At 47.3% G+C, this 144179-nt stretch overlaps 1 protein-coding gene across 1 annotated transcript; it reads right to left on the reverse strand.

The window, feature by feature from the left end:
* Nucleotides 1-1377: 1377 nt before the first annotated feature.
* Nucleotides 1378-100248, reverse strand: WDR45B (WD repeat domain 45B). The gene is made up of 10 exons (XM_063960991.1): nt 99993-100248; nt 57314-57388; nt 19911-20012; nt 11638-11725; nt 11352-11446; nt 9874-10064; nt 9526-9611; nt 9278-9379; nt 4843-4964; nt 1378-2501 (listed from the first exon to the last, which is right to left on the reverse strand). Exons 1-10 carry the CDS (start codon nt 100057-100059, stop codon nt 2395-2397), a joined length of 1035 nt encoding a protein of 344 aa, XP_063817061.1. The 5' UTR covers nt 100060-100248; the 3' UTR covers nt 1378-2394.
* Nucleotides 100249-144179: the final 43931 nt, after the last annotated feature.

A 144179-nucleotide genomic window follows, 5' to 3' on the forward strand; every position in this document is an offset into this window, starting at 1 on the left:
AATCGTGAAGGAGCTGCATCCAGGCCACGCCCCCTATTTCTGCGTATATTTTAAAACTAAGTGAATCGCCAAGTAAGTTTCATTACATGAGTAGAACAATGGAGGAGAAAACAGTCCATTCCCATCTTTGATGGCTCCTTAATCTCCCCTACTTTCTTCCTTCCTATATCATTGACGTGAAAAACCACACATGTATCTTTAAAACCAAATTTACAGCTTCCAAAGTTCAGCTAGACGAAATCCTTTCATCTTCCAAAACAAAAGAGCATTTATAATGAACTCTCACTATTCAGTAGCCATCATCATTTTTTTTTTTTTTTTTACATGGTATATTGAAGCCAGTGGTATCAGGGTTGAGATAAGCCTTGCAATCACAAAACACTTTAATTCCACGAAGATACTGCTATGACCCGATTACTCGCAATCTAGGATATGACTGGCTGTGGGCAGCTCTGTACATATGCTATAAATTTCCTCACCCTACAAACAGGGTCAACTCAAGCTAATCACGGTGTTACAAAACACTTCAGTTTTTATTCGGCTAAACACTATTAGAAATGCAGTGCAAAAGCAGCCTTTAGAGTCCACTGTCCTAGGAGGGACTGTTACCAAGTCAGTATACAATTTCTGAACACTTTCCAAAAGCAGGATCATTGCATTATCCCAATATATACAAGTTTTGTTTTTTTATTACAAACCTTATGATTCCCTAAGGCCACACACAGCAGCCACGCGGGTCCCGCTGAACGGGACCCACTTGGCCAGGAGGGAGGTTTTGTATTCACACGGATCCTGTTCTGCGGGATGCCGCAGAATCGGATCCACCCAGTAACACAGTGCTGTGAACACATACATTGAAATATATGTATTCACACTGAAATCCCGTTGTCCAGTCGTCCGGCCCAACCGCAACATGCTGCAGTCGGACCAGGTGGGACTGCCGCACATGTAGGCGCCCACGTGCAGTCTCTTTCCGGCTAAGCAGGTCACGCGAAACGGCACCCGCTTGGCTGCTATGTGTGGCCGTAGTCTTAGAGGGAGATTTATCAAACCTTCTAGGACAAGTGGAGGTGTGGCCCATAGCAGCAAATCATATTCTAGCTATCCTCTAATACAGTCTATACATTTATAGCTACAATCTGATTGGTGGTGCTATGGGCAACACCTCCAATTCCCTTTAGGTTTCATAAATCGGCCTCTGAAGATCATTTGACCTGATACAATTTCCAGTAGTCATGCTAGATAGTTAAAATGAGCTGTATGTAAGATTTTGTGCGATACTTCATGTGGAAAGGTTATCAAAGTGTGTCCAGGCCGTTGCCTAGAACATGCTGTGAGAGCAGCATCAATTTAGGTCACCAAGAAATGAATACCACATCATTTGGTCATTTTATTAAAAAGCATTAACATATCTTACAAACAGGTGTGCAAAACAAAACTAAAGTCATGATTAATTGCACTAAGCCACATGCAGAAACGTACACTCCAAAAACTACCTAAAAATGTAGTACTCTAACGTCAGGAGTCTTTAAAAAGACAAAAAGCCTTTCTTCATTCCTGACTTAATTTTATATGAGTGGTATAAAGCAAAGAGTCATTGTATACTGGGGGGAGGGGTACATTAAATACAGAAAGCTTCAGCCAGGTACTTCAACCTTTTGCTTTGTAGTGGATTACAAGAGTCTTATGGGTTGTTGTTGTTTTTAATCAGCCAACAATGATGTAAATTATCCCTCAGCCCAGGCCTGAAAATAAGATGAAGAAACTACCTTTCCCAAGCTGAAGGTACTTTGACAGTCCTCTAGTGTATATTTAGTGCTAGGGCTTTTGCCATTGGCAGAACACTATTAATGGTTGCTTTGTCAATGCTGAAATTTGCCGGGTTAGTGTAACATTGACAATCGGTAACAAATCTTCAGGAATTTAGGAGAATGCATTTCAAGAGTACAAACTTCTATTTTCAGCATCTAGGTATAATAAAGAACCACCTGCAAACATCTGGCTTGCCACCAATACTGTGGTGTATGTCTCACGGAGAATTAATGGCTCATACAAAACCCATCAAAAAAATATATAAAAAAGGAAAGCTGCAATAACTAGTATGTTAAATTTCTTTCAATCAATGCAGTCGGTGGCAGGAAAAGAAAAATTAAGTTTAAAATATTTTTTTTCTTTGTTTTCATTTTATGTCAAGTTTTGTAATTGCGGAGGGAAAAAAAAATAGAAGTTGGTTAAAGTACAGTAATTTAATTATTTCAACGTAAAAACACTATAATGGGAGTCTTCAGTAAAGTCTTGGTTTGTGTGAAATCTCCACCCAACATCCCCTGAATTACTGCAGAGATCCAGAGAGGAGTCTTTCTGAGGGAATCCAATTCCTTCTCAAACAAAGTCTCAGAGTTTGTCATCAGTCATTTCTAAAAACTGCGCGTAGACATCTCGTGTGCACTCCCCCTTCTGGTTGAACTGGAATTTGTAGTAGCTGCCGTCTGCACAGATAGCTGCAAGAGACAGATAGTACGTGAGAAAATATAGTTACACATGAATCCTCTAGTACAAGCATTTTGGTTTTTCACATGTGCACATTCTAGTTGTATAACTTCTGAATACAAGACACCAAGAAGAAAACAGACAAACTGCCTGTGGGAGTGTGGCTATAAAAATGTCACGCATGGCACATGTGTGTTTATCCTCTAACAATTCCAGCAACAGTATATGGGGTTTTTTCAGACCTAAAAAAACTGCCATAGAATCAACAAACTTCTGCTCACACAGCATTCCAAGGATACAGAAAGGGGAGGACGACAAACAGGAGTGTTTGGAAATGCTCCTTGATAGGCAAAGATCAACACAATAAGGACTTATTATACATACATGTAGTAGGAACCTTAACTCGAAGGTAAATATTCACATATGTAATAAATTTCCAGAACTAGGAGATGTATCAAACCTTCCAGAGAATCACGTGGAGAAGTTGGCAAGAGGAACCAATCAGCTTGAAGATCTAGAAGCTGATTGGCTGCCCACTTTATCTCTCTCGAAGGTTTACTACATCTCCCCTGTAGAGAGATACTTGGTCATGAAGGATCATCTGTTCCCATCAGTAAGCTACAAGGCAGTATGGCTGATCACACTTGATAAATATATAAGCAACATATAAACACAATAGGGGATGGAACTAGATATGATCAGGCTAATCGTCAACTTGTAGATTCTACCTCCTTCCTCTTACAAGGATCTGGCTTTGTGTTGGCCAATGTGCTTAAAGGAAGTGATCTGACCACTTTATTAAAGTATCTTTAATGCTATACTCTTTGGTTTGCTCTATGTGATCAGCCACAACATTAAAACCACCTGCCTAATATTGTGTAGGTCCCCCTCATGCCACCAAAACAGATCTGACCTATGGCATTGACTCCTCAAGACCTCTGAAGGTGTCCTGTGGTAACGTATCTAGCTCTAAGACGTTACCAGCAGAAAAGTTGCAAGCTGGGGCCTCCATGACTCGAATGTGTTTTCCCAGCACATCAGACAGATGTTCACAACCGGATTGAGATCTGAGGAATTTAGGGGCCAAGGCAACACCTTGAACTCTTTGTCATGTTCCTTGAATCCTTCCTGAGCAATTTTTGCAGTGCGCATTATCCTGCTGAAAGAGGCCACTGCCAGTACTTGGTCTGTAACAATGTTTAGGTAGGTGGTAGGTGTCAAGGTAACATGCGCATGAATGCCAAGACCAACGTTTTACCAGCAGAACATTGCCCTAAGCATCACACTGCCTCTGCTGGCTTGCCTTCTCATAGTGCATCTTGGTGCCTTCTGTTTCCCCTGGTAAACGTCTCTCACACACCAGGCCATTTACATGATGTAAAAGAAAGTGCGATTCATCAGACCATGCCACCTTCTTCAATTGCTCCACAGTCCAGTTCTGACACTTATACCCACTGTAGGTGCTTTCAGTGGTGGACAGGGGTCAGCATGGGCACTCTGACCCGGTCTGAAGCTACGCAGCAAGCTGTGATGCACTATGTGGTCCGACAACTTTCGACCATAGCCAGCATTAATTTTTTCAGCAATTTGTGCTACAGAAGCTCTTCTGCGGGATCGGACCAGAAAGACTAGTCTTCGCTCCAACTCACGTCAGTGAGTATTGGGCGTCCATGACCTTGTCGCCAGTTGACTGGTTGTCCTTCTTTGGATCACTTTTGGTAGGTATTAACGACTGCATACCAGGAGTAACCCACAAGACCTGCCATTTTGGAGACCCAATTGTCTTGGCCCTTAATAAAGTCACTCAGATCCTTACGCTTGCCCATTATTCCTGCTTCCAACACATTCACTTGCTGCCTAACACTGAATAATCAATGTTATTTACTTTAATTGTCAATGGTTTTAATATATGGCTAATATGTGTAAATATTATGGTAGCGATATAGAAATTATTGTTACCGAACTAAACACCATCATATGAACTAGGTTGTGGAGCTCGCCAAGTATTACAGTTCCATTGCTTGCCCTCACTTCCACAATGGTTTTTCTTTTATATCGACTGGAGAGTGCGGATAATAGAATTGTGAGTGGGTGTGGCCTAACAGGGATTTGTGTGACATCTTTGGGGAATTGCAATGTGCAGGAAGGACAGAAAATATGGCACTGAACAGATCCGCAACATACTGTACATCCAGCACAGATATTCTCATCCATGTTACATGTAGTCTAAGCGCCAGGAAAAAATATCTTTACCATTGCTAAATTATTCTTGGATCATAATCAGAATATCACTTTAGCTGAATATATTAGAGAAGCTGCAAAATGAACTTGCACTGTTCTACGTTACCTCACCTATGACACAGTTCGGTTCTGTTCCAAAGGCACAAACACAAGGCGACCCAGAGGGAACCTGAAACTTTGAGAAACTCCACTTTGAGCTGAAATACTTGGGAAGGAAGCTGGCAGAGGCCAAACTGGAATGAAAGATTTTTACATTGTATAACTTTATGTTTACTGGCATGATGTACGAGACATTTTTAAAGAAATTACCAGGGAGATAAAAAAAAAAATCATGAAACTACAACTTCATGCCCCCCTCCCCCCAAATAATACAAATTGTCAGACTACACTAAATATACCCAGCTAGTTCTGCAGAGAATGTTGGAGGATAAAGTATTCCAAGAAGAGTGGGCACTCTAGGTCCAAGAAGAATACAGTACATTATATTAGATATACATTAAAAAGTAAAACTACTTTGTACAATACATGAACTTACACAACGACACATGTATTAAACACAGTTATATAGGCAGATTAGTTCTTAGAGGCTGACTGAGTCAGACACAGTCATGTCTCTGTTTTTATGCTAATGGCACTACAAAGTCCTTCGCTGAGGTACGTGCGTTCGACAGTGCAAGGACTGCGCCAACTGTCAGCATCCATAGACTCAAATGTAGTTTCTCCATCCGACTATGGCCTCCTGTGTGCACACTTGATCTTTCAACGACACTCACATTAAAACACAACATCTTAATGCATCTTTTTAGCAAAACCCTGTTGCCTCCTAGTCAGCGCCTAGGAACACCCATCACATTTCTGTTACCGTGCGTCCAAATCGGTACTGTGACTCAGGTATATTCAAATAAGTGTCGGAAGCTGCCGTCTTGTCGGAAAGACGACAGCTTCCAACAGATTTAGGTAAGAAGAGGTTCCGACCTATTCATTAGGGTCTGTTTTTTTCCGACAAGTCGGGAATTACCGACTTGTCGGAAAACACGTGGATCGGCGGAATAGCCGCTGATCCACGTGCTTTTGTCGGAAATGCGGCCAAATCCAACAGGTTTTGGCCCCGTTTCCGACAACCTCAATCAGACTTTAAAAAAAGTCGGATTGAGGAGATGAGACGGGGGAGCGGAGACATGTTTTGATGGGTGTGGGGACGGGCGAGGATTAGGAGGTAGAGACGGCGGGCTATGCGGATACCTCCTAACGCCTTCCCTTCCACTGCGGCATGGCGGCGCCTGAAGCAGCCTCCCTGCTCCCATCGGCAGCACCTCCTCCGGACTCCCGTTTCACCCTGTACGGCGGCTGACGGTCTGGCGCGGCTCAGTGGCAGCACCTCCTCACGACTCCTGTGTCCCCTGTACGGCGGCTGACGGTCCGGCGCGGCTCAAATCCGACAGTCTGATTTGGCTGCATTGAATAGTGCTTTGTCGGATCCTTTCCGACAATGCTTGTCGGAAAGGATCCGACTTGTATTGAATATACCCCTCTATGTACAAAATCAGCACACATGCGCGGTGGGCAGAGGAATATTGGAGTAAGGTCCGACTTGCAATTAGGGCCTGAATATTAAGCAATCACAAAATATTTAGCTGTACACTGTGGGGAACTGTGGTAGAAGTAGAATGAGAATCTATGAGGATAGTATACTCCTCACCAAATAGTGTACAGTATATAGTGCATGCAAATATCCCATTTTGTGATATCTTCATACTCAGGCCCTAATTGCGTTTAGGCACTAATTTGCCTGTATTATGGATTAAGAATAACTGTAATCCTATTTAACACGTTGTGTACCTTTATAATTAAATCTCATGTTTTGTATATTTCGCTGTGTGGTTTGTTCTGTGGAGATTGTGTTACTAACTACTTTGTAATGTATATCTGGTGAAACTGAAATCACAAACAATACACTGTATTCCATGTGGACCTAGAGTGCCCTCTTCTGGTTGGAATACTTTGGCCGCTCCAATGCTGTACTGATTAGATCAATATTCCAGGAGCACCTTCTGGTTCTACAACAGAACACTTACTGTAATGAAATAATAGTTTATTTCTAGAATCCAGGAATTAATGTTTCCACTTCAATACCAATATACACTGCTCAAAAAAATAAAGGGAACACTAAAATAACACATCCTAGATCTGAATGAATGAAATATTCTTATTAAATACTTTGTTCTTTACATAGTTGAATGTGCTGACAACAAAATCACACAAAAAATATCAATGGAAATCAAATTTATTAACCCATGGAGGTCTGGATTTGGAGTCACCCTCAAAATTAAAGTGGAAAATCACACTACATGCTGATCCAACTTTGATGTAATGTCCTAAAAACAAATCAAAATGAGGCTCAGTAGTGTGTGTGGCCTCCACGTGCCTGTATGACCTCCCTACAACCCACACAAGTGGCACAGGTAGTGCAGCTCATCCAAAATGGCACATCAATGCGAGCTGTGGCAAGAAGGTTTGCTGTGTCAGTCAGCGTAGAGTCCAGAGCATGGAGGCGCTACCAGGAGACAGGCCAGTACATCAGGAGACGTGGAGGAGGCCGTAGGAGGGCAACAACCCAGCAGCAGGACCGCTACCTCCGCCTTTGTGCAAGGAGGAACAGGAGGAGCACTGCCAGAGCCCTGCAAAATGACCTCCAGCAAGCCACAAATGTGCATGTGTCTACTCAAACGATCAGAAACAGACTGGTGGTATGAGGGCCCGATGTCCACAGGTGGGGGTTGTGCTTACAGCCCAACACCGTGCAGGACGTTTGGCATTTGCCAGAGAACACCAAGATTGGCAAATTTGCCACTGGCGCTCTGTGCTCTTCACAGATGAAAGCAGGTTCTCACTGAGCACATGTGACAGACGTGACAGAGTCTGGAGACGCCAAGGAGAACATTCTGCTGCCTGCAACCTCCTCCAACATGACCGGTTTGGCAGTGGGTCAGTAATGGTGTGGGGTGGCATTTCTTTAGGGGGCCGCACAGCCCTCCATGTGCTCGCCAGAGGTAGCTTGACTGCCATTAGGTACCGAGATGAGATCCTCAGACCCCTTGTGAGACCATATGCTGGTACGGTTGGCCCTGGGTTCCTCCTAATGCAAGACAATGCTAGACCTCATGTGGCTGGAGTGTGTCAGCAGTTCCTGCAAGACGAAGGCATTGATGCTATGGACTGGGCCGCCCGTTCCCCAGACCTGAATCCAATTGAGCACATCTGGGACATCATGTCTCGCTCCATCCACCAACGCTACGTTGCATTACAGATTGTCCAGGAGTTGGCGGATGCTTTAGTCCAGGTCTGGGAGGAGATCCCTCAGGAGACCATCCGCCACCACATCAGGAGCATGCCCAGGCATTGTAGGGCGGTCATTCAGGCACGTGGAGTCCACATACACTACTGAGCCTCATTTTGACTTGTTTTAAGGACATTACATCAAAGTTGGATCAGCCTGTAGTGTGTTTTTCCACTTTAATTTTGAGGGTGACTCCAAATCCAGACCTCCATGGGTTAATAAATTTGATTTCCATTGATAATTTTTGTGTGATTTTGTTGTCAGCACATTCAACTATATAAAGAACAAAGTATTTAATAAGAATATTTCATTCATTCAGATCTAGGATGTGTTATTTTAGTGTTCCCTTTATTTTTTTGAGCAGTGTATTAATTCTTACCTTTCTAATGAGAAATTATCTAATAAAGAAGGTAATAGATGTGTGGCACACTTATCTAGGATTATCTAGTGACTGGAGCACAAACCACTATACAATATAGGTTTATTGGATCAGCCAGATTGTACATTACATCACCCCTATGCCTGACACTTATTTAAACGATGTGGCAACATTACACGATACCGCTGTCTGAACTAACCAACTGCATTAGCCCAGACAACCATTGTGTTTTTTCATAGACACTCCACCCACTGGCCTCAGCGGGTGTAGTATGGTATGCCGGCAACCGGGCTCCCGGCGACCAGCATACCGGCGCCGGGATCCCTACCGCTGGCATACCGACAGCGTGGCGAGCGCAAATGAGCCCCTTGCGGGCACGGTGGCGCACTACGCTATTTATTCTCCCTCCAGGGGGGTCGTGGACCCCCAAGAGGGAGAATATGTGTCGGTATGCCGGCTGTTGGGATTCCAGCGCCGGTATAATATGCGCCGGGATCCCGACAGCCGGCAAACTGAAGACCACCCGCCTCAGCGATACTCAAGCTCACTAATGAAAAGAACAGGAAGATCCAGAACTTCTCCGGCCAATCAGCGGTTCATGATAGCCACCAACATTCAGAAGAAACAATCCACATGTATTTCATGCTCACTACAGTACAATGCTTACTACAGTGCAACCCTAAAGCGGATTCCGTCAATTCAACAAAGAGCCTGTAATCTGCAGTTCTGCTATAAATTCTACATTGTGCATGATTTAGGATATCAAGTTTCTGAATGCCAGAGGACATCACATCTATATTCAGACATCGCCGTACGACTCTCCACTATACCTGGATTGTTTGTTTCTCTTTGGGTCCTCTGCTGCAAAGATGTGTACGGTCCCGTGATCACTGGAGACACAGATGAGTGATGCGTCTTCATTGAAATTTATGCTAGAAGAAAAGACAAAAAAGGTTTTAATTACTCACCTACTGCCAAAGCTACAAATAGATCACGCATGAGGTAATTAGCACCGTCCTGTTTACTGCACACCAGAATCATACAAAACCAAATACTGCATTTCTTGGGATATTCTCACCAGTAAATATTTGCAGCCTGTGATCCTCTACGCAGCTCCTGAATTAAATGTCCAGATGATGTATCAAATATTCTAATTAGAGTTCCCTGTAAAGACAGAGGAGTCAGATCAAGTGATATGAAAACTGCTGTTAAATTAAAAATAGTTATAGTTATAAAGGGCCTGTGCAATAAATGGGATTCATGGTAAGATTCATCTTCTATACTAATTATACTGGCTACAATAATGAACTTTTAGTATGCATCATTCATAATGCATGTCCAATTCAAATGATTCCTGGGCACAGTAGTGGAAGCAGAGACTGCCAGTGACGGACTGAATAAGGGGGATTGGGGCGACAACAACAACCTTCTCTGATGCAGTAGCGATTCTGGTCCCTTGTAGGTTCAAAGCGATGCAGCTCAGTACCCCCTCGTGTGCTGGGATGTCAACTGGCGGCTTCTCAGTGCTGGCCAGATCTACAATCTGCACATGGCCTGTGTGAGCCCCGGGGAAGGCCAGGAAGGAGTTGTTGCTGTTCGGACACAAGACGCACAGACCTGAGGAGGGGATTGTCCTGGATTAGATTATGGTTTATCAGTATCTAAGAAAACAGCCTAAGGTAGACTCAATATGCATGGCACAGATGCAGATCAGTTCTCCAAGCTCCTACTGACCCTCAGGGAAAAGACGGCTTAATGTCCACATATAGTACGTGGTATTTCCAATGCATCAATTACACCAGCAATTCCTTTTTATTGTTTACTTTTTACCAAGATGAAATATACATGTTCAATAAACACAGATTTGCCAAGAGTAATGCACTTAAAATGAAAGCATATTCCCAAGGTTACACACAGACAGGGTATAAAAACGTTACCACAAAATGTAACCAACTATTTCTAGAAACTATATGAAATATCTGAGATGTACTTAAGGCATGACATACTTAGAGGTATGTGCCATATAAGTGAACTAAGCACAAAATCAGGTGAACCGTCCATATATGAGAACTGCACCCAAACACAAAAGGATTTGGATGGAGCAGTATTTTCACTTATTGGTTGGGGTACCCGCTCACTAGCAGCCCCATCCCACGCTCCCCTTCCCCTGCACTCAGAGTGTTTGCTACAAGTCACACGGATATCCATCACACTCCCTAGCGCACTTTTCCAGAATAACCTCTTAAAAAGACCCTGAAGCAAAAAAAATTATAGAATTATGTTCTATTTTTATTTAATTTTAATCATGCCAGTAAAGATCCCGATGACGGTGCTTTTATGGAGCTGTAAAAGAACAGTGAAGGCTGCAAATTGGTATAGGAACAGTAGTAGCAGTAACAACAATACATATGATATACAGGCCGGCGGGATGCCGGCTGTCCATATCCCGAGAGCGGCATCCTGCCCGCCAAAATGCCGGCAGCGGGACGAGCACAAAAAGTCCCCTTGCGTGCTTGCTGCAGACTCTGTTTATCACTGCACTCGCCACAGGCTCTCTTCCTACTCTATGGGTGTCATGGACATCCACGAGTGGGAATAGTCCTGTTTTGCCGGGACTCCATCCGGCAAATTGAACGGGTCCCGTAACAACAGCAGCAGTACAGCAGTGCTCACAGGAGTCTACTACAGTTTATTAACTAACGCTACCTCCTTTTGCACAAAGTTGTGAGCCCAAGGGGGACATTAAAGCGCAGAAGATGACTGGTAAGATTGCTACCAATCCACTCCTATGTAGTGAGACATTCTCTTTTCAGGCATATGTAGGTTAATAATTAAGACATTCAAAGGTATTCAAATCCAACAGAAACGTGGCTGATCTTTAATAACATATCTTTATCATGTCACCTTTAGGGTTGTAGCAGGTTTCGAAGACATGCAGCTGATGAGGGTTGTGGGTGAAGGTGAAAACTTTTATCATGGAGTCCAATACGACAACGATCCTGAAACACAGAAGTTTAGAAAGGGATATATGAGCGTAGCAAGAAGGCAACAAAGAAACAGACAGAGAACATCCTTAGCCCAAATTTAGTCATCTTTGCATGTTTGACGATCCATTCATTAGTAACTGATTGTGCCTATTGCCATCTAATAACATACATTTCGGTTACTGGTCTCACTAGCGGATCAGTACCTGTCTCTGCGCAGTTTCACAGCTTTCACCTCGGTGGAAAATTCTATTTCAATCACAGTTTTCTTTTTCAGGTCGTCCCAAATCATCACTGAGTCAGAAACAAAAAATACATAAAACAGATTTAAAAAAACAAAAAAGAAATAATAGAGGTGGATGGTTGCGCTGTAAGGATTTGTGCAAGCCTGGGGGTAGTCTGGGAGTTCCCTGCAAACTCCAAACAGTAAAAATGCACTAAAAATGGTAAAGTGACTACTCCCACTTTGGCGCTAATCCAATGCTACACTTTTTGCAGGAACTTCTATTTTCTCAATAAAATGTAATGTACCGGCTTGATGTGAATAAAATATAAATGTAATACTACACAATGATTAAAAGCGAGACAAAAACAGAACCCAACATGGGAAACAGAGTCCTACCAAGATGATAATCGGAGCCGCAGGTGTTATGAATGCAAGGTATTTCCCGGGAACAATACCCTGCATGTGGCTCCGTCAGGCGTGTTCCCCAGTGGTCCCTTTCACAGTCAAGGATGTCCAGAAGCACAGGAAAGTACTGGAAAGCAGGTGCCGACGCGTTTCGGGACATCAAAGTCCCTTTTTCAGCCTTGAAAAAGGGACTTTGATGTCCCGAAACGCGTCGGCACCTGCTTTCCAGTACTTTCCTGTGCTTCTGGACATCCTTGACTGTGAAAGGGACCACAAAGGACGGTCAACTGACGGCTATTATTACGGAGAATAAATATTCCAACAAGTCTGTCTTTTAATTACCATTGTGGCAGCAACTACCAATCTTTACATTCTCCCCGTGCAAATGCATACAGGACTCTGCATTACATCTCAGGAATCAGCACGAGGGTAACTATTATTACTTGCTTTGCTTCTAATAATTTTATTGTGGAGCCATCTGTGGACATTTTATTTGATTCCACACTGGGACGCCAGTGTTAGAATCGATTGTTGCTCTTTGTATAGAGCCTCTTTCACTTAAGATATCCGATCTGCATTTTAGATACAGTGTATGCTGTTTAAACAGCACGTTTATAAAAGTTAGATACAGTGTTTCTATTTACACTTGCAAGAGGTGAAATACCTCCGGTTTTTATACTGCTATATATATATATATATATGTATTGTTTGTCTTATTTACTTTGTTTTGTGTCATTAACTGTTTTATAAAATATTTTTCACTATAAAAAAGGTCAAGTTTCATTGAGTCAATCATTCTCCTTGCTAGACTGCACTTAATTAATCAATCAATTCAAAGTGATTTTTGGTGCGCAGAGCATTTCTTTCTCCTTTGTATTTCAATTAGTTGTTCAGCCTAACCAGCTGTTTTTGCTCAGCAGCCCTAGAGATCACAATTTTCACTGATTACCATCTGGTAAATTACTACCATACATTATTTTAGCGCCAGATATATATACAGTTTGAGATTTATCTCTAGCTGTAGGTATATATAAGTTTTCATGTGAAAGGGACCACGCCTGACGGAGCCACATGCAGGGTATTGTTCCCGGGAAATACCTTGCATTCATAACACCTGCGGCTCCGATTATCATCTTGGTAGGACTCTGTTTCCCATGTTGGGTTCTGTTTTTGTCTCACTTTTAATCATTGTGTAGTATTACATTTATATTTTATTCACATCAAGCCGGTACATTACATTTTATTGAGAAAATAGAAGTTCCTGCAAAAAGTGTAGCCTTGGATTAGCGCCAAAGTGGGAGTAGTCACTTTACCATTTTTAGATTTAAAAAAACAACCCACAGGAAACATGTAGGAGCTACTCAGTATGAGCAAAGTGGTCTTTACTATGGGCTGCGTGACCAGCAGTGGGGATCCTGGTGTTCAGCATACCGACCTCAGGATCCCGGCAGCAGAATGCCAGCAGGGGGGGGTGGCGAGCGCAACAAAGCCCCTTGCGGAACAGTCCCTGTTAATAGGCATGCAGACTATAGGGCTTTTGATCGTTCGGGATCTCGGCGTCTACATGGTGACCGTAGGGATCCCGAGCGCTGGTCACATGACCGGATCCCTGTCCTATGGGAGGTAACACTGAAAGCAGAACAGACACCAAGACATTGCTGAATCTGAAAGAAGCGCAGAAGATTTTGGATGTATTTTGTAATCAGCTATGCACAATGCAACCTTAGCTATCCCCAAACATGGCTGAATGGTGCCTGGGCCAGCTTCATGTTTGTAGACTTTGGTCAGGTTTTGCGTAAACACCAATCAAGGACATCGCGTAATGCTTTTCATTGCGTTTATTCTGTGGTTTGGCAGTGTTCTACGAGTTCCTTCATTTCTCTGTAGAAACATGTATTGAAAGTGCTCCCTGCAGCGTTTTTCTTCTGATGGATATCCCTATTGCTCATATGTCTTCATTTAATAATAGGCTACCTTTATTTAAATTACTGGATAGATAAAGAATTGTGAGTTTAACTTTCAGGTTATTTAGATTACGGTTAAAAACGGTTTCTTAAATCGCTATGTGAATGAACAATAACAGCAGCAACCAAATGGCACAGATGGCCTATAGATCTAAAGAGGAACTGCATAAAGAAAATAGTTGATGGATTCAACAGCATGATAAAAATAAGAATTTACTTACCGATAATTCTATTTCTCATAGTCCGTAGTGGATGCTGGGGACTCCGAAAGGACCATGGGGAATAGCGGCTCCGCAGGAGACTGGGCACAAAGTAAAAGCTTTAGGACTAGCTGGTGTGCACTGGCTCCTCCCCCTATGACCCTCCTCCAAGCCTCAGTTAGGATACTGTGCCCGGACGAGCGTACACAATAAGGAAGGATTTTGAATCCCGGGTAAGACTCATTACCAGCCACACCAATCACACCGTACAACTTGTGATCTGAACCCAGTTAACAGCATGATAACAGAAGGAGCCTCTGAAAAGATGGCTCACAACAACAATAACCCGATTTTTGTAACAATAACTATGTACAAGTAATGCAGACAATCCGCACTTGGGATGGGCGCCCAGCATCCACTACGGACTATGAGAAATAGAATTATCGGTAAGTAAATTCTTATTTTCTCTAACGTCCTAGTGGATGCTGGGGACTCCGAAAGGACCATGGGGATTATACCAAAGCTCCCAAACGGGCGGGAGAGTGCGGATGACTCTGCAGCACCGAATGAGAGAACTCCAGGTCCTCCTCAGCCAGGGTATCAAATTTGTAGAATTTAGCAAACGTGTTTGCCCCTGACCAAGTAGCTGCTCGGCAAAGTTGTAAAGCCGAGACCCCTCGGGCAGCCGCCCAAGATGAGCCCACTTTCCGTGTGGAATGGGCTTTTACAGATTTTGGCTGTGGCAGGCCTGCCACAGAATGTGCAAGCTGAATTGTACTGCAAATCCAACGAGCAATCGTCTGCTTAGAAGCAGGAGCACCCAGCTTGTTGGGTGCATACAGGATAAACAGCGAGTCAGATTTTCTGACTCCAGCCGTCCTGGAAACATATATTTTCAGGGCCCTGACTACGTCCAGCAACTTGGAATCCTCCAAGTCCCTAGTAGCCGCAGGCACCACAATAGGTTGGTTTAAGTGAAATGCTGAAAACACCTTAGGGAGAAATTGAGGACGAGTCCTCAATTCCGCCCTGTCCGAATGGAAAATCAGATAAGGGCTTTTACAGGATAAAGCCGCCAATTCTGACACGCGCCTGGCCCAGGCCAGGGCCAACAGCATGACCACTTTCCATGTGAGATATTTTAACTCCACAGATTTAAGTGGTTCAAACCAATGTGACTTTTGGAATCCAAAAAAAAAACTACATTGAGATCCCAAGTGCCACTGGAGGCACAAAAGGAGGTTGTATATGCAGTACCCCTTTTACAAACGTCTGAACTTCAGGGACTGAAGCTAGTTCTTTTTGGAAGAAAATTGACAGGGCCGAAATTTTAACCTTAATGGACCCCAATTTCAGGCCCATAGACACTCCTGTTTGCAGGAAATGTAGGAATCGACCCAGTCGAATTTCCACCGTCGGGCCTTTCTGGCCTCACACCACGCAACATATTTTCGCCAATTGCGGTGATAATGTTTTTGCGGTTACATCCTTCCTGGCTTTGATCAGGATAGGGATGACTTCATCCGGAATGCCCTTTTTCCTTCAGGATCCGGCGTTCAACCGCCATGCCGTCAAACGCAGCCGCGGTAAGTCTTGGAACAGACAGGGTCCTTGCTGGAGCAGGTCCCTTCTTAGAGGTAGAGGCCACGGATCCTCCGTGAGCATCTCTTGAAGTTCCGGTTACCAAGTCCTTCTTGGCCAATCCGGAGCCACGAATATAGTGCTTACTCCTCACCATCTTATCAATCTCAGTACCTTGGGTATGAGAGGCAGAGGAGGAAACACATACCCTGACTGGTACACCCACGGTGTTACCAGAGCGTCTACAGCTATTGCCTGAGGGTCCCTGGACCTGGCGCAATACCTGTCGAGTTTTTCCCAACGGTTTATAATCCTGTGGAAGACTTCTGGGTGAAGTCCCCACTCTCCCCGGGTGGAGGTCGTGCTGAGGAAGTCTGCTTCCCAGTTGTCCACTCCCGGAATGAATACTGCTGACAGTGCTATCCCATGATTTTCCGCCCAGCGAAGAATCCTTGCAGCTTCTGTCATTGCCCTTCTGCTTCTTGTGCCACCCTGTCTGTTTACGTGGGTGACTGCCGTGATGTTGTCCGACTGGATCAACACCGGCTGTCCTTGAAGCAAAGGTCTTGCTAAGCTTAGAGCATTGTAAATGTCCCTTAGCTTCAGGATATTTATGTGAAGTGATGTCTCCAGGCTTGACCATAAGTCCTGGATATTCCTTCCCTGTGTGACTGCTCCCCAGCCTCGCAGGCTGGCATCCGTGGTTACCAGGACCCAGTCCTGAATGCCGAATCTGCGGCCCTCTAGAAGATGAGCACTCTGCAACCACCACAGGAGGGACACCCTTGTCCTTGGTGACAGGGTTATCCGCTGATGCATCTGAAGATGCGACCCGGACCATTTGTCCAGCAGGTCCCACTGGAAAGTTCTTGCGTGGAATCTGCCAAATGGGATTGCTTCGTAGGAAGCCCCCATTTTACCCAGAACCCTTGTGCATTGATGCACTGAGACTTGGCTCGGTTTGAGGAGGTTCCTGACTAGCTCGGATAACTCCCTGGCTTTCTCCTCCGGGAGAAACACCTTTTTCTGGACTGTGTCCAGGATCATCCCTAGGAACAGAAGACACGTCGACGGAACCAGCTGCGATTTTGGAATATTGAGAATCCAATCGTGCTGCCGCAACACTATCTGAGATAGTGCTACACCGACCTCCAACTGTTCCCTGGATCTTACCCTTATCAGGGAATCGTCCAAGTAAGGGATAACTAAAATTCCCTTCCTTCGAAGGAACATCATCATTTCGGCCATTACCTTGGTAAAGACCCGGGGTGCCGTGGACCATCCCTACGGCAGCGTCTGAACTGATAGTGACAGTTCTGTACCATAAACCTGAGGTACCCTTGGTGAGAAGGGTAAATTTTGACATGAAGGTAAGCATCCTTGATGTCCCGAGACATCATGTAGTCCCCTTCTTCCAGGTTCGCAATCACTGCTCTGAGTGACTCAATCTTGAATTTGAACCTCTGTATGTAAGTGTTCAAAGATTTTAGATTTTAGAATCGGTCTCACCGAGCCGTCTGGCTTCGGTACCACAATAGTGTGGAATAATACCCCGTTCCCTGTTGCAGGAGGGGTACCTTGATTATCACCTGCTGGGAATACAGCTTGTGAATGGCTTCCAAAACTGCCTCCCTGTCAGAGGGAGACGTCGGTAAAGTCGACTTTTGGAAACGGCGAGGGGGAGACGTCTCGAATTCCAATATGTACCCCTGAGATATTACCTGAAGGATCCAGGGGTCTACTTGCGAGTGAGCCCACTGCGCACTGAAATTCATTGAGAACGGGCCCCCACCGTGCCTGAGCTTGTAAAGCCCTAGCGTCATACTGAGGGCTTGGCAGAGGCTGGAAAGGGTTTCTGTTCCTGGGAACTGGCTGATCTCTGCAGCCTTTTTCCTCTCCCTCTGTCACGAGCAGAAAAGAGGAACCTTTTGTCCGCTTGCCAACAAAGGACTGCGCCTGATAATACGGCGTCTTATTTTGAGAGGCGACCTGGGGTACAAACGTGGATTTCCCAGCTGTTGCCGTGGCCACCAGGTCTAAAAGACCGACCCCAAATGTCCCCTTTCAAAGGCAATACTTCCAAATGACGTTTGGAATCCGCATCACCTGACCATTTTACTGGTAGAATTGGACAACGCACTTATACTTGATGCCAGTCGGCAATTATTCCGCTGTGCATCATGCATATATAGAAATGCATCTTTTAAATGCTCTATAGGCAATAATATACTATCCTTATCTAGGATATCAATCTTTCCAGTCAGGGAATCCGACCATGCCAACCCAGCACTGCACCTCCAGGCTGAGGCGATAGCTGGTCGCAGTATAACACCAGTATGTGTGTAAATACCTTTTTTTGGATACCCTCCTGCTTTCTATCAGCAGGATCCTTAAGGGCGGCCATCTCATGAGAGGATAGAGCCCTTGTTCTTACAAGCGTGTGAGCGCCTTATCCCCCCTAGGGGGTGTTTCCCAATGCATCCTAACCTCTGGCGGGAAAGGGTATGCAGCCAATACTTTTTAAGAAATTATTAATTGTTATCGGGGGGAAACCCACGCATCATCACACATTTTATTTCTCAGATTCAGGAAAACTACAGGTAGTTTTTCCCTCACCGAACATAATACCCCTTTTTTGGTGGTACTCGTATTATCAGAAATGTATAAAACATTTTCCATTGTCTCAATCATGTAACGTGTGGACCTACTGGAAATCACGGTTGTCTCTTCACCGTCGACACAGGAGTCAGTATCCGTGTCGGCGTCTGTATCTGCCATCTGCCTGACGGCCTATGAGACGTCTGGACAGGCACAAGCTGAGTAGCCGGCTGTCTCATGTCAACCACTGTTTTTTTATATAGAGCTGACACTGTCACGTAATTTTCAACAGTACATCCACTCAGGTGTCGACCCCCTAGGGGGTGACATCACTGTTACAGACACTCTGCTCCGCCTCCACATCATTTTCCTCCTCATACATGTCGACACACACGTACCGACACCCAGCACACACACAGGGAATGCTCTGATAGAGGACAGGACCCACTTAGCCCTTTGGGGAGACAGAGGGAGTTTGCCAGCACACACCAGAGCGCTATATATGTATAGGGACAACCTTACAATAAGTGTCTATCCCTTATAGCTGCTTATATCTGTTATTTTGCCAAATAAGTGCCCCCCTCTTTTTTTTACCCTGTTTCTGTAGTTGCAGGATGCAGGGGAGATTCTGGGAGCCTTCCTACCAGCGGAGCTGTGTGGGAAAAATGGCGCTGTGTGCTGAGGAGATAGGCCCCGCCCCCTTCACGGCGGGCTCTTCTCCCGCTTTTTACTGGAAAACTGGCAGGGGTTAAATACATCCATATAGCCCAGGAGCTATATGTGATGTATTTTTCGCCAACTAAGGTAAATTCATTGCTTCCCAGGACGCCCCCCCCAGCGTCCTGCACCCTCAGTGACCGGAGTGTGAAGTGTGCTGAGAGCAATGGCGCACAGCTGCAGTGCTGTGCGCTACCTTATGAAGACAGGAAAGTCTTCTGCCGCCGATTTATGGACCTCTTCTTGCTTCAGCATCTGTAAGGGGGCCGGCGGCGCGGCTCCGGGACCCATCCATGGCTGGGCCTGTGATCGTCCCTCTGGAGCTAATGTCCAGTAGCCTAAGAAACCCAATCCACTCTGCACGCAGGTGAGTTCGTTTCTCTCCCCTAAGTCCCTCGATGCAGTGAGCCTGTTGCCAGCAGGTCTCACTGAAAATAAAAAGCTATTTAAACTTTTACTCTAAGCAGCTCAGGAGAGCCACCTAGATTGCACCCTTCTCGTTCGGGCACAAAATCTAACTGAGGCTTGGAGGAGGGTCATAGGGGGAGGAGCCAGTGCACACCAGCTAGTCCTAAAGCTTTTACTTTGTGCCCAGTCTCCTGCGGAGCCGCTATTCCCCATGGTCCTTTCGGAGTCCCCAGCATCCACTAGGACGTTAGAGAAACATTATTGAATAATGTAAGTATTATCAAATATGACCACTAGTTGATGACGCTCCCATATAAGGGAAAAAAAAATATATATATATACAGATTTAAAACTACAAACCAGAGATACAAGGCTCTCACCTTTGTTGGGTGGATACTTCGGCTTCTTTCCTCCTCCAACCAGAGCGAGATAATTACATCGGAATAACATTTCTACATAACCAACACCACCTTCTAGAAACTCTGCAAAGAAACCGAAAGATTAAAGTTGTTTAATGTATTTTTTTTTTAAACTGTAATAAGAACTTCTTTGTTGATACAAACAATAAAGCAAATATATCAGAATTACAAAAATACAACAGCAGCAAAAATATAAAGATGCTCAGGTGGTCATTCAACTTGTACAGAATATCCGACACAAAAAGAGAGACCAGCCAGTGACCTCACTAAAATCTTGATGATTATATCCATATCTATACCATTTATACAAAATCATACTGTCAACATTTGACATTAAACATATACAGAATGAACAGCATGAATTTTTTTTTCAAATTTTAGACAGAGATGAAAATGAATAAAGAAAGTAGTGAAGGGAAAAAAAACAGATGAGAGAAAAGGGGGGTGGGGGGGTAGACGACATGCAAGTGAAAACATAGAAGGGGTATTATGCACAAGACACAGTACCATAAAAGTACCCCGGATACATCTTTACTCCTCAAAAAATAATACACAAACATATTAAAAAAATAAAAATCTCTGCCACACACTGATCAGGAAGACACATCAGCCCTCCACTTAAACTCTTCGCACAAGAAAGCAGGTCGTTGTTTTGAACATTTTGTATATCGTATTTTGCGTAGCGTTATAAAGTTGATCAATAAACATACCCCATTTCCTGTGAAATCTAACCACTCCTTTCTCCACATCAGGGAGGGTAGCTTGTCTCTCAGGATACAAAAACGAGATTTATGGTAAGAACTTACCATTGTTAAATCTCTTTCTCTGACGTCCTAGTGGATGCTGGGAACTCCGTAAGAACCATGGGGAATAGACGGGCTCCGTAGGAGACTGGGCACTCTAAAGAAAAGATTAGGTACTATCTGGTGTGCACTGGCTCCTCCCTCTATGCCCCTCCTCCAGACCTCAGTTAGAATCTGTGCCCGGCCAGAGCTGGGTGCTCCTAGTGGGCTCTCCTGAGCTTACTAGTAAAGAAAGTATTTATTAGGTTTTTTATTTTCAGTGAGCTTCTGCTGGCAACAGACTCACTGCTACGTGGGACTAAGGGGAGAGAAGCAAACCTACCTGCTTGCAACTAGCTTGTGCTTCTTAGGCTACTGGACACCATTAGCTCCAGAGGGTTCGAACACAGGCACCTGTCCTCGATCGTCCGTTCCCGGAGCCGCGCCGCCGTCCCCCTTGCAGAGCCAGAAGAACAGAAACTAGAAGACGACGAAATCGGCGGCTGAAGACTCCTGTCTTCATTAAGGTAGCGCACAGCACCGCAGATGTGCGCCATTGCTCCCAGCACACTTACACACTCCGGTCACTGTAGGGTGCAGGGCGCTGGGGGGCGCCCTGGGCTGCAATTGAAGTACCTTTGGCATAAAAATACATATATACAGTCTAGCACTGTATATATGTAAAAACCCCCGCCACTATTTTACACTGAAAGTGGGACAGAAGCCCGCCACTGAGGGGGCGGGGCCTTCTTCCTCAGCACACCAGCGCCATTTTTTCTTCACAGCTCCGCTGGAAGCAGCTCCCCAGGCTCTCCTCTGCAGTATCCAGGTACAAGACGGGTTAAAAAGAGAGGGAAGGGCACATAAATTTAGGCGCAAAGAATACAAAAAAAAGCAGCTATTGGGTATATCACTTATTAGCAGTGAAAATCCCTGTGTTATATAGCGCTGTGGTGTGTGCTGGCATACTCTCTCTCTGTCTCCCCAAAGGACTTTGTGGGGTCCTGTCCTCAGTCTGAGCATTCCCTGTGTGTGTGCGCGGTGTGTCGGTACGGCTGTGTCGACATGTTTGATGAGGAAGGTTACGTGGAGGCGGAGCAAGGGCAGATAAGTTTGGTATCGCCCCCGTCGGGGCCGACACCTGATTGGATGGATATGTGGAAGGTCTTAAATGACAATGTAAACTCCTTACATAAAAGGTTTGATGACGCTGCAGCCTTGGGACAGCCGGGGTCTCAGCCCGCGCCTGCCCAGGCGACTCAGAAAACGTCAAGGGGCTCATAAACGCCTTCTATCTCAGATGGTTGACACAGATGCCGACACGGAGTCCGACTCCAGTGTCGACGATGATGAGGCACATTTACAGTCTAAAATGACCAAGGCCATCCGATACATGATTATTGCAATGAAAGATGTATTACACATTTCTGAGAGTAACCCGGTTAATACCAAGAGGGTTTATATGTTTGGGGAGAAAAAGCAGCCAGTGACTTTTCCCCCATCTGATGAATTAAATGAATTGTGTGAAGCGTGGAGTTCCCCTGATAAGAAATTAGTTATTTCTAAGAGGTTACTGATGGCGTACCCTTTCCCGCCAACGGACAGGTTACGTTGGGAAACATCCCCTAGGGTGGACAAGGCGCTGACACGCTTATCTAAAAAGGTGGCCCTGCCGTCTCAGGATACGGCCGCCCTAAGAGAGCCTGCGGATAGAAAGCAGGAAGCTATCCTGAAGTCAGTGTATACACACTCTGGTACTCTACTGAGACCTGCTATTGCTTCAGCCTGGATGTGTAGTGCTGTAGCAGCGTGGACAGATACTCTGTTAGACGACATAGATTCCCTCGACAGAGATACTGTTTTGCTAACCCTGGGCCATATCAAAGACGTCGTCTTATATATGCGAGATGCTCAGAGGGACATTTGCCTGCTGGGCTCTAGAATTAATGCTATGTCCATTTCTGCCAGGAGGGTCTTATGGACTCGGCAATGGACAGGAGATGCTGATTCTAAAAAACACATGGAGGTTTTGCCTTATAAGGGTGAGGAATTGTTTGGGGACAGTCTTTCGGTCCTCGTGTCTACAGCGACAGCTGGAAAGTCCACTTTCTTGCCTCAGGTTTCCTCACAGCCTAAGAAAGCACCGTATTATCAAATGCAGTCCTTTCGTTCCCAAAAAGGCAAGAGGGTCAGGGGTGCATCCTTTCTTGCCAGAGGCAGGGGTAGAGGTAAGAAGCTGCACCATGCAGCCAATTCCCAGGAACAAAAGTCCTCCCCTGCTTCCACTAAGTCCACCGCATGACGTTGGGGCTCCACAGGCGGAGCCAGGTGCGGTGGGGGCGCGTCTCCGAAACTTCAGCAGCCAGTGGGTTCGCTCACAGGTGGATCTCTGGGCTATACAAATTGTATCTCAGGGATACAAGCTGGAATTCGAAGCGACTCCCCCCCGCCGTTACCTCAAATCAGCCTTGCCAGCTTCCCCCATGGAAAGGGAGGTAGTGCTGGCGGCAATTCACAAGCTGTACCTCCAGCAAGTGATTGTCAGGGTCCCCCTCCTTCAACAGGGAAGGGGTTACTATTCCACAATGTTTGTGGTACCGAAACCGGACGGTTCGGTGAGACCCATTCTGAATTTAAAGTCCTTGAACACTTATATAAAGAAATTCAAGTTCAAAATGGAATCGCTTCGAGCGGTTATTGCAAGACTGGAAGAGGGGGAATTTATGGTGTCGCTGGACATCAAAGATGCTTACTTGCATGTCCCCATTTACCCACCTCACCAGGAGTACCTCAGATTTGTGGTACAGGACTGTCATTACCAGTTCCAGATGTTGCCGTTTGGCCTGTCCACGGCACCGAGAATATTTACCAAGGTAATGGCCGAAATGATGATACTCCTTCGGCAGAAGGGAGTTATAATTATCCCGTACTTGGACGATCTCCTCATGAAGGCGAGGTCCAGGGAGCAGTTGTTGATCAGCGTAGCACTCTCTCAGGAAGTGTTGCAACAGCACGGCTGGATTCTGAATGTTCCACAGTCGCAGCTGATTCCTACGACGCGTCTGCTTTACCTGGGCATGATTCTGGACACAGAACAGAAGAAGGTGTTTCTCCCGGTGGAGAAGGCCCAGGAATTAGCATATCTGGTCAGGGACCTCCTGAAACCAAAAAAGGTATCTGTGCATCACTGAACGCGAGTCCTGGGAAAGATGGTGGCTTCATACGAAGCCATTCCCTTCGGCAGGTTCCATGCGAGGATCTTTCAGTGGGATCTGTTGGACAAGTGGTCCGGATCGCATCTTCAGATGCATCGGCTGATCACCCTGTCCCCAAGGGCCAGGGTGTCTCTTCTGTGGTGGCTGCAGAGTGCTCACCTTCTCGAGGGCCGCAGGTTCGGCATACAGGACTGGGTCCTGGTGACCACGGATGCAAGCCTCCGAGGATGGGGGGCAGTCACTCAGGGAAGAAACTTCCAAGGGCTGTGGTCAAGTCTGGAGACTTCTCTACACATAAATATACTGGAATTAAGGGCCATTTACAACGCCCTGAGTCAAGCAGAGCCCCTGCTTCGAAACCGGCCAGTGCTGATTCAGTCAGACAACATCACGGCGGTCGCGCATGTAAACCGCCAGGGCGGCACAAGAAGCAGGATGGCAATGGCGGAAGCCACAAAGATTCTTCGATGGGCGGAGAATCACGTGCAAGCACTGTCAGCAGTGTTAATTCCGGGAGTGGACAACTGGGAAGCAGATTTCCTCAGCAGACACGACCTCCACCCGGGAGAGTGGGGACTTCATCAAGAAGTCTTCCAACTGATTGCAAACCGATGGGAACTGCCACAGGTGGACATGATGGCGTCCCGCCTCAACAAAAAGCTAAAAAGATATTGCGCCAGGTCAAGGGACCCTCAGGCGATAGCTGTGGACGCCCTAGTGACACCGTGGGTGTACCAGTCGGTATATGTGTTTCCTCCTCTTCCTCTCATACCAAAAGTACTGAGAATAGTAAGAAAGAGAGGAATAAGAACAATACTCATTGTTCCGGACTGGCCAAGAAGGACTTGGTACCCGGAACTGCAAGAAATGCACACAGAGGACCCATGGCCTCTGCCTCTCAGACAGGACCTGCTGCAACAAGGGCCCTGTCTGTTCCAAGACTTACCGCGGCTGCGTTTGATGGCATGGCGGTTGAACGCCGGATCCTAGCGGAAAAAGGCATTCCGGATGAAGTTATTCCTACGCTGATAAAGGCTAGAAAAGACGTGATAGCAAAGCATTATCACCGTATATGGCGAAAATATGTTGCTTGGTGTGAGGCCAGGAAGGCCCCTACAGAGGAATTCCAACTGGGTCGTTTCCTGCACTTCCTACAGTCAGGGGTGACTATGGGCCTAAAATTGGGGTCCATAAAGGCCCAGATTTCGGCCCTATCCATTTTCTTTCAAAAAGAACTGGCTTCACTGCCTGAGGTTCAGACATTTGTTAAGGGAGTGCTGCATATTCAGCCCCCTTTTGTGCCACCAGTGGCACCCTGGGATCTCAACGTGGTGTTGGATTTCCTAAAGTCACAATGGTTTGAGCCACTTAAAACCGTGGAGTTGAAATATCTCACGTGGAAAGTGGTCATGTTGTTGGCCTTGGCTTCGGCCAGGCGTGTATCAGAATTAGCGGCTTTGTCATGTAAAAGCCCTTATCTGATTTTCCATATGGATAGGGCAGAATTGAGGACTCGTCCCCAATTTCTCCCAAAGGTGGTGTCCTCGTTTCATTTGAACCAACCTCTTGTGGTGCCTGCGGCTACTCGGGACTTGGAGGACTCCAAGTTGCTGGACGTAGTCAGGGCTTTGAAAATATATGTTTCCAGAACGGCTGGAGTCAGGAAGACTGACTTGCAGTTTATCTTGCATGCCCCCAACAAGCTGGGTGCTCCTGCTTCAAAGCAAACTATTGCTCGCTGGATCTGTAGCACGATTCCGCAGGCTCATTCTGCGGCGGGATTGCCGCATCCAAAATCAGTAAAAGCCCATTCCACAAGGAAGGTGGGCTCTTCTTGGGCGGCTGCCCGAGGGGTCTCGGCTTTACAGCTTTGCCGAGCGGCTACTTGGTCGGGTTCAAACACATTTGCAAAGTTCTACAAGTTTGATACCCTGGCTGAGGAGGACCTTGTGTTTGCTCATTCGGTGCTGCAGAGTCATCCGCACTCTCCCGCCCGTTTGGGAGCTTTGGTATAATCCCCATGGTCCTTACGGAGTTCCCAGCATCCACTAGGACGTCAGAGAAAATAAGAATTTACTCACCGGTAATTCTATTTCTCGTAGTCCGTAGTGGATGCTGGGCGCCCGTCCCAAGTGCGGACTTTCTGCAATACGTGTATATAGTTATTGCTTAACTAAGGGTTATTGTTATGAGCCATCCGTTGAGTGAGGCTCAGTTGTTGTTCATACTGTTAACCGGGTAAAGGTATCACAAGTTGTACGGTGTGATTGGTGTGGCTGGTATGAGTCTTACCCTGGATTCAAAATTTCCTTTCCTTGTAATGTCAGCTCTTCCGGGCACAGTTTCCCTAACTGAGGTCTGGAGGAGGGGCATAGAGGGAGGAGCCAGTGCACACCAGATAGTACCTAATCTGTTCTTTAGAGTGCCCAGTCTCCTGCGGAGCCCGTCTATTCCCCATGGTCCTTACGGAGTTCCCAGCATCCACTGCGGACTACGAGAAATAGAATTACCGGTGAGTAAATTCTTATTTTCTGCAAGGTACACTGGGCTCCACAGGGAATGACATTGGGGGTGTAGAGTAAGATCTTGATCCGAGGCACCAACAGGCTCAAAGCTTTGACCTTCTTCCTAAGATGCATAGCGCCACCTCATCTATAACCCCGCCTCCGTGCACAAGAGCTCAGTTTTTGTTAACCAGTCCAATGCAGTAGCAGGTAAAAGAGACGACAATAGTTAGTAGCCACATACACCACACACTCACAACAGCAGATGGTGTCAGCGGCTAATACCATACCAACCCAAAAGAAGCTAAGTGCGTCAGGGTGAGCCCAGTGTACCTCCCAGAAAAGAGATTTAACAACGGTAAGTGCTTACCATAAATCTCGTTTTCTGCTGCGGTCTACACTGGACTCCACAGGGAATGACATTGGGGATGTCCTAAAGCAGTTCCTTATGGGAGAGGACGCACTGTAGCGGGCACAAGAACCCGGCATCCAAAGGAAGCATCCTGTTCAAGGGTCGCACCACGGCGGGCCGCCCAAGAATGTCCAACCGACCGAGTAGAATGGGCCTTTATGGTAGCAGGAGCTGGAAGGCCAGCCTGTACATAAGCATGTGCAATCACCATTCTAATCCATCTGGTTAGAGTCTGCTTATGAGCAGGCCAGCCACGTTTGTGAAAACCCAAACAGAACAAAGAGAGAATTAGACTTCCTGATGGAGGCAGTTCTCTTCGTGTAGATACGTAGAGCCCGCACCACATCCAAAAGACAGCTCTTTGGAAGACAATTCAGGAGAGGCAAAGGCCGGAACCACAATCTCCTGATTAAGGTGGAAGAAGACACCACCTAAGGTAAATACCTGGGACGAGTTCTAAGAACCGCCCGATCACGGTGAAAAACCAGATAAGGCACCCAAATCCGACACCCGTTTAGCAGAGGCAATAGCCAGCAGAAACAACATCTTAAGAGAAAGCCACTTAAGATCTGCAGATTCAAGAGGCTCAAATGGAGACCCTTGCAACGCCTTCAGAACCACCGACAAATCCCAAGGAGCCACAGGCGGGACGTAAGGCGGTTGAATCCGCAACACACCCTGAGTAAATGTATGAACATCAGGTAAAGTTGCAATTTTCCTCTGGAACCAAACCGACAAGGCAGAAATATGAACCTTGATGGAGGCCAGACGAAGGCCCAAGTCCAGGCCCTGTTGTAGAAAGGCCAAAAGTTTGGCCGTACTAAACTTGTAAGCGTCATGATTGTTAGATGCACACCAGGCAAAGTAAGAATTCCAGACCCTATGATAAATCCGAGCAGAGGTCTGTTTCCGGCCCTTCAACATGGTTTGAATGACCACCTCAGAAAATCCTTTGGCCCTGAAGATGTAAGCTTCAAGAGCCACGCCGTCAAAACAAAATCGGGCTCCCGATATACACAGGGGTCCTGAATGAGTAGATCCGGGCGCTGCGGAAGTAGAAGGGGACGCGCTATCGAGAGACCCTGAAGAAGGTCTGAGAACCAACGCCGTCTGGGCCAAGGAGATCATTTGAGACCTGATCCGGTGAGGCAGGCCGTCCCACTTGGCAAGAATCAGTTTCTGCAGAGGGCGGGAATGGAATTGAGCGTACTCCACCATGTCGAAAGCAGACACCATGAGACCTAGCACTTGCATTGCCGAATGTATCGACACTTGCGGACGAGATAGGAAGCATCGAATCCAGTCCTGAAGCTTCAGGACTTTCTCCTGAGACAAGAACAACCGCTGGTTGTGAGTGTCCAACAACGCCCCCAGATGCACCATGCTCTGAGCAGGGACCAGGGAATTCTTCCAGTTGAAGAGCCACCCGTGGGCTTGAAGAAACTGGATAGTCAAAGCCAGGTGGCGTAGGAGAATTTCTGGGGATTTTGCTAGGATCAACAAGTCGTCCAGGTACGGTAGGATCCTGACCCCTTGACGGCGGAGTGCAGCCGTCATTATCGCCATGACCTTTGTGAAGACTCGCGGAGCCGTGGTCAAACCAAAAGGTAACGCCCGAAATTGGTAATGGAGGTTGCCAACCGCAAACCTCAGGTACTGCTGATGCGACACTGCAATGGGAATATGCAGGTAAGCATGCTGTATGTCCAGGGAGACCATATAATCCCCAGGTCCCAAGGCCAGAACAATAGAGCGAAGAGGTTCCATACAAAACCTGGAGACCCTCACATATTTGTTCAAGGACCTGAGGTTGAGAATGGTCCGGGATGACCCATTCGGTTTCGAAACTAGTAACAGCGGTGAATAGTACCCCTTGCCTCTCTGAGCCAGAGGCACCTGTACTACCACTCCTGTGTCCAGGAGGGACTGTACCACCGAATTAAGAAAGTATTTTTTGCCTTCACCTGATACGAAGGGATGTCTGTCAGGCAAAATCGATGAGGGGGGACGATTCTTGAAGGATACGGCGTAACCTCGAGTGACGACTTCCCGTACCCAGGCATCGGAAGTGGTCCTCAACCATTCCTGGGTGTACCCTAGAAGTCGGCCCCCCACCCTGGGATCCCCCAGAGGGAGGCCTGCCCCATCATGCAGCAGGCATGTCAGTTTTGGAAGCAGGTTGACGGGCAGCCCAGGCCCGTTTGGGCTTATTGGGCTTGGAAGTGCGAACCTGTTTCGGGTACGCCTGACCTTTTGCTTTCCCTGAAGGATGAAAGGAGCGAAATGGAGTACTCTTAGCTTTTGGCACCGAAGAAGCAGTACTAGGTAGACATGCTGTTTTAGCAGAAGCTTAGTCAGCCACTATCTTGTTGAGGTCTTCTCCGAAAAGAAGGTCTCCCTTAAAAGGGAGTACCTCCAGGGTTTTCTTAGAGTCCAGATCCACAGACCAGGACCGTAACCAGAGACGGTAGTTACCGGCAGAGCCGAGGATACCACCAGCCGCGCCACCTGCGAATCCACTGGTGTGGGGTGTTTCCCAATTTCTACTTAGCTCCGCTGCGAGTGGGTAGCGAGCCAGCATCTTCTTGTGAGGCATGAATTTCTTTCCTGTATTTTCCCGGGACTCCTGACGTATATGTCAACTAAATGGTCAGTATGAGGTAAAACTTGTTTAACCACTTTTTGACGTTTAAACCTGTCCGGCTTCTTAGGGGCAGCATCAGACTCCGGGTCATCAGTAATTTGAAGAATGGTCCTGATAGCCTCCAACAAGTCAGGAACATACACCTGTGATACAGATTCCCCATCAGAAGCGTTGGGATCAGAATCTGTGGGGTCAGTATAAACGCCATCCTCATCAGACGAGGTGTCTGGGACGTTGGTGGAATGTGAGGAAGTAATGGCCTGCTTAGAGGACCCCTTGGTCTTAGGCGGGTAACTGAGCAGACAGTTGATCTGCCCATGGCAAGTTAACCGCGGGGACCAAGGTCCCATAGGGGGCGTTAGTCTAGTTACCAGCGTATTCAATAGCGTGGAAAAGGTAGCCCAAGGTGGGTCATTTTGAACTCCCGTTGCTACAGTCCCACTTGGGGTAAGGATCCCCCAGAATCTGAACACTCAGCTGCTATGTTTTCCTCAAATGTGTCTGCAGTGTCACCACCACCACACAATGGCTACTAGCTAGTGTGTCTAATGTGTTAAATATAAATGTACCTGTCCGACTAATGTATGCAACGTACCGTATGATATAATGAATTACTATGCTGAGTGATATAGCCAGTACATAGCACTGTACTAGACTAGCGGCTTAACGGCCCGTCTAGTTGCAGAGCACACGGCGACAGCTGAAGTGAGATATTAGTGACGGCACTGTGGGCTACGCGGCAGTGGCTGCAATGATTTAATAACCCTATCATAGATGCGCCCTGCATAGCCGTAAATCATATGTTGGCATTTTAAAATATATATCTGTCACGGCACGTTGGACTGTTCCACAGTGGCCATAATAATTGAACACTAATATACGTCCCGTGTAAACTGCAGGCTTTAGTATGACTCATAAGTATCTGTCTCGTTAGTGTAAAGATGCTACCACGGCCTCAGTAACATAGCAAATTAATCATATCTGTGTCCCGCAGAGTTGCGGATTACACTGAGACACCCTATCATTAGGATTTGCTACGGTAGGGTGTTCTAGTTACAGTGGCTATGATTATTTAAATAACACCTTGATACATGTTTGTTTAACATGGTATTCCTGGCTATACCATACTTGATGTGACACTAGAATTATCATATCTTATTAGCGGTCAGACGGCGTGAACCGCCCGTAATTACACAGTGATATTCTAACTCCTACATCTGCCACAGCATGACAGCTACGGCAGCCATATCTATATAATATAGAAAACGGGCAGTCTCCTACAGAGCCATTATTAATACGAGACTGTATGACTGGTATTACAGGCAAGAGATGACAACTTATATTCACTGTAATTGCAAGTGACCAGTTATAAGAGTTCTAGCTGTCACATACTGGTGTTTGTTTGCTCACATCATATGTGATTAACTTATAGCAGCAAAACACATATGCTTATTTTAAGCACTATATAATGTAGGCATAGTATTGTCACTCTTACCGAACATTTATTTCTAGCATATCATAAAGAGTGAATATACGGTCCATACATATCAGGACTATTTAATATCAACAACACATAATGAATATGACACATTAGCCTTGTTTTTAATCTTTATTCACTATTTTCATTCTTACTCACTTTCCTTACTATTTTTAATACTTCGCTTGACCTTGAATAAAGGACAATATAAGTCCAGTAAATTAACTTTAATACTATATATATGACAAAATAAGAATTTACTTACCGATAATTCTATTTCTCATAGTCCGTAGTGGATGCTGGGGACTCCGTAAGGACCATGGGGAATAGCGGCTCCGCAGGAGACTGGGCACATCTAAAGAAAGCTTTAGGACTATCTGGTGTGCACTGGCTCCTCCCCCTATGACCCTCCTCCAAGCCTCAGTTAGGATACTGTGCCCGGACGAGCGTACACAATAAGGAAGGATTTTGAATCCCGGGTAAGACTCATACCAGCCACACCAATCACACCGTACAACTCGTGATCTGAACCCAGTTAACAGCATGATAACAGAGGAGCCTCTAGAAAAGATGGCTCACTACAGCAATAACCCGATTTTTTGGTAACAATAACTATGTACCAGTATTGCAGACAATCCGCACTTGGGATGGGCGCCCAGCATCCACTACGGACTATGAGAAATAGAATTATCGGTAAGTAAATTCTTATTTTCTCTAACGTCCTAAGTGGATGCTGGGGACTCCGTAAGGACCATTGGGATTATACCAAAGCTCCCAAACGGGCGGGAGAGTGCGGATGACTCTGCAGCACCAAATGAGAGAACTCCAGGTCCTCCTCAGCCAGGATATCAATTTTGTAGAATTTTACAAACGTATTTGCTCCTGACCAAGTAGCTGCTCGGCAAAGTTGTAAAGCCGAGACCCCTCGGGCAGCCGCCCAAGATGAGCCCACCTTCCTTGTGGAGTGGGCATTTACAGATTTTTGGCTGTGGCAGGCCTGCCACAGAATGTGCAAGCTGAATTGTACTACAAATCCAACGAGCAATAGTCTGCATAGAAGCAGGAGCACCCAGCTTGTTGGGTGCATACAGGATAAACAGCGAGTCAGATTTCCTGACTCCAGCCGTCCTGGAAACATATATTTTCAGGGCCCTGACAACGTCTAGCAACTTGGAGTCCTCCAAGTCCCTAGTAGCCGCAGGCACCACAAATAGGTTGGTTCAGGTGAAACGCTGAAACCACCTTAGGGAGAAACTGAGGACGAGTCCTCAATTCCGCCCTGTCCGAATGGAAAATCAGATAAGGGCTTTTTCAGGATAAAGCCGCCAATTCTGACACGCGCCTGGCCCAGGCCAGGGCCAACAGCATGACCACTTTCCATGTGAGATATTTTAACTCCACAGATTTAAGTGGTTCAAACCAATGTGACTTTTGGAACCCAAAACTACATTGAGATCCCAAAGTGCCACTGGAGGCACAAAAGGAGGCTGTATATGCAGTACCCCTTTTACAAACGTCTGAACTTCAGGGACTGAAGCTAGTTCTTTTTGGAAGAAAATTGACAGGGCCGAAATTTGAACCTTAATGGACCCCAATTTCAGGCCCATAGACACTCCTGTTTGCAGGAAATGTAGGAATCGACCCAGTTGAATATCCTCCGTCGGGCCTTACTGGCCTCGCACCACGCAACATATTTTCGCCAATTGCGGTGATAATGTTTTTGCGGTTACATCCTTCCTGGCTTTGATCAGGATAGGGATGACTTCATCCGGAATGCCTTTTTTCCTTCAGGATCCGGCGTTCAACCGCCATGCCGTCAAACGCAGCCGCGGTAAGTCTTGGAACAGACAGGGTCCTTGCTGGAGCAGGTCCCTTCTTAGAGGTAGAGGCCACGGATCCTCCGTGAGCATCTCTTGAAGTTCCGGTTACCAAGTCCTTCTTGGCCAATCCGGAGCCACGAATATAGTGCTTACTCCTCTCCATCTTATCAATCTCAGTACCTTGGGTATGAGAGGCAGAGGAGGGAACACATACCCTGACTGGTACACCCACGGTGTTACCAGAGCGTCTACAGCTATTGCCTGAGGGTCCCTGGACCTGGCGCAATACCTGTCGAGTTTTTCCCAACGGTTTATAATCATGTGGAAGACTTCTGGGTGAAGTCCCCACTCTCCCGGGTGGAGGTCGTGCTGAGGAAGTCTGCTTCCCAGTTGTCCACTCCCGGAATGAATACTGCCGACAGTGCTATCACATGATTTTCCGCCCAGCGAAGAATCCTTGCAGCTTCTGCCATTGCCCTCCTGCTTCTTGTGCCACCCTGTCTGTTTACGTGGGTGACTGCCGTGATGTTGTCCGACTGGATCAACAACGGCTGACCTTGAAGCAGAGGTCTTGCTAAGCTTAGAGCATTGTAAATGTCCCTTAGCTTCAGGATATTTATGTGAAGTGATGTCTCCAGGCTTGACCATAAGCCCTGGATATTCCTTCCCTGTGTGACTGCTCCCCAGCCTCGCAGGCTGGCATCCGTGGTCACCAGGACCCAGTCCTGAATGCCGAATCTGCGGCCCTCTAGAAGATGAGCACTCTGCAACCACCACAGGAGGGACACCCTTGTCCTTGGTGACAGGGTTATCCGCTGATGCATCTGAAGATGCGACCCGGACCATTTGTCCAGCAGGTCCCACTGGAAAGTTCTTGCGTGGAATCTGCCGAATGGGATTGCTTCGTAGGAAGCCACCATTTTACCCAGAACCCTTGTGCATTGATGCACTGAGATTTGGCTCGGTTTTAGGAGGTTCCTGACTAGCTCGGATAACTCCCTGGCTTTCTCCTCCGGGAGAAACACCTTTTTCTGGACTGTGTCCAGGATCATCCCTAGGAACAGAAGACAAGTCGTCGGAACCAGCTGCGATTTTGGAATATTGAGAATCCAATCGTGCTGCCACAACACTACCTGAGATAGTGCTACACCGACCTCCAACTGTTCCCTGGATCTTACCCTTATCAGGGAATTGTCCAAGTAAGGGATAACTAAAATTCCCTTCCTTCGAAGGAATATCATCATTTCGGCCATTACCTTGGTAAAGACCCGGGGTGCCGTGGACCATCCATACGGCAGCGTCTGAACTGATAGTGACAGTTCTGTACCATAACCCTGAGGTACCCTTGGTGAGAAGGGTAAATTTTGACATGAAGGTAAGCATCCTTGATGTCCCGAGACATCATGTAGTCCCCTTCTTCCAGGTTCGCAATCACTGCTCTGAGTGACTCAATCTTGAATTTGAACCTCTGTATGTAAGTGTTCAAAGATTTTAGATTTAGAATCGGTCTCACCGAGCCGTCCGGCTTCGGTACCACAACAGTGTGGAATAATACCCCGTTCCCTGTTGCAGGAGGGGTATCTTGATTATCACCTGCTGGGAATACAGCTTGTGAATGGCTTCCAAAACTGTCTCCCTGTCAGAAGGAGACATCGGTAAAGCCGACTTTAGGAAACGGCGAGGGGGAGACGTCTCGAATTCTAATTTGTACCCCTGAGATATCACCTGAAGGATCCAGGGGTCTACTTGCGAGTGAGCCCACTGCGCGCTGAAATTCATTGAGACGGGCCCCCCACCGTGCCTGATTCTGCTTGTAAAGCCCCAGCGTATACTGAGGGCTTGGCAGAGGCGGGAGAGGGTTTCTGTTCCTGGGAACTGGCTGATTTCTGCAGCCTTTTTCCTCTCCCTCTGTCACGGGGCAGAAATGAGGAACCTTTTGCCCGCTTGTCCACGAAAAGACTGCGCCTGATGATACGGCGTCTTCTCATGTTGAGAGGCGACCTGGGGTACAAACGTGGATTTCCCAGCTGTTGCCGTGGCCACCAGGTCTGAAAGACCGACCCCAAATAACTCCTCCCCTTAATAAGGCAATACTTCCAAATGTCGTTTGGAATACGCATCACCTGACCACTGACGTGTCCATAACCCTCTACTGGTAGAAATGGACAACGCACTTAGACTTGATGCCAGTCGGCAAATATTCCGCTGTGCATCACGCATATATAGAAATGCATCTTTTAAATGCTCTATAGGCAAAAATATACTGTCCCTATCTAGGGCATCAATATTTTCAGTCAGGGAATCCGACCACGCCAACCCAGCACTGCACATCCAGGCTGAGGCGATTGCTGGTCGCAGTATAACACCAGTATGTGTGTAAATACATTTTAGGATACCCTCCTGCTTTCTATCAGCAGGATCCTTAAGGGCGGCCATCTCAGGAGAGGGTAGAGCCCTTACAAGCGTGTGAGCGCTTTATCCACCCTAGGGGGTGTTTCCCAACGCACCCTAACCTCTGGCGGGAAAGGATATAATGCCAATAACATTTTAGAAATTATCAGTTGTTATCGGGGGAAACCCACGCATCATCACACCTCATTTAATTTCTCAGATTCAGGAAAACTACAGGTAGTTTTTCCTCACCGAACATAATAACCCTTTTTGGTGGTACTCGTATTATCAGAAATGTGTAAAACATTTTTCATTGCCTCAATCATGTAACGTGTGGCCCTACTGGAAGTCACATTTGTCTCTTCACCGTCGACACTGGAGTCAGTATCCGTGTCGGCATCTATATCTGCCATCTGAGGTAACGGGCGCTTTAGAGCCCCTGACGGCCTATGAGACGTCTGGACAGGCACAAGCTGAGTAGCCGGCTGTCTCATGTCAACCACTGTCTTTTATACAGAGCTGACACTGTCACGTAATTTCTTCCAACAGTTCATCCACTCAGGTGTCGACCCCCTAGGGGGTGACATCACTATTACAGGCAATCTGCTCCGTCTCCACATCATTTTTCTCCTCATACATGTCGACACAAACGTACCGACATACAGCACACACACAGGGAATGCTCTGATAGAGGACAGGACCCCACTAGCCCTTTGGGGAGACAGAGGGAGAGTTTGCCAGCACACACCAGAGCGCTATATATATACAGGGATAACCTTATATAAGTGTTTTTCCCCTTATAGCTGCTGTATCTTTAATACTGCGCGTAATTAGTGCCCCCCCTCTCTTTTTTAACCCTTTCTGTAGTGTAGTGACTGCAGGGGAGAGACAGGGAGCTTCCCTCCAACGGAGCTGTGAGAGAAAATGGCACCAGTGTGCTGAGGAGATAGGCTCCGCCCCCTTATCGGCGGCCTTATCTCCCGTTTTTCTATGTATTCTGGCAGGGGTTAAATGCATCCATATAGCCCAGGAGCTATATGTGATGCATTTTTTTGCCATCCAAGGTGTTTTTATTGTGTCTCAGGGCGCCCCCCCCCCAGCGCCCTGCACCCTCAGTGACCGGAGTGTGAAGTGTGCTGAGAGCAATGGCGCACAGCTGCAGTGCTGTGCGCTACCTTGTTGAAGACAGGACGTCTTCTGCCGCCGATTTTCCGGGCCTCTTCTGCCTTCTGGCTCTGTAAGGGGGCCGGCGGCGCGGCTCTGGGACCCATCCAAGCTGGGCCTGTGATCGTCCCTCTGGAGCTAATGTCCAGTAGCCTAAGAAGCCCAATCCACTCTGCACGCAGGTGAGTTCGCTTCTTCTCCCCTTAGTCCCTCGATGCAGTGAGCCTGTTGCCAGCAGGTCTCACTGAAAATAAAAAACCTAAACTAAAACTTTCACTAAGAAGCTCAGGAGAGCCCCTAGTGTGCACCCTTCTCGTTCGGGCACAGAGATCTAACTGAGGCTTGGAGGAGGGTCATAGGGGGAGGAGCCAGTGCACACCAGATAGTCCTAAAGCTTTCTTTAGATGTGCCCAGTCTCCTGCGGAGCCGCTATTCCCCATGGTCCTTACGGAGTCCCCAGCATCCACTTAGGACGTTAGAGAAATAAACATTCATTGTGGCATTTTACCTATATTTGAGAACATGATAGGGGTTTTAACTAATTCAGATTAAAGATTTTATTTTAAATATATATTGGGTTGTGTGCACCGCATTGGTAGCTGATTTCTCTTTTCTTTCCCCTCTCTTTGGGGAATCGACCTTATGAGGTAAAACTTGTTTAACCACTTTTTGACGTTTAAACCTGTCCGGCTTCTTAGGGGCAGCATCAGACTCCGGGTCATCAGTAATTTGAAGAATGGTCCTGATAGCCTCCAACAAGTCAGGAACATACACCTGTGATACAGATTCCCCATCAGAAGCGTTGGGATCAGAATCTGTGGGGTCAGTATAAACGCCATCCTCATCAGATGAGGTGTCTGGGACGTTGGTGGATTGTGAGGAAGTAATGGCCTGCTTAGAGAACCCCTTGGTCTTAGGCGGGTAACTGAGCAGACAGTTGATCTGCCCATTGCGAGTTAACCGCGGGGACCAAGGTCCCATAGGGGGCGTTAGTCTAGTTACCAGCGTATTCAATAGCGTGGAAAAGGTAGCCCAAGGTGGGTCATTTTGAACTCCCGTTGCTACAGTCCCACTTGGAGTAAGGATCCCCCAGGATCTGAACACTCAGCTGCAATGTTTTCTTCAAATGTGTCTGCAGTGTCACCACCACCACGCAATGTGGGATCAGCCCCAGCACCATTGCCCTTTGTAGCCGACATATCCGAAAGCTCAATGCAGGGCAACCCAGAACAATATCAGCAGCACAATACCTGACAAGAACCCCCTGTGCAGTGTATCAGCACAAACAGGGAATTCAAGAGGGATATCGTGACTAAAAATCACAGAGAAAAATACACAGAGTATATCCTGTGAACTACCTATATTAAATGATAAACCAGACTTAGCCCCCTCAGGTTATAGACTATAGGGATAGCAATCTGAGTGAGAGACACGAAATGGAGGTTACACAGCAGCTACATGCACACACATATAGTCGCAATGTACAATGCAAAAATTATGACATGCAATAAAACTGCACTGGACTAGCAATACAAAGTAATACTCAGTATAGCTATATAATTAGTAGATATAACAATGCACAGTAAAGACTGGATGTATATCACAGGGTACTTGTACTATATAACCCTGACCAAATGCACTGTTTCTTAACTAACACTGTCAATAGATATGTAGAATACTTAAGTGTCTTGTAAAATGCACAGCACGGACGTGCAGGTGGCTTTACAAAGGAGGATTTCCCCAAACAGTCCCAGGAACAGTGATGCGCTGTGTAATGGCGCCCAAACACTGACTGGGAGTGAGGGAGAGAGATATATGCAGCTCCAGGGCGTGAACATTACTGTAATTGGTGCCCTGGGCTGGGGGAGAGGCTACAGGTCCAAGCCTTATCCCCCAGCTGGACCTCCCACTGGTACTATGGGCTGTAATAAAAACAGTTTTTAGGAGGTAAAAACTGACCTGTGCCCTTGCCCTGGTGGTTTAGTGGAGTCCCTGCACGACCACAGTGTCCACGCCAGCGCGCGCGGCCCACCTCCCACCGGATCGCGATTCCAGCGGGACCCGCCTAGGGGACCCACTTATCTCCTCAGAGTGCAGCCATGCGATCCAGGAGAACTTCAGCGAGTGTGTGACCAACGGTGAGCAAACAGAAGCCTCCGCTGTAAGTACCCGGCAAACAGGGCGCGGGAGTATACAGCGCCGCTGGGGGAGGTGATGGAGCTGCAGCAGGAGATGTCAGACTGACATCTATCACTGCTGCAGCCTTTGAAGTCTTCTATCTTTGCTTAAAAAGCTCTTCTCAGGGCTTCTGTACCAGCCCATCTGTTGTATTCCTGCTTACTGCATGGCACCAACTACAAAACTGAGCTCCTGTGCACGGAGGCGGGGTTATAGAGGAGGCGGCACTGTGCATCTTGGGAAGAAGGTCAAAGCTTTGAGCCTGTTGGTGCCTCGGATCAAGATCCTACTCTACACCCCCAAGGTCATTCCCTGTGGAGCCCAGTGTACCCCGCAGCAGAAATATGAAGTAGTGTGTTTACCACTGCCAGGACAGTAGGGGCGAGTTTTTCTATCCATTTGCATAAAATAATTGGTTTAGCCACTGTCAGTATTACACATAACAAGGGAATAAGTGTCTTTTTGTCAGGACCTAGATCCCAGTTCGAAAAATGCAAAAACAGACATGGGATAGGGTGCACAACCAAATGTAATGAGAACAGGCAGTTAATATATCCGATCAGTTTGGTCCAAAAATATATTGATTTTAACACCCTTCCAATAACAGTGGATAAAGGTGGCATTTACCATGTTACTTTTGGGCAAGACCCAGTCTCCTCTGACACCATAGGTCTTCTTTGAGCATGTGAGATTGTTTAATGCAGTAGTTCTCAACCACGGTCCACAAGTACCCCCAACAGTTCATATTTTCCAGGTCTCCTCACAGGATTGAAAGTGAAATAATTTGGTCCACCTGTGGGTCTTTTAAAATGTGTCAGTGAGTAATGAATACACCTGTTTAACTGCTAGGTGACCTGGAAAACATGAACTGTTGGGGATACTTGAGGACCGAGGTTGAGAACCACTGGTTTAATGCATCTACTAGCACTTGCCTTCACCTTTTTTCATGAGGAGCTCCTACTAAAACAAATTACAGCTGCTGAGGGAAGTATCTGAGAGCCGGTCTGCAGGGTATGTGACATACATGCTAGTACTCATTTATGGTTCTGCTCATCTAACTGTATTATGCTGGTGCTGCACACTGTCACTTCTGAGAGATTGTTGATACCTTATTAGACTGATTGATTTTAATCGATCTCCCTGCCTATAACATACGTTGTTTAACTATGCTGCATTCTTACCAACCCTGTAATATGTATGACATATGAATCTGTATTTGATTGTGACTGATTAATTGATTGGGCAGCTTGTGCTTGCTGGATTTGGGTATTTATGTGAGCCTGGGAGGCACTGTCAGTACACCCCTGTCTTCATGCTGTAAGGTTGTCAGCGATACCTTTCTTGACAAAGGCCCCTGCCGTGGGACGAAACGTTGACTCTACTGAATTGTAAGATGGACTTTTGATGAATTAATAAACTAGAATTTTATCTCTACGTTTGGTGAGTGCCCTCTTCTAACCCCATTGGTTAGAAACAATATTATATATATATATTAAGGTGAATGAAGCTGCTTAGGAGAGTGCTGGGTTTTTTGGTTTGGTATATTTGAGTTTGGTGGTCACAGCCCACCGCACCCCAACCCCTGGGAATGGCGAGTGCAGTGGTTCCTCGTGTTTGTTTGTATAACAGGGTTAATTTTTAATTGGCCCATTTGTGACCATATCTCTCTCTCATGCACCCCTAAGCTCATTTACCTTTAACCTGGATCAGCTGCTATTTGGGTGTGTTGGTGACTGTCTCACTTTGAAAGCGAGTAGTCTGTTGGCAGGTGAGCTGTAAACAAGGTAAGCACACTTGTGTAGTTGTGTTATTTGTGTTGGTGACTGTCTTACCTTTTAAAAGCCATAAGTGTGGCAGGTAAGCTCTAAACCAGATAAGCACATTTTCCTCTGTGACACAGCAGTAGCCAGGTTTCTATAGAATCTATGTGAAAGTTTGTGATAGAGTAGGACTTGCGGTGAAATGGGGTCCCGTGGAGTGGGCCGCAAGCTTACATGATTTGTACAATTCATAAACCAAAACCCCATTATTTATTTAGATGTATATTAAAGCATTAAGGTGAATGAAGCTGCTTAGGAGAGTGCTGGGTTTTTTTGGTTTGGTGTGTGTGTGTGTGTGTGTATGTGTGTATGTGTGTATGTGTGTATGTGTGTATGTGTGTATATATATATATATATATATATATATATATATATATATATATATATATATCACACCGATTAATTAAATAGTAAGTTCTATAATGAAGCCGGAGCACTCCATTTGTAAGTGGACAGCAGCTGTACAATGCAGATAAAGGTGGGTGGTCGGCGGCACTCATGGCACAAAGAACAGATTCCCAGTCCAGTTGTCAACGTTTCAATGTTATTAGGTTGTTTTCACCAGGACAGAAAATTTCAAGAACTTTGAAAGTATCCTCAAGTGCAGTTGCAAAAACCATCAAACTGGCTCTCATGAGTACCACCCCAGGAAAGGAAGACCAAGAGTAACATCTGCTGCAGAGTATACGATCATTAGAGTTACCAGTCTCGGGAAACCGCTACTTAACAGCACCACAGATAAGAGCCCACATAAATTCTTCATAGAGCTCAAGTAGCAGACAAATCTGAACATCAACTGTTCAGAGGAGATTGTGTGAATCAGGCCTTCTTGGTTGAATTGCTGCGAAGAAGCCACTACTAAGGATGAGCAAGAAGAAGAGAATTGTTTGGGCCAAGAAACACAAGGAATGGACATTAGACCAGGGGAAATCTGTACTTTGGTCTGATGAGTCCAAATTTGAGATTTTTGGTTCCAACCACCGTGTCTTTGTGAGACACAGAAGGTGAGCGGATGGTTTCTGTATGTGTGGTTCCCACTGTGAAGCATGGAGAAGGAGGTGTGATGGTGTGGGGGTGCTTTGCTGGTGACACTGTTGGTGATTTAATAAAAATTGGCACAATTAACCAGCATGGCTACCACAGCATTCTGCAGCGCATCCCATCTGGTTTGCGCTTACTGTGACCATTATTTGTTTTTAAAAAAGACAATGACCCCAAACACACCTCCAGGCTATGTAAGGGCTACTTGACAAAGAAGGAAAGAGATGGATTGTTGCCTCAGATGACCTGTCCTCCACAATCACCCAACCTAAACCCAATTGAGATGGTTTTTTAGATGATTTGGACCACAGAGTGAAGAAAAAGCAGCCAACAATTGCTCAGCACCTCTGGGAACTCCTTCAAGACTGTTGGAAAACCAGTCCAGGAGACTACCTCATGAAGTTGATTGAGAGAACATTAAATATTCCGTCCGGGATTAGCATGCATCTCATATAGTACGTTACATGTTCGTGCAGTTAAACAAATCATGTGCCCGACAGCCGTTTCCTCTAGGGGTATTTTTGCGTGTGGTTTTTCTTATTTTTTTGCTATAAAATATATATATATATATATATATATATATATATATATATATATATATATATATATATATATATATATATATATATATATATATATATATATATATATATATATATATATATATATATATATTCCAACACTTGCCCCGTCACTCCTCCAAAATACCTGGCTGTGGTGCCCTTCCTTGTGGACCAGCAGGCCCACCAGTATGCAAGCAGAGAAATTAGGTGGCACTCACAGGCTTGTAGTTAAACGTGAAAAACTCCGTGAAGAGATTTATTGTGCAAAACAAGTAACGTTTCAGGGACGTGTCCCCTTCCTCAGACAATTCAATAATGACAAATACCTTGAATAAATAGCATACAGTGACCCCACTTACCCCCATCATCATGACTCCCAGCTGCGTGGACCACGGCTTGTCTCGGCGTCTCCCGGCCCGCACTTCCGGTTTCGGCGTCACCGCCCGGCCGGAAGTGACGCATGCGGGCTTCGCCGGTCACCATGGAGACGCACTGGGAGCCCTGTGAATGTAAACAGACATGAAACAAAACCAGAACAAGAATTACTCACTGTGAAAAAATGACACATAATAAAACAGCGCTCAATCAGAGCTGGAGTGTCTATAAAAACTTGTGTGTAACGTGCAAACAACACACTGTCAAAACCTGAACATCTACAATCCAAAATGATGTTCTTAAAAAGATAATTAAAACATTAAAACCTTAAACAATACTAAATCAGTCAGGTACAATAGAATCCTAAATGCAGTGCACTTCTCATATAATACATAATCCTGGATGGCGCTAGACCAAGATGGCTCCAAATCTGAAAAAACGCTATGTATGTATTAGTGGTATATTTTCATGAGCATGTTTAACCTTCTAGTGGTTACATCAGATAAACCTGCTCACTCTCAGGGCTAATTACTGAATCAAGGTGGTTTTTACCTACTTCTCTGTGGATATGGTTGCCACAGACTCTGGACTCTCATGGGTCTGGCATATTTTATAAGAAATTGATTAATCCAAGGGACTCATTCAACCCTTTGGGGGCTAGACAATCCAGGCGAAAAATCCACCTGGATTCTAGCTGTAACAATTTCTTTCCCCTATCACCACCTCTTAAGGACGCTGGAACGTGATCAATGGCCCTATATCTGAGGCTAGCCAACGTGTGGTGCTGTGTGGCAAAGTGCCTGGCCACCGGTTGGTCACTAGTCCCTGTTGCCAGGGCTGCCCGTATAGCGGACCTATGTTGGGTTAGTCTGACCTTCAATTGGCACTCCGTTTTGCCCACATAATAAAGCCCACACGGGCAAATGATTATGTAGATGACAAAACGGGACGTGCAGGTGAGTGGCCACCTGATCTTCAATCTTTGCCCGGTATGCGGGTGGGGAAAGGATTCACCCACAAGGAAAAATGAACAGGTCGTACACCCCAAGCATTTGAAGCACCACCTTGATTCAGTAATTAGCCCTGAGAGTGAGCAGGTTTATCTGATGTAACCACTAGAAGGTTAAACATGCTCATGAAAATATACCACTAATACATACATAGCGTTTTTTCAGATTTGGAGCCATCTTGGTCTAGCGCCATCCAGGATTATGTATTATATGAGAAGTGCACTGCATTTAGGATTCTATTGTACCTGACTGATTTAGTATTGTTTAAGGTTTTAATGTTTTAATTAACTTTTTAAGAACATCATTTTGGATTGTAGATGTTCAGGTTTTGACAGTGTGTTGTTTGCACGTTACACACAAGTTTTTATAGACACTCCAGCTCTGATTGAGCGCTGTTTTATTATGTGTCATTTTTTCACAGTGAGTAATTCGTGTTCTGGTTTTGTTTCATGTCTGTTTACATTCACAGGGCTCCCAGTGCGTCTCCATGGTGACCGGCGAAGCCCGCATGCGTCACTTCCGGCCGGGCGGTGACGCCGAAACCGGAAGTGCGGGCCGGGAGACGCCGAGACAAGCCGTGGTCCACGCAGCTGGGAGTCATGATGATGGGGGTAAGTGGGGTCACTGTATGCTATTTATTCAAGGTATTTGTCATTATTGAATTGTCTGAGGAAGGGGACACGTCCCCGAAACGTTACTTGTTTTGCACAATAAATCTCTTCACGGAGTTTTTCACGTTTAACTACAAGCCTGTGAGTGCCACCTAATTTCTCTGCTTGTGTATATATATATATATATATATATATATATATATATATATATATATATATATATATATATATATATATATACACACACACATACATATATATATATATACACACACACACACACACACACACACAGGTTGAGTATCCCATATCCAAATATTCCGAAATACGGAATATTCCGAAATACGGACTTTTTTGAGTGAGATAGTGAAACCTTTGTTTTCTGATGGCTGAATGTACACAAACTTTGTTTAATACACAAAGTTATTAAAAATATTGTATTAAATTACCTTCAGGCTGTGTGTATAAGGTGTATATGAAACATACATGAATTTTGTGAACGTACACACACTTTGTTTAATGTACAAAGTTATTAAAAATATTGGCTAAAATGAACTTCAAGCTGTTTATATAAGGTGTATATGTATCATAAATGCATTGTGTGCTTAGATTTGGGTCCTATCGCCATGATATCTCATCATGGTATGCAATTATTCCAAAATACGGAAAAATCCGATATCCAAAATACTTCTGGCCCCAGGGATACTCAGTGGATAAGGGATACTCAGTGTGTGTGTGTGTGTGTGTGTGTGTGTGTGTGTGTGTGTGTGTGTGTGTGTGTGTGTGTGTGTGTGTGTGTGTGTGTGTGTGTGTGTGTGTGTGTGTGTGTGTGTGTATAATTTTTTTTTTATTTCTCTTACGTCCTAGAGGATGCTGGGGACTCCGTAAGGACCCTGGGGCTTAGACAGGCTCCGCAGGAGACATGGGCACCATAAAGAACCTTAGAATGGGTGTGCACTGGCTCCTCCCTCTATGCCCCTCCTCCAGACCTCAGTTAGTTCCTGTGCCTAGAGGACACTGGGTGCATTACAGGGAGCTCTCCTGAGTTTCTCTGAAAAAAGAATTTTGTTAGGTTTTTTATTTTCAGGGAGCACTGCTGGCAACAGGCTCCCTGCATCGTGGGACTGAGGAGAGAGAAACAGACCTTCTTAACTGATAGGCTCTGCTTCTTAGGCTACTGGACACCATTAGCTCCAGAGGGAGTCGGAACGCAGGTCTCCCCTTGCCGTTCGTCCCAGAGCCGCACCGCCGTCCTCCTCACAGAGCCGGAAGACAGAAGCCGGGTGAGTATAAGAAGAAGACTTCAAAGGCGGCAGAAGACTTCAGATCTTCCCTGAGGTAAGCGCGCAGCGGTAATGCTGCGCGCCATTGCTCCCACACACAACACACACTGCAGGCACTGATGGGTGCAGGGGGGCGCGCCCTGGGCAGCAATATAAACCTCTAGGACTGGCAAATACATATATATATATACATATATATATATATATATATATATATATATATATATACACATACATACATATACATATACATATATATATATATATATATATATATATATATATATATATATATATATATATATATATATATATATATATATATATATATAGGCTGCGGAGGCAGTAGATATAAAAATCCCCCGCCAGTATTACAAAATTGAGCGGGACCGAAGCCCGCCGCTGGAGGGGGCGGAGCTTGATTCCACAGCACTAACCAGCGCCATTTTCTCCACAGAGCACTGCAGAGAAGCTGGCTCCCCGGACTCTCCCCTGCTGAACACGGTGGCACAGGGCAGAAAGGGAAGGGGGGGGGGGGGGGGGCGCATTTGTAAGGCGCAGTGAGTGTATTATACAGATAATTATATATAAAAGCGCTATATTATCTGGGAATTTGTTTCCAGTGTCAGTTGGCGCTGGCATACTCTCTCTCTGTCTCTCCAAAGGGCCTTATTGGGGAAATGTCTCCATATAAATATATCCCTGTGTGTGGGGGTGTCGGTACGAGTGTGTCGACATGTCTGAAGCAGAAGGCTCATCTAAGGAGGAGGTGGAGCAGATGATTGTGGTGTCTCCGTCGGCAACGCCGACACCTGATTGGTTGGACATGTGGAATGTTTTGAATGCAAATGTGACCTTATTACATAAGAGGTTGGACAAAGCAGAGTCCAGGGAAAAAGCAGGGAGTCAATCCACGGCTTTGACTGTGTCACAAGGCCCTTCAGGGTCTCAAAAACGTTCTCTATCCCAAATAGCAGACACTAATACCGACACGGATTCTGACTCCAGTGTCGACTACGATGATGCAAGGTTACATCCACGGGTGGCCAAAAGTATTCATTATATGATTATTGCAATAAAAGATGTTTTGCATATCACAGATGACCCCTCTCTGTCCCTGACACGAGGGTGCGCATGTATAAGGAAAAGAAACCTGAGGTAACCTTTCCCCCATCTCATGAGCTGAACGAGTTATTTGAAAAAGCTTGGGAAACTCCAGACAAAAAACTGCAGATTCCCAAGAGGATTCTTATGGCGTATCCTTTCCCTGCACAGTATGCGCTTGTCCAAGAAGGTGGCGCTACCGTCTCCAGACACGGCAGCCCTCAAGGATCCTGCTGATCGCAGACAGGAAACTACCTTAAAATCTATTTATACGCATACGGGTGCTTTACTCAGACCGGCAATAGCATCGGCATGGGTATGTAGCGCGGTAGCAGCTGTTAGGGTCTCCTGCTCTGTGCTGCCACGTCGTCATGGCAACCGGGAGACAAGTGCTAGCGGAGTAACCCGAGCGTAGCTGATACTCCGGTTCGGGTCTTTTGCTGTGCAGTGGTTACAGGCTCTGTGCACGGCAGGGGATCCGGTGCTGGTTTTTGTGCTCACAGTCTGTGAGGTCTGAGTGGGGCGTGGACAGCACCTGCTATATAAACCCTCTTCTCAGGTTAGGCAGATGCTGCTGAATCTTTGTTGGTTAGTCAGTTCCTGAAAGCTAGCTAGTACTGTGTAAACTTTGTATTTGTTTGTTGCTTACTGCAAATAGGCCTTGGGATTTGGTATTACACTATGCCAATCCAGACCTAGCAGTAAGACTGGAGTCAGTCGTTTAACCTGCTGGGGTTCTTTTGCTACTCTGTGAACCTAGCAAGTTTGCGGCTGCATTCTCAGACTTGCCTGCCAAAATCCTCTCACTGTGCAAGGTGTTCAGGTGTCAGTTTAGTGGCAGTAAGCTGAACCAGTGCACTGCAAGTGAGGACTAGGATTGTGGAGACTCTCCTTGTGTCTATTATTCCATCTCTGACCAAGGAGTTTACTGCCACACCCGTTGGTAACCCTTTAGGGTTTTGCTGTTGCCCTTAGCAACAGCATTTCGGGTTCTCTACGTATTAAATCACTACATCTCGCTTCTTTCCATCTGAGCATTCCTAATACTAGGGAGACACCCAGTTTCTTAGCCTTTGGGCTTCTCTGTTCACTTTGTGTTTATTTTGTTACCCTATCACCTTCTGTGTATGTAATGTCATATTCCCCAGTCTGTCTGTGAGTTCATTTGTTTTGCATCCCTCACCGTTCAGACACCAGTACATTCCTGTTGGCACTGGTGTGCATAACATATTCAGCAGCCCAATACTCCTGTTGAAATTTTGTGGGAATATGGAGCATACCCCTCAAAATACTTTGCAACAGGTGGTCGATCAGGTGCAGGTCCTGACTCGACAATTTAATGATTTGTCCATTAAAATGCACACCTCACAGGCCGCTGGCGGAGCTCCCGCAGCAGCAGTACCTTCAGAGGTTAAAGAGCCGAAAGTAAATCTACCGGATCGTTTTTCTCGAGATCGCTTGCAGTTCTTTTGTTTCAAGGAGAGCTGCAAGCTATATTTCCAGCTTAGGCCTCAGTCTTCTGGGTCGGAGATTCAGCGGGTGGGCATAGTGATTTCCTTGCTACGAGGAGACCCACAGGTCTGGGCATATGGGTTGCAGCCTGACTGTCCGTCGCTTAAAAGTGTTGATGCTTTTTTTACAGCACTGGGCATGTTGTATGATGACCCTGACAAGACGGCCTCAGCCGAGGCTCAGATTTCGATCCTTAAGCAAGGGCGAAGGCCAGTTGAGGTTTATTGTACGGAGTTTCAGAGGTTGGCCCATGATACCCAGTGGAATGACCCAGCCCTGAGACACCAATACCGAAGAGGTCTTTCTAACCAGTTAAAAGACCAACTGGTACAATATCCCTTGCCTGATAGCTTGGATCAGCTCATGCAGTTATCCATTCGGGTGGATAGACGGCTGAGAGAGCGCATGCTTGAAAGGGAGACCGAGGTTTCCTTCTTTCCCAAGGGAACCTCAGACTCTGAGGAATTTTCCGAGGAGCCTATGCAGATTGGGGCTACCCGACTCTCCTCGCGTGAGAAGACGCGGAGGAGACAGCAGGGGTTATGTTTGTACTGTGGGAATAAAGGTCATGTGGTAGTATCATGCCCAGAAAAGCCGGAAAACTTCAGGGCCTGAGGGTGATGGGAAATATCCTGTCAGGCCAGAAGTCAGAATTTCCCAAGACGACTTTTATCATTCCGGTGACCTTGAAGATCCTCGGTCAAACTGTCAAAACTGAGGCCTTTGTGGACAGTGGGGCCGACGGGGTTTTTATGGACCGCCAATTCGCCCTGAAACACTCTGTTCCCTTAGTACCCTTGGCATCGGAAATTGAGATTTGTGGGTTAAACGGGGAACCATTATCCCAGGGTAAAATTACCTCTTGCACTAGCCAGATTTCCTTGTTTATTGGAGCCACACACTCTGAAAAATTGTCCTTTTATGTGACTGTCTGTACTTTTGCCCCATTGGTGTTGGGGTTACCCTGGTTAAGGGCCCACAATCCTCAATTTGACTGGGTCTCTGGGGAGATTCTTAGTTGGGGTACTGATTGTTTCAGGAGTTGCTTGAGCCTTCCAGTCAGGCTTTCGCAGCTAAGTTTGCCAGGATTGCCAGGATGTTATGCAGATTTTGCGGACGTGTTCTCCAAAAGAGTTGCAGAGGTACTACCTCCCCATCGCCCCTATGACTGTGCCATTGATTTGTTGCCGAATGCTAAGCTTCCCAAGAGCAGGTTGTACTCCCTGTCACGTCCTGAGACTCAGGCTATGGCAGAGTACATTCAGGAGAACTTGGCTAAGGGATTTATCAGACCTTCACAGTCTCCAGTTGGGTCGGGGTTCTTCTTCGTGGGTAAAAAGGACGGTTCGTTGCGACCCTGCATCGACTTCAGGGAATTGAACCGTATCACGATTAAAAACTCATACCCACTGCCTCTCATTTCGGTCTTGTTTGACCAGCTTCGTACTGCCACCATTTTTTCTAAGATTGTACGCACCGCGTAGGTCAATCTAATCCGAATAAGAGAGGGGGATGAATGGAAGACTGCCTTTAATACCCACTCAGGGCATTATAAATATTTGGTGATGCCTTTTGGGCTCTGTAATGCCCCGGCAGTCTTCCAGGACTTCATGAACGATGTGCTCAGGGAATATTTGGATAGATTCTTAGTTGTATACTTAGATGACATCCTAATCTTCTCCCATTCCCTGGAGGAACATCGGAAGCATGTACGCTTAGTCCTCCAGAAACTCAGAGACCACCGGCTTGGGGCGAAGCTGGAGAAGTGCGAATTTGAAGTTCAGCAAATCGCATTTCTAGGATATATTATCTCCCCAGAAGGTTTCCAAATGGAGGGTTCCAAGGTACAGGCAGTCCTGGATTGGGTGCAGCCCACTAGTTTGAAGGCGCTTCAGCGTTTTCTGGGCTTTGCGAATTTTTATAGACTATTTATCGCTGGATTTTCGTCTATAGTGGCGCCCTTGGAGGCACTCACTAAGAAAGGGGCGGATGTTGCTCACTGGTCTTGTGAGGCCAAAGCGGCTTTTGCCCGTCTCAAAAGGGCATTTGTCTCGGCCAAGGTGCTGCGACACCCAGATCCAGAGCGTCCTTTTGTGGTGGAGGTGGATGCCTCCGAGATGGGTATTGGGGCAGTGCTCTCTCAGATGGGGGGTGTCTATAATCGCCTTCATCCCTGTGCTTACTTTTCCCGTAAATTTTCGCCTGCCGAGATGAATTATGACGTGGGTAACCGGGAATTGTTGGCTATTAAGGATGCACTCGAGGAGTGGAGACACTGGCTTGAGGGGGCTAAGTTTGTGGTCTCAATTCTCACCGACCATAAGAATTTGGCATATTTAGAGTCAGCGAAGCGCCTCAATGCCAGGCAGGCACGATGGGCTTTGTTTTTTGCTCGCTTTAATTTTTTGATAACATATCGCCATGGGTCAAAAAACATCAAGGCTGATGCGCTCTCGCGGAGTTTTGCTCCAATCCAGGAGACCACCGAGGAGCCATTGCCCATTGTGTCCCCATCATGTATTAAAGTGGGCATTACCCAGGACCTCTTGTCATTAGTCCTTAGAGCACAGGAGCAGGCTCCTCCAGACCTTCCGGTAGGTCTTTTGTTTGTGCCTCCTAGGTTAAGACAGCGAGTGTTCCTGGAATTCCATGCCAAGAAGTCGGCAGGTCACCCGGGTATTGCCAGAACTCGGGAGTTGCTATCTAGGGCGGTGTGGTGGCCCTCGGTGGCTAGGGATGTGGATCAGTGGGTTCGGGCATGTGACATCTGTGCCCGAAATAAGACTCCTAGAGGGGTTCCTGTTGGCCCATTACATCCACTCTCTATTCCATCTAAGCCATGGACCCACATTTCAATGGATTTTGTGGTGGACTTGCCCAAATCCTCAGGGATGACAGCCATCTGGGTTGTCGTTGACAGGTTTTCGAAGATGGCGCACTTCGTTCCATTGGTTGGGCTGCCATCGGCCAGACGCCTGTCGGAATTATTTATGCTGCATGTTGTGCGCCTCCACGGGTTGCCACTTGATGTGGTCTCTGACCGCGGATCCCAGTTTGTGGCCAAATTCTGGAGGGCATTTTGTTCCGATCTCCAGATTTCTGTCAGCTTGTCGTCAGGCTACCATCCGCAGTCTAATGGGCAGACTGAAAGGGTGAACCAGTCCTTGGAGCAGTTCCTCAGGTGTTATGTCTCCAAGTGTCAGACTGACTGGGTTGCTCATCTGTCCATGGCGGAGTTTGCCTATAACAACGCGGCTCACTCTGCTACAGGGATCTCTCCCTTCCTTTGTGTGTATGGGCATCATCCTAAGGCCAATTCTTTTGACCCCCTGGACTCCACGCCTGGTGGTTCCTCTGTGGTTTCGGTCCTTAGAGGTATTTGGAGGAAAGTGAAGAAAGCCCTTGTGTCTGTGTCATTAGTGACCAAAAGGGTTTTTGATAAGCGGAAAAGACCCTGCAGCTTCAAATTAGGAGACTTCGTCTGGTTGTCTACCAAGAATTTGAAGTTGAGACAGCCATCTCATAAGTTAGGCCCCCGGTTCATCGGTCCTTATAAGATCACTAGGGTTATCAATCCGGTGGCATTTCAGTTAGATCTACCCCGTTCTTTGGGTATCAATAAAACATTTCATTGTTCCCTTTTAAAATGGGCGATTAGTAATCCTTCTTCCAGTGGAAGACCTTCCCCTCTTCTGATACGTGGCCAGAGGGAGTTTGTTGTTGAAAGGATTCTTGACTCCAAGATGGTTCGGGGTCGGCTGTCATTTTTGGTGCACTGGAAGGGGTATGGCCCGGAGGAGCGGTCGTGGGTGCGCAGTTGTGATCTTCATGCCCCCAGACTGTTACGCTCTTTCTTCTCGCAGTTCCCCGATAAACCCGGTGGTAGGGGTTCTTTGACCCCTCGTCAGAGGGGGGGGGTACTGTTAGGGTCTCCTGCTCTGTGCTGCCACGTCGTCATGGCAACCGGGAGACAAGTGCTAGCGGAGTAACCTGAGCGTAGCTGATACTCCGGTTCGGGTCTTTTGCTGTGCAGTGGTTACAGGCTCTGTGCACGGCAGGGGATCCGGTGCTGGTTTTTGTGCTCAGTGTCTGTGAGGTCTGAGTGGGGCGTGGACAGCACCTGCTATATAAACCCTCTTCTCAGGTTAGGCAGATGCTGCTGAATCTTTGTTGGTTAGTCAGTTCCTGAAAGCTAGCTAGTACTGTGTAAACTTTGTATTTGTTTGTTGCTTACTGCAAATAGGCCTTGGGATTTGGTATTACACTCTGCCAATCCAGACCTAGCAGTAAGACTGGAGTCAGTCGTTTAACCTGCTGGGGTTCTTTTGCTACTCTGTGAACCTAGCAAGTTTGCGGCTGCATTCTCAGACTTGCCTGCCAAAATCCTCTCTCACTGTGCAAGGTGTTCAGGTGTCAGTAAGCTGAACCAGTGCACTGCAAGTGAGGACTAGGATTGTGGAGACTCTCCTTGTGTCTATTATTCCATCTCTGACCAAGGAGTTTACTGCCACACCCGTTGGTAACCCTTTAGGGTTTTGCTGTTGCCCTTAGCAACAGCATTTCGGGTTCTCTACGTATTAAATCACTACATCCATCTGAGCATTCCTAATACTAGGGAGACACCCAGTTTCTTAGCCTTTGGGCTTCTCTGTTCACTTTGTGTTTATTTTGTTACCCTATCACCTTCTGTGTATGTAATGTCATATTCCCCAGTCTGTCTGTGAGTTCATTTGTTTTGCATCCCTCACCGTTCAGACACCAGTACATTCCTGCTGGCACTGGTGTGCATAACAGCAGCTTGGACAGATACCTTGTCGGCTGACTTTGATACCCTAGATAGGGATACCATTTTATTGACCCTAGGTCCCATTAAAGACGCTGTCTTATATATGAGACGCGCTCAAAGAGACGCTGGCCTGCTAGGTTCGAGAGCAAACGCCATGGCGATTTCTGCTAGGCGAGCCCTGTGGACCCGCCAATGGACGGGTGATGCCGACTCTAAGAAGGATATGGAGGTTTTACCTTACAAGGGTGAAGTTTTATTTGGGGGAAGGTCTCGCGGATCTGGTTTCCACAGCTACCGCGGGTAAATCTACTTTTTTGCCTTTTGTTCCCGCACAGCAAAAGAAAACACCACAATATCAGATGCAGTCCTTTCGGTCGCATAAGTCCAGAAGAGGTCGGGGCTCATCCTTCCTCGCCAGAGGTAAGGGTAGAGGGTAAAGAACGCAAGTCCTCCCCGACTTCTACTAAATCCACCGCATGACGCTGGGGCTCCACTGAGGGAGTCCGCACCGGTGGGGGCACGTCTTCGACTCTTCAGCCAGGTCTGGGTTCTGTCAGAAATGGATCCTTGGGTGGTGGAAATTGTATCCCAAGGCTACAAACTGGAATTCGAAGAGGTGCCCCCTCGCCGATTTTTCAAGTCGGCCTTGCCAGCTTCTCCCCCAGAGAGGGCAGTAGTGTTAGCTGCAATTCAAAAGCAGTGTCAACAGCACGTGATTATCAAGGTTCCCCTAGTCCAACAGGGGAAAGGGTACTATTCAACGCTGTTCGTGGTCCCGAAGCCGGATGGCTCGGTCAGACCCATTTTAAATCTAAAATCCCTAAACAGATACTTGAAAAAGTTCAAATTCAAGATGGAATCGCTCCGGGCAGTGATCTCCAGTCTGGAAGGGGGGGATTTTATGGTGTCACTCGACATAAAGGATGCATACCTTCATGTTCCAATATATCCTCATCAGGAGTACCTGAGATTCGCTGTACAGGACTGTCATTACCAGTTTCAGACGTTGCCGTTTGGGCTTTCCACAGCCCAGAGAATTTTCACCAAGGTGATGGCGGAGATGATGGTGCTCCTGCGCAGGCAGGGAGTCACAATTATCCCGTACTTGGACGATCTCCTGATAAAAGCGAGATCGAGAGATCAGTTGCTGAAAAGCGTGTCGCTCTCCCTGAGAGTGCTACAACAGCACGGTTGGATTCTAAATCTGCCAAAGTCACAAATGATTCCAACGACGCGACTATCATTCCTAGGCATGATTCTGGACACGGAACAGAAGAGGGTTTTTCTCCCGATGGAAAAAGCCCAGGACCTCCAGAACATGGTCAGAGATCTGCAAAAACCAAAAAGTGCGTCTGTTCATCAATGCACTCGAGTTATGGGGAAAATGGTGGCAGCCTATGAGGCCATCCCATTCGGCAGGTTTCATGCGAGGACATTTCAGTGGGACCTTCTGGACAAGTGGTCCGGGTCCCATCTACAAATACATCAGAAAATAAGCCTGTCCCCCAGGACCAGGGTGTCTCCTGTGGTGGCTGCAGAGTGCTCACCTTCTAGAGGGTCGCAGGTTCGGCATTCAGGACTGGGTTCTGGTGACCACGGATGCGAGCCTCCGAGGATGGGGAGCAGTCACACAAGGAAGAAATTTTCAGGGGCTATGGTCAAGCCAGTAGGCTTGTCTACACATCAACGTACTGGAATTGAGGGCCATATACAACGGCCTACGACAAGCGGAGAATCTTCTTCGCGACCTACCGGTTCTGATTCAATCAGACGTCACAGCCGTGGCTCATGTAAACCGCCAAGGCAGGACAAGGAGCAGAGTGGCAATGGCGGAAGCCACCAGGATTCTTCGCTGGGCGGAAAATTACGTAAGCGCTCTGTCAGCAATCTTCATTCCGGGAGTGGACAACTGGGAAGCAGACTTCCTCAGCAGGCACAATCTCCGTCCAGGAGAGTGGGGACTTCATCAAGAAGTTTTTGCAGAGATAACAAGTCTTCAGGGAATTCCTCAAATAGACATGATGGCGTCACGCCTCAACAAGAAGCTTCGGAAGTATTGTGCCAGGTCAAGGGACCCTCAGGCAGTAGCGGTGGACGCCCTGGTGACACCATGGGTGTTTCAGTCGGTCTATGTGTTCCCTCCTCTTCCTCTCATCTCAAAAATATTGAGAATCATAAGACAAAAAAGGAGTGCAGATAATACTCATTGTTCCAGATTGGCCTCGAAGGGCCTGGTACTCAGATCTTCAGGAAATGCTCACAGAAGATCCGTGGCCTCTTCCTCTCAGGGAGGACCTGTTACAGCAGGGGCCCTGCGTGTTCCAAGACTTACCGCGGTTACGTTTGACGGCATGGCGGTTGAACACCGAATCCTAGCTGGGAAAGGTATTCTGGAAGAAGTCATCCCTACGCTGATAAAGGCTAGGAAGGAGGTGACAACGAAACATTATCACCGTATCTGGAGGAAGTATGTTTCTTGGTGTGAAGCCAAGAATGCTCCTACGGAGGATTTCCATCTGGGCCGTTTTCTCCACTTTCTGCAGACAGGAGTGGATATGGTCCTAAAGCTCCATTAAGGTACAAATTTCGGCCCTATCTATATTCTTTCAGAAGGAATTGGCTTCTCTCCCAGAAGTCCAGACTTTTGTAAACGGAGTGCTGCACATCCAGCCTCCTTTTGTGCCCCCAGTGGCACCATGGGACCTTAACGCGGTGTTACAGTTCCTAAAATCTCACTGGTTTGAACCGCTTCAGACGGTTGAATTAAAATTTCTCACTTGGAAGGTGGTCATGTTGTTGGCCTTGGCATCTGCGAGGCGGGTGTCCGAATTGGCGGCCTTGTCTCACAAGAGCCCCTATCTGTTTTTCCATGTGGATAGAGCGGAGTTGAGGACTCGTCCTCAATTTTTGCCCAAGGTGGTTTCATCATTTCATATGAACCAACCTATTGTGGTGCCTGTGGCTACGGGTGACTTGGAGGACTCCAAGTCCCTAGATGTAGTAGTCAGGGCCTTAAAAATCTATGTAGCCAGGACGGCTCGGGTTAGGAAAACAGAAGCACTGTTTGTCCTGTATGCAGCCAACAAAGTTGGCGCTCCTGCTTCGAAGCAGACTATTGCTTGCTGGATCTGTAACACGATTCAGCAGGCTCATTCTACGGCAGGATTGCAGTTACCAAATTCGGTAAAGGACCATTCCACTAGGAAGGTGGGCTCTTCTTGGGCGGCTGCCCGAGGCGTCTCGGCTTTACAGCTTTGCCGAGCAGCTACCTGGTCGGGTTTAAACACTTTTGCGAAGTTCTATAAGTTTGATACCCTGGCTGATGAGGACCTTGCGTTTGCTCAATCGGTGCTGCAGAGTCATCCGCACTCTCCCGCCCGGTCTGGAGCTTTGGTATAAACCCCATGGTCCTTACGGAGTCCCCAGCATCCTCTAGGACATAAGAGAAAATAAGATTTTAAACCTACCGGTAAATCTTTTTCTCCTAGTCCGTAGAGGATGCTGGGCGCCCGTCCCAGTGCGGACTATTTTCTGCAAGACTTGTATATAGTTGTTGCTTACATAAGGGTTATGTTACAGTTGAAATCAGTCTTTGCCTGATACTGTTTGTTGCATACTGTTAACTGGTTCCGTATGTTCCATGTTATACGGTGTGGGCTGGTATGAATCTTGCCCTTGGATTACCAAAATCCTTTCTTCGTATTGTCCGTCTCCTCTGGGCACAGTTCTCTAGCTGAGGTCTGGAGGAGGGGCATAGAGCACTGTCTATGCCCCATGGTCCTTACGGAGTCCCCAGCATCCTCTACGGACTAGGAGAAAAAGATTTACCGGTAGGTTTAAAATCTTAGACAGATATAGATATATATATATATCTCTCTCTCTCTCTCTAACACACACATACATACACACACACACACCAGTATTTGCTTGCAGCTTTGCTCATGTGGATGTCTGTTGCTCAGCGGAACTAATTTTACAAACACAGTAATGCCACCTAGTATTGTGATGTATATTTTAGATTGTACACATTGATCACATAATCCCTGGGGGGAAAAAAGCAAATATTGTTTAACAAGAAATTAACACGAAAAGATGCATAGGACTACTATCTTGTGAGGAAGCCATATAAAGCTGTCCATAGTAGAAGCAGCTGGTCCTGAGATCTACACCTGCAGCAGTGAGCATTTGCCCCATGCGACTTGCTGATCGTCATAGCCAAGCAGACGCTTGCCTGCACACTGCCCTTGCCGAATGTCAAGAGTCCGGTTTTTCCTTTATTGCTCCTCTCCCTGATGTCATATCGAGATCATACATACCCAAGCTAGTTTTTGCGTAATGTTGGAATGAACAGGCAAACAGACAGACAAAAATTTCCCCTAATGTTTTTTTGTCTCCAAAGTTCATAAACAGTCTCTAGAACAGGGGTGGGGAACCTTTGGCCATCCAGCTGTGGTTGAACTACACATCCCAGCATGCCATTCAACAGTTTTAGCATGGCCAAATAGCAAAACTGTAGCAAGACATGCTGGTATGTGTAGTTCAACAACTGGAGGGCCAAAGGAGCCCCATCCTTGCCATAGGGGAATTGGTCATTAATACAATTAGGTACAACATATCCAGATGCTTTTTCTTACTTAGCACTTAGTATGAAGACTAATACTGAAATAATCACCTTGTTTCTCCTTTTCCTTTAGTGGATCTGTGTTATAAACCCGGAATCCATTTTCCATGCCACATGCAAAGCACCCTGCGGACAGAAATATGAGTGATTAACCACTAAACTGACAATTTTTTTTCTACCAGAAAACGCACAGAAATGGTCACTTTTTTTATGATTGAATTTGGTGAAGAACATGTATTTCAACTTATCCAAAATGATGTTAAAAAAATTATTTGTACAAAAATAGGATTTTAAATACCTACCGGTAAATCCTTTTCTCGTAGTCCATAAGGGATATTGAGGACAGATTAGTATGATGGGGTATAGATGGGTCCAAAAGGAGCCAGTGCACTTTAAATTTCTTCAACTGGGTGTGCTGGCTCCCCCCACTATGCCTCCTCCTACAGCTCAGTTATTTATGTATTTATTAACTTATTTATGTATTTATTAACTTTAGCGCAGCATATTCCGTTGCGCTTTACAACTAGAACAGTAATAGAACAAAACTGGGTAAAAACAGACAGACAGACAGACAGACAGACAGACAGACAGAGGTAGGAAGGCCTTGCTCGCAAGCTTACAATCTATGTTAACAGTACCCGAAGGAGAATGACATACTTTAGAGAAGGAACATAACAACAATACGTGTGGTGAGATTTACACACCAGCACACCATAACATAACTGGGCCAGCAACAGGAACAGCTGAACAGGTAACACAACAGAGAACCTGCAGAAAGTCACCGCACAGAGGCGGGCTCCCAATATCCCTTATGGACTACGAGAAAAGGATTTACCAGTAGGTATTTAAATCCTATTTTCTCTAGCGTTCATAAGGGATATTGGGTACAGATTAGTACGATGGGGATGTCCCAAAGCTTCCAGAACGGGCGGGAACGTGCAAAGACATCTGCAGCACCACCTGCCCAAACTGGGTATCCTCTTTGGCCAGGGTATCAAACTTGTAGAACTTCACAAAGGTGCCCTTCCCAGACCAGGTAGCAGCTCAGCATAGTTGCAGGGCCGAGACTCCACGGGCAGCCGCCCAGGAAGGCTCCACCGATCTCGCAGAGTGGGTCTTCAGAGACTGTAGAACAGGTAAGGCTGCCAACACATAGGCCTGTTGGATAGAAAGCCGAATCCAACGAGCAATAGACTGCTTTGAAGCAGGGCAACCCTTTTTCTGCACATCATACAACACGAACAAGGAATCTGTCCTTCTGATCCGAGCCGTCCTCTTGACATATTTTCAAGGTTCGCACTGCATCCAATGCCTCCAGAGGAGCAGAAGTGCCAGAACTGGACGGAATCACAATAGGTTGATTCAAGTGAAACGCGGAGCCCACCTTTGGCAGTAACTGCTGTCTAGTCTGGAGCTCCGTTCTGTTCTCGTAAAAGACCAAATAGAGACTTTTACACGATAAGTCCCCCAATTCTGAGACACATCTAGAAGAAGCCAGAGCCAGTAACATCACCGTCTTCCACATGAGGTACTTGTCTTCTACCGTCATCAGAGGTTCAAACCAGGAGGACTGTAGAAAGCATAACACCACATCTAAATCCCAAAGTGCCATAGACGGCACAAACGGAGGGTGTATGTGAAGCACCCCTTGCAAGCAGGTCTGAACTTCCGGCAGGATAGCCAACTTCTTCTGGAAGAAAACGGAAAGAGCTGAAATCTGGACCTTAAGAGATCCAAGACATAAGCCTTTATCAAATCCAGTCTGCAGAAAACTAAGCAATCTTCCCAAGTGGAATTCTGAAGACGGATATGTGCGTTCCTTGCACCAAGAGACATATCTCCTCCCGATATTATGATAGTGTTTTGACGTCACAGGTTTCCTGGCTTGTACCATAGTGGCAATGACCTTTTCGGAAAGCCCTTTGTGAGCTAGGATGTTCCGCTCACCTTCCATGCAGTCAAACTAAGCCGCCGTAAGTCCGGGTAGACGAACGGTCCTTGCTGAAGAAGATCTCTTCTTAGTGGTAGAGGCCAAGGGTCCTCTACGGACATGTCCAGTAGAGCCATGTACCACACTCTTTGGGGTCAATCCGGGGCAATCAAGATTGCTTGCATTCCTTGATGCCTGATCTGCTTGAGCACCCATGGGATCAACAAAATTGGAAGAAATAGGTAAAACAGCTGGTAAGGCCAAGGCGATGTTAGCGCATCCACTGTGCTCGCCTGAGGGTCCCTGGTTCGTGAGCAATAGCAGCGAAGCTTCTTGTTGAGGCGATAGGCCATCATGTCGATCTGTGGGCAGCCCAACCTGTCAATCACCTGTTGAAACACCTGAGGGTATAGTCCCCAACTCCCCTAGATGGAGATCGTAGCGATTCAGGAAGTCCGCTTCCCAGTTGTCCACTCCCGGAATGAAGATTGCGGACAGTGCTCTTGCATGTCTTTCTGCCCAGAAGAGTATTCTCGACACTTCTCGCATGCAGGCTCTGCTTTTTGTCCCTCCTTGTCGATTGATGTACACCACAGCCGTAGCGTTGTCCGACTGAACCTGGATTGCCCGATCCCGGAGCATAGGGGAGGCCTGAATCAGAGCATTGTAGATGGCCCGAAGATCCAGGATGTTGATCTGAAGTAGGGCCTCCTGGGCAGACCACCTGCCCTGGAACTGCGCCCCTGGGTGACAGCTGCCCATCCTCTCAAACACGCGTCCGTCGTGAGGAGGATCCAATCCTGAATCCCAAAGAGTCGACCTTCCAGCAGGCTGAAAGACAGTAGTCACCACAGGAGTGAAATCCTGGCCTGGGGTGACAGCCGAATCATCCGGTGCATCTGAAGATGGGAACCAGACCACTTGTTCAGGATGTCCAATTGGAAAGGTCTGGCATGAAACCATCCAAACTGTATCGCCTCGTACAAGGCCACCATCTTTCCCAACAATTTTATGAAAACATGAAAGGATACTCAAGCAGGTCGGAGAACCATGCGAACCATTTCTTGAAGTGTTCTCATTTTGTCCTCTGGGAGGAACACTTTCTGTGCTACCATATCCAGTAGCATCCCCAGAAACAGGATTCGCCGAGACGGTTCCAGTTGGGACTTCGGACTCAACACGGATGGATCCTCAATGTGCAGAAGTTGAATAGTGCAATCTATGTGGAGCAATGGAAGCTCCCTGGCACTCGCTTTTATCAGGAGGTCGTCCAGGTATGGAATTACGTTGACCCCCTGGACCCTGAGCTGAAACATAATTTCCGCGATCACCTTCGTGAACACCCTCGGAGCTGTAGACAGGCCGAAGGGTAACGCCTGAAACTGGTAGTGATCGTTGAGTAGGGCGAACCGCAGATAGGCCTGATGAGGAGGCCAAATGGTGATATGAAGGTAAGTGTCCTTGAGATCCAGGGACACTAGGAATTCCTGTTGCTCCAGGCCCGCGATCACTGCTCTCAAAGATTCCATCTTGAATTTGAAAACCTTCAGGTAAGGATTCAAGTACTTCAGATTCAGAATGGGTCTCACAGACCAGTCTGGTTTTGGTACCACGAACAGACTGGAGTAGTAACCTTGTCCTTGTTGCAGGGGTACTGTAACAATGACCTGGGACTGGACCAACTTGTTTATGGCCAGTAGTAGCATACCATGCATATTTTCCAAAGCTGGTAAGCCTGATTTGAAAAATCGTTGCAGTGGAGCACCGTCAACCTCCAGCTTGTAACCCTGAGAGATAAGGTCCCTTACCAAAGTATCTTGGCAGGAACAGTCACAGATGTGGCTGTAGTGACATAACCGAGCTCCCACCACGAGATCCCCTCGGGGTGGGTGGGCACAGTCATGCTGAAGTCTTTGTGGAAGCAGAACTGGTGCTCCGTTCCTGGGAGCCGGTAACGGCTAGTTTCTTAGGCTTACCTCTGTTGCCTCTAGCTGCGTTGGAGGCCCCCCTGGCCCTAGATCGAAATCTGGAGGACCGAAAGGACTGAGTAGATGAACCCTAGTAGGTACGTCTAGCAGGTGGAGCCCGCGAAGGGAGAAACGTGGATTTCCCAGCAGTAGCTTTGGAGATTCATGCGTCCAATTCACCTCCAAAGAGCCAGTCACCTGTGAAGGGAATACATTCCACATTACGTTTGGAGTCAGCATCAGCAATCCACTGACGCAACCATATGGCTTTGCGCGCAGACACAGCCATAGCCGTGGTCTTAGCATTAATATTGCCAATCTCTTTAAGGGAGTCAGAGTACCCAAGCCGTGTCCTGAATGTGTTTTAGGAAAGTTACAGTAGTAACTAAGGTCATGTCACCAGAAAGACCTTGGGCAATATTTACTAATATTCGTGTTTGAGTCGGTTTGTGTAGTGTTTAAACTCGTTTTGTATCGGGTGCATTTTCATGCAACTTTTTGAATACATATACGCAAAGTTACGAAGCAGTCGACTTTATGGTTTTCGTGTTTTCCGATGTCGATGCCAGTCGGGTTTTTTTGGCACATTTACGGCCGTCATTGTCGTTTGCGTTCGTGATTTTGTTTTTTTTTCCGTTTTTTTTTTTTTTTTTTTTTTTTTTTTTTTTTTAAGTTAAACGCGGCAGGGTTTTTTTTTTCCTGCGGCCGCATTTTCACTTTGTTTCGTTTTTCATCCCCGTTCGCGATTGGTTGTGTTTCAGATGGTAGGAGTGTCTGTGCGCAACCATATAAATACGCCCCAAACCGTCCGCACCTCGTGGGTTTAGTTAGTGGTGAGGAGGAGGGAGGTTGTGCTGTGGAGGTAGGTGAATTTGTGGTTTGGTGAGGAGTGTTGGTAGCGATTTCTGAGTGTGGTATTGTGTTTGAAAGTGGTCTTGTCATTCTTGTAGTCTTGTATTTTGTGGTTTTGTCTCATTTTTAGTCCAAGTTATTTTTCTTTATAGTCCCGTGTGTGTGTGTGTGTGTGTGTGTGTGTGTGTGTGTGTGTGTGTGTGTGTGTGTGTGTGTGTGTGTGTGTGTGTGTGTGTTGTGTAGTGGTAGTGGAGGAGTGTGTCTTTTTTTTTCTGTGTTAACTGTTTAGACACACAATTATGTGCGACTCAGAGGTGGATGAGGTGGAGGGTGTGAGTGAGGGGGAGGTGGTTGGTCAGGTGGAGGAGGTGAGGGTTAGTGAGGTGGAGGAGGTGGGTGAGGTTGCTGCAGCAGCCTCAAGTGATAGTGACAGTCAGAGTGCTCCGCAGCCACGCACCACTACTAAGACTGGGAGGAATGTAAAGTTTAGTTTTGCTGAAAATGTGGCATTGGTGCGTGAGCTGATGAAGTATCAGAGGCAGCTATTTGGCCCCGAGTCCGCCAAGGTGCCAACACGGAGGAAGACGGTGTTGTGGGCGAAAGTTGTTGCTGCTGTCAATAGTGAGGGGGTGGTCAAGCGGACGGAGGACACGTGCCGCAAACGGTACTATGACATAAAGCGACGTGTCAAGGCCAAAATGGCCAAGGAGACGAAGTCGGCTCGAAAAAACGGTGGTGGGCAGCCCTATATTGCAAGATATCTGGAGTATGAGGAGCCCATGCGGAGTGTAATACCTCCTGAAGTAGTCTCTGCAACCCATGTTCGGGATTCAGATAGGCCCAGGAAGAATGGTGAGCATGTGTATTTGCATTTACATTCTATGACCTTATTTTTTTTTTAAATGTGTGTCATGTGACGTTGCATATTACTCCCATCTTCAAGTGTGTGTCAGCAAATACATTGTTTTGGCTAATGTTTTATACAAAGGCCAATGTAACATCTTACTTTATTGTATGTCATGTGTTTTTATGAAAGATATTTTGCATGTGTAGTTTGGACTTGGTGTGTCTCTGAATTGTCCTGCAATAATGTTTTCCTTTTGGGCCTTTCTTTTTTTATAATTGTGACTATGTTTTATATTTATGTGATCCATGTGCAATGTTTCAAAAACAGTGGTTGTCATGTTAGAGGCTGGAGTAGTGGAAAGTGGTTTGGAAACCATTTACATGTGTAATGTCATTATTAGATAGTGGTATTTTGTAAAAAAATATTACATTATTTCTTTGATAATTTTTAGTTTGTATTTGTACCATGACACCACACTGCAGTGTAATTTTTAAAATATTTATACATTTTGGTTTGGCTCATATAGTGGTAATGTGTGTTTGGAGTGCCACATCACAGAGCAATTTATATATTGCATCTGTAATATTTTTCCTTTCAATAGAAAATGAAGATGTGTGTGTTTTTGGTTGGTAACGTTTTTTTTTTTTAACTTGTGGCCTATGTCAGTGTCCTGTACATGTTTTCCTGTGTTGATTTTTCCATAGTGCATATGTCTATTGGACAATGTTTATTGTTTTATGTATTGTATTTTTTGTTTACGGTCCTTATGTTTTTATTAAAAATAAAGCAAGCATTTCTTAAAGAATAAATGTTTATAAGCATAATGGGTGGATGTATCAACAATAGCATGAATATTTTTATTTTATTTATTTTTTTATACAGTGTTTGAAAAAAGCAGTACTACTCGTCGGCCAGTAACTCCTATCACATCTGATGATGATGACGCTGCGGAAGCAGGTAAAGTGTCCATTGTAGTATAGGGTATGTTTGTAAAGGAATGGCCATAACAAAATTGCACTTTCATTAATAGGTCCATCAAAAGAAGTATGGAGTAGCATAAGTGGGACTTCCGTAAGACATCACCACAAAAAACCTGTAGCCGAAAAGAAAGCAAGGTCGTATGTCCAGGGCCAACCACAGCAGGCTACCCCGCCACGAAGATTATCGTCCGTATGTTCTGTCCCCCCACTCCAAATTTTGGACACACCTCCAAGACGTCATCCACATTCCCCTCATCTTGATTGTAAGTATCAAACTGAAATAAATGTAAACAATTTCAGAACGTAATCCAACTTTTTCTTAACCGCATTAAGTCAAAACACATCAAAAACTTAGATACTTACCGCAGTAAGTTAAACCTGAAATGGAATCCAAGCTAAATGGCCTTGTCCACATCCAGTAAAGATATGTATGTCCACTTGAGCCATACAGTATCACATTGTGTGTAAGATGCTGCAACAAAAAATCATGTTTTTTTTGTGAAAAAAGTAAGGTTGGTTTTCCAAATTTCACATGTGTGTTTGAGGTAACATTGCAAAATACATATAAAAACATTACTATGTTAGTTTGATCAAAGCTATAAAGGTAACATATTATGGATTCCAATGTGTTTTTATGGTGGAGTATGTGTGAGCTACAATAAAACTAAAGTGTTTGCTTTCACAATTAAGTAACCAGACACATTTGCCACAAACAGGCATATGTATATATTTAAGTTATGAGTGATGATGTTGCTAGGCAGAATATTTGAAAGCAACAGTGAATGACATGTGTTCCATGTGTGGTGATTTGTTTACATTTCTCAAACATATGGATAGCTAACGGAGATTTGTTTAACATTTCAGCTTCTAGTCCTGGGAACAGCATCCCTCCGCAACAACAGCAACACAGTGACATGGAGGAGACAAACATCTTAGAAATGCAGCCATTAAGCCAAGGAATGAGCCCCCAGCACCTGTGAGTACACCACCACAGCAAAGCACACCCCCACCACAACACAGCCCAACAACACCAGTAACACAAGGCCCTGATCACGTGTTTTGGACTATTTGGGCTAGACAGCAGGCCACTAATGAAGATTGCCTGCGTAGGCAGACACAAATGTTTGCAAGCCTACCATGTCACCTCAGAAGAATATCAAGAAATCTGAGTAGACAAAATGAACAAACAACCAGAATTGGCAATACCATGGAATTCATGCGTACAGACATTACACAGGTCATGGGCAACTTACAGCGCATAATGGAAGAACAGCACAGACTAATGGAAGAACAGCACAGACAACAGCAAAGTTATATGAACATTTTTCAAAACAATCAAAAGATTAATGAAAGTTTATTCCGAATTGTAGACAATCAAAATGCTGCTACACGTGAACTCAATGCCACCCTCACTAACCTGAATGAAACACTCAGATCCATGCACCAACAGCAAACAAGCAGCAGTTCTGGTACAACTACTCCAAATATCACGCCAGTCTCATCACCACCAAGACGCTCCACCAGAGCACGACAACATGACAGTGCTAAAGGCAAAGGGCAGGACAAGCAGCCACCCAAAAAAAACGTGCAAAAAAACAAAATTAGACATTTCTGATAAGTAACTCTAAATAGTTAGTAAGTGTATGTTTGGCAAAATATATATAACACTTAGCTCCTTGACAATTTATACAACATCATTAATTATAAGTGGTACAAACAACAACATAAAATTTGTACGCACATTTATTCTTTACCATTTTTTTTTGTATTGGAGGAGGGAAATGTTGATGGAGCCGCACATACATGTTAGCAGGAAGTAACCAGACCACTTGATTTTTTTCTAATCATTACTCTTTCTAGATTCCAATCATTCTCCTCTCCTGCACACACAATCATTGCCAGGCAGCCACATACATGTTAGCAGGAAGTAACCAGACCACTTGATTTTTTCTAATCATTACTCTTTCTAGATTCCAATCATTCTCATATCCTGCAGACAATCCAAATTACAATGTTATTGATAACTATTTTACCTTTCTTCTCTATACAACATTACAAGAAGAACACAATTGAGTTGCGTAAAAAGCTTTTAATATGTTGGCATTGAATTTTTTTAAAAACATTGACAAAATGAATGTCATTATTGTTGGGACATGTTTGTGTGTGTTAAAAATTATTAAGAATGTTATTACACATGATGCAGAAACCAACAAATAAGAACTTATTTACCAAAAAACAAAGAATGTGTATAATAATGTATATATGTGGCAAACTGTGTATTTACTTACACATCAGCAAGTTTACTGCAGCAAACATTAGAAAATAAATTATTTTTGATTACAGTAAGTTTGTGTCCCTTAAATATGATGGAGCATCACACATAGGGACACATGTATTCCTCAAGGCTAACATTATATGTTGAGGAGTGTTTTTTTGGAACACAGGTTCTCAAACTCGGCCCTCAGGACCCCACACAGTGCATGTTTTGCAGGTCTACTCACAGAATCACAAGTGACATAATTAGCTCCACCTGTGAACCTTTTAACATACGTCTGTGAGTAATTCATACACCTGTGCTTCTACTGGGTTACGTGAAAAACATGCACTGTGTGTGGTCCTGAGGGCCGAGTTTGTGAACCTGTGCATTAGGACGTTACACACAATGATAAAGTAAAATACTAAATGGATTGTGTGCTTGTAATAAATTAGCACTGCAAGTTTACAATCACTTATCCAGACTTAATGCATGCCACTCATAATCTGTTGTTTTGAGTTTTAAAATACACACAATACACATGCTACATTTGTTTAGCATAAAGCGAGGGTATGTTTGTATGTGTCCAGGAGACAGACACATTCTGAGTAATGGTTTTGCCAATAAAAATGGCAAAACATCTATTTATGATTACACAACAAATGAAATAAGCAAACCAAACTTACCTTAGAAATAGCGAGTGATGAGCTCTTGCCTAACCTGCCTCCCTACATCTGTACTCCAAGTATCACCAGATGTCTCTAATTCCTCTGCTTGCTGGCTGCTTTCTTCCTCCTCCTCCTCAACATGTGGCAGATGTTGTTGCAAACACATGTTATGAAGAAAGCAGCAGCAGAACACAATTTGAGTCACCTTGGAGGGACTATACAACAAAAGGCCACCAGACTTATCCAGACACCGAAACCTAGATTTCAGCACACCAAAACATCTTTCTATCACATTCCGCGTGGACTTATGTGCATGATTGTAATTGTGTTCAGCAGGTGTATCAGGTCGGGACAATGGAGTTAGAAGCCAAGAGAAACAGCCATATCCTCCATCACCTAAAAGACAGATATAGTAACGTGATTCATGTTAAGATACAGCAACACATAAGTAACACACTGTGGGGCAGATGTATTAACCTGTACAAGGCATAAGGAAGTGATAAACCAGTGATATGTGCAAGGTAATAAAGGCAGCAGACAATCTGTTCCTAAATGTTCATTTACATATTGGAGCTGATTGGCTGGTGCCTTTATCACCTTGCACATATCACTGGTTTCTCACTTCCTTATGCCTTCTACAGGTTAATACATCTGCACCTGTATTTGGACAAAGTATACGCAGGCCTACACATATCAAATTACATACCCAGCAGCCATCCATCTGGCATTTGTCCGTCCTCAAACTTATCAGAGGGATGACTGACTGAGGATGAAGGAGTCATGGCAGCCCCCAGGGTAACCAGCAACAACACGCATTATTTTGAGATTTGCATCACAAACCACCTGCACATTTGTGGAGTGTTCGAAATGGCGGTTTGTATATATGTGCTGCCTGCCCCTAGGTGGTCTCAGCTGAATGTGTGTGCAATCTATGGCTCCAAGCACATTGGGCATGCCAGCTAGCTCATAGAAATCTACCCTGATGGCATGCTACTGAGACTCCTGGGTAGGGAAGCAGATTGAGGCCTCGATGTGGGGCTGCAAAACAGCCAACACCTGTGTGTATATTTTAAAGAACAATAAACATGAGATTTTAGGACAGAACTGGCCACCGAGAAATTAAAACAAACAAAAAACAGAAGAGGTAGTTAGGTATACATCACCTAAGATTCTGGAAAATGAGGGCTGTGAGATTCCTATGACATCCCTAGACACAGCCTGAAAGCTGCCAGTAGCCAGAAAGTGCAACACAGCCAGGAGTTTGTGCAGGCCTGAGACAGAGCGAGAGCGTGCTGTCTCAGGGTCTAGGCCCAGTTTGACAAGGTCATACAGACGGAAAATGTTGGTACGATTTAGACGGAATATCTGTATGACCTTATCATCGGACAATGCGTTCAAGTTTAAACGCCCCCTAAAAAAACGAGGCCTGCGCAGCCTCCGCGGAACCTGTACAACCTGCTGACCATGTTCAGTTTCTTGGCCCTGGGTACTTACAGGCTGATGTCTGAGTCTGAGGAATCCCACAGCACACAAAAGATCACTGGCCCACAGTCCTGCTGCCATTTCTGAGTGTAGGTGTATTGAAATGGGCCTAACATCCTTTTATAGGCATCCTAATTCAGGTGTGATTGTTTTTTGAGTTGCAACATATGTAAACACGATTGAAAAAAGCAGGTCTATTTTTTTGCCGCTTTTTTTACTGATTCGCAAAAAAATACGACCGCAATTGAGCACTCAGAAACTAACACCCAAATACGAATGAATAGTGAATTCCCGTATTGTATGAAATAACAGCCGCGTTTGACCGATGGTCTATTCATTCGTATTTCTGAACTTTGCAAATCAAACCATTACGAATAGTCCAAACACTGCCGAGATTGGTGCTTAGTGAATTCCCGGATTGGGACTTAGAAAAAAAAACACAAATCGGACAAACTCGAATTCTTAGTAAATATTGGCCCTTGTCTGAATTTGAGTAGCCCAGGAATTAATGGCATGTGTCATCCAGCAACCTGCAATGACCGGTCTTTGAGCTACACCTGCAGCAGTGTATATAGATTTCAGAGTGGTCTCAATTTTCCTATCTGCTGGGTCCTTTACCTTAAAGCAGGAAGTACCACCTTTTTAGAAATGCGAGAGACTGAGATGTCTACTGCTGGAGATTCTTCCCAGAATTTCCTGCCTTCAAGGGCAAAGGGGAATGTATGCAAAAACCGTTTGGACACCTGATATTTTTTATCTGGATTATTCCAGGCAATTTTAAATAAAATCATCCAACTCCTTGGAGTTAGGAAATGTGATTGTCAGCTTGTCTTGTGGGAGGAAAAATGACTGCTGATGATTAGCATCCTCCAGGGGGAGCTTTAACACATCCCGAATAGCCAATATGAGGGGTTCATTACCCTGTGTAGGGGTGGAGTCCACATCATACTATTAGATACTGATGATGATATACAGAAGTGCAGGTAAAGCACATTTTTGTGCACCTGTAGTGGACAGGTGGGGGATGTTTAGCAACTAGACTTGCCACTGCTTGTTGCAGTTCCTGAGTTTTATTGGCATTTGCAGTGAGTTGAGGGGACATATCAGACATCATAGTTTTGATAGCCCCCAGCCAGGAGGGCTCTGGACTCTCCCCCACATTGTTATCAGCATATTGTGGTGACTGATTACACTGCTCACATGATATTGAGCCAGATGAGCTAGGGGAAAATCTAGCATTACACACACACACTTCATAACTTCTGTTTTACCATTGTGAAGAAGAAAAACAGGTATAAAACACAGACAACACAGCCTGAAATACAATACAAGCCTGCCCTATTGCATGTGAGAGGAGACACAGGAGAGAGGACACCAGCGCACCCAACGCTGCACAGCCCCAGTGAGACTGTCAGCGTTCCACATATACATATAAACAGTGTTTAATGAAAAATCTCTCAGGGGGGATGATAATTGGGCACAATATAGCGGCTCTCCCCCTCTACACCCGGTACCAGTGATCCAGCATGTGACTGTTATGGAGGAGCTGTATGAGTCTGCTGCTGCTTATGCAGAGGAAGGCTACAAAAAAACGCTGAGCTTCTCTGATGTAGCTCCGCCCCCCGCTATGGCGCCGGAGCGGTGTAATCTTTATACTGGCCATGTCCCCTAAGTGTTCGTAGCCTCACATAAATGCTTGGTACAAGGTATTTTGCCAGTCTCACACAGAGGCCACAGCGGGTCCCCCCCAGGAGGGACCAGTATGCCTCACCCACGCTTGTGCCACACCGTGTACCGGGGGACCCCCCTAGCAGGGTCCCCGGTGTGTACTCGCCACCGATGATCACCTTCAGGTAGCGTTGGGGTGTGCGGCATGCTGCGACAGCCAAGGCGCTATGCTCCACTGAACAAACAGCCCCTCAGGACGGTGGTCCTGCAGCGGGGAATCTGCTCTGCACCTCAAGAGGCCGGTGACCCCCCCCCCAAAAAAAAAAAAAAACTCCCACGGTGCAGGTATGCTGTTGCCCAAACCATTAAATAAATGAAATAAAAGTTTAAAAGAAATTGAAGAAAAACTCTGGAGCTTGCAGAGTGTGCATCCTCTCCTGAGGGCACTTTTTTCTAAACTGACCTGTAGGAGTTGAAGAAATTTAAAGTGCACTGTCTCCTTTGGACCAGTCTATACCCCACTGTACTAATCTGTCCCCAATATCCCTTATGGATGCTAGAGAGAGAAAAAAAAATTTCACCACAGACATCGGAACATCCAAAACATTGTGACCTGCATTTTGATAGCCCAGACAGCCATCAGGTAAACAGGGGAGAGGGGGCTTAATTTTTACTTTCCCAGCAGCTGCTATTGTCTGTAGCTGCCGGGTGGGGGGTCCTGCTGTGCTGACCGAACAGCAGCACAGCAAACACTGGGGGAGGTTACAGGAAGGCAGAGGGATCTTAGGTCACTCTGAAAGCAGCAGCAGGAAGATTCTCTTCCCTGCAGCTGCAAACACTGTATATGATTGGTCGCATCCTGCGCAACCAGATGAGATAAGGCACTTGTTGGTGTGGTTGCATCGGCACTTGTTGGTGTGGTTGCATCTGATGCAACCATGCCAGGCGAGTGGTTAAACAACCACAACTCAGAGGATGTCCTATACTTTTAAATACCATTATGAAATAGAGCTATCAAGTATAATACAGGGAAGCTGGCCGCAGGTATCTTTCACATTTACTAGTAAACTATGCAAAATGTCTGATCATAAAATAATTCTACACAGAGCAAAAGGATACCAAGCACCTGTGTGTGTATTTAAAGGGGAAAAGTAACTTATAAGCAGACTAACTATACTATCCCTTTAAACATATGAGTTACAGATGTTCTGTGGATGATTAAAACTAGTTGATATTCAGGCTTGAAGTGATCGAGCTAAGCAACCCGTGTAATCGTGAGTGTCCTGGGTTTAATGTGTCGTCCCATGGTATGCATGTGATAACCCCTGTTCTTTCGAAGTTCCCTGGTTAGCACTCTCCGGTCCCTGGGTTGCAGTTTTTGGGGACTTCCAGGGCGAGGTGCATTCCTGCAATGACCGTTCTTCTTCCACACATTAATGACAAAGGACAGTGGATTTAGGAACCTTCCTAACATCTGCAATGCTTCTCACACTCGTACCTCCGATCGAGCAGCATACAATGATCCCCTTTTCAAATGATCTAAATCAATACCCCTCTACCCGTTTAATACCTTCACGAGTCTGCTGCAGGAGCACACCATTTTGCTTGCGCAGGGGTGTCCAATCACTTTTGTCTACATAATGTACTTCTAATAATGCTTACATTAGTTTTTGGGCTTGAAATCCTACAACAGTAATGTGCTATGAACATTCAGAGTTGGCCAGAAGCCTGTTCTGAATACTGTAAACTACAGCAAGAGGTCCTCACGGGATGCATCTCTGGAGTCCAACGAGCATGGCCTGTCCAGGACATATGGGGAGGGCTTTATTAAAAGTGCAGGTTTTTTTAGAAGTGGAGACGTTGCCCATAGCAACTAATCAGATTCTGCTTATCAAATATGCAGCACCTTCTAGAAGATTACAGAATCCGATTGGTTGCTATGGGCAACATCTCCGCTTCTATAAAACCGCACTTTAGTAAAATATACCCCAGGACGTTCTCATTAATACTCAAATATTCATAGCTGTCTAGGAAATTACTGCATGCTGATTACAGAAGAAGCTACAAAGCTATAACACACAACATCATAAGGGTATGCTGGGACTATATACATATCCCAATTTTAAAGAGCAGTGGAATGTGCTGGCGCTATATATAATTGTTAATAGTAATAACTAGATAAATGTAACATGTTTCTTTATTTGATGCCTGCTCAGATATTAGTTTAATCTACAGTATAGGTGCAGGTAAGTAACAGGCATCTTAAAGATGTTCTGTACCTTTAAAGCTATTTTTGTGGGAGTACAACTATATTATCCTTTATTTATAAACACAGTCAGATTTTATGCAGCAATGTAATTAAAGGGGAAAATTTTACAAACAAGTGATCATGGGCCTTGTTCAGACCTGATTGCAGCACCACATTTGTTAGGTAATGGGCAAAACCATGTGCACTGCAGGTGGGGCAGATACCTGTATAACATTTGCAAAGAGTTACATTTGGGTGGGCTATTTTGTTTCTATGCAGGGTAAATACTGGCTGCTTTATTTTTACACTGCAATTTAGATTTCAGTTTGAACACACCCCACCCAAATCTAACTCTCTCTGCACATGTTATATCTGCCTCCCCTGCAGCGCACATAGGTGGTAATTCAGACCTGATCGTAGGGTGGTATTCAGTATGCCGGCAGCCGGGATCCCGGCGCTAAGTATACCGGTGCCGGAATCACGACACCCGGCATACCAACAAATACTCTCCCTCTTGGGGGTCCACGATTTCCCTGGAGGGGGAATAAATAGCGTGGCGAGTGAAGCGAACCTGATCGTAGCAGCAAATTTGTTAGCAGTTGGGCAAAACCATGTGCACTGCAGTTGGGGCAGATATAATATGTGCAGAGAGAGTTAGATTTGGGTGGGTTATATTGTTTCTGTGCAGTGTAAATACTGGCTGCTTTATTTTTACACTGCAATTTAGATTTCAGTTTTGAACACACCCCACCCAAATCTAACTCTCTCTGCACATGTTATATCTGCCCCCCCACCCCCCCCTCCCTGAAATGCACATGGTTTTGCCCAACTGCTAACAAGTTTGCTGCTACAATCAGGTCTGAATTACCCCCATGGTTTTGCCCATTAGCTAACAAATTTGCTTCTGCAATCAGATCTGAATTAGGCCCCATGTCCATGCAGGCTTACAGAGAACCATTATTTATGAGTGGTGTACCAAAGCTTTGTAAGGGATTTATTTTCTGGGATCCCAGCAGTCAAAATACAGACGCCAGAATCCAGACACTACTCAAAATGCCAGCGCCAGGATCCCGACATCGATCACTATCCAAGCACTGGGATCCAGACTGCTGGGATCCCAAAAGAGGATTTGATGAGCAGCCGGGGAGGGGGGATGGTTTTTATGTTTAGGCTGTAGGGGTGGGAGGGACTTAGGGTAAGGCACCACCGGGGAGGGTTAAGGTTAGGCTGCAGGGAGGGAGGAGTGGTTAGGCACCACCGATGAGAGTGAGAGTTAGGGTACGGCTGGTTGAAAGGAGGGTTAGGCATCCAGGTTAGCTTCCTTAATTAATCCTGTCGGAATTTTAATCACCAGGATGCCGCTGTCAGTATTTTGACAGCTGGCATCCCAACCGCCGTGATCCCGATATCACCCTTATTTACGAAGTGTTGTGTTATATAACTGTGCTTCTGAATATGTTTATGTCTAAAATTTAAAAGGGTACAGCTTTTGCAAGTATCATTGCCCTTTTAAATTTCAGACATAAATATGATTGGCAGCACCGGATTTTAGACAAAAACACTTAGTAAGTAAACCCAGAGAACCGTTTAATAAATGACACTGTGAGCTTACAGTACACCAATTCACCAGGGCCGGTGCGACTAGCTGCAGCAAGCTGCATCCGAGACATGGTTTATCAGGGATTTTGTTTCACCTGCCTCAGGCGGGTGGTCTTCACTATGCCGACTGACGGGATCCCGGCGCACAGTATACCGGCGCCGGGATCCCGACAGCCGGCATACCGACACTTATTCTCCCTCGTGGGGGTCCACGACCCCCCTGGAGGGAGAATAAAACAGTTTGCCCGTAGCGTGGCAGAGCGCAGCGAGCCCGCAAGGGGCTCATTTGCGCTTGCCACACTGTCGGTAAGCCGGCGATCGGGCTCCTGGCGCCGGTATGCTGGTCGCCGGGAGCCCGACCGCCGGCATATCGTAGTGAACCTGCCTCAGGCAGCCGAAACCAAATCCCAGGAAACAGCCCCATAGCAACACAGCGCATCAGCAAGGTACAGTAGCAGAGCGGGGAGAGCACCTGTTGAGCCCGCCACCTCCCTGCTTTGCAGCCGTTGCTGAGCAGCTAGCGCCGGCACTGGGTGTGACACAGAGACAGAACACGAGGGGGGGTGGGGGTGGGGGGTGGTGGTGACACGACACAGAGGGGGGGGGGGGGTGACACGACACAGAGGGGGGGGGGGGTGACACGACACAGAGGGGGGGGGGGGTGACACGACACAGAGGGGGGGGGGGGTGACACGACACAGAGGGGGGGGGGGGTGACACGACACAGAGGGGGGGGGGGTGACACGACACAGAGGGGGGGGGGGTGACACGACACAGAGGGGGGGGGGTGACACGACACAGAGGGGGGGGGTGACACGACACAGAGGGGGGGGGGTGACACGACACAGAGGGGGGGGGTGACACGACACAGAGGGGGGGGTGACACGACACAGAGGGGGGGGGTGACACGACACAGAGGGGGGGGGTGACACGACACAGAGGGGGGGGTGACACGACACAGAGGGGGGGGGTGACACGACACAGAGGGGGGGGGTGACAGGACACAGAGGGGGGTGGTGACAGGACACAGAGGGGGGTGGTGACAGGACACAGAGGGGGGTGGTGACAGGACACAGAGGGGGGTGGTGACAGGACACAGAGGGGGGTGGTGACAGGACACAGAGGGGGGTGGTGACAGGACACAGAGGGGGGTGGTGACAGGACACAGAGGGGGGTGGTGACAGGACACAGAGGGGGGTGGTGACAGGACACAGAGGGGGGTGGTGACAGGACACAGAGGGGGGTGGTGACAGGACACAGAGGGGGGTGGTGACAGGACACAGAGGGGGGTGGTGACAGGACACAGAGGGGGGTGGTGACAGGACACAGAGGGGGGTGGTGACAGGACACAGAGGGGGGTGGTGACAGGACACAGAGGGGGGTGGTGACAGGACACAGAGGGGGGTGGTGACAGGACACAGAGGGGGGTGGTGACAGGACACAGAGGGGGGTGGTGACAGGACACAGAGGGGGGTGGTGACAGGACACAGAGGGGGGTGGTGACAGGACACAGAGGGGGGTGGTGACACAGTGACAACACAGAGGGGGGTGGTGACACAGTGACAACACAGAGGGGGGTGGTGACACAGTGACAACACAGAGGGGGGTGGTGACACAGTGACAACACAGAGGGGGGTGGTGACACAGTGACAACACAGAGGGGGGCGGTGACACAGTGACAGAACACAGGGGGGGGGGGGGGAAATGTGCAAGACTTCGATATGTCTGCATATCAATGAGATCCTGGAGTCCCAGTGTTACCCCAGCCGCTTGCAGCCCCATGCCCTCCGCCGGGCCTAATGTCACCCACTGAAAAAGTGTGTTGGGAAGCTAGGGGTGCAAAACTCAGATTATATCACCCCCTCCCAAACTTAAAATTAGTCTGACTTCCCAGCCACACACACCCTTTCATTCTCTCACTTTTCTCTTACGTCTTAGAGGATGCTGGGGACTCCGTAAGGACCATGGGGAATAGACGGGCTCCGCAGGAGACATGGGCACTATGAAGAAACTTTAGACTGGGTGTGCACTGGCTCCTCCCTCTATGCCCCTCCTCCAGACCTCAGTTAGATCCTGTGCCCAGAGGAGACTGGGTACTTTCAGGGGAGCTCTCCTGAGTTTCTCTGTAATAAAGTATTTTGTTAGGTTTTTTTATTTTCAGGGAGTCCTGCTGGCAACAGGCTCCCTGCGCCGTGGGACTGAGGAGAGAGAAGCAGACCTACTTCAGTAATAGGCTCTGCTTCTTAGGCTACTGGATACCATTAGCTCCAGAGGGATCGGAACGCAGGTCTCACCCTTGCCGTTCGTCCCAGAGCCGCGCCGCCGTCCTCCTTGCAGAGCCGGAAGATTGAAGCCGGGTGAGTATATGAAGAAAGAAGACTTCACAGGCGGCAGAAGACTTCGGATCTTCACTGAGGTAACGCGCAGCGGTAACGCTGAGCGCCATTGCTCCCGCACACACACAGGCACAGATGGGTGCAGGGCGTAGGGGGGGCGCCTTGGGCAGCAATAATCCTCTTGGCTGGCATTACAAGTATATTCAGCTATGGCAGTATAATATACAATCCCCCGCCAGGTTATTTTGTATTTTTAGTGGGACCGAAGCCCACCGCTGAGGGGGCAGAGCTTGATCCCACAGCACTAACCAGCGCCATTTTCTCCACAGCACGCTGCTGAGAAGCTGGCTCCCCGGACTCTCCCCTGCTGAACACAGTGACAGAGGGCTTTGAAGGAAGGGGGGGGGGGGGCACATAATTTGGGCGCAGTCAATAAGGTTTTGCCTTACAAGGGTGAAGAATTATTTGGGGAAGGTCTCACGGACCTGGTTTCCACAGCTACTGCAGGTAAATCCACTTTTTTACCTTATGTTTCCTCACAGCCAAAGAAAACGCCACATTATCAGATGTAGTCCTTTTGGTCGCATAAACCCAAGAGAGTGCGGGGATCTTCCTTTCTCGCCAGAGGTAAGGGCAGAGAGAAAAAGCTGCCAACTACAGCTAGTTCCCAGGAACAGAAGTCCTCCCCGGCTTCTACAAAATCCACTGCATGACGCTGGGGCTCCGCTGAGGGAGTCCGCCCCAGTGGGGGCACGTCTTCGACTTTTCAGCCACGTCTGGATTCAATCACAGGTGGATCCCTGGGCAATAGACATTGTTTCCCAGGGTTACAAGCTGGAATTCGAAAAGGTGCCTCCTCGCCGGTTTTTCAAATCGGCCCTACCAGCTTCTTCCCCGGAGAGGGAAGTAGTTTTAAATGCAATTCAAAAGCTGTGTATTCAACAAGTGGTGGTCAAAGTTCCCCTTCTTCAACAGGGGACGGGGTACTACTCAACCCTGTTTGTGGTACCGTTCGGTCAGACCCATTCTGAATTTAAAATCCTTAAACCTATACTTGAAAAGGTTCAAATTCATGATGGAATCGCTCAGAGCAGTCATCGCCAGACTGGAGGGGGGGGGGGATTATATGGTGTCCCTGGACATAAAGGATGCATACCTTCATGTCCCCATATATTCTCCTCATCAGGCGTTCCTGAGATTTGCTGTACAGGATTGTCATTACCAATTTCAGACATTGCCGTTTGGGCTTTCCACGGCCCAGAGGATTTTCATGAAGGTAATGGCGGAAATGATGGTGCTCCTGCGCAAGCAGGGTGTCACAATTATCCCGTACTTGGACGATCTCCTAATAAAAGTGAGATCGAGAGAACAGTTGCTGAACAGCGTATCACTCTCCCTGAGAGTGTTGCAACAGCACGGCTGGATTCTCAATCTACCAAAGTCACAGTTGGTTCCAACGACCCGTTTGCCTTTCTTAGGCATGATTCTGGATATGGAACGAAAAAGGGTTTTTCTCCCGATGGAAAAGGCCCAGGAACTCCAGAACGTGGTCAGGGACCTGTTAAAGCCAAAAAGGGTGTCGGTCCATCAATGCACTCGAGTTCTGGGAAAGATGGTGGCCTTTCAGTGGGACCTTCTGGACAAGTGGTCCGGGTCACATCTGCATATTCATCAGATGATCAGCCTGTCCCCCAGGGCCAGGGTCTCTCTTGTGGTGGGAGTGCTCACCTTCTAGAGGGTCGCAGGTTTGGCATTCAGAACTGGGTTCTGGTGACCACGGACGCGAGCCTCCGAGGCTGGGGAGCAGTCACACAGGGAAGAAACTTCCAGGGTCTGTGGTCAAGCCAGGAGGCTTGTCTACACATCAACGTACTGGAATTGAGGGCCATATACAACGGCCTACGTCAAGCGGAGGATTTTCTTCGCGATCTACCGGTTCTGATTCAGTCAGACAACGTCACGGCTGTGGCTGATGTAAACCGCCAAGGCGGAACAAGGACCAGAGTGGCAATGGCAGAAGCCACCAGAATTCTTCGCTGGGCGGAAAATCATGTAAGCGCTCTGACAGCAGTCTTCATTCTGGGAGTGGACAACTGGGAAGCAGACTTCCTCAGCAGACACGATCTCCATCCAGGAGAGTGGGGACTTCATCAAGAAGTCTTTGCAGAGATTGCAAGTCAGTTGGGACTGCCTCAAATAGACATGATGGCATCACGCCTCAACAAAAAGCTCCCGAGGTATTGTGCCAGGTCAAGGGACCCTCAGGTGGTAGCGGTGGACGCCCTGGTGACTCCGTGGGTGTTCCAGTCGGTCTATGTGTTCCCTCCTCTTCCTCTCATCTCAAAAATATTGAGAATCATAAGACGAAAAGGAGTACAGGCAATTCTCATTGTTTCAGATTGGCCTCGAAGGCCCTGGTATCCGAAGCTGCAGGAAATGCTCACAGAAGTTCCGTGGCCTCTTCCTCTCAGAGAGGACCTGTTGCAACAGCGGCCCTGTCTGTTCCAAGACTTACCGCGGCTGCGTTTGACAGCATGGCGGTTTAACGCCGGATCCTAGCTGAAAAGGGCATTCCGGATGAGGTCATTCCTACTCTGATAAGGGCTAGGAAGGAGGTGACAGCGAAACATTATCACCGTATCTGGAGGAAGTATGTGTCTTGGTGTGAGACCAAGAATGCTCCTTCTGAGGAATTCCATCTGGGCCGTTTTCTCCACTTCCTACAGACTGGAGTGAATTTGGGCCTAAAATTAGGTTCCATTAAGGTACAGATTTTGGCCCTGTCTATTTTCTTTCAGAAGGAATTGGCTTCTCTACCTAGAAAAAGATTTACCGGTAGGTTTAAAATCTTATTTTTCCATCCACTTATTGTCTATCTAGCTGGCTGGCAGGCAGGATGGATCTTGTGGCAGTCTGGTTCTGTGTAGCCCCGCCCCCTGAGGTCACGTGTAGCCCCACCCCCTCGGTGCCACATAGCTCCGCCCCCTCATCGGCTTAACAGTGACACTGCCGTTATCACAGGGAAGGGGGTGGAGGAGGCTACAAACTGCCGGCGCCGCTGCCTGTTAGTGTGACAGGTGCAGCACTGCAGCAGCCGGCAGCAGGGGGGAGACAGACAGGCGGCGCAGCAGGCCAGAGATGCAGAGCAGGTAGATCGCCTCTCCAGCCTGGAACTTCCCTGCCTTGCATCCCTTCGCTGAGCGGGTAGCGCCGCACCTGCAATTCACCTTTGTTAAAATGTTTCAAAGTTACATTTTGCTTACATGATATTCTGACCACTAGGGTCCTGTTCTACACTATATATAATTTATACATCTCATGTGGTGTTGGACAGAATAATAGTAATACACGTTTATTAAGTCCCCTATTAATGAGGTGTAGACACAGCTGCATGCAGCATCCTGTTTGTTAAAGACTCAGAGGTTCAGAGTAGGAAAGAGGTTAAAATGTGGGAGAATGGAGCAATGTTTAGAGAAGAAAAAGGGCACAATTGTTTTGAATTAGTGAGTCATGCAGACATTTCATAGTCCTCCCTTACATAGCTTCAGCAAGAATGCACTCACCCCACCACTAAATGGAGTGAGACACAAGAGTGTGTCATTAGCTCCCTTGAATACATAATTTAATCACTTTCCCATAAAGATGTACATAACAAGTAAGACGTGTAACATTAGTTACATCAAATGCTGATCTACAGTACATGACTGAAAGCCCACAGCATGGGCCTTCATTATAAATGGACTAGTAAATGGCAAGAAGATTTTTAAAAATGTAAAGACAATTTATTTTCTGGCTGACCTGCTGATGGTCATAGAACTACTCCAAAAGCATACATGTGATTCTGATACACGGTTCTGAATTACACTCATTGGAATGGAGCAAAGAGGGGCTTTAAAGACTTCCCTGACCTTAAGATGGTTAAACTAGGTGCAGGGTTCTCAGCCGGGAATACTCCTCTTCCTGTAATGGTGGGGCAATGGACATATAGGTAATAGGGATCTCTAGCACCATGCATCACAGTAGGGCCCTGGTAACAGGCAGGAAAGTAGGCAGTGATCACGCGGAGATGAACATTATGTAGGCCTAAAGCCGCATACACACTGGGTGACATCCTTCAGTGAGCAATGAGCACTATATCGCCGATTGCTAATTAGGGGAGATCACCAGTGCATACACACTGAACAATACTGATGAACAATATCGTTCAGTGACGTCATCCCCCGCACATGCAGCTCAACAATATAGTTAACATTGAGCTGTATGTTCAGGAGATCATGGATGAACGAGAACGACCCGTGGGTGCGCGCATTGTTTAGCCACACACACTGGACGATATGAACGATAGCTCTTGCAAAAAAGATAGTTATCGTTCATATCATCCTCTGTTGTTGCCCAGTGTGTACAGGGCTTAAAGGACCCATCATTTTAACATCTGCCTACCTCACTATTTCTGGGTCCCATCATAATGTAACGTGTGGTGTAGAAAGTTAGGGTTTACATCTCCTGTGTTAGCTTTAATATTTACTTATGTGCCCTTTTATGAACTTGCTCTGGAAATGAAGGCGGATGATAAGCAGAAAGTGTAGAATGAGCAGGTGGCACAGCCAGGGGGAGCTGTGGGAAGAGCAAGTGCTCTCCCAGCTGACAACAGATCAGTGTCTATGCTGCTCCCTGTGGCGCAGGTGTACTCGCTAAATGTATTGCCACTGCATCATTGTGCACAACCAGTTCCAGGTGGCTTAAAAAGGTGGTTTTGTTTTTGGTTTGCGCCCCCTCATGGCAAGAAAGTGGCTATGCAACTCGAAGCGGTTAAAGTAGAATTTTAGTTGAGAGGTATTTTACCATCTACTGTATAATAACAAAATATCCATGTACATAGCTGGATTGTTGTTGCTGTGTTCTATACTCTACTATATGTTGTGCACTAATGCATTTGAATGTGACAAATGTAGACCATGTATGCATTATTAACCTTGTTCATTTTACTGTTTATTTTAACTATTTTCATTTCTACAATGTGGAAACTGTAGATAATAAAAAGCCAAACAATAAAACAAACCGTCATTACATCCTCTGTATGAACAAATACCCAAAACACTGTACACACCCTCGTAATAAAATCCACAAAATGCAGCACACCCCTGCTTGCCCCATATCAAAACACAGTACCCCAACCACATCATAACACAGTTTACTCCCCCATCATAAAATAACCGACACACTGCAGATGCGCCCATCATCATTAACCTCCCAATAAAACAATACACTCCCCAAGCATAATAAATCACCAATACACAGAACAGCCTTATGCCCCAACAACACCAAATAACCAAACCCACCGGCTAATTACTTCCCTCTGCCCACGGTGTGAACCACTGGTAGAGAACACATAAGAGTCACTAGCAACCACACACCGGCCATATCTACTGCTTAGCATTAGCATCCAACAACCAAATCAGTGTCCAATGTGGCATCTGTCACGCAGACATCAGGCGGGATTTAATGCAGCCCGAGTTCGGAGGCCGTGCGGAATGCTTTCAGAACTTGGATGTTTTTTTAAAGGAGCAATCACTTACAAGGCATGGTTTTGCCTTGTAAGTGATATCCCCTTGTAAAGAAAATATAAGTCTGAGTTCGGCCGGCATCCCGCATGGCCGGCGAACTCAAGCTGCACTACATTCCGCCCTAGGGGCTTAATTCACAAGTACAAATGTAACACAATATAGATAATGAAAAAAAAAAAAAAAAAAAAAAACATCCTGACCTTAAGTCAGCCTCTCACAATGGGGGAGATCTGGGCCATCGGAAAAATGAGATCATCTGTAACACAGCATACCTAAACTAGTGACTATGGCATCAGACTATGATACTTCATGTTTAACCCATTTCTAGCCAATTCAAAATAATGTATAAAAATGAAAGTCTAACCCTGCATATATGTCATTTAGAACAGACCATGGGGTATATTCAATTAGGGTCGAAAGCTACCGTCTGTCGAAAAGACGTCAGTTTTCGACTTTTTAAGGTCGAATCGTGATTCGACCTTATTCAATCCCAGCTAATTTAATTCGACAAGTCGGGGAATTCGACTTGTCGAATAGTACGTGAATCGGCGGTATAGCTGGCGATTCACGTACCATCTCAGTCCGACATAAAAAATGTCGGACTGAGATGAGGGACCTTAGTGGAGGAGAGGGGGGGGGGAGTCGCGGGGAGATAGGGGAGCCCTAACCCGGCAGCGCACCCCGCCCGCCGCTGACAGGTCCCCCGCCGCCGCCTTACAGGTACCCCCGGCCGCTGACAGGGAGAGGCAGAGAGACGGGGGGGATGGGGGGGGGCTAGAGCAGCAGCTATATAGCCGCTGCTGTAGCGCTGCCTTCCCCCGTCTGCCTGCGGCTCTAAGCTCCTGCATCTCAATTTGACTTTTTTTAAAGTCAAATTGATAATGCATTGAATAGCCCAGGTCGGATCCATTCCGACAAATGAATGTCGGAATGGATCCGACTTCAATTGAATATACCCCCATATCTTCAAAAAATACCAAGAAAGTATACGTGGACTATACTACATTTTTCTTAAATTGTAATATGTGGTATATATGTACAATTCATTCTATTGTGTCAGTTTTTTCTAAATCTTGTTGGAATACATACTTATAGAATCATTTTAACAGCAATACTATTCATTACAAACGTTTTGCTATGGAAATGCTGGGGGTACAGATACGAAAATGGGCTGCAAGTAGGTATCCGTATGGAAAATGATTGAGAACTGCTACTATAGTGTAACTTGCCTAAAAATGGGACTCTATGGGCCTAATTCTGAGTTGATCGCAGCAGCAAATTTGTCAGCAGTTAGGCAAAACCATGTGCACTTGCATGAGGGGCAAATATAACATGTACAGAGAGAGTTAGATTTGGGTGGGGTGTATTCAATCTGCAATCTAAATTGCAGTGTAAAAATAAAGCAGCCAGTATTTACTCTGCACAGAAACAAAATAACCCACACAAATCTAACTCTCTATGCACATGTTATATCTGCCCCCCCTCCAGTGCACATAGTTTTGCCCAATTGCTAACAAACTTGCTGCTGCGATCAACTCAGAATTACCCACTATATCAGGCTTTTTCAACCAGTGTGCCGCGACCAGTTGCAAGGTGTGCCGCGGAGCCAGAGCAGCTTCCTGCACCTTCAGAGTGAACTGTTGGCCCGGGCTCTTCTTAGAAGATCAGTCGTGCTCTGGCCGTGACTTATGCCTTGAAGATGCGGCAGTGTGATATCGTAGGTCACGGCCGCCGCGTCTCACCACCCAGCCAGCCCACCCGCCTGCATACACATCTTCCAGTTCTCACCTGCATACACAGCTTTCCTTGCCCACACACATCCACACCTGACTGTCCGCTGCTCAGTATTCGCAGCACTCCACTATGAACAACCGGCGCCACTGAGGAACAGGGAGGAGGTCAACTGACCAGTAGGGGCTAATATTTTGTTATTGTATTTCTTCTGTGGGGAACAATAGGATTTCAATAGGATTTATGTGGGGAGAATAAGGATTTATGGGGGGAACAATGTGAATAATTCATGTGTGGAGCAATGTGATTGATTTATGTGGGGAGCAATATGATTTATGTGGGGAGCAATGTGATCGTTTTTTCTGTGTAGGCCAATGTATGTGTGGAATTTTATTTGAGGGCCAATGTGTGTTTTTTGTTTTTTTTTCTGTGGGGAACTGATGGTGTGCCTTGGGAATTTTAACATATTGTTCGGTGTGCTGCGAGTAAAAAAAGGTTGAAAATCACTGCCCTATATGTATGTGAAAATCTGTATAAGTGCCCACAGATTGCTAACCTGCACACAGAGAAAAAGAAATAACAGTAGTACTGCACTCTCCACTTCCTGTGGGTCACAGTTACAGCTGAACTCGGATTTACAAGGAATGCAAGCACATGATTCTTGACTGGAAAACAGTCACTCCCTGCAGCAAATGACTGAAGAAGGAGTACACGACCCTTTGATTATAATGATCTCCTCTGGTCTATTGGGTCTGCCGAAAGACAAATTGGTCTCCAATTAAAAAAATCAATAATGGGGTGGGGAAGGGAGCACACATCACTAAATAATATTCCGCAGCAAATATTTATCAAATACTGGGGCAGATGTATTCACCTGGAGAAGGCATAAGGAAGTGATAAACCAGTGATATGTGCAAGGTGATAGGATGTGATTGGCTGGTGCGCCTAACTGTTAATTTACATATTGGAGCTGATTGGCTAGCGCCTTTATAACCTTGCACATATCACTGGTTTATCACTTCCTTATGCCTTCTCCAGGTTAATACATCTGCCCCATTGATTCCTGTGTCTTATGCCACATGTATTTGGCATATGAAACCCCACCACCATGTAGTCTTCATGCTAGGCTATTTTAGCAGGGCGCTGCAACCTGCCCGATTATTAGATTGCCGCTGCGTGAATAGATGCCATGCACACGGCATCTATTCACATTAAGGGGAGAGTTTTCGGGAAGTCCAGCACTTCCGTAAGTGCTAGGCACACCATTTGATACGCTCTGTGGAGCCACAAGGTGTATATGAAACATACTGTAAATTCATTTTGAGAGTAAAAAATACCAGTAACAAACTGCATCTGCAAAAAAATAAATAAAAAAAAATTAGATTTTACTCACCGGTAAATCTATTTCTCATAGTCCGTAGTGGATGCTGGGACTCCGTAAGGACCATGGGGAATAGCGGCTCCGCAGGAGACTGGGCACAACTAAAGAAAGCTTTAGGACTACCTGGTGTGCACTGGCTCCTCCCACTATGACCCTCCTCCAGACCTCAGTTAGGATACTGTGCCCGGAAGAGCTGACACAATAAGGAAGGATTTTGAATCCCGGGTAAGACTCATACCAGCCACACCGTATAACTCGTGATACTATACCCAGTTAACAGTATGAAATATAACTGAGCCTCAACAGATGGCTCAACAATAACCCTATGGTTAGGCAATAACTATATACAAGTATTGCAGACAATCCGCACTTGGGATGGGCGCCCAGCATCCACTACGGACTACGAGAAATAGATTTACCGGTGAGTAAAATCTTATTTTCTCTGACGTCCTAAGTGGATGCTGGGACTCCGTAAGGACCATGGGGATTATACCAAAGCTCCCAAACGGGCGGGAGAGTGCGGATGACTCTGCAGCCCCGAATGAGCAAACTCTAGGTCCTCCTCAGCCAGGGTATCAAACTTGTAGACTCTTGCAAAAAAGTGTTTGAACCCGACCAAGTAACAGCTCGGCAAATTTGTAAAGCCGAGACCCCTCGGGCAGCCGCCCAAGAAGAGCCCACTTTCCTTGTGGAATGGGCTTTTACAGATTTAGGGTGCGGCAGTCCAGCCGCAGAATGTGCAAGTTGAATCGTGCTACAGATCCAGCGAGCAATAGTCTGCTTAGAAGCAGGAGCACCCAGCTTGTTGGGTGCATACAGGATAAATAGCGAGTCAGTTTTCCTGACTCCAGCCGTCCTGGAAACATATTTTTCAGGGCCCTGACTACGTCCAGTAACTTGGAATCCTCCAAGTCCCAAGTAGCCGCAGGCACCACAATAGGTTGGTTCACATGAAAACTGATACCACCTTAGGAAAGGAATTGGGAACGAGTCCTCAATTCCGCCCTATCCATATAAAAAAAATTAGATAAGGGCTTTTGCATGATAAAGCCGCTAATTCTGATACACGCCTGGCCGACGCCAAGGCCAACAGCATGACCACTTTCCACGTGAGGTATTTTAGCTCCACGGATTTAAGTGGCTCAACCCAATGCGACTTCAGGAAATCCAACACCACGTTGAGATCCCACGGTGCCACTGGAGGCACAAACGGGGGCTGACTATGCAGCACTCCCTTAACAAAAGTCTGAACTTCAGGCAGTGAAGTCAGTTCCATTTTGGAAGAAAATCGAAATCTGGACCTTAATGGAACCCAATTTTAGGCCCATAGTCACCCCTGACTGTAGGAAGTGCAGAAATCGACCTAGCTGAAATTCCTCCGTTGGGGCCTTCCTGGCCTCACAGCACGCAACATATTTCCGCCATATGCGGTGATAATGGTTTGCGTTCACTTCTTTCCTAGCTTTATTTAGCGTAGGGATAACTTCCTCCAGAAAGCCCTTTTCCTTCAGGATCCGGCGTTCAACCGCCATGCCGTCAAACGCAGCCGCGCTACGTCTTGGAACAGACAGGCCCCCTGCTGCAGCAGGTCCTGTCTGAGCGGCAGAGGCCATGGGTCCTCTGAGATCATTTCTTGGAGTTCTGGGTACCAAGCTCTTCTTGGCCAATCCGGAACAATGAGTATAGTTCTTACTCCTCTCCTTCTTATTATTCTCATTACCCTGGGTATGAGAGGTAGAGAAGGGAACACATACACCGACTGGTACACCCACGGTGTTACCAGAGCGTCCACAGCTATCGCCTGAGGGTCCCTTGACCTGGCGCAATATCTTTGTAGCTTTTTGTTGAGGCGGGACGCCATCATGTCCACCTGTGGCCTTTCCCAACGGTGTACAATCATTTGGAAGACTTCTGGATGAAGTCCCCACTCTCCCGGGTGGAGGTCGTGTCTGCTGAGAAAGTCTGCTTCCCAGTTGTCCACTCCGGGAATGAACACTGCTGACAGTGCTAACACATGATTTTCCGCCCATCGGAGAATCCTTGTGGCTTCTGCTATCGCCATCCTGCTTCTTGTGCCGCCCTGTCGGTTTACATGAGCGACCGCCGTGATGTTGTCTGACTGGATCAGCACCGGCCGGTGTTGAAGCAGGGGTCTAGCCTGACTTAGGGCATTGTAAATGGCCCTTAGTTCCAGAATATTTATGTGTAGGGAAGTCTCCTGACTTTTCCATAGTCCTTGGAAGTTTCTTCCCTGTGTGACTGCCCCCCCAGCCTCGAAGGCTGGCATCCGTGGTCACCAGGACCCAGTCCTGTATGCCGAATCTGCGGCCCCCTAGAAGATGAGCACTCTGCAGCCACCACAACAGCGACACCCTGGCCCTTGGAGACAGGGTTATCCGCCGATGCATCTGAAGATGCGACCCGGACCACTTGTCCAACAGATCCCACTGGAAGATCCTTGCATGGGACCTGGCGAATGGAATTTCTTCGTAAGAAGCTACCATCTTACCCAGGGCTCGCGTGCATTGATGCACCGACACCTGTATTTGTATTAGGAGGTCTCTGTCTAGAGACGACAACTCCTTGGACTTCTCCTCCGGGAGAAACCCTTTTTTCCTGTTCTGTGTCCAGAACCATACCCAGGAACAGTAGACGCGTCGTAGGAACCAGCTGCGACTTTGGAATATTCAGAATCCAGCCGTGCTGTTGTAGCACTTCCCGAGATAGTGCTACTCCGACGAACAACTGCTCCCTGGACCTCGCCTTTATAAGGAGATCGTCCAAGTACGGGATAATTATTTCGGCCATTACCTTGGTAAATACCCTCGGTGTCGGGGACAGACCAACGGCAACGTCTGGAATTGGTAATGACAATCCTTTACCACAATTTTGAGGTACTCCTGGTGAAGAGGGTAAATAGGGACATGCAGGTAAGCATCCTTGATGTCCAGTGATACCATGAAATTCTCCAGGCTTGCAATAATCGCCCTGAGCGATTCCATCTTGAACTTGAACCTTCGTATATAAGTGTTCAAGGATTTCAATTTTAGAATGGGTCTCACCGAACCGTCTGGTTTCGGTACCACAACATTCTGGAATAGTAACCCCGGCCTTGTTGAAGGAGGGGTACCTTGATTTCACCTGCTGGAAGTACAGCTTGTGAATTGCCGCCAGTACTACCTCCCTTTCTCCGAGGGCAGCAGGCAAGGCTGATGTGAGGTAACGGCGAGGGGGAGTCGCCTCGAACTCCAGCCTGTATCCCTGTGATACTACTTGCAGAACCTAGGGATCCACCTGTGGGCAAGCCCACTGGTCCCTGAAGTTCCCGAGACGCGCCCCCACTGCACCTGTCTCCACCTGTGGAGCCCCAGCGTCATGCGGTGGACTCAGAGGAAGCGGGGGAAGATTTTTGATCCTGGGAACTGGCTGTCTGGTGCAGCTTTTTCCTTCTTCCCTTGTCTCTGTGCAGAAAGGAAGCGCCTTTGACCCGCTTGCTTTTCTGAAGCCGAAAGGACTGTACCTGAAAATACGGTGCTCTCTTAGGCTGTGAGGAAACCTGAGGTAAAAAAAATTCTTCCCAGCTGTTGCTGTGGATACGAGGTCCCAGAGACCATCCCCAAACAATTCTTATAAGGCAGAATCTCCATGTGCCTTTTAAAGGCAGCATCACCTGTCCACTGCCGGGTCTCTAATACCCTCCTGGCAGAATGGACATTGCATTAATTCTGGATGCCAGCCGGCAAATATCCCTCTGTGCATCCTTCATATATAAGACGACGTCTTTAATATGCTCTATGTTAGCAAAATATTATCCCTGTCTAGGGTATTAATATTATCTGACAGGGTATCAGACCACGCTGCAGCAGCACTATTTATGCTGAGGCAAATGCAGGTCTCAGTATAGTACCTGTGTGTGTATATACAGACTTCAGGATAGCCTCCTGCTTTTTATCAGCAGGTTCCTTCAAAGTGGCCGTATCCCCAGACGGCAGTGCCACCTTTTTTGACAAACGTGTGAGCGCCTTATCCACCCTAGAGGATATCTCCCAACGTGACCTATCCTCTGGCGGGAAAGGGTACGCCAGCAGTAACTATTTAGAAATTACCAGTTTCTTATCGGGGGAACCCACGCTTCTTTACACACTTCATTCACACATCTGATGGGGGAACAAAACACTGGCTGCTTTTTCTCCCCAAACATAAAACCCCTTTTATGTGGTACTTGGGTTAATGTCAGAAATGTGTAACACATTTTTCATTGCCGAGATCATGCAACGGATGTTCCTAGTGGATTGTGTATATGTCTCAACCTCGTCGACACTGGAGTCAGACTCCGTGTCGACATCTGTGTCTGCCATCTGAGGTAACGGGCGTTTTTTGAGCCCCTGATGGCCTTTGAGACGCCTGGGCAGGCGCGGGCTGAGAAGCCGGCTGTCCCACAGCTGTTACGTCATCCAGCCTTTTATGTAAGGAGTTGACATTGTTGGTTAATACCTTCCACCTATCCATCCACTCTAGTGTCGGCCCCACAGGGGGCGACATCCCATTTATCGGCCTCTGCTCCGCCTCCACGTAACCTTCCTCATCCAACATGTCGACACAGCCGTACCGACACACCGCACACACACAGGGAATGCTCTGACTGAGGACAGGACCCCACAAAGTCCTTTGGGGAGACAGAGAAAGAGTATGCCAGCACACACCAGAGCGCTATATAATGCAGGGATTAACACTATAACTGAGTGATTTTTCCCCCAATAGCTGCTTGTATACACATATTGCGCCTAAATGTAGTGCCCCCCCTCTCTTTTTAACCCTTTGAGCCTGAAAACTGGGGAGCTGTCTTCCAGCTGCACTGTGAAGAAAAAATGGCGCCAGTGTGCTGAGGGAGATAGCCCCGCCCCTTTTTCGGCTGACTTTTCTCCCGCTTTTTTCATGGATTCTGGCAGGGGTAATTTATTACATATATAGCCCTGGGACTATATATTGTGATGATTTGCCAGCCCCCCCCCCCCCCAGCCCCCCCCCCCCCCCAGCGCCCTGCACCCATCAGTGACCGGAGTGTGAGGTGTGCATGAGGAGCAATGGCGTACAGCTGCAGTGCTGTGCGCTACCTTGTTGAAGACAGAAGTCTTCTGCCGCCGATTTCCCGGAACACTTCTTGCTTCTGGCTCTGTAAGGGGGCCGGCGGCGCGGCTCCGGGAACGAACACCAAGGTCGGGTCCTGCGGTCGATCCCTCTGGAGCTAATGGTGTCCAGTAGCCTAAGAAGCCCAAACTACCACCAGTTAGGTAGGTTCGCTTCTTCTCCCCTTAGTCCCTCGCTGCAGTGAGTCTGTTGCCAGCAGATCTCACTGTAAAATAAAAAACCTAAAATATACTTTCTTTCTAGGAGCTCAGGAGAGCCCCTAGTGTGCATCCAGCTCAGCCGGGCACAAGATTCTAACTGAGGTCTGGAGGAGGGTCATAGGGGGGAGGAGCCAGTGCACACCAGATAGTCCTAAAGCTTTCTTTAGATGTGCCCAGTCTCCTGCGGAGCCGCTATTCCCCATGGTCCTTACGGAGTCCCAGCATCCACTTAGGACGTCAGAGAAAAAGGATTGTCACTTTAATGCCCCCTACACACACGGCGATGTGCCGCCGGGGTGCCCGACGGCCGTTACTCACCCCGTCACCTGGCTCCATAGCCCTGCATGCTAATATGCAAGATTGTCCATATTGGCCTGCATGCATAAGCAACCCGGCATCAATGATGAACGAGTGCGGGGCCGCGCATCATTCATCGTCGGTGTCTACACACTGAACGATATTAACGAGTTCTCGTTCATTAATGAACGAGACCGTTCATATTGTTCAGTGTTATCGTCTAATGTGTAGGGCCCATAAGTCTCATAGATAGAAAACAACAATAAAACAAAATCCCAGCACTTGATAAACTCACAGGATATTACATTTGGCCGGTCAGCACAATTATTTCAAGAATGAACTTATCTGTCAAAGCTGAGAACCAGTTTGACATTGTAAAAATGATGGAAAATAAGGCATACCTACTTTTAAAACTTTAGATAAACTACAATTTTACAGGGAGTCCAAAAAGTTCCTCCGCAATGAGTGGGATTCCAGAGAGGGACAACACTTTCAACAATTATTAATAAAGAAAAGTATATAACAAATTTTATTTCATGTACATAAAGTGTTGGACAAGATGGTTGGGACTTGTAATCATGCAGAACCCAGAATTTAAATATTTTAAACTTGGTATGAAAACTGAATTGACCCTTACATTTTGTTTTAAATATTAACATAATAATTCCATAATCATTTTCATTTAGAACATACTCATAGGGGTATATTCAATTGAAGTCGGATCCACTCCGACATTCATTTGTCGCAATGGATCCGACAAGCGCTATTCAATGCCATCTCAATTCGACTTTAAAAAAAGTCGAATTGAGATGAGGGAGCCGAGAGGAGGAGAGGGGGCAGACCAGCGGGGGAGAGCCACGCTACAGCAGCGTAACCGGAGGATGTGTCACAGCCGCCGCTGACAGCAGCATCCACCAGGCTCCAGCAGGTCTCGCTTGCTGGAGCCGGGTGGACGCTGCTGTGACCGGCGGCTGTGACACATCCTCCGGCTGCACTGCTATAGCCGCTGCTGTAGCGCTGCTCTCCCCCATCTGGATACTGGGGTCCCCCCTCTCCTCCTCTCGGCTCCCTCATCTCAATCAGACTGTTTTTAAAGTCGGATTGAGATGGTCGAAAAGGACAGAAGCACGTGGATCGGCAGCTATTCTGCTGATCCACGTGCTTTTCGACAAGTCAAATTCCTCGACTTGTCAAATAATTTGGGGTTATATTGACTAGGTCGGTACACCTTCCGACCTAAAAAAGTCGAGAACTGACGTCTTTTCGACAGACGGCAGCTTTCAACTTCAGTTGAATATACCCCATAATATGCATTATGCCCCTTCGGTGTACTAGTCAGCTACTAACTATGCACAGAAAAAGAATAATGGTGATGTTACCATGACCTTGTAAATTGATGTAATATCAAGACAAATACGTATATGTTGCTGTGTCAGTGTTCTGTCCTGAGTACAAGGGAACATATTTTATTTCGTTTCTATGGCAAAATAATCCAAGGTACTGTGGAGTCAATAAAGATGGACTAAGGGCCTAATTTGGACAAGTGACACGCTCTCCAGTTTAAATGCATTATGTTTAAGGAGGTCCTCTTATACCAGCATACACATTCATAAGATGCGAGACGTAAAAGCACTGCACTTTTCCTATTACAATTAAAAAAAAAAAAAAAAAGTATGAGCACTTCTTTTAAAGTGATTGCAAAAATGTTTCACTATACATACACTGGTCTTTGATCATTTGTTCTAATATTTTATTATTATTTAATTTTTTACACTTTGGATTAGTTTACCGTGCATCAATGCAATCACAGCTCTATACCATAAACCGATAGTGTACTATAGGTTGTGCTAAGATGGCCATACATCTAAAAACTATCTTTCCAACTAGTTGGCACAGGAATCAGGGGGTTCACTACGGCTGGCCGGCGGTCGGGCTCCCGGCGACCAGCATCCCGGCGCCGGGAGCCCGACCGCCGGCTTACCGACAGCTTGGCGAGCGCAAATGAGCCCCTTGCGGGCTCGCTGCGCTCGCCACGCTACGGGCACGGTGGCGCGCTACACTATTTTATTCTCCCTCTATGGGGGTCGTGGACCCCCACGAGGGAAAATAATTGTCGGTATTCCGGCTGTCGGGCTCCCGGCGCCGGTATACTGAGCGCCGGGAGCCCGACCGCCGGCAAACAGAAGACCACCCGAATCAGGTAATGTATGGGACCAAATGACAATTGACTATTCGCTCCCAAACATAGAAAAAATAAGAATTTACTTACCGATAATTCTATTTCTCGTAGTCCGTAGTGGATGCTGGGGACTCCGTCAGGACCATGGGGAATAGCGGCTCCGCAGGAGACAGGGCACAAAAATAAAGCTTTAGGATTAGGTGGTGTGTACTGGCTCCTCCCCCTATGACCCTCCTCCAAGCCTCAGTTAGGATACTGTGCCCGGACGAGCGTACACAATAAGGAAGGATATTAAATCCCGGGTAAGACTCATACCAGCCACACCAATCACACCGTATAACTTGTGATCTGAACCCAGTTAACAGTATGACAAACGTAGGAGCCTCTGAACAGACGGCTTACAACAATAACAACCCGAATTTGTTTGTAACAATAACTATGTACAAGTATTGCAGACAATCCGCACTTGGGATGGGCGCCCAGCATCCACTACGGACTACGAGAAATAGAATTATCGGTAAGTAAATTCTTATTTTCTCTAACGTCCTAAGTGGATGCTGGGGACTCCGTCAGGACCATGGGGATTATACCAAAGCTCCCAAACGGGCGGGAGAGTGCGGATGACTCTGCAGCACCGAATGAGAGAACTCAAGGTCCTCCTCAGCCAGGGTATCAAATTTGTAGAATTTTGCAAACGTGTTTGCCCCTGACCAAGTAGCAGCTCGGCAGAGTTGTAATGCCGAGACCCCCCGGGCAGCCGCCCAGGATGAGCCCACTTTCCTTGTGGAATGGGCCTTGACAGATTTAGGTTGTGGCAAGCCTGCCACAGAATGTGCAAGTTGAATTGTGCTACAAACCCAACGAGCAATCGTCTGCTTAGAAGCAGGAGCACCCATCTTGTTGGGTGCATACAATATAAACAGTGAGTCAGACTTTCTGACTCCCGCCGTTCTTGAAATATATATTTTCAATGCCCGGACCACGTCCAACAACTTGGAATCCTCCAAATCGTTAGTAGCCGCAGGCACCACAATAGGCTGGTTCAGGTGAAACGCTGACACCACCTTAGGCAGAAAATGAGGACGCGTCCGCAGTTCTGCCCTGTCCGTATGGAAAATCAGATATGGGCTCTTATATGATAAAGCCGCCAATTCTGATACTCTCCTGGCTGAAGCCAGGGCCAGTAGCATGGTTACTTTCCATGTAAGATACTTCAACTCCACCGATTTGAGCGGCTCAAACCAATGGGATTTGAGAAAATCCAAGACTACATTAAGATCCCACGGTGCCACTGGGGGCACAACCGGGGGCTGTATATGTAGTACTCCTTTTACAAAAGTCTGGACTTCAGGAACTGAAGCCAATTCTTTCTGGAAGAAAATCGACAGGGCCGAAATTTGAACCTTAATGGACCCCAATTTGAGGCCCATAGACAATCCTGTTTGCAGGAAATGTAGGAATCGACCCAGTTGAAATTCCTCCGTGGGGGCCTTCCTGGCCTCACACCACGCAACATATTTTCTCCAAATGCGGTGATAATGTTGTGCAGTCACCTCCTTCCTGGCTTTTACCAGTGTAGGAATGACCTCTTCCGGAATGCCTTTTTCCCTTAGAATTCGGCGTTCAACCGCCATGCCGTCAAACGCAGCCGCGGTAAGTCTTGGAATAGACACGGTCCCTGTTGAAGCAGGTCCCGTCTTAGAGGTAGAGGCCACGGATCCTCCGTGAGCATCTCTTGAAGTTCCGGGTACCAAGTTCTTCTTGGCCAATCCGGAGCCACTAGTATCGTTCTTACTCCCTTTTGCCGTATAATTCTCAGTACTTTTGGTATGAGAGGCAGAGGAGGGAACACATACACTGACTGGAACACCCACGGTGTTACCAGAGCGTCCACAGCTATTGCCTGAGGGTCTCTTGACCTGGCGCAATACCTGTCCAGTTTTTTGTTGAGGCGGGACGCCATCATATCCACCATTGGTTTTTCCCAACGGTTCACAATCATGTGGAAGACTTCTGGATGAAGTCCCCACTCTCCCGGGTGTAGATCGTGTCTGCTGAGGAAGTCTGCTTCCCAGTTGTCCACTCCCGGAATGAATACTGCTGACAGTGCTATCACATGATCTTCCGCCCAGCGAAGAATCCATGCAGCTTCTGCCATTGCTGTCCTGCTTCTTGTGCCGCCCTGTCTGTTTACGTGGGCGACTGCCGTGATGTTGTCCGACTGGATCAACACCGGCTGACCCTGAAGCAGGGGTTTTGCCAGACTTAGAGCATTGTAAATCGCTCTTAGCTCCAGTATATTTATGTGAAGAGACATCTCCAGGCTTGACCATACTCCCTGGAAGTTTCTTCCCTGTGTGACCGCTCCCCAGCCTCTCAGACTGGCATCCGTGGTCACCAGGACCCAGTCCTGTATGCCGAATCTGCGGCCCTCTAACAGATGAGCACTCTGCAACCACCACAGAAGAGACACCCTTGTCCGTGGCGATAAGGTTATCCGCTGATGCATCTGCAGATGTGATCCGGACCATTTGTCCAGCAGATCCCACTGAAAAGTTTGTGCGTGGAATCTGCCGAATGGAATCGCTTCGTAAGAAGCCACCATCTTTCCCAGGACTCTTGTGCATTGATGCACAGACACTTTCCCTGGTTTTAGGAGGTTCCTGACAAGTTCGGATAACTCCCTGGCTTTCTCCTCCGGAAGAAACACCTTTTTCTGAACCGTGTCCAGAATCATTCCCAGGAACAGCAGACGTGTCGTCGGGGTCAACTGAGATTTTGGAAAATTCAGAATCCACCCGTGTTGTTGCAGCACTAGTCGGGTTAGTGCTACTCCGTCCTCCAGCTGTTCTCTGGACCTTGCCCTTATCAGGAGATCGTCCAAGTAAGGGATAATTAATACGCCTCTTCTTCGCAGAAGAATCATCATTTCGGCCATTACCTTGGTAAAGACCCGAGGTGCCGTGGACAATCCAAACGGCAGCGTCTGAAACTGATAATGACAGTTTTGCACCACGAACCTGAGGTACCCTTGATGTGAAGGGCAAATTGGGACATGCAGGTAAGCATCCTTTATGTCCAGGGACACCATAAAGTCCCCTTCTTCCAGATTCGCTATCACTGCTCTGAGTGACTCCATCTTGAACTTGAATTTTTGTATGTACAGGTTCAAAGATTTCAGATTTAGAATAGGTCTTACCGAGCCGTCCGGCTTCGGTACCACAAATAGCGTGGAGTAATACCCCTTTCCCTGTTGTAGGAGGGGTACCTTGACTATCACCTGCTGAGAAAACAGCTTGTGAATGGCTTCCAATACCGTCGCCCTGTCTGAGGGAGACGTTGGCAAAGCAGACTTTAGGAACCTGCGAGGGGGAGACTTCTCGAATTCCAACCTGTAACCCTGAGATACTACCTGCAGGATCCAGGGGTCCACCTGTGAGCAAGCCCACTGTGCGCTGAAATTCTTGAGTCGACCCCCCACCGCTCCTGAGTCCGCTTGTAAGGCCCCAGCGTCATGCTGAGGGCTTTGCAGAACCCTGAGAGGGCTTCTGTTCCTGGGCAGGGGCTGCTTGCTGCCCTCTCTTACCCCTTCCTCTGCCCCGAGGCAGATATGACTGTCCTTTTGTCCGCTTGTTCTTATAGGACCGAAAGGACTGCGGCTGAAAAGACGGTGTCTTTTTCTGTTGGGAGGGGGTCTGAGGTAAAAAGGTGGATTTTCCGGCAGTTGCCGTGGCCACCAGATCCGATAGACCGACGCCAAATAATTCCTCCCCTTTATACGGCAATACTTCCATATGTCGTTTGGAATCCGCATCACCTGACCACTGTCGCGTCCATAAACTCCTTCTGGCAGATATGGACATCGCATTTACTCTCGATGCCAGAGTGCAAATATCTCTCTGAGCATCTCGCATATAAAGGAAAGCATCCTTTAATTGCTCTATAGTCAATAAAATACTGTCCCTATCCAGGGTATCAATATTTTCAGTCAGGGAATCCAACCAGACGACCCCAGCACTGCACATCCAGGCTGAGGCGATGGCTGGTCGCAGTATAACACCAGTATGTGTGTATATACTTTTTAGGGTAGTTTCCAGTCTCCTATCAGCTGGATCCCTGAGGGCGGCCGTATCAGGAGACGGTAACGCCACTTGTTTTGATAAGCGTGTGAGCGCCTTATCCACCCTAGGGGGTGTTTCCCAGCGCGCCCTAACCTCTGGCGGGAAAGGGTATAATGCTAATAACTTTTTTGAAATTAGCACTTTTCTATCTGGGTTAACCCATGCTTCATCACATACATCATTTAATTCCTCTGATTCAGGAAAAACTACAGGTAGTTTTTTCACCCCCCACATAATACCCCTTTTTGTGGTACTTGCAGTATCAGAGATATGCAAAGCCTCCTTCATTGCCGTGATCATATAACGTGTGGCCCTACTTGAAAATACGTTTGTTTCATCACCGTCGACACTAGATTCAGTGTCTGTGTCTGTGTCGACCGACTGAGGTAAAGGGCGCTTTACAGCCCCTGACGGTGTCTGAGACGCCTGGGCAGGTACTAACTGGTTTGCCGGCCGTCTCATGTCGTCAACTGATTTTTGTAATGTGCTGACATTATCACGTAATTCCATAAACAAAGCCATCCATTCCGGTGTCGACTCCCTGGGGGGTGACATCACCATTATCGGCAATTGCTCTGCCTCCACACCAACATCGTCCTCATACATGTCGACACACACGTACCGACACACAGCAGACACACAGGGAATGCTCTTATCGAAGACAGGACCCCACTAGCCCTTTGGGGAGACAGAGGGAGAGTTTGCCAGCACACACCCAAGCGCTATAATATATATGGGAACAACCTTATATAAGTGTTGTTCCTTATAGCAGCTTAAATATATCAAAATATCGCCAAAAAATGCCCCCCCCTCTCTGTTTTACCCTGTTTCTGTAGTGCAGTGCAGGGGAGAGTCCTGGGAGCCTTCCTCACAGCGGAGCTGAGCAGGAAAATGGCGCTGTGTGCTGAGGAGAATAAGCCCCGCCCCCTATTTCGGCGGGCTTTTCTCCCGGAGTTTTAGATATCTGGCATGGGTTAAATACATACATATAGCCTCAATGGCTATATGTGATGTATTCTTTTGCCATAAAGGCATTAAATATTGCTGCCCAGGGCGCCCCCAGCAGCGCCCTGCACCCTCCGTGACCGCTTGGTGTGAAGTGTGTGACAACAATGGCGCACAGCTGCAGTGCTGTGCGCTACCTTCATGAAGACTGAAGAGCCTTCTGCCGCCTGTTTCCGGACCTTCAATCTTCAGCATCTGTAAGGGGGGTCGGCGGCGCGGCTCCGGGACGAACCCCAGGGTGAGACCTGTGTTCCGACTCCCTCTGGAGCTAATGGTGTCCAGTAGCCTAAGAATCCAATCCATCCTGCACGCAAGTGAGTTGAAATTCTCTCCCCTAAGTCCCTCGATGCAGTGAGCCTGTTGCCAGCAGGACTCACTGAAAATAAAAAACCTAAAAACTTTTTCTAAGCAGCTCTTTAGGAGAGCCACCTAGATTGCACCCTGCTCGGACGGGCACAAAAACCTAACTGAGGCTTGGAGGAGGGTCATAGGGGGAGGAGCCAGTACACACCACCTAATCCTAAAGCTTTATTTTTGTGCCCTGTCTCCTGCGGAGCCGCTATTCCCCATGGTCCTGACGGAGTCCCCAGCATCCACTTAGGACGTTAGAGAAATGGATGAAAATGGTCATACACACAAATTGCTTAAATAAAATGGCCCCTACTTTGTGTAGACCATACCTCCCCCAACTGTCTTGATTTAGGTGCAAGGCCACATCCATTTTATCCAAAGTTAGATGGTACGATTTAGAAGTCACGCAAATTTCAGCAAATTAACCTGAAACACAGAGGTTCCAAAATGTGGTCCTCAAGGCACCACAGATGGTCCAGGTTTTAAGTACATCCATGGCACAGCAGATAGTAAAATCAAATTGACTGAGGTATTAATCTAAATCACCTGTGGGGGGCTGGGGACGTCTGTGACTGCTGTCACCGGGGATGGTCCGGTTATAATCCCATCTCCGGACCATACGGGAAGGCTGTAATCTCTCCGTCCCTGGCTCCCCGGTGACAACTGTCACAGACACAACAACCCCCACCCCATCCCCTCGAGGGGACGCAAACTACAAGCTCAAGAGTGGCAGAGGTTGCTGCAGGGAGCTGTGCTGGCCCGGTCTTGATCCAATCCCTTTCTCTTCTGCCGAGGAGTGCAGATGACATCATCTGCAAGTCAGATGACCATGGTTACCCATTTACACTGCCCCTTAACCTGGGTCCATCCCGTGTCCAACCCGGGTTGACTTCCCAGGTTAATTTTGAGGGAGCAGCTTCCATTGTGCCACAAAACGGGTTAGAACGGCAATAACCTGGGTTTTAGCAACTGTGGAAAAGGGTTATCACACTTCCAGTTAACCAGTCTGTCTTATAATCACTACCTAGTGGCTTCCTCAGGGCCCTCAATACATTACCACTATTGAAATTGCTGCTAAACCTTACGTGAATCAAGTGTCACTTCAGAAAAGCCCATTTACTAAATTGATAGTGATACTATAATCCAGGTGTACTTTAGCCTCACCATTCATTGCTGTATTTGTAAATTTGCATTAGGGTAATTTATCTTCTATGGACAATGAGAAGAGTCAATTTATTTTGCTACCGTGTGGCAGGGGTAGAACTGATAACACTTCTAGACAGTGAAGCGTGCAAATGTGAGAATCTAACAGAAAGGTTTTGAAAAGGTTTTATACAGAGAAAAACCATTGTGCAATATATGCCAATCAGCACCTCATTATTCATCTTCCACACAGGGCAGCTCTACCATTAGACAGCTGCCTAGGGTGCCAGGAATCAATGAGTCTACCTATCACAAGGAGAGGGACATCCTTATTGTATTTAATGCAGGTGGTGGCGGTGGAATCTATAACACAGCACCTCCAAACAGTCACCAGAGGTGCTGTGAAGTGAGTATTGGGGGGCAGCAGGCTGAAGTGTTGAATAGGGTGCCACCTGGCATGCTTACAATTAAAGTAATGTATTAACCATTTGCAGATCATTACCAGACTGAATGTCTCCTCCACATCCCTGCACTACATGAGAATAACAAGTTCTTCCCATAGTACATGTCAGACCCACAGTCCCACTGGTTATAGCCCCCAGACCACGCCAGACAGACAGCCCTGGCAGTATGGTAAGCCCCAGCCCCACCCCATCAGCTATTACCCGTCGGCTCCATCACAAGCCCTCTGTATACGGAGCCCTGAGTACACGGTAGGACCGGACCCCACACCACACACCCCCTTTCATTGCTACATAATATGAGCCTACTCCACCCACCATGGTCCTGGTTGAAGCCAGCGTACAGCAAGCCGTTGCCGTGCGGGTTGGAAGGCAGCAGGTTCATCGTTCCAGCTCCGGTGCCGGTCTCGGTATCAGAGCCCCGGCTGCGCCGGTTACATCATCACCGGGAGCCCGTGACGCTTCTCCTGATACCCAGCTACTTCCGGCATCCGCAGGCCAACCAGCCGAGCGCCGAGTAAACAACGCACCCAATCACGTGATCTACAAGCCTGGCTGAGCGCTGAGCAATCGCTTCTCAGACAATTACAATGCTACAAGTTATTATTAGCCTTTATTTATATGGCGCCACAAGGGTTCCGCAGCGCCCAATTACAGAGTACATAAACGAATAATCGAAAACAGCCACTTACAGTTGATGACAATATAGGACAAATACAGGGTAAATAAACATAGCTACATCAGCAGATGACACTGGAATAAGTATCAAGTGGCAGAAGACTGCTGGATTTGGTGCAGTTGAAGATTATTAAAGTAAGAAAAAGGATAAGCATATGAGGGAAGAGGGCCCTGCTCGTGAGAGCTTACATTCTAAAGGGGAGGGGTAGACAGACAGGTGACACAGACGTGGTACATAGAGAGCGTGGAACAAGTGGTATGGTTGTGTCTATTTTCCCTCCCAAGTGGTAAGACCGTAAGAGTGTGACTCGGGTGATTTTTAAACGTTCAAGCCTCTTACCATAATGTTGTATGCATAGATACTTCCCTATTAAATATTATTATTCTAACTATATGTAATGGGAATGGAAATGTGATGAACTACAAGTCCCATCATGCCCTGCTTGCCAAGTATTAGTGACTTAGGGACTTGGATGCTTTTCCGGAGTTTGATGAATGTCAGAATTTCTACATCTCCTGGGGAGTGTAGAAATTGTGACATTTAAAGGATAATATATGTGCCCCTTAATTTGTTAACATTTATATCGTGCCTACATATTGCCCAGCACTTTACAGAGAATATTTAATCATTTTTCTCTAACGTCCTAGTGGATGCTGGGGACTCCGAAAGGACCATGGGGAATAGCGGCTCCGCAGGAGACTGGGCACAAAGTAAAAGCTTTAGGACTAGCTGGTGTGCACTGGCTCCTCCCCCTATGACCCTCCTCCAAGCCTCAGTTAGATTTTGTGCCCGAACGAGAAGGGTGCAATCTAGGTGGCTCTCCTGAGCTGCTTAGAGTAAAAGTTTAAATAGGTTTTTTATTTTCAGTGAGACCTGCTGGCAACAGGCTCACTGCATCGAGGGACTTAGGGGAGAGAAACGAACTCACCTGCGTGCAGAGTGGATTGGGTTTCTTAGGCTACTGGACATTAGCTCCAGAGGGACGATCACAGGCCCAGCCATGGATGGGTCCCGGAGCCGCGCCGCCGGCCCCCTTACAGATGCTGAAGCAAGAAGAGGTCCATAAATCGGCGGCAGAAGACTTTCCTGTCTTCATAAGGTAGCGCACAGCACTGCAGCTGTGCGCCATTGCTCTCAGCACACTTCACACTCCGGTCACTGAGGGTGCAGGACGCTGGGGGGGGGCGTCCTGGGAAGCAATGAATTTACCTTAGTTGGCGAAAAATACATCACATATAGCTCCTGGGCTATATGGATGTATTTAACCCCTGCCAGTTTTCCAGTAAAAAGCGGGAGAAGAGCCCGCCGTGAAGGGGGCGGGGCCTATCTCCTCAGCACACAGCGCCATTTTTCCCACACAGCTCCGCTGGTAGGAAGGCTCCCAGAATCTCCCCTGCATCCTGCAACTACAGAAACAGGGTAAAAAAGAGAGGGGGGCACTTATTTGGCAAAATAACAGATATAAGCAGCTATAAGGGATAGACACTTATTGTAAGGTTGTCCCTATACATATATAGCGCTCTGGTGTGTGCTGGCAAACTCTCCCTCTGTCTCCCCAAAGGGCTAAGTGGGTCCTGTCCTCTATCAGAGCATTCCCTGTGTGTGTGCTGGGTGTCGGTACGTGTGTGTCGACATGTATGAGGAGGAAAATGATGTGGAGGCGGAGCAGAGTGTCTGTAACAGTGATGTCACCCCCTAGGGGGTCGACACCTGAGTGGATGTACTGTTGAAAATTACGTGACAGTGTCAGCTCTATATAAAAAAACAGTGGTTGACATGAGACAGCCGGCTACTCAGCTTGTGCCTGTCCAGACGTCTCATAGGCCGTCAGGCAGATGGCAGATACAGACGCCGACACGGATACTGACTCCTGTGTCGACGGTGAAGAGACAACCGTGATTTCCAGTAGGGCCACACGTTACATGATTGAGACAATGGAAAATGTTTTATACATTTCTGATAATACGAGTACCACCAAAAAAGGGGTATTATGTTCGGTGAGGGAAAAACTACCTGTAGTTTTCCTGAATCTGAGAAATAAAATGTGTGATGATGCGTGGGTTTCCCCCCGATAACAATTAATAATTTCTTAAAAAGTATTGGCTGCATACCCTTTCCCGCCAGAGGTTAGGATGCATTGGGAAACACCCCCTAGGGGGGATAAGGCGCTCACACGCTTGTAAGAACAAGGGCTCTACCCTCTCATGAGATGGCCGCCCTTAAGGATCCTGCTGATAGAAAGCAGGAGGGTATCCAAAAAAGGTATTTACACACATACTGGTGTTATACTGCGACCAGCTATCGCCTCAGCCTGGAGGTGCAGTGCTGGGTTGGCATGGTCGGATTCCCTGACTGGAAATATTGATATCCTAGATAAGGATAGTATATTATTGCCTATAGAGCATTTAAAAGATGCATTTCTATATATGCATGATGCACAGCGGAATAATTGCCGACTGGCATCAAGTATAAGTGCGTTGTCCAATTCTACCAGTAAAATGGTCAGGTGATGCGGATTCCAAACGTCATTTGGAAGTATTGCCTTTGAAAGGGGACATTTGGGGTCGGTCTTTTAGACCTGGTGGCCACGGCAACAGCTGGGAAATCCACGTTTGTACCCCAGGTCGCCTCTCAAAATAAGACGCCGTATTATCAGGCGCAGTCCTTTGTTGGCAAGCGGACAAAAGGTTCCTCTTTTCTGCTCGTGACAGAGGGAGAGGAAAAAGGCTGCAGAGATCAGCCAGTTCCCAGGAACAGAAACCCTTTCCAGCCTCTGCCAAGCCCTCAGTATGACGCTAGGGCTTTACAAGCTCAAGCACAGTGGGGGCCCGTTCTCAATGAATTTCAGTGCGCAGTGGGCTCACTCGCAAGTAGACCCCTGGATCCTTCAGGTAATATCTCAGGGGTACATATTGGAATTCGAGACGTCTCCCCCTCGCCGTTTCCAAAAGTCGACTTTACCGACGTCTCCCTCGGACAGGGAGGCAGTTTTGGAAGCCATTCACAAGCTGTATTCCCAGCAGGTGATAATCAAGGTACCCCTCCTGCAACAGGGAACGGGGTATTATTCCACACTATTGTGGTACCGAAGCCAGACGGCTCGGTGAGACCGATTCTAAAATCTAAAATCTTTGAACACTTACATACAGAGGTTCAAATTCAAGATTGAGTCACTCAGAGCAGTGATTGCGAACCTGGAAGAAGGGGACTACATGATGTCTCGGGACATCAAGGATGCTTACCTTCATGTCAAAATTTACCCTTCTCACCAAGGGTACCTCAGGTTTATGGTACAGAACTGTCACTATCAGTTCAGACGCTGCCGTAGGGATGGTCCACGGCACCCCGGGTCTTTACCAAGGTAATGGCCGAAATGATGATGTTCCTTCGAAGGAAGGGAATTTTAGTTATCCCTTACTTGGACGATTCCCTGATAAGGGTAAGATCCAGGGAACAGTTGGAGGTCGGTGTAGCACTATCTCAGATAGTGTTGCGGCAGCACGATTGGATTCTCAATATTCCAAAATCGCAGCTGGTTCCGTCGACGTGTCTTCTGTTCCTAGGGATGATCCTGGACACAGTCCAGAAAAAGGTGTTTCTCCCGGAGGAGAAAGCCAGGGAGTTATCCGAGCTAGTCAGGAACCTCCTCAAACCGAGCCAAGTCTCAGTGCATCAATGCACAAGGGTTCTGGGTAAAATGGGGGCTTCCTACGAAGCAATCCCATTTGGCAGATTCCACGCAAGAACTTTCCAGTGGGACCTGCTGGACAAATGGTCCGGGTCGCATCTTCAGATGCATCAGCGGATAACCCTGTCACCAAGGACAAGGGTGTCCCTCCTGTGGTGGTTGCAGAGTGCTCATCTTCTAGAGGGCCGCAGATTCGGCATTCAGGACTGGGTCCTGGTAACCACGGATGCCAGCCTGCGAGGCTGGGGAGCAGTCACACAGGGAAGGAATATCCAGGACTTATGGTCAAGCCTGGAGACATCACTTCACATAAATATCCTGAAGCTAAGGGACATTTACAATGCTCTAAGCTTAGCAAGACCTTTGCTTCAAGGACAGCCGGTGTTGATCCAGTCGGACAACATCACGGCAGTCACCCACGTAAACAGACAGGGTGGCACAAGAAGCAGAAGGGCAATGACAGAAGCTGCAAGGATTCTTCGCTGGGCGGAAAATCATGGGATAGCACTGTCAGCAGTATTCATTCCGGGAGTGGACAACTGGGAAGCAGACTTCCTCAGCACGACCTCCACCCGGGGAGAGTGGGGACTTCACCCAGAAGTCTTCCACAGGATTATAAACCGTTGGGAAAAACTCGACAGGTATTGCGCCAGGTCCAGGGACCCTCAGGCAATAGCTGTAGACGCTCTGGTAACACCGTGGGTGTACCAGTCAGGGTATGTGTTTCCTCCTCTGCCTCTCATACCCAAGGTACTGAGATTGATAAGATGGTGAGGAGTAAGCACTATATTCGTGGCTCCGGATTGGCCAAGAAGGACTTGGTAACCGGAACTTCAAGAGATGCTCACGGAGGATCCGTGGCCTCTACCTCTAAGAAGGGACCTGCTCCAGCAAGGACCCTGTCTGTTCCAAGACTTACCGCGGCTGCGTTTGACGGCATGGCGGTTGAACGCCGGATCCTGAAGGAAAAAGGGCATTCCGGATGAAGTCATCCCTATCCTGATCAAAGCCAGGAAGGATGTAACCGCAAAAACATTATCACCGCAATTGGCGAAAATATGTTGCGTGGTGCGAGGCCAGTAAGGCCCGACGGTGGAAATTCGACTGGGTCGATTCCTACATTTCCTGCAAACAGGAGTGTCTATGGGCCTGAAATTGGGGTCCATTAAGGTTAAAATTTCGGCCCTGTCAATTTTCTTCCAAAAAGAACTAGCTTCAGTCCCTGAAGTTCAGACGTTTGTAAAAGGGGTACTGCATATACAGCCTCCTTTTGTGCCTCCAGTGGCACTTGGGATCTCAATGTAGTTTTTTTTTGGATTCCAAAAGTCACATTGGTTTGAACCACTTAAATCTGTGGAGTTAAAATATCTCACATGGAAAGTGGTCATGCTGTTGGCCCTGGCCTGGGCCAGGCGCGTGTCAGAATTGGCGGCTTTATCCTGTAAAAGCCCTTATCTGATTTTCCATTCGGACAGGGCGGAATTGAGGACTCGTCCTCAATTTCTCCCTAAGGTGTTTTCAGCATTTCACTTAAACCAACCTATTGTGGTGCCTGCGGCTACTAGGGACTTGGAGGATTCCAAGTTGCTGGACGTAGTCAGGGCCCTGAAAATATATGTTTCCAGGACGGCTGGAGTCAGAAAATCTGACTCGCTGTTTATCCTGTATGCACCCAACAAGCTGGGTGCTCCTGCTTCTAAGCAGACGATTGCTCGTTGGATAATCATGAAGTTAGGCAAAGAATGATGATAAAGAAAAATAAAAAATAAAAAAATTATATAAAAATAAAAAATAAAAAATAAAAATTTTTTTATTTTTTATTTTTCTTTATCATCATTCTTTGCCTAACTTCATGATTATCACTATAATTTTTTTCATGTATTTGGGTAAATGAAAATTTTGACCCTATACTATTTATATACAAATAAACGTCAGTTTTTTTCATACTACATATTATTCCGTGGTTCTTTCACTTAAACTGACAATTTACTTTGCAAGCAGGCGCAGTTGTGTAAATCCTGTTTGAACTTTAATTACTGGAGGTTTCTGGGTTTAACCTCTCACACGTACTGCTGCCACCCCAGTATTACTTATATAAGTAGAGCGTTGGTCACATTTACAAATAAACATTCTGTGGCAGGCCTGCCACAGCCAAAATCTGTAAAAGCCCATTCCACACGGAAAGTGGGCTCATCTTGGGCGGCTGCCCGAGGGGTCTCGGCTTTACAACTTTGCCGAGCAGCTACTTGGTCAGGGGCAAACACGTTTGCTAAATTCTACAAATTTGATACCCTGGCTGAGGAGGACCTGGAGTTCTCTCATTCGGTGCTGCAGAGTCATCCGCACTCTCCCGCCCGTTTGGGAGCTTTGGTATAATCCCCATGGTCCTTTCGGAGTCCCCAGCATCCACTAGGACGTTAGAGAAAATAAGAATTTACTTACCGATAATTCTATTTCTCATAGTCCGTAGTGGATGCTGGGCGCCCATCCCAAGTGCGGATTGTCTGCATTACTTGTACATAGTTATTGTTACAAAAATCGGGTTATTGTTGTTGTGAGCCATCTTTTCAGAGGCTCCTTCTGTTATCATGCTGTTAACTGGGTTCAGATCACAAGTTGTACGGTGTGATTGGTGTGGCTGGTAATGAGTCTTACCCGGGATTCAAAATCCTTCCTTATTGTGTACGCTCGTCCGGGCACAGTATCCTAACTGAGGCTTGGAGGAGGGTCATAGGGGGAGGAGCCAGTGCACACCAGCTAGTCCTAAAGCTTTTACTTTGTGCCCAGTCTCCTGCGGAGCCGCTATTCCCCATGGTCCTTTCGGAGTCCCCAGCATCCACTACGGACTATGAGAAATAGAATTATCGGTAAGTAAATTCTTATTATATCAGTCTCTGAACCCAGTGGAGCCTACATGCTATATAACATAAACATTTTACTCCACATTTACTGTAAGACATAGGAAGCGCTTACAGTGGATGTTACAGTATAATTATAGCGTATTGTACACAGTCTTTATATGTGCACAAGCACTTCAGTGTTTTAGCATACATCAGTATTGTGTCTGAACTGTAAATAATTAGTTTTTTGCATCATGTGCCTTTAAAAGCTAATTATTTACTTCTCGCAACCTTGGAAGTCACTTTACATTCAAGTAAATTGATATCGTTAGGCATCAGTGTTTACCAATATTTTAAACATTACTTGTTAACATCGATGGCATGGCACTGACTAGTAAAGAAAGTGAAACATCACTGTTTTAAACATCAGTAACATCGTGTCACTTTAAAACACAGACCTAGGGCCTAATTCAGTAAGGATTGCAAATTCTGCTAATTAGCAGAATTTACAATCCTTTTGTTAGCATGGGGGGGTCGCACAGCGCTGGGCAAGACCGCCCAGCATGCTGACCGCCGCCTCCCCCCCCCCCCTTCCCCCCTTCAACAAGCAGAAATTGCAATTGAATCGCAATTTTTGCTAGTTAGTAGAAATTAAGGTTGCCTCCCTTAATTTGGATCTGCGATCCAACCTGAATTAGGCCCCTAGAGGAGAAGTAGCACTTATAAGTAGGCGAGCACCACACGTCCTCTGCCCACATATCCTTCTGCTATCAGTAGCAATCAGTAAACAGGCATTGCTACCTGAATACCTCCCAATATCCAAGCACTGGCTTCCTATGCCATTTAGGTGGAGTCTTCTGGGCCAGGTGAGGGTGTATTCCGTCTGCCATCCAACGAACAACACTAATTCCCGACCCCAATCCTAACCCTCCACTCCCTGCAGAATGGCCCTCGTTCCGAGTTGTTCGCTCGTTCTTTTTCATCGCATCGCAGCGATTTTCCGCAAACTGCACATGTGCAATGTTCGCACTGCGACTGCGCCAAGTAAATTTGCTAAGAAGTTTGGTATTTTACTCACGGCATTACAAGGTTTTATCTTCGTTCTGGTGATCGGAGTGTGATTGACAGGAAGTGGGTGTTTCTGGGGCGGAAACTGGCCGTTTTATGGGAGTGTGTGAAAAAACGCTGCCGTTTCTGGGAAAAATGCGGGAGTGGCTGAAGAAACGGGGGAGTGTCTGGGCGAACGCTGGGTGTGTTTGTGACGTCAAACCAGGAACGACAAGCACTGAACTGATCGCACTGGAAGAGTAAGTCTCGAGCTACTCAGAAACTGCACAGAAAAATCTTTTCGCAATATTGCGAATACTTAATTCGCAATTCTGCTAAGCTAAGATACACTCCCAGAGGGCGGCGGCTTAGCGTGTGTACTGCTGCGAAAAGCGGCTAGCGAGCGAACAACTCGGAATGAGGGCCCATGTCAGCATTTGACATGTCAACATTCTGTATACAAAGGTTTCGACATTTTGAATGTTGACCTGGGGACTGCATACCAAGAAAAAAAGATATTAGACAGGTGAGAATACAAATTAATAACATATAAGTGTACCCACCCTATAAAAGTGATACTGAGCAGTTGTGCATACATATAGAATTAGAATACAAGTCCAAGGTTTCAGGTCCCGATTCTGAGCTGCCGTAAACATTTGGGTTTCCGTACAACTCTGAATCAGGTTTACATGCATCTCCGATGCTTGTCTGACTGCTCATATGCAGAATGCCTTCTAAGCCTGTGTGATTGTCAGGCTGCAGTTGTTTGGGGGTGGGGAGTGGCCATTATTGGGGACCCTTCTACATAATGGGGCCATGGTCTATGTCTTCCTGGCCCCATCATACTGAAGGTCACAAAAAATAGGGGGAACACAGTGATACTCGGGAAAAGCGGCACACTTCTATGACTGGCTTAAAGTGTGTGCGTTAATGAATGTGCATCACATGGGAGCGCAGTTAGCTGGGTCATTCTGCTAGCACTATGTCTAAAGGGCCCCCTACACTTATGCGACCACATGTCGCAGGCGATCACCCCGGCAGCCTCCCGGGGGGACAGGATCGGCCAAGATACATCATATGCTGTCTGTCACACGCCAGAGGCGGCGTTCGCCGCGCTTACCCCTGCGTGCCTGCTGGTCTGTGTTGCGGCCTCCGTCTTCGGTGGGCCACGGGTTCCGGCGTCTGGCTGGCGCGGCTCCCGGCGGTTCTCCAGGGCAGGTGACGTCACCAGACTGTTCCGCCAATCCAGCGGTGGCGGGAGATTCAAAGTCAGACGCCGGACAGAGCCTCGGCGCCTGAGTATCGTCTTTCCCTTGAGGTGGATGCCAGCGTTCTTGTTCCCGGCAAGAATCTCTGAAGTTGTACTCCAGTGTCTCCGGCATTTCCAGGTGCCAGTTCAATGCATTGGTTCCAGCGTTCCCAGCGGCTGGTGTGTCTCTCTGCGGTCCTGTCACCAGTGCTCCTAGGAATCAGCGTCACAGTCACCGTTCTCAAGTTCTACACATCATCAGCGTCTTAAACCACTGCACTTCAGTTCTTCAAATTATCAGCGTCTCAGGCACCGTTCTCAAGTTCTACACATCATCAGCGTCTTAAACCACTGCACTTCAGTTCTTCAAATCATCAGCGTCTCAGTCACCGTTCTCAAGTTCTACACATCATCAGCGTCTTAAACCACTGCACTTCAGTTCTTCAAATCATCAGCGTCTCAGTCACCGTTCTCAAGTTCTACACATCATCAGCGTCTTAAACCACTGCACTTCAGTTCTTCAAATCATCAGCGTCTCAGTCACCGTTCTCAAGTTCTACACATCATCAGCGTCTTAAACCACTGCACTTCAGTTCTTCAAATCATCAGCGTCTCAGTCACCGTTCTCAAGTTCTACACATCATCAGCGTCTTAAACCACTGCACTTCAGTTCTTCAAATCATCAGCGTCTCAGTCACCGTTCTCAAGTTCTACACATCATCAGCGTCTTAAACCACTGCACTTCAGTTCTTCAAATCATCAGCGTCTCAGTCACCGTTCTCAAGTTCTACACATCATCAGCGTCTTAAACCACTGCACTTCAGTTCTTCAAATCATCAGCGTCTCAGTCACCGTTCTCAAGTTCTACACATCATCAGCGTCTTAAACCACTGCACTTCAGTTCTTCAAATCATCAGCGTCTCAGTCACCATTCTCAAGTTCTACAAATCATCAGCGTCTTAAACCACTGCACTTAAGTTCTTCAAATCACCAGCGTCTTAATCTCCATTCTCAAGTTCTCTTAGTCATCTGTGCCTTTAACCACCGTTCACAAGTTTCCCAACTCATCAGTTTCTTTTCACAATTTCTTCAGTCACCAGTATCTCTGACATTGCTCACAAACCCTTCAATGGTTCTGGACATTCACTCATAAGTTCCCTTTATGCTATATGACTTTTGAGTTGTCTTTTCCCTGCAATAAAGCTCTTCAATATTTCACCAAACCTTACTGTCAGAGTCCTGTATGAGGAAATCCTATATCAGATCACCCCTGTTCCGGCCCAGTTGTGGTTCCTCTTCCCAACCATCGGAAGAATCCCAGAGTTCACAACACACTCAATCTAGGTCAGTGACAGTATACTCAGGCCCCATGGACCCGGGGAATCGGAACCAAGAGGCAAGTACCATGCAGGACCTGGTTTCCCGAGTACAGAGTCAGGAAGCAGCACAGAATCAGGTGATGCATTATCTCCAGGAATTATCTGGCCGGCTGGATCAAATCCAGACTTCTCTGGCTTCAGTGGTTTCAGCTCCAGTTCCAGTATCTGCCCCAGTGGTTGTCTCTAGCAATGTTCCGTCTTCGTCTGGAACCAGGTCACGCCTTCAGCTTCCTGCTCCTCCTCGTTATAACGGGAACCCAAAGAATTGCTGTGGTTTCCTCAATCAGTGTGAGGTACATTTCGAACTCCTTTCACACAACTTTCCTACTGATCGGTCTGAGGGTTCAGCGTTGGAGTGGGTGTCACCGTTATGGGAGCGATCGGATCCGTTGGTTTCTAGTTATACCAACTTTATCACGTCATTCCGAAGGATCTTTGACGAGCCCGGCAGGACGACCGCTGCCTCTGCTGACTTGCTCCGTGTTCGACAAGGCTCTCGTTCAGTGGGACAGTATGTGATTAATTTTCAAACCATAGCTTCAGAACTGTGCTGGAATAATGGTGCCCTTCGGGCTGCTTTTTGGAATGGACTCTCGGATCGTTTAAAGGACGAGTTGATCACTAGAGATTTGCCAGATTCCTTGGAACAGTTGATCTCACTCTGTGTAAAGGTGGATCTTCGCATGCAGGAACGAGGTGGTGAACGTAGTCGGTCAGATCGGTCAAGATATCGATCTCTTCCGTCTAAGCAAACAGTTAGTCCGAGTCCAGACGAACCCATGCAGATTAATCGGTCACGGCTGTCTCCAGAGGAACGTCAGCGTCGTCGTGAGGGTAGACTCTGCCTCTACTGTGGAGCTGCGGATCATTTTCTCAAGTTTTGCAAGTCTCGCCCGGGAAACGGGCAGTCCTAGCTTGTTCTGGAGAAGTCGAGCTAGGGGTTTCTTCTCAATCTTCTCCGGCAGTGGACTGTTTACTCTCCGTGTCTCTGTTCTCTGAGTCTGTAGTCAAAACCGTTAAGGCACTGTTGGACTCAGGGGCTGCGGGGAATTTTATTTCCCTTTCCTGTGCCCAGAATCTGGGGTTACGGTTACAGTCGGTCGAACGACCTATTACGTTGACTGCTATTAACGGTACCCAAATTTCTAATGGTCTGATTATAAGTTGTACGATTCCAATCAAGATGCAAGTGGGAGCTTTGCATCAAGAACATCTGGAGTTCCTTGTGATTCGGGAGATGCCTCACGATCTCGTTTTTGGTCTCCCTTGGCTCAAGCTTCACAACCCTCACGTCGACTGGGGATCGACACAAATAATTTCTTGGAGTCCATTTTGTCTCTCAAATTGTCTCACTCCTGTCTACCTGCTCCGTGTTTCTTCCAAGTCGGATGAAGGGCTTATTCCAGAGGCTTATCGGGAGTTTTCAGATGTGTTCTCAGAACAGGCGGCCGATCAGTTACCACCGCACACCGCATAGACCCTGGGACTGTCCTATTGAGCTCATTCCGGGGAAAATGCCACCTCGGGGTCGCACTTATCCTTTATCCGTACCCGAGACTCAAGCTATGTCGGAATATATCAAATCTAATCTGCAGAAAGGATTCATCCGCCCCTCTACTTCCCCGGCGGAAGCAGGTTTCTTTTTTGTGAAGAAAAAGGACGGAGGTCTAAGGCCATGTATCGACTATCGTGGTCTAAACGATGTCAACATTAAGAATAAGTATCCTTTGCCGCTCATCACGGAGCTTTTTGATAGAGTTCGCGGAGCCCGAGTCTTCACCAAGCTCGATTTAAGGGGAGCTTATAATTTGATCCGTATCCGACAAGGGGACGAATGGAAGACGGCCTTCAATACTAGGGACGGCATTATGAGTATATGGTAATGCCGTTCGGCCTCAGCAACGCCCCCGCCGTCTTCCAGGGGTTCATTAATGAAATTTTTCGGGATATGTTATACCTGAATGTAGTGGTATATTTGGATGACATTCTGATATTTTCTAAGAATCTCACTGAGCACAGAGTACAGGTTAAAGAGGTACTTCTTCGATTGCGAGAGAATCATCTATACGGCAAGATTTCCAAGTGTACCTTTGAGGTCCCTTCCATTCCATTTCTGGGTTACATCATTTCGGGCACAGAGCTTCGTATGGATCCGGAGAAACTCTCTGCCATTCGGGACTGGACTCAGCCTCTTTCCTTGAAAGCGGTGCAACAATTTGCAGGGGCGCCGCCATGACACCCGGTATCACGTGGGCGGGGAGCAGGTGATGTCACCAGACTGTTCCGCCAATCCAACGGTGGCGGGAGATTCAAAGTCAGACGCCGGACAGAGCCTCGGCGCCTGAGTATCGTCTTTCCCTTGAGGTGGATGCCAGCGCTCTTGTTCCCGGCAAGAATCTCTGGAGTTGTACTCCAGTGTCTCCGGCATTTCCAGGTGCCAGTTCGCTGCATTGGTTCCAGCGTTCCCAGCGGCTGGTGTGTCTCCCTGCGGTCCTGTCACCAGTGCTCCTAGGAATCAGCGTCACAGTCACCGTTCTCAAGTTCTACACATCATCAGCGTCTTAAAGTGTGTGCGTTAATGAATGTGCATCACAAGGGAGCGCAGTTAGCTGGGTCATTCTGCTAGCAATATGTCTAAAGGGCCCCCTACACTTATGCGACCACATGTCGCAGTTGATCACCCCGGCAGCCTCCCGGGGGGACAGGATCGGCCAAGATACATCATATGCTGTCTTTCAATGCATTGGTTCCAGCGTTCCCAGCGGCTGGTGTGTCTCTCTGCGGTCCTGTCACCAGTGCTCCTAGGAATCAGCGTCACAGTCACCGTTGACAAGTTCTACAAAGCATCAGCGTCTCAGTCACCGTTCTCAAGTTCTACACATCATCAGCGTCTTAAACCACTGCACTTCAGTTCTTCAAATCATCAGCGTCTCAGTCACCATTCTCAAGTTCTACAAATCATCAGCGTCTTAAACCACTGCACTTAAGTTCTTCAAATCACCAGCGTCTTAATCTCCGTTCTCAAATTCTCTTAGTCATCTGTGCCTTTAACCACCGTTCACAAGTTTCCCAACTCATCAGTTTCTTTTCACAATTTCTTCAGTCACCAATATCTCTGACATTGCTCACAAACCCTTCAATGGTTCTGGACATTCACTCATAAGTTCCCTTTATGCTATATGACTTTTGAGTTGTCTTTTCCCTGCAATAAAGCTCTTCAATATTTCACCAAACCTTACTGTCAGAGTCCTGTATGAGGAAATCCTATATCAGATCACCTCTGTTCCGGCCCAGTTGTGGTTCCTCTTCCCAACCATCGGAAGAATCCCAGAGTTCACAACACACTCAATCTAGGTCAGTGACACTGTCCTTTTGCATACAATGTATCTTGGGCGATCCCAGCCATGCCCCCAGGTCGGACCTGATTGAATGTGCAGCACATTCAATCTAGAGGATCCGATGCTCACGGGAACGCGCATCGGATCGGAAACACCTCCAAAATGCCCGATTTAATCCGATATATCGGGCTGAATGCCCGAAATTGGGCATTATCGCTCTAGTGTATGGGGCCCTTAATTTTCAAACAACTGAGACGCACACTTGCAGCATCTTAGGACCATGCATTTTCATCACTATGCGTATTTAGACACACATTAGCACAGCATTGAAACTTGCACCAGCTGTATGACAGGTGCATTTTCTCCATCCAAGCATGGCCTTCTGTCGGGTTGGTATCGCCAGTCACCATACAGACCGCAGGATCCCGGCATTGATATGCCTGGCGGGGGGGAGAGTGCAATGAAGCCCCTTGGCACGTTGCGCTCGCCACGGTGCAGGCTTGGTGGCGAGTATCGTGGACACCCACGAGTGGGAATAGTCAGCATGCCAACAGTACGAATTGCGAGGGTGCGGGATGTAGGTGCCGGTATTGTGACCGGCGGTCTCCTGACATCCCCTTCTGTCTGACCAGTTGTGTGTCTTTGAACGTACCAGCTTTCAGTAACACTTCCGCAACAGATCGTATCCGCTTTGCCACCTCCTTGTTACCTCTCAGTAAGTCCCACTTAGAATCTCAGACCGTGCATGTAATTCTGTGCTGCATCTCTGTGCACAATTGGGATGAATGCACAGACTTACAGTATATCAATATAATATTTCTGCAGCGGGGTACACTGGTATTCCACAGGGATAACATCGAGGTGTAGAGTTGGATTTTGATCCGAGGTACCAACAGGCTAAAGCTTTGACTGTTCCCAGGATGCACTGCACCGCCTCCTCTATTTCCCCGCCTCCAGGCACTGGAGCTCAATTTTTAATAGAGATGGGCAACTCAGCTCTTTTCAGTGAGCGGCTCTGAATGGTTCAGCTCACGGAAAAGAGCCGGTTCTTTTGAACGGCTCATGGCTCACGGCTCACTAATTACATTGCTCTGGTGTGTTGCTGCTGCTGAGCTGACTGCCCTGATCGTGGGAAAGTGCCTTCACGTAAAGTACCATTTATTTGTCCCTGTTGTTTTTCTGTAATTGATCTCACTTCAAGTCGTAGGGCGGAGAACTTCAAAGGGAAGCCAGGCTGTTGGAGGTCTGACTGAGCAGAAGCACTGTCGCCTCACAAATGCAGCAGCACCCACTTTACCACCCCTGCCCCTCTTCTCCAGGGGAGGAAAATAAAGATTTTAAGTCTTTAAAAAAAAAAGGAAAGCACACATACTGTACATATATTATTTATATAATTACACACCTGTCACCTGACTCAAGCAATAAATAACAGACTCCACGTCTGTTCACCTGTGTCTGCTCTATAATCTATGTGTTACTGTAATGAGAAGATGAGATCATTGCATTCATGAGTCATGACTCATGAGAAGAACGGACTAGCTCCCGGCTCCAGGCAGGAAGTGGAACAGAGCCGGCGCAGTGAGCTGCGGCTCTTCACTGAGTCAGTGTACTGTATAATGATACACGTCACTGACTCAGTGAAGAACCGCAGCTCACTGTGAGCCGGCTCTGTTCCACTTCCTGCCTGGAGCCGGGAGCGCGAGCGAGTCCGTTCTTCTCATGAGTCATCACATGATGAATGCATTGATCTTCACAGACACAGACAGAGGGAGCTCAGCTGATAGCAGGTGAACTGGTGAAGTGAACCGACACTCACTTGAAACGGCTCACCCGGCTCACTCCGTAGAGCCGGCTCAAAAGAGCGGCTCAAGGGTGAGTTACACATCTCTAGTTTTTAAGTTGGTGCCTGCAGTGCAGGCAGTTAACAGGGAGGGCTGCGTTAGGCAGCCCTGAAAAGAGCTTTTCTGAAGAAAGACTTCAAGGGCCGCAGCACAGGCACTAGCTGCTATACAGTATGTCATTCTGACATATCGTGCTGCGGCTCCCTCACCTCCCCCAGCGGCGCTGTATACTCCCGCAACATGGCTCTAGTCTCATCAGGCACACATCCACAGCCGCTGCTCTCCGGGATCGCATGGCCGCACGTTAAGGGTGAAGGTAAGAGGGTCCCCCAGGCGGGACCTACCGAAATCGCGATCCAGGACATGGTCTCCGGAGATGGACCGCGCCTCTGGTGTGGACACTGTGGCCGTCCAGCGACCCCACTATATCCACCAGGGCAAGGAGCACAGGTCGGATTTACTAAAATCCGCTTTCCATAGGCATAGTGGAAAGGGCGCTGACCTGCAGATCGTCCCCCAGCCCCAGGTGCCATCTACAGCAGATGTTCCTGCCCTGGAGCTGCATCTCTCTCTCTCTCCCTCACTCCCTGTCAGCGTTTGGGCCCCATTACACAGAGCTGCGCTGATCCTGGGACTGCTGGGCTCCTCTGTAAAGCCGCCTGCCTCATCAGCGCTGTGCATTTACAGGACACTTAAGTATTCTACATGTCAATTAGACAGTGTTAGTTAAGAACAAGTGCATACCTACAGGAATATTTAGTACAAGTATTCTGTGATAAACATCCAGTGTTTACTGTGCATTGTTATATCTGTATGCATACATAGCTTTACGTAGTATTGCTAGTCCAGTGCAGTTTTATTGTTGTGTGTAATAATTCCTGCATTGTACATGTGACTGTGTGTGCCTATAGCTGCTGTGTGGTTCCTATTCTGTACCCTGACGGGGGCTAAGTGCATCAGGGTCTCATATATAGTTTTCACAGGATATACTGTTTGGTATTTTTCTCTGTGTATTTCAGTCACCATATACCACCTAAATCCTCTGTTTGTGATCTGCATTTGCAATCACACTCCACAGTGCAATCACACTCCATCAGGTACTGTGTCTGGCTATATTGTACTGTTACGCCCTAGGGCTACATTTTCCATTAATTTCTGTGTCTCAGGGCGGAAGATTCATGGCCGATCCTGCGTCATGCAGTGCTGATGCCGCGGAATTATCTGAGGAAAATATTCCAGCTGAGGGTCCAGGTACTGGGGATTCTGTACCCCTCAGTCAGCCTGCAGCACCGGTGACACACCAAGACCCACCTTGGGCTGCTTTTTCTAATTTTCTGACTACGCTGGTAACGGACTTGCGCCCCCTGTGGGACCTCCTGTGCCTTTACAATCATATATTGTCCCTGTTGCAAATCCACCATGGGCGGATACTCTGTTGACGCAGTTACAGTAGTTAAATCAGTCTTTGGTTAAACAAAAGCCTGACCCTCGCCCTCCTAGGACCAAAGAGTCATCTAAATGGGCCATTTCTTCCTCACAATCCACTCATGTTTCGGATACTTCATCCGATAAAGATAGGATATATTCTGATCCATAAGACACTGATGCAGATGCTTCTGATGGGGAATCTACAACACAAGTTGATGTTCCTGACCTCTTGGAGGCTATCAAACTGATTCTTCAAATTGATGATGAAACTGACCCTCCAGATACGTCTAAGAAACCTGATAAGTTCAAACATCAGAAGGTTACTAAATTAGTTTTGCCACATTCTGACCATTTACTTGACATACATCAGGAATCCTGGAAGTCTCCAGGAAAGAAATTCTCCCTGTCGAAAAAGATGTTAGCTCGTTATCCCCTCGCTGCAGAGTTAAGTAGAAATTGGGAAACACCACCGCCGGTGGACTCACATGTCGCACGTCTTGTGGTGTCTTCTACTCTGCCTGTCACTACCGTCACCTCTCTGAAGGCACTGACGGATAAATGCGTTGAGAGTTGTTTGAAGTCTATTTACACTCTTGCGGGTGCTGTACATAGACCTACTATAGCGGCTTCTTGGGCTGCAAAAGCTATTAAAGCCTGGGTTCAAGAAGTTGAGGCGGAGCTACCTCTGAATTTTTCTTATAATGCCAGACAGTGTCTTTCACATATTACCACAGCCTCTCATTACATTCAGGAGGTGGCTTCTGATGCCGGTGTGCTGGCGGCCAAAGAGTCTACTACCTCCATTCTGGCTCGCCGAATTCTATGGTTGTGGTCCTGGTCTGTGGATCAGGACTCTAAAAAGACCTTGGAGGTGATCCCTTTTAAGGGAAACATCCTTTTTGGGGAAGATCTGAACAAGATTGTTGCTGACTTAGCGTCTGCTAAAACTGCATGTCTGCCAAGTACTAATCCTTCAGCTCCGAAGGCTAAGAGTACCACCTTTCGTTCCTTTCGACCTCCAAGTAAAGCAAAGGGTCAGGCGTACCCGAAACAGGCTTGCACTTCCAAACCCACTAATCCCAAACCTAAACGTTCCTGGGCTGCCCGTCAGCCTGCTTCCAAATCAGACAAGCTTGCTGCATGACGGGGACCCCAGGGTGGGAGGCCGATTTCTGCGGTTCACCCAGGTATGGTTACAGACCACTTCAAACGCCTGGGTGAGGGAAGTCGTCACTCACGGATACACCATCTCTTTCAAGAAACGTCTCCTCGCCAGTTTTGCTCGACAAATATCCCTTTGGATCCGTTGAATGCAAAAACTCTACAATTGGTGGTATAATCCCTACTGGATACAGGAGTGATAGTGCCGGTGCCTCTGTCTCAGACAGACAGGGGGTACTATTCAACGTTGTTCCTAGTTCCGAAACTGAATGGATCCTCCCGGCCCATTCTCAACCTCAAGTCTTTGAACAAGTTTGTGAAGGTATCCAAATTCCGTATGGAAACTCTTCGCTCTATTGTTCTGGCTTTGGAGCCCAAGGACTATATGGTATCCCTGGACATACAGGATGCTTACCTACATATACCTATTACCATGCCGCATCAGCAATATCTGCGGTTTGCTATTGGCAACCTACATTATCAATTCCAAGCCTTGCCTTTTGGACTGACAGGGCTCCGCGGATCTTCACCAAGGTCATGGTGGTCATGACGGGTCTTCTCCGCCGTCAGGGTATCAGGATCCTGCCGTACCTGGATGACTTGTTGATCCTAGCGAACTCACCAGAGGTTCTCCTCTGTCATCTGGAACTGACGGTCCAATTCCTACAAGCCCATGGGTGGCATATCAACTGGAAGAAGTCCTCGCTGGTCCCTGCTCAGAGCATGGTGCACCTGGAGGCGTTATTAGACACACACAACCAAAGGCTGTTCTTGTCTTCGGAGAAGGTCCTGAAACTTCAGGACAGGATAAGATGTTTCCTCTCTCGCACTCGAGTGTCGATGCACTCGGCGATGCAAGTACTAGGCCTCATGGTGTTGGCTTTCGAAATGGTGGAGTACACTCAATTTCATTCTCGCCCTCTGCAGCGGTTAATCCTTTCCAAGTGGGACGGCCTGCCTCACCGGATCAGGTCTCACATGATCTCCTTGACTCCGGAATTTCGTCTGTCTCTGACCTGGTGGCTCCAGGACCAACGATTGAGCAGAGGTTGTCCCTTCTGGATCTCCAACTGGGTCCTTCTAACGACGGATTCCAGTCTGCAGGGTTGGGGCTGTGCTGTTGGAGCAACACTCTCTTCAGGGTCGGTGGACCAGGGAGGAGTCTCTCCTCCCGATAAACATTCTGGAGTTGCGGGCAGTGTTCAATGCTTTGAAACTGGCTCTGCCTCTGGTAAATAACAGTCCTGTTCAAGTACAGTCGGACAACGCCACCACGGTGGCGTATATAAATCATCAAGGCCGCACTAGAAGCCGCATGGCAATGATGGAAGTGTCAAAGATTCTTCTATGGGCGGAACGTCATCTACCAGCAATATCGGCAGTGTTCATTCCAGGGGTCCTCAACTGGGAAGCGGACTTCCTCAGTTGTCAGGACATACACGCCGGAGAGTGGTGTTTTCATCTGGAAGTCTTTCAACTCCTAGTGGACAAGTGGGGCCTACCAGATGTAGACCTGGTGGCGTCTCGACACAATCACAAGGTTCCGGTCTTCGGAGCAAGGACAAGGGATCCTCAAGCAGCGTTCGTGGACACACTGGCAATTCCAAGGAACTTTCAGCTGCAGTACGTGCTCCCTCCGGTGTCACTCCTGCCCAGGGTAATAAGGAAGTTCAAGCAAGAAGGAGGAATGCTGCTTCTAATCGCTCCAGCTTGGCCCAGACGGCATTGGTTCTCAGACCTACAGGGTCTCTCGATAGAGCGTCCTCGTCTGCTTCTGCAACGCCCAGACCTCCTCGTTCAGGGCCCTTGTGTCTACCAGGATCTGGCCCGACTGGCTTTGACGGCATGGCTTTGAAGCTTCAGTTCTGAAGGCCAAAGGATTTTCTGAGGCGGTCATTCAAACGATGTTGAATGCCCATAAACCTGCTTCGGTTCGGATTTATTATAGGGTCTGGAATTCTTACTTCACCTGGTGTGCGGCTAAGAATTATGATGCATACAAGTTCAGTACTGCCAAACTTTTGGCTTTTCTGCAACAAGGTCTGGACTTAGGTCTAAGTCTGGCCTCCCTCAAGGTTCATATTTCAGCCTTGTTGGTATGGTTTCAGAGAAAAATTGCGTCTTTGCCTGACGTTCATACTTTCACTCAGGGTGTTTTAAGGATTCAACCTCCCTATGTCCCTCCTGTGGCTCCTTGGGATTTGTCTGTGGTTCTGGATGCTCTACAAGAGTCTCCGTTTGACCCCCTTGAGTCTGTGGACCTTAAATGGCTTACACTTAAGGTCTTGTTTTTGCTGGCTATTGCCTCTGCTAGAAGGGTTTCGGACTTGGGTGCCTTATCCTGTCGGTCACAACTTTCTGATTTATCACAGTGGCAGTGCGGTTCTTAGAACTCGCCCTAGTTATCTACCTAAGGTGGTGTCGTCTTTCCACCTTAACCAAGAGATTGTGGTTCCGGCCTTTATCTCTCCTGGTTTGTCCTCCAAAGACCGGTCTTTGGATGTGGTACGGGCTCTCCGTATATATGTGAAGAAAACGGCCTCTCTTAGAAGATCTGATTCTCTCTTTGTCCTATTTGGTTTTCACAAACGTGGCTGGCCTGCGAATAAGCAGACCTTGGCCAGATGGATTAGACTGGTGATTGCACAAGCTTATGCACAGGCTGGACTTCCAGCTCCTGCTACTATCAAGGCCCATTCTACTCGGTCTGTTGGACCTTCTTGGGCGGCCCACCGTGGTGCGTCCCTAGAACAATTGTGCAAGGCGGCTACATGGTCCTCAATGAACACGTTCATGAGGTTCTATGCCTTTGATACTTCCACCTCCCAGGATGCTTCCTTTGGACGCCAGGTTCTTGTGCCCGCTACAGTGCATGCCCTCCCATGAGGAACTGCTTTAGGACATCCCGATGTTATTCCCTGTGGAATACCAGTGTACCCTGCTGCAGAAAATGAGATTTATGGTAAGACTTACCATTGTTAAATCTCTTTTTGCGAGGTACACTGGATTCCACAGGGAGCCCACCCTGACGCACTTAGCTTCTTTGGGTTTGTATGGCATTGGCCACTGGTACCTTCTCCTGTCATGAGAATGTGGTTATCTGTGGCTACTAACTACTATTGTCTCTTTTACCTGCTACTGCATTGGACTGGTTAACAAAACTGAGCTCCAGTGCCTGGAGAGGGGATATAGAGGAGGCGGTGCAGTGCATCCTGGGAACAGTCAAAGCTTTAGCCTGTTGGTGCCTCTACACTCCGATGTTATTCCCTGTGGAATCCAGTGTACCTCGCAGAAAGAAATGTAACAATTGTAAGTCTTACCATAAATCTCCTTTTTCAGTTTGCTTGCAACATGGGCACTGGGTCCACCTCTGAATCAGCCACTACTGTACGTCTCTCATTAACGACTTACATATGCCTCTTCTATGTGTGCCTCTGGGCCTCCTGCTAGTTTATGCAATTTAGTTTTTCTTTATATTTTTGATAAATAGATGCTTAAGGTCTTTTAAAATACTATAGTTAATTTGATGGCGATCTTAACGTAATATGCTACATGTATTTTTCTCTTACATCCTAGTGGATACTGGGGATCTGTACTTTAGTACCATGGGGTATAGATCGGGTCCACTGGAGCCTGGCACTTTAAAACCTTTAGTGTGTGTATGTGTGTGCTGGCTCCTCTCCTCTATGCCCCTCCTACCAGACTCAGTTTAGAAAAATGTGCCTAAGGAGCCGGGTGCATTCCTCTGGAATGAGAGAGTTTCCTTTATTTTTATTTTAGTTTATTATTTTCAGGTGGCTCTGGATGGCAACCAGTCAACCTGCTTCGTGGGACTTAGAGGGGGGACCGAACCAACCTCCTGAGGATTAATGGTTCGTAATCCCAGCTGACAGGACACTGAGCTCCTGAGGTGCTGTTCACACACCGTTAGTGTATGTGCCCACAACAGCAGCTAGCCGCCACCCTCTAACAGATGCCGAAGATCGATAGGTGTGATGAGTGTTAACACCGAGGTCCCAGTTAGTGGGTCCCCGGTGCGGTTTTGGCGGCATGTCACGCGGTGGTCATGGGCCATGAGCTGCGGTGCCCGCTGCGGACTTGACTGGCTCAGGGCTCATGCCCCGCAGTGCTCACTGTCCATTAGGGCTTGAGTGTACTGATATATATATATATATATATACACTGCTCAAAATAATAAAGGGAACACTTAAACAACACAAAGGCCCTCATTCCGAGTTGTTCGCTCGCTAGCTGCTTTTAGCAGCATTGCACACGCTAGGCCGCCGCCCTCTGGGAGTGTATCTTAGCTTAGCAGAATAGCGAACGAAAGATTAGCAGAACTGCTACTAAATAATTCTTTGCAGTTTCTGAGTAGCTCCAGACCTACTTACAGATTGCGATCAGCTCCCTTTCCTGTCAATCACTGACCGATCAGCAGAGCGACTGAAAAGCACCGCAGAATCCACAGCAAAACTGCTACGTTTTTAGTTAAATAACTAAGCGCATGCGCCCTGCATGCCTTGCGCATGCGCAATTAGCAACAAATCGCAGCATAGCGAAAATAGGCAACAAGCGAACAACTCGGAATGACCCCCAATGTAACTCCAAGTCAATCACACTTCTGTGAAATCCAACTGTCCACTTAGGAAGCAACACTGATTGACAATCAATTTCACATGCTGTTGTGCAAATGGAATAGACAACAGGTGGAAATTATAGGCAATTAGCAAGACACCCCCAATAAAGGAGTTGTACTGCAGGTGGTGACCACAGACCACTTCTCAGCTTCTATGCTTTCTGGTTGATGTTTTGGTCACTTTTGAAAGCTGGCGGTGCTTTCACTCTAGTGGTAGCATGAGACGGAGTCTACAACGCACACAAGTGGCTCAGGTAGTGCAGCTCATCCAGGATGGCACATCAATGCGAGCTGTGGCAAGAAGGTTTGCTGTGTCTGTCAGCGTAGTGTCCAGAGCATGGAGGCACTATCAGGAGACAGGCCAGTACATTAGGAGACGTGGAGGAGGCCGTAGGAGGGCAACAACCCAGCAGCAGGACCGCTACCTCCGCCTTTGTGCAAGGAGGAACAGGAGGAGCACTGCCAGAGCCCTGCAAAATGACCTCCAGCAAGCCACAAATATGCATGTGTCTACTCAAACGATCAGAAACAGACTCCATGAGGGTGGTATGAGGGCCCAACGTCCACAGGTGGGGGTTGTGCTTACAGCCCAACACCGTGCAGGACGTTTGGCATTTGCCAGAGAACACCAAGATTGGCAAATTCGCCATTGGCGCCCTGTGCTCTTCACAGATGAAAGCAGGCTCTCACTGAGCACATGTGACAGACGTGACAGAGTCTGGAGATGCCAAGGAGAACGTTCTGCTGCCTGCAACATCCTCCAGCATGACCGGTTTGGCAGTGGGTCAGTAATGGTGTGGGGTGGCATTTCTTTGGGGGCCGCACAGCCCTCCATATGCTCGCCAGAGGTAGCCTGACTGCCATTAGGTACCGAGATGAGATCCTCAGACCCCTTGTGAGACCATATGCTGGTGCGGTTGGCCCTGGGTTACTCCTAATGCAAGACAATGCTAGACCTCATGTGGCTGGAGTGTGTCAGCAGTTCCTGCAAGATGAAGGCATTGATGCTATGGACTGGCCCGCCCGTTCCCCAGACCTGAATCCAATTGAGCACATCTGGGACATCATGTCTTGCTCCATCCACCAACGCCACGTTGCACCACAGACTGTCCAGGAGTTGGCGGATGCTTTAGTCCAGGTCTGGGAGGAGATCCCTCAGGAGACCATCCGCCACCTCATCAGGAGCATGCCCAGGTGTTGTAGGGAGGTCATACAGGCACGTGGAGGCCATACACACTACTGAGCCTCATTTTGACTTGTTTTAAGGACATTACATCAAAGTTGGATCAGCCTGTAGTGTGTTTTTCCACTTTCATTTTGAGTGTGACTCCAAATCCAGACCTCCATGGGTTAATAAATTTGATTTCCATTGATAATTTTTGTGTGATTTTGTTGTCAGCACATTCAACTATGTAAAGAACAAAGTATTTAATAAGAATATTTCATTCATTCAGATCTAGGATGTGTTATTTTAGTGTTCCCTTTATTTTTTTGAGCAGTGTATATAAAACATGTATAAAAATGAAGGGACCCCGTGCCATTGCAAGGTGTGGGGCTTCCCAGAGCGGGACCAGAGATGGGAAGGCGCCATTTCCTGCCTCTGCGGATCATCAAGGCTGCATGCACACTGCTCCTCCAGGGACCCACGCTGTTACAGACTCTGTACTGGTACCAGGTGGTCATACCAGGGGGGAGCACACCAGCGGTAGCACCGCTGCACTTCTATAAGGTTGTACACTTATTTTCACACACTGTGCTGCTGTGTATTGTGTGCTGGTCTCCGTTCCTCATTGTCACTCCAGGGGCTCTCTAGGGTCTGTGTGGAGGTGTTTCAGTGAGCTGCGCTGTATTACAGTTGTATAAATATGTCTGTGGACATGGTTATGTGTGCTGCTTGTAACTCTACCCATTCATCAATGGGGTCCCTTATGTGTGAACACTGCTCCTTATCTCCACCACAGGGACACAGTTCACAGGCACCTGACTGGCTAGATAATTTTAAAAGCATGATTCAGAATGTAAATTCAGAATTAGCTGCAGCTAAAAAGGAAAAACAGGTTATGAAACAGTCTATTGATTGTATGGCAACAACAGCAGATACCAGAAAGGCTTCTCAGCCCCCTCTGTTGGTTTCACATAAACGCTCACTGCCACAGGTGCTACAGTCTGATTCTGATCAGCCTGATGTGGATGATGATGAATATGATGATGATGATATGGATGAGGACAGCTGTCTGTCCCCTGAGGTGGAGGCCCTCATTTATGCTGTAAGAGAGGTTCTTCACATACCGGACCAGGAGGCAGAACCAGATGAGGAGTTGTACTTTAATGTTAGACCAAAGATCTCAGTCACTTTTACTGTGTCTAAAGAATTAAACTCCCTGACTCCCTGGCCAGGGAGGTATGGTTAAACCCTGATATGAAATGTAAAATTCCTCAGAGGTTTCTGGCTGCTTTTCCCCTCCCAGCTGAGGACAGGAAGGTATGGGAAAATCCCCCGTCAGTCGATCCGTCTGTATCCAGGCTGTCTAAGAAATTGGTACTGCCGGTGCCAGGGGCTATATCCCTAAAAGAGCCGAATGACCATAAAATTGAGACCACACTCAAGACAATATATATGGCAGCAGGCATAGCACAGCGCCCCACAATTGTTTGTGGGTGGATTTCCAGGGCGGTAGTCAAGTGGTCTGATACTGTTATTGATGGTTTAGACTCTCTGCTCCGGGAGGATGTCAATACTCTGCTGCAACATATACAGGATGCTGCAAATTTTATGAGCGAGGCTATAAAAGAATTGTGTCGCACTACTGTTATGGCTGTTTCGGCACGCAGAGCTCTGTGGTTACGAGGATGCTGATTCCAAAAAGGGTGTAGAAAATCTTCCCTTTACAGGTGATGCCTTGTTTGGCGATGAATTAGATAAATGGATCTCCCAGGCAATTGCGGTTAAGTCTGCCTATCTGCCATCAGCTGCACCACCTGCTAGACGTTCTTATACAGGACCCTCCTTGCAGTCCTTTCGTGTGGCAAGGTTCAGAGGCAGGGGCCGAGGGGTCTCCACCACTCCCAGAGGATTTTGTGGTAAGTCCCGTAAACCTGCAACTGCTGCCTACCTGGACCAGACCACCGGATCCCCTGCCGCTAAGTCTTCCGCGTCACGGTTGGCCCCAGCAGCAAGGCGACTTTCAGGTGGGTGATCGCTTTCAACACTTCATCCACGTGTGGGGGCAAAGTCCTGCCGGGATCCTAGGGTGAGGGACCTCATTTCCCAGGGATACCGGCTTGAATTTCAAGTACTTCCTCCTCACAGATTTTTCAAATCGGGCTTGTTAGTTTTACCCACAGCAAAAGTTACCTTGCAAGAGGCTATTCAAAAACTTTTGTGGACAGGGGTGGTGGTTCCAGTACCTCCTCCGTTACACAACAAGGGTTTTTACTCCAGTGCTTTTGTCATTCCAAAACCAGACGGTTCGGTGCGTCCCATCTTAACCCTGAAGTTTCTAAACCCGTATCTATGGGTGGTCAAATTCAGGATGGAATTCCTGTGGGCAGTGGTGTCCGGTCTGTAAGAGGGGTAATTCCTGGTATCCCTGGATGTCAAGAATGCTTACCTACACATTCCCATGTGGCCCCCTCATCAGGCTTACATCAGGTTCGCCATCTTGGACGACCATTTCCAGTTTCAGGCTTTGCCCTTTTGCCTGTCCACAGCTTCGAGGGTCTTCACCAAGGTCATGGCCAGGGCTGTTTCTAGCCAATTTGTCTCCAAGTGCGAGATTTAAAAATGCGCCCCCCCCATGACATAAAAAGTGCCCCCCCCCCCCACCTAGATAAAAAAAAAACTTGCGCGCGCACCCGGCGAGGGGGCATGGCCTCATCTAAATGGGTGTGGCCTCATTTAAATGGGCATGGCCTCGTCTGAAAAGACTACCTCACAATCCAGTTTTTGACCCTGCTCCAACAGATCACGACCACCACAGGAAAAAAAATTCTACCATATTAAGCCCCACACATATTAAGCCCCACACAGTAATGCCCCCTGCACCATATTATGCCACACACCGCAATGCCCTTGATACAGTAAACCCCACACTACGGCAGGAAAAAGTCCCCATTTCACACATTACGGCAGGTGTCCCCATTTTACACATTGAGAGAGAGAGAGAAAACTTACAGAGGCGATTACCGCTCTTCGGCCCGCCTCACCAGTCGCTCCTCGCGCCGGCCTTTCCCTCTTCCTAACTTGGATCCCCCTCTGTACTCCGCTCGAGGGGGAGTTTCGCGGAGTGACGGGGTTGCGTCGTGACGTAACGACGCAACCGCGTCATTCCGTGAAACTCCGCCCCCCGAGCGGGTTACTCAGGGAGAAATAGGAGGGGGAAGCAGGGAGCCACAGTTAGTGCCGCGGCGGGCGCCCAGTGCGATTGCACTGCTCGCCTGCCCCAAGAAACGGCCCTGGTCATGGCGGAGATGATGCTGCAACTGCGCATGACATAGTCCCCTACTTAGACGATCTTCTGATAAAGGCTATGTCCAGGGAGCGTCTGTTGCACAGCATCGATCTGACGACTCGCCTGCTTATGGATCATGGGTGGATCCTAAATTTCCAGAAATCTTACCTGGAACTGACCCAACGTATTCAGTTCCTGGGAATGATATTGGATATGGTGTCTCAAATTAATTTTTTCTGATGGACAAGGCCCTGGCTATCCAGGCTATGGTCCACTCAGGGCTCCGTCCTCACAAGGTATCCATACATCTTTGCATACGCTTGCTAGGCAGGATGGTTGCTGGTTACGAGGCAATCCAATACGGCAGATTTCATGCCCGGCCATTTCAGCTGTATCTGCTGGACAAATGGTCAGGGTCTCACGTTCACATGCATCAGGAAGTGACCTTATCTCCAAAAGCCTGGATTTCTCTGTTATGGCGGCTACAAGTTCCTCACCTGGTAGAAGGAAAGAATTTCAATATCCACTTGTGGATTCTACTGACAACGGATGCCAGCCTCCGGGGTTGGGGAGCTGTGACCCAAGGGGCCCAGTTCCAGAGGATATGGTCAGTTCAGGAATCTGCTCTGCCGATAAACATCCTGGAACTCAGATCAATTTGCAATGCTCTTCTGCAGGCTTCCCCTCTCCTGAAGGATCAGGCGATCCAGGTTCAATCGGACAATGCCACAGTGGTGGCGTACATAAACCGACAAGGGGGAACAAAAAGCAGAGCGGCAAAGTGAGAAGTGTCAAGAATACTCGTCTGGGTGGAGGCCAACGCAAGGGCCGTATTAGCCATATTCATTCCAGGAGTGAACAACTGGGAAGCAGACTTCCACAGCAGACACGACCTCCATCCGAGGGTATGGGGCCTACATCCCCAGGTGTTTCAACAGTTAATTCACCGGTGGGGCCATCCGCAGATAGATCTGATGGCTTCTCGTCTCTACAAGAAGCTGTGCCCTTACTGTTCAAGAAAGAGGGAACCGCAGGTTGTAGCAGTAGACGCGCTGACGACACCATGGATGTACCAGTTTGTGTACCTGTTCCCTCCTCTACCGCTAATCCCATGGGTTCTAAAAAGACTAAGAAGGGAAAGCATTCAAGCAATTCTAATTGTCCTGGATTGGCCTTGACGGGCGTCGTACTCGGACTTCCTAACCATAGGGGTCTCAGCACTCTCCCACCCGTTTGGGAGCTTTGGGACTTCCCCATGGTACTAAAGTACAGATCCCCACTAGGACATAAGAAAAAACAGGAATTTGATACCTACCGGTAATTCCTTTTCACGTAGTCCATAATGGATACTGGGCACCCGCCTCAGTGCTTCGATTCCTGCTTACCTAAGTGTTTGGTTAGCCCGACGTTGCGGTCCCATTTTGTTGTTGGGATAGCTTTGCTATCCTGGTTAGTATGGTGTTGCTATCCTCTGTTTGGTTAGCGCCCTCCTTTCAGTTATGGTTGTGTGTTGGCTTCATGCCTCACCGCTGTTGTACCTGTTCTCTTCTCTCATGGTATGTCCGTCTCCTCGGGCACAGTTTCGTAGACTGAGTCTGGTAGGAGGGGCATAGAGGGGAGGAGCCACCACACACATACACACACTAACGGTTTTAAAGTGCCAGGCTCCAGTGGACCCGATCTATACCCTATGGTACTAAAGTACAGATCCCCAGTATTCACTACGAACTACGAGAAAAGGAATTACCGGTAGGTATCAAATTCCTATTTTTTAAAATCAGCTTTATTATTGTGTATGCGCACCTCAGGGCATTATTTAAGTTGTATTTAAAAAAAAAACACACAGATTTTCAGCAAGTTTGCTGACGTTTTTTAAAACATAACTTTTGTTAAAGGCAAAACCGAGCTTGTTGGGTTGGAAAATATAGATTTGTTTTTTTTAGTTTTTTTGTCACTTTATTTGCCTGTCTCCTTCTCTTTATCCCCTAATCATATCTATACTTTCTTCTATAATTATGCCGAAGGTCCCATTTTCACTCACAAAACCAGCCCCCATAGGTTTCTATGGAGTCTGCTTTTTTTGCTGAATTTGCCAAGCTCCTCTGACAGCATCATCGCACCTGCAACACAGGCGAGAGCAGTGTACATGACAGGAGCTGCTGATGGGAACAGGCATTATGTAGCAGTAGCCTCTCTGGGTAGTCAGGTGCCGGGAAGAGGTGCCATATGGTGGGTGGCCCTGGCAGTACCCTCTGGGGCTGTTGTTACAGCCCTAAGTGGGGCGATTATTGTGGAGACTGGACAGATCCGTATAAAGACCCCACAAGGCCCTAGGCAATATACCACCTCAGGGCCCCACATTAACGTATAAGTATAAATGCATATACATACAGCTCTCCCCCCTCACTCGGCTCCCTCCCTCACACAAAGCCCCGCCAATATAGCTCCCCCCCATACAGACCCCACACACACAGCTTCCCCCCTCACATAGCTATTCCCCCTAACATAGCTATCCCTTCCTCACAAAGAGCCCCACACACAAACATACACAGCGAGCCGGCCCTAGGCATATGCAAACTAGGCAAATGCCTAGGGCATTTGGAATGCCTAGGGGCACAAGCAGTGTCTGCTGATTAAAATAATATGCAGCATGCCTATATTCTGTGTGTGACTGCGGCTCTATCTGCATATGAAATGCATTATTAATGTGCGGCATTATGCGTATAAGGTGTACTACAGTACTTTGTGGCATAACGTATAGAAAGGGCACTACTGTGTGGTATAATGTGAATAAAGAGCAATGTGGTGTGGTGTAATGTGACTAAGGGGCACTACTGTGAGGAGTAACATGGTACTACTGTGTGATGTAACGTGAATAAGAGACACTATTGCATGATATCATGTGAATAAAGTTGCAGTACTGTGTGGCGTAATTTCAACTGGGGGTATTATTGTGTGGCCATGCCCCTTCCCAGCAAGAACACGCCCCGTTTCGGGCTGCGCACCGAATGTGCACACTTCATATTTAAAATATAGAGGGTAGGAGCACCAAAATGAGGACTGCTATGGGTGATGGGTGATGGTGCTGGGAAAGGGGTACAGGGTCAGAGGCAGAATTAGTGTCTGTGCAAGGGGGCACCACCCAAAATCTTGTTTAGGGCATCATATTGGTTAGGGCCGGCTCTGCACACACACAAACAGCTCTTCCTCCTCAAACACGCATATAGCGCACCACCCTCACACAAATCCCCCCTCACAAAGGAGTCCTTTCCTTATGCAGAAACCCCCCACACACACACAGTTCACCAACCCTTCCACAGATCCCCTTAAGCACACATACAGTGCACCACCTTCAAACAAATTCCCCCCTCACAAACGTCTCCCTTCCTCATACAGGACCCCGCCCTCACAGCCCCCCCCCCTTACTCAGCTCCCCTCAAACACACATACAACGCTCCACCATCACAGAAATCCCACCTCACAAAACTGTCCCTTCCTCACACAATTCCCCTGCACACAAACAGCTCTATCCCCCATTCCTCAACTCCCCTCATACACACATACAGCGCACCACCCTCACACAAATCCCCACTCTTACAAAGCTGTCCCTTCCTCACACAGCCCCCCTTACTCAGCTCCCCTCAAACATACAGCGCACCACCCTTAAACAGATCCCCCCCCCCCCCACAAAAAAAAAAAGAATGCTAGACTACCTTCTTAATAATCCCAGAACAATGGTAATTGGTTCCTTTGCAGTGTGTCCACAGAACACGCAACCACCCGACCTGATACTAGGAATCAAAGTGTGTAAGAAGGGGCAGTAGATCCCATTGTAAGTGTATTCCAACTGGTACACATGGGATCTGTATCAGTACTTTTAAGGACTATTTCTGACCAGTAACCAACTTTTTGACATCAGGAGGTTCTGTAAGTCTTTTGGCATGTCAGTGTCTTAGGCGCCCCAGTGCTTGTGCTGCCCTCAGCTTCTTGCCAATAGTTGGGAATGTTTTTAGTCAGTGGCTGTAGTAATACATTCCCTGCCCATGTAAATTCCGTGTGCAGCATAATCCACATGATGGATTATGGGACACAGTAAACTTTGGCATCTAGCTGTGTATCTGTCCACCCTTGCTCCTGAAACGGGAGCAGATTAAGGCAACTGTGTACCTCCTCTTACCATCCCCAGATCTTTGGACTATGCAAGCAATTAAAAATGTATTTGTGATTCCAGAATGGTGGGAACTGGGAGTGCTAAATGCCACACTTCCTGTTTGCTTGACGTTAAATGTTGCAAGTGTCTAATAGTTTGGTTACTTGTGAATCTTGAGAGGGGAGCTGCCCACCCAGGATGTCAGTGAAGTGGAGTTTGTGATAAGGTTCAGAGCACCTCATGGATCTTACAAAAGCTAACCTGGCAGAAGCTCAGACCAAACTGATTGTGATCAGAGCACATATGCCAAGTTTTTGAGGTTGAGCAGTAGGTACCATTTCTGATGCCCACAAGTTTATGAGCTGAAGGCTTCATTTCCACAACCGGAAATACTGTAGCTCCTTTTTTCACCATACACCCAGTTTTTGTTCTCAGCTTTATCCTTAGCTCCCATCTCCTTATTCATTCCCTAGCTCCTGTATTATTTCTCCAATGTCATTTTTCCCTCCTCCCCACATGCTGGATCAGTTCATTTTTTTCTTCAGCTTAAACCCAATCCTAGCGTTACTATTTTGATTGGGATGTAGTCTGTTCCCATGCTGCTCTGCCAAACAAGACTTTATAATGCAGCACAGTACAATTGTCTTTTTCACAGCTGTTTCCATGGATATTTCACTGATGCTGGATCTTTCTACTCACTCCCCACATTCCTGTTTTTGTTTATGTGTGTTACAGCTGTTGCACAACTCTCACAGCCTCCAGCCTTACATATATCTTAGAAAAAAGAAGAAAAAGAGAGAGCGCAGACAGACTACTTGTATATTTAAACCAATTTATTCATAAAATATGATAAATCACAATCAGTTAAAAATTGAAATTGATAAGAGCTATTAATAGTTTAATTCAACAAAGAATCCACACTCAACATATAGATTAGTCCCGTATTACTAGTGCACTAGTAGATAACACAATAACCGGTATATGATATTTACTGGAAACAGTAATCCATCAGTCTCATTAGTATGGCAAATGACTTGATATGGAACTATTTGTATAGCACTTAAGAAACAGTTCCAAACTGGATGATTTCCTTTGAAAGGGCTCAAAGGATCCAGGCACTCGTTAGTCCTACGAGTTATCTTTTATATACCTTTAATCTCTGCCGGAATTGACTGATCAGCTCCGTAGCCACCTGCATTTGGTCCCGCCTGCCATACGGGAACCGTGGCTACTATATGATCCATTTGGAATCTGCAGTGCTCAAATTATCAAGAGCACCATCGATCCATTTCTGTGGAGGCGGCAGTGGATGCAATACCTTGCCATACTGATCCGGCAGGAGAACGAGAGGTCGAGTCGCCAGAAAGAGCACGCAGCGTCCGGTTTATGGTTAGTGCCGCTGGGACATCTGTGGAAGCGGTAAGCAAGTTAGCTCCGGCTACCGGTCACAGTGAGAGAGTGACGGACGGAGCAAATATACTGCAATTCACTTAATTTGAGTATGATACCTTCACTGAAACGGCACAATTAATAGCAAGAAGATTAGTGCTAGACAGATCAAAGGAAATCATCCAGTTTGGAACTGTTTCTTAAGTGCTATACAAATAGGTCCATATCAAGTCATTTGCCATACTAATGAGACTGATGGATTACTGTTTCCAGTAAATATCATATACCGGTTATTGTGTTATCTACTAGTGCACTAGTAATACGGGACTAATCTATATGTTGAGTGTGGATTCTTTGTTGAATTAAACTATTAATAGCTCTTATCAATTTCAATTTTTAACTGATTGTGATTTATCATATTTTATGAATAAATTGGTTTAAATATACAAGTAGTCTGTCTGCGCTCTCTCTTTTTCTTCTTTTTTCTAAGTGTCCTGGACACTGTGTGTGCTAATACCCTTTCTCTAACGTCCTAGTGGATGCTGGGGACTCCGTCAGGACCATGGGGAATAGCGGCTCCGCAGGAGACAGGGCACAAAAAGTAAGCTTTTAGGATCACATGGTGTGTACTGGCTCCTCCCCCTATGACCCTCCTCCAAGCCTCAGTTAGGTTTTTGTGCCCGTCCGAGCAGGGTGCAATCTAGGTGGCTCTCATAAAGAGCTGCTTAGAAAAAGTTTTTTAGGTTTCTTATTTTCAGTGAGTCCTGCTGGCAACAGGCTCACTGCTACGAGGGACTTAGGGGAGAGAAGTGAACTCACCTGCGTGCAGGATGGATTTGCTTCTTAGGCTACTGGACACCATTAGCTCCAGAGGGATCGAACACAGGCCCAGCCATGGAGTCCGGAGCCGTGCCGCCGACCCCCCTTGCAGATGCCGAAGTTGAAGAGGTCCAGAGGTCCGGAAACAGGCGGCAGAAGACTTTCAGTCTTCATAAGGTAGCGCACAGCACTGCAGCTGTGCGCCATTGTTGTCGGCACACTTCACACCAGCGGTCACTGAGGGTGCAGGGCGCTGGGGGGGGCGCCCTGGGCAGCAATGTATAATACCTTTTTCTATGGCTAAAATACATCACATATAGCCCTTGAGGCTATATGGATGTATTTAACCCCTGCCATATATCGCAAACTCCGGGAGAAGAGCCCGCCGTTTTAGGGGGCGGGGCCTATTCTCCTCAGCACACAGCGCCATTTTCCTGCTCAGCTCCGCTGTGAGGAAGGCTCCCAGGACTCTCCCCTGCACTGCACTACAGAAACAGGGTAAAACAGAGAAGGGGGGCATATTTTGGCGATATATTTATATATATTAAGCGCATATAACAGAAACAACACCTTTTAGGGTTGTTTATATACATTTTTATAGCGCTTTGGTGTGTGCTGGCAAACTCTCCCTCTGTCTCCCCAAAGGGCTAGTGGGGTCCTGTCTTCGATAAGAGCATTCCCTGTGTGTCTGCTGTGTGTCGGTACGTGTGTGTCGACATGTATGAGGACTATGTTGGTGTGGAGGCGGAGCAATTGCCGGTAATGGTGATGTCACCCCCTAGGGAGTCGACACCGGAATGGATGGCTTTAATTATGGAATTACGTGATAATGTTAGCACGCTGCAAAAGTCAGTTGACGACATGAGACGGCCGGAAAACCAGTTAGTACCTGTCCAGGCGTCTCAGGCACCGTCAGGGGCTGTAAAACGTCCCTTACCTCAGTCAGTCGACACAGGTACCGACACAGATGAATCTAGTGTCGACGGTGAAGAAAGAAACGTATTTTCCAATAGGGCCACACGTTATATGATCACGGCAATGAAGGAGGCTTTGCATATCTCTGATACTGCAGGTACCTCAAAGGGGGGTATTATGTGGGGTGTGAAAAAACTACCTGTAGCTTTTCCAGAATCAGAGGAATTGAATGACGTGTGTGATGAAGCGTGGGTTAACCCCGATAGAAAACTGCTAATTTCAAAGAAGTTATTGGCATTATACCCTTTCCCACCAGAGGTTAGGGCGCGCTGGGAAACACCCCCTAGGGTGGATAAGGCGCTCACACGCTTATCAAAACAAGTGGCGTTACCGTCTCCTGATACGGCCGCCCTCAAGGATCCAGCTGATAGGAGGCTGGAAACTACCCTGAAGAGTATATACACACATACTGGTGTTATACTGCGACCAGCAATAGCCTCAGCCTGGATGTGCAGTGCTGGGGTGGTGTGGTCGGATTCCCTGACTGAAAATATTGATACCCTGGATAGGGACAGTATTTTATTGACTATAGAGCAATTAAAGGATGCTTTTCTTTATATGCGAGATGCTCAGAGGGATATTTGCACTCTGGGATCGAGAGTAAGTGCGATGTCCATATCTGCCAGAAGAAGTTTATGGACGCGACAGTGGTCAGGTGATGCGGATTCCAAACGGCATATGGAAGTATTGCCGTATAAAGGAGAGGAATTATTTGGGGTCGGTCTATCGGATCTGGTGGCCACGGCAACAGCCGGAAAATCCACTTTTTTACCTCAGGTCACCTCCCAACAGAAAAAGACACCGTCTTTTCAGCCGCAGTCCTTTCGTTCCTATAAGAACAAGCGGGCAAAAGGACAGTCATATTTGCCCAGAGGCAAAGGAAGGGGTAAGAGGGTGCAGCAAGCAACTACTTCCCACGAACAGAAGCCCTCCCCGGCTTCTACAAAGCCCTCAGCATGACGCTGGGGCTGTGCAAGCGGACTCAGGGGCGGTGGGGGGTCGACTAAAGATTTTCAGCACACAGTGGGCGCGCTCACAGGTGGACCCTTGGATCCTGCAGGTAGTATCTCAGGGTTACAAGTTGGAATTCGAAAAGTCTCCCCCTCGCCGGTTCCTAAAGTCTGCTTTACCAACGTCTCCCTCAGAAAGGGCGACGGTATTGGAAGCCATTCACAAGCTGTATTCTCAGCAGGTGATAGTCAAGGTACCCCTCCTACAACAGGGAAAGGGGTATTATTCCACACTATTTGTGGTACCGAAGCCGGACGGTTCGGTAAGACCTATTCTAAATCTGAAATCCTTGAACCTGTACATACAGAAATTCAAGTTCAAGATGGAGTCACTCAGAGCAGTGATAGCGAATCTGGAAGAAGGGGACTTCATGGTGTCCCTGGACATAAAAGATGCTTATCTGCATGTCCCAATTTACCCTTCACACCAAGGGTATCTCAGGTTCGTGATACAAAACTGTCATTATCAGTTTCAAACGCTGCCGTTTGGTTTGTCCACGGCACCTCGGGTCTTTACCAAGGTAATGGCCGAAATGATGGTTCTTCTACGAAGAAAAGGCGTATTAATTATCCCTTACTTGGACGATCTCCTGATAAGGGCAAGGTCCAGAGAACAGCTGGAAGTCGGAGTAGCACTAACCCAAGTAGTGCTTCAACAACACGGGTGGATTCTGAATCTTCCAAAATCTCAATTGACCCCGACGACACGTCTGCTGTTCCTGGGAATGATTCTGGACACTGTTCAGAAAAAGGTGTTTCTCCCGGAGGAGAAAGCAAGGGAGTTATCCGAATTTGTCAGGAACCTCCTAAAACCAGGAAATGTGTCAGTACATCAATGCACAAGAGTCCTGGGAAAGATGGTGGCTTCTTACGAAGCAATTCCATTCGGCAGATTCCACGCACGAATATTTCAGTGGGATCTGCTGGACAAATGGTCCGGATCGCATTTGCACATGCATCAGCGGATAACACTGTCACCAAGAACAAGGGTGTCTCTTCTGTGGTGGTTGCAGAGTGCCCATCTGTTAGAGGGCTGCAGATTCGGCATACAGGACTGGGTCCTGGTGACTACGGATGCCAGCCTACGAGGCTGGGGAGCAGTCACACAGGGAAGAAACTTCCAGGGCGTGTGGTCGAACCTGGAGACGTCTCTTCACATAAATATACTGGAGCTAAGAGCGATTTACAATGCTCTAAGCCTGGCAAAACCGCTGCTTCAGGGTCAGCCGGTGTTGATCCAGTCGGACAACATCACGGCAGTCGCCCACGTAAACAGACAGGGTGGCACGAGAAGCAGAAGAGCAATGACAGAAGCTGCAAGGATTCTTCGCTGGGCGGAAAATCATGTCATAGCACTGTCAGCAGTGTTCATTCCGGGAGTGGACAACTGGGAAGCAGACTTCCTCAGCAGACACGACCTCCACCCGGGAGAGTGGGGACTTCATCCAGAAGTCTTCCACATGATTGTGAACCGTTGGGAAAAACCAAAGGTGGACATGATGGCGTCCCGCCTCAACAAGAAACGGGACAGATATTGCGCCAGGTCAAGAGACCCTCAGGCAATAGCTGTGGACGCTCTGGTAACACCGTGGGTGTACCAGTCCGTGTATGTGTTTCCTCCTCTGCCTCTCATACCAAAGGTACTGAGAATTATACGGCTACGGGGAGTAAGAACAATACTCGTGGCTCCGGATTGGCCGAGAAGGACTTGGTACCCGGAACTTCAGGAGATGCTCACGGAAGAGCCGTGGCCTCTACCGTTAAGAAGGGATCTGCTTCAGCAGGGACCTTGTATGTTCCAAGACTTACCGCGACTACGTTTGACGGCATGGCGGTTGAACGCCGGATTCTAAAAGAAAAGGGCATTCCAGAGGAAGTTATTCCTACCTTGATTAAAGCCAGGAAGGAAGTGACCGCACAACATTATCACCGCATTTGGAGAAAATATGTTGCGTGGTGTGAGGCCAAGAAGGCCCCAACGGAGGAATTTCAATTGGGTCGATTCCTACATTTCCTGCAGGCAGGATTGTCTATGGGCCTCAAATTGGGGTCTATTAAGGTTCAAATTTCGGCCTTATCGATTTTCTTCCAGAAAGAATTGGCTTCAGTGCCTGAAGTACAAACCTTTGTCAAAGGTGTACTACATATACAGCCCCCGATTGTGCCTCCAGTGGCACCGTGGGATCTCAACGTAGTTTTGGATTTTCTCAAATCCCATTGGTTTGAGCCGCTCAAATCGGTAGATTTGAAGTATCTTACATGGAAAGTAACCATGCTACTGGCCCTGGCTTCAGCCAGGAGAGTATCAGAGTTGGCGGCTTTATCGTACAAAAGCCCATATCTGATTTTCCATTCGGACAGGGCAGAACTGCGGACGCGTCCTCAGTTTCTGCCTAAGGTGGTTTCGGCTTTTCACTTGAACCAGCCTATTGTGGTGCCTGCGGCTACTAGCGACTTGGAGGACTCCAAGTTGCTGGACGTTGTCAGAGCATTGAAAATATATATTTCAAGGACGGCTGGAGTCAGAAAATCTGACTCGCTGTTTATCCTGTATGCACCCAACAAGATGGGTGCTCCTGCGTCTAAGCAGACGATTGCTCGTTGGATCTGTAGCACAATCCAACTTGCACATTCTGTGGCAGGCCTGCCACAGCCTAAATCTGTAAATGCCCACTCCACAAGGAAGGTGGGCTCATCTTGGGCGGCTGCCCGAGGGGTTTCGGCATTACAACTTTGCCGAGCAGCTACGTGGTCAGGGGAGAACACGTTTGTAAAATTTTACAAATTTGATACTCTGGCTAAGGAGGACCTGGAGTTCTCTCATTCGGTGCTGCAGAGTCATCCGCACTCTCCCGCCCGTTTGGGAGCTTTGGTATAATCCCCATGGTCCTGACGGAGTCCCCAGCATCCACTAGGACGTTAGAGAAAATAAGAATTTACTTACCGATAATTCTATTTCTCATAGTCCGTAGTGGATGCTGGGCACCCATCCCAAGTGCGGATTGTCTGCAATACTTGTACATAGTTATTGTTACAAAAATCGGGTTATTATTGTTGTGAGCCATCTTTTCAGAGGCTTCTTCGTTGTTATCATACTGTTAACTGGGTACAAATCACAAGTTGTACGGTGTGATTGGTGTGGCTGGTATGAGTCTTACCCGGGATTCAAGATCCTTCCTTATTGTGTATGCTCGTCCGGGCACAGTGCCTAACTGAGGCTTGGAGGAGGGTCATAGGGGGAGGAGCCAGTACACACCATGTGATCCTAAAAGCTTACTTTTTGTGCCCTGTCTCCTGCGGAGCCGCTATTCCCCATGGTCCTGACGGAGTCCCCAGCATCCACTACGGACTATGAGAAATAGAATTATCGGTAAGTAAATTCTTATTTTTCCCTTGAGAGCAGCAGACAGCATTTCAACTTGGGATCAGTAGGGCGCCTTTTTTTCTGTTTTTTTTACATATATCTCAGACCGTAAGATCCCATGGATATTATCACTGTGAAATCTTTGCATTTATATATTTGGACATAGCAAGAACATTCATATTTCTCTAACGTCCTAAGTGGATGCTGGGGACTCCGTAAGGACCATGGGGAATAGCGGCTCCGCAGGAGACTGGGCACATCTAAAGAAAGCTTTAGGACTATCTGGTGTGCACTGGCTCCTCCCCTTATGACCCTCCTCCAAGCCTCAGTTAGATCTCTGTGCCCGAACGAGAAGGGTGCACACTAGGGGCTCTCCTGAGCTTCTTAGTGAAAGTTTTAGTTTAGGTTTTTTATTTTCAGTGAGACCTGCTGGCAACAGGCTCACTGCATCGAGGGACTAAGGGGAGAAGAAGCGAACTCACCTGCGTGCAGAGTGGATTGGGCTTCTTAGGCTACTGGACATTAGCTCCAGAGGGACGATCACAGGCCCAGCTTGGATGGGTCCCAGAGCCGCGCCGCCGGCCCCCTTACAGAGCCAGAAGGCAGAAGAGGTCCGGAAAATCGGCGGCAGAAGACGTCCTGTCTTCAACAAGGTAGCGCATAGCACTGCAGCTGTGCGCCATTGCTCTCAGCACACTTCACACTTTGGTCACTGAGGGTGCAGGGCGCTGGGGGGGGGCGCCCTGAGACGCAATAAAAACACCTTGGATGGCAAAAAATGCATCACATATAGCTCCTGGGCTATATGGATGCATTTAACCCCTGCCAGAATACATAGAAAAACGGGTGATAAGGCCGCCGCTAAGGGGGCGGAGCCTATCTCCTCAGCACACTGGCGCCATTTTCCCTCACAGCTCCGTTGGAGGGAAGCTCCCTGGCTCTCCCCTGCAGTCACTACACTACAGAAAGGGTTAAAAAAGAGAGGGGGGCACTAATTAGGCGCAGTATTAACTATACAGCAGCTATAAGGATAAAAACACTTATATAAGGTTATCCCTGTATATATATATAGCGCTCTGGTGTGTGCTGGCAAACTCTCCCTCTGTCGCCCCAAAGGGCTAGTGGGGTCCTGTCCTCTATCAGAGCATTCCCTGTGTGTGTGCTGTATGTCGGTACTTTTGTGTCGACATGTATGAGGAGAAAAATGATGTGGAGACGGAGCAGATTGCCTGTAATAGTGATGTCACCCCCTAGGGGGTCGACACCTGAGTGGATGAACTGTTGGAAGGAATTACGTGACAGTGTCAGCTCTGTATAAAAGACAGTGGTTGACATGAGACAGCCGGCTACTCAGCTTTTGCCTGTCCAGACGTCTCATAGGCCGTCAGGGGCTCTAAAGCGCCCGTTACCTCAGATGGCAGATATAGACGCCGACACGGATACTGACTCCAGTGTCGACGGTGAAGAGACGAATGTGACTTCCAGTAGGGCCACACGTTACATGATTGAGGCAATGAAAAATGTTTTACACATTTCTGATAATACGAGTACCACCAAAAAAAGGGGTATTATGTTCGGTGAGGAAAAACTACCTGTAGTTTTCCTGAATCTGAGAAATTAAATGAGGTGTGTGATGATGCGTGGGTTTCCCCCGATAACAACTGATAATTTCTAAAATATTATTGGCATTATATCCTTTCCCGCCAGAGGTTAGGGTGCGTTGGGAAACACCCCCTAGGGTGGATAAAGCGCTCACACGCTTGTAAGGGCTCTACCTTCGCCTGAGATGGCCGCCCTTAAGGATCCTGCTGATAGAAAGCAGGAGGGTATCCTAAAAGGTATTTACACACATACTGGTGTTATACTGCGACCAGCAATCGCCTCAGCCTGGATGTGCAGTGCTGGGTTGGCGTGGTCGGATTCCCTGACTGAAAATATTGATACCCTAGATAGGGACAGTATATTTTTGCCTATAGAGCATTTAAAAGATGCATTTCTATATATGCGTGATGCACAGCGGAATATTTGCCGACTGGCATCAAGTCTAAGCGCGTTGTCCATTTCTACCAGTAGAGGGTTATGGACACGTCAGTGGTCAGGTGAGGCGTATTCCAAACGGCATTTGGAAGTATTGCTTTATTAAGGGGAGGAGTTATTTGGGGTCGGTCTTTCAGACCTGGTGGCCACGGCAACAGCTGGGAATTCCACGTTTGTACCCCAGGTCGCCTCTCAACATGAGAAGACGCCGTATTATCAGGCGCAGTCTTTTCGTGGACAAGCGGGCAAAAGGTTCCTCATTTCTGCCCCGTGACAGAGGGAGAGGAAAAAGGCTGCAGAAATCAGCCAGTTCCCAGGAACAGAAACCCTCTCCCGCCTCTGCCAAGCCCTCAGTATACGCTGGGGCTTTACAAGCAGAATCAGGCACGGTGGGGGGCCCGTCTCAATGAATTTCAGCGCGCAGTGGGCTCACTCGCAAGTAGACCCCTGGATCCTTCAGGTGATATCTCAGGGGTACAAATTAGAATTCGAGACGTCTCCCCCTCGCCGTTTCCTAAAGTCGGCTTTACCGATGTCTCCTTCTGACAGGGAGACAGTTTTGGAAGCCATTCACAAGCTGTATTCCCAGCAGGTGATAATCAAGATACCCTTCCTGCAACAGGGAACGGGGTATTATTCCACACTGTTGTGGTACCGAAGCCGGACGGCTCGGTGAGACCGATTCTAAATCTAAAATCTTTGAACACTTACATACAGAGGTTCAAATTCAAGATTGAGTCACTCAGAGCAGTGATTGCGAACCTGGAAGAAGGGGACTACATGATGTCTCGGGACATCAAGGATGCTTACCTTCATGTCAAAATTTACCCTTCTCACCAAGGGTACCTCAGGTTTATGGTACAGAACTGTCACTATCAGTTCAGACGCTGCCGTATGGATGGTCCACGGCACCCCGGGTCTTTACCAAGGTAATGGCCGAAATGATGATATTCCTTCGAAGGAAGTGAATTTTAGTTATCCCTTACTTGGACAATTCCCTGATAAGGGTAAGATCCAGGGAACAGTTGGAGGTCGGTGTAGCACTATCTCAGGTAGTGTTGCGGCAGCACGATTGGATTCTCAATATTCCAAAATCGCACCTGGTTCCGACGACGTGTCTTCTGTTCCTAGGGATGATCCTGGACACAGTCCAGAAAAAGGTGTTTCTCCCGGAGGAGAAAGCCAGGGAGTTATCCGAGCTAGTCAGGAACCTCCTAAAACCGAGCCAAGTCTCAGTGCATCAATGCACAAGGGTTCTGGGTAAAATGGTGGCTTCCTACGAAGCAATCCCATTCGACAGATTCCACGCAAGAACTTTCCAGTGGGACCTGCTGGACAAATGGTCCGGGTCGCATCTTCAGATGCATCAGCGGATAACCCTGTCACCAAGGACAAGGGTGTCCCTCCTGTGGTGGTTGCAGAGTGCTCATCTTCTAGAGGGCCGCAGATTAGGCATTCAGGACTGGGTCCTGGTGACCACGGATGCCAGCCTGCGAGGCTGGGGAGCAGTCACACAGGGAAGGAATATCCAGGGCTTATGGTCAAGCCTGGAGACATCACTTCACATAAATATCCTGAAGCTAAGGGACATTTACAATGCTCTAAGCTTAGCAAGACCTCTGCTTCAAGGTCAGCCGGTGTTGATCCAGTCGGACAACATCACGGCAGTCACCCACGTAAACAGACAGGGTGGCACAAGAAGCAGGAAGGCAATGGCAGAAGCTGCAAGGATTCTTCGCTGGGCGGAAAATCATGTGATAGCACTGTCAGCAGTATTCATTCCGGGAGTGGACAACTGGGAAGCAGACTTCCTCAGCACGACCTCCACCCGGGAGAGTGGGGACTTCACCCAGAAGTCTTCCACATGATTAAAAACTCGACAGGTATTGCGCCAGGTCCAGGGACCCTCAGGCAATAAGCTGTAGACGCTCTGGTAACACCATGGGTGTACCAGTCAGGGTATGTGTTCCCTCCTCTGCCTCTCATACCCAAGGTACTGAGATTGATAAGATGGAGAGGAGTAAGCTCTATATTCGTGGTTACGGATTGGCCAAGAAGGACTTGGTAACCGGAACTTCAAGAGATGCTCACGGAGGATCCGTGGCCTCTACCTCTAAGAAGGGACCTGCTCCAGCAAGGACCCTGTCTATTCCAAGACTTACCGCGGCTGCGTTTGACGGCATGGCGGTTGAACGCCGGATCCTGAAGGAAAAAAGGCATTCCGGATGAAGTCATCCCTATCCTGATCAAAGCCAGGAAGGATGTAACCGCAAAAACATTATCACCGCAATTGGCGAAAATATGTTGCGTGGTGCGAGGCCAGTAAGGCCCGACGGAGGAAATTCAACTGGGTCGATTCCTACATTTCCTGCAAACAGGAGTGTCTATGGGCCTGAAATTGGGGTCCATTAAGGTTAAAATTTCGGCCCTGTCAATTTTCTTCCAAGAAGAACTAGCTTCAGTCCCTGAAGTTCAGACGTTTGTAAAAGGGGTACTGCATATACAGCCTCCTTTTGTGCCTCCAGTGGCACTTTGGGATCTCAATGTAGTTTTGGGTTCCAAAAGTCACATTGGTTTGAACCACTTAAATCTGTGGAGTTAAAATATCTCACATGAAAAGTGGTCATGCTGTTGGCCCTGGCCTGGGCCAGGCGCGTGTCAGAATTGGCGGCTTTATCCTGAAAAAGCCCTTATCTGATTTTCCATTCGGACAGGGCGGAATTGAGGACTCGTCCTCAGTTTCTCCCCAAGGTGGTTTCAGCGTTTCACCTGAACCAACCTATTGGTGGTGCCTGCGGCTACTAGGGACTTGGAGGCCTCCAAGTTGCTAGACGTTGTCAGTGCCCTGAAAATATATGTTTCCAGGACGGCTGGAGTCAGGAAATCTGACTCGCTGTTTACCCAACAAGCTGGGTGCTCCTGCTTCTAAGCAGACTATTGCTCGTTGGATTTGTAGTACAATTCAGCTTGCACATTCTGTGGCAGGCCTGCCACAGCCAAAAATCTGTAAATGCCCACTCCACA

The sequence above is a fragment of the Pseudophryne corroboree genome, chromosome 3 (genome assembly GCF_028390025.1).
Source record: "Pseudophryne corroboree isolate aPseCor3 chromosome 3, aPseCor3.hap2, whole genome shotgun sequence".
In the NCBI taxonomy this organism is placed as follows: Eukaryota; Metazoa; Chordata; class Amphibia; order Anura; family Myobatrachidae; genus Pseudophryne; species Pseudophryne corroboree.

Excerpts from the sequence above, each read along its gene's own strand:
- WDR45B (XM_063960991.1), bottom strand. The coding sequence starts at position 100,059 with ATGAACCTGCTGCCTTCCAACCCGCACGGCAACGGCTTGCTGTACGCT. Across the intron at positions 20,013-57,313 it reads AAAGGAAAAGGAGAAACAAG|AGTTTCTAGAAGGTGGTGTT; the intron begins GTGATTATTTCA and ends GTTTCTTTGCAG. Across the intron at positions 10,065-11,351 it reads AACCTGCTACAACCCTAAAG|GTCTGTGCGTCTTGTGTCCG; the intron begins GTGACATGATAA and ends TCCCCTCCTCAG.